General features: G+C 40.9%; 6 protein-coding genes across 10 annotated transcripts; 4 read left to right on the forward strand and 2 right to left on the reverse strand.

The window, feature by feature from the left end:
- Positions 1–20,858: 20,858 nt before the first annotated feature.
- Positions 20,859–23,022, forward strand: LOC108889256 (leptin-B-like). The gene is made up of 3 exons (XM_018685622.2): positions 20,859–21,475; positions 21,700–21,856; positions 22,096–23,022. The coding sequence occupies exons 2-3, from the start codon at positions 21,701–21,703 to the stop codon at positions 22,405–22,407; spliced, it is 468 nt and encodes a 155-aa protein (XP_018541138.1). The 5' UTR covers positions 20,859–21,475; position 21,700; the 3' UTR covers positions 22,408–23,022.
- A 3,936-nt stretch (positions 23,023–26,958) lies between these two features.
- On the reverse strand, positions 26,959–31,467 carry LOC108889275 (uncharacterized). Its single transcript, XM_018685646.2, is given in 4 exon segments — positions 26,959–28,384; positions 29,438–29,755; positions 29,758–30,089; positions 31,107–31,467. Coding segments are annotated over 4 exon segments (1,038 nt in total). The 5' UTR covers positions 31,133–31,467; the 3' UTR covers positions 26,959–28,022.
- An 8,272-nt stretch (positions 31,468–39,739) lies between these two features.
- Positions 39,740–61,527, forward strand: prrt4b (proline rich transmembrane protein 4b). Its single transcript, XM_018685623.2, has 4 exons — positions 39,740–39,891; positions 45,759–46,885; positions 52,051–52,200; positions 58,360–61,527. Exons 2-4 carry the CDS (start codon positions 45,850–45,852, stop codon positions 60,435–60,437), a joined length of 3,264 nt encoding a protein of 1,087 aa, XP_018541139.1. The 5' UTR covers positions 39,740–39,891; positions 45,759–45,849; the 3' UTR covers positions 60,438–61,527.
- On the reverse strand, positions 61,247–78,614 carry impdh1b (IMP (inosine 5'-monophosphate) dehydrogenase 1b). 5 transcript variants are annotated; one of them, XM_018685624.2, is made up of 16 exons: positions 78,238–78,614; positions 72,721–72,819; positions 72,462–72,542; positions 69,053–69,101; positions 67,306–67,407; positions 67,139–67,213; positions 66,512–66,718; positions 66,324–66,411; positions 66,025–66,224; positions 65,669–65,759; positions 65,393–65,488; positions 64,722–64,865; positions 64,453–64,597; positions 64,213–64,356; positions 64,039–64,122; positions 61,247–63,478 (listed from the first exon to the last, which is right to left on the reverse strand). In XM_018685624.2, the coding sequence occupies exons 1-16, from the start codon at positions 78,456–78,458 to the stop codon at positions 63,457–63,459; spliced, it is 1,848 nt and encodes a 615-aa protein (XP_018541140.1). In that variant the 5' UTR covers positions 78,459–78,614; the 3' UTR covers positions 61,247–63,456. The 5 variants fall into 5 exon arrangements, with proteins under 5 accessions (XP_018541140.1, XP_018541142.1, XP_050933691.1 ...); XM_018685626.2 differs by having other exon boundaries at positions 72,462–72,539; positions 78,238–78,611; XM_051077734.1 differs by lacking the exon at positions 78,238–78,614 and adding an exon at positions 75,066–75,231 and having other exon boundaries at positions 72,462–72,539.
- A 12,086-nt stretch (positions 78,615–90,700) lies between these two features.
- Positions 90,701–100,157, forward strand: si:dkey-159a18.1 (sortilin). Its single transcript, XM_018685637.2, has 21 exons — positions 90,701–91,465; positions 91,898–91,960; positions 92,178–92,254; positions 92,356–92,452; positions 92,949–93,116; positions 93,346–93,419; positions 93,654–93,700; positions 94,691–94,827; positions 94,959–95,042; positions 95,402–95,462; positions 97,029–97,181; positions 97,273–97,370; positions 97,465–97,564; positions 97,649–97,823; positions 97,908–98,101; positions 98,636–98,828; positions 98,954–99,070; positions 99,156–99,300; positions 99,389–99,495; positions 99,583–99,700; positions 99,822–100,157. The coding sequence occupies exons 1-21, from the start codon at positions 91,208–91,210 to the stop codon at positions 99,834–99,836; spliced, it is 2,481 nt and encodes an 826-aa protein (XP_018541153.1). The 5' UTR covers positions 90,701–91,207; the 3' UTR covers positions 99,837–100,157.
- Positions 100,158–100,872: 715 nt separating this feature from the next.
- fam3c (FAM3 metabolism regulating signaling molecule C) lies at positions 100,873–106,579 on the forward strand. Its single transcript, XM_018685644.2, has 10 exons — positions 100,873–100,993; positions 101,427–101,473; positions 101,588–101,692; positions 102,016–102,042; positions 102,400–102,523; positions 102,936–102,994; positions 103,214–103,264; positions 103,356–103,440; positions 103,573–103,699; positions 104,468–106,579. Exons 2-10 carry the CDS (start codon positions 101,458–101,460, stop codon positions 104,555–104,557), a joined length of 684 nt encoding a protein of 227 aa, XP_018541160.1. The 5' UTR covers positions 100,873–100,993; positions 101,427–101,457; the 3' UTR covers positions 104,558–106,579.
- Positions 106,580–142,386: the final 35,807 nt, after the last annotated feature.

Consider the following 142,386-nt stretch of genomic DNA (forward strand, 5'->3'; position numbering starts at 1 on the left):
GTATGTGCACATTTGTGTGTTAGCATGCATGTGCATTTCTACAATTACTATGAGCAGGCAGACATACAGCTTAAGAGAGAAAGTCATGAAGTAGAGGGGGAGGGAGAAGACAACACTCCTGAGCACTCCTGCCCCCTGGTGGCAGTTCGCAGTAGCACCTCTGACTGTGTGATGGAAGCTTTGACTGGAGTTACAGTAGCAGAGAGACTGCTGTGTGTATAGTCTGGGGGTTTCTGCTTATTGCACCACCTCTGCCTCCTGAAGGGTGGCTTTGATCTTTGCATACATTTAAATTCCAAAGAGGCAAAAAAATACCAAGGGACGGTAAAGCTCATTCATTCATAAATGCAGCAAGTGGGATTTCAATCTTGAATTACAGACAGAGTAGACATCATTTCATAATACTCTTCGAGCGAATTGTGTTTCATTTACTAGATATTTCAAACGCTTGATGTCAGACTTTGAATACTGCCTTCACAGTGATCACAGCAATTTATTTGCCACTAGCAGTGACAATTTAGTCCAAATTTGAACGATGCAGACACACTAGTCCTATGAGAAGCATGTTAGACATATCGGTTTGTTTCATCTTGCCCAAACCACTGCACTTTTTGAAATAGAAGCGTAGAAAATTTAGTGCAAGAAAACTGAGGATCCTTGAAAACTAAAACGAAGTAGAGAAGACAGAGGGAGAATTATCACAGTGTTAGATGTCAAAGCAAAGTAAGATGTTTTATCTGGGTATCTGAGTGAACACTTTAACTGTAGTTGACACTTTTCGCCAGCAGATGGCATCAGCAGTTAGTGCAGCGTGTGCTATGGCACAATGCAACCACCCCAATGTTGCCTGTCCCCTAGATCAGCGCTTGTGGTGAGGAATCAACAATTTGGTTAGAGCAAATATCAAATTCTCTCATTCTGACCAGACAACCTAGGCTCCCAATTTCAGGAAATCATTATAAATGCACCACTTAGTATGCACATCTCACTATCTAACAGTCTGCATGATACTTTAATTCCTTCAACTGCTAACCCTCCCACACACTTACACACACATGAATCTCTGTCAAAGTGTCTTCGACATAGTGGCACCAGTTGCTTGTGTGTGTGTATGAAAGAAAGAGAGAGAAAGGGAGAGATCATTAATACACATGCTAAGGAGCATGGTAAAACTTGTCTGGGGAATCAATAGAAACATCAAGAAGGAGGAAGAGGAAGATTAGATATTGACTGAGGTAATGGGGTGAGGTGAGAAAAAAAATTACATTTAACTAACTGTTGTTTTCATCTTGGAGTACTCATATGGCCGGTCTAAATGGACGAACATTCATGCTCTGAACTGTCAGTGTACAGACAGTATCATCATCAGAATAAAATGTGTAAGAAATAGTGGAATAGTGCCCCTTCTTAGACAGTTATTTAAGACAGAAAAGTAGAACCATCTTTTCATTTAGATGGACTTGTAGAACTTTTGTTTGTTAGATATTGCCACCATTTGATCAAGACCAATGTGACCACACTTCTTCCCTAGGTTGGGTAGAAGAGCCTGATGACCCTGAGCCAGCAGAAAGCCACACCAGAACAGCAGACTCAACAGCTTACTATCTAATCACAGATGTGCTAAAAACCTACCAAAAATCACATTTTGTCTTCATAACCTCACAGCTTTTAGGCCACTCCTGACACCAATGATTCCAAAACAAAGTCAAAAGCACACACACACAACATATCATCTAGTCATCTTGTTGACAGCCATCACCATCATCGTCACTGTCACCAGCACAATACTCAAACTCTTCCATCAGCCAGAACTCGGCATTTGAGATAAGACAAAGCAGTAACAGTAAAAGAAAAGCCATCAAAGAAGAAAAAGCTATTCACTTCATCATGGAAGTATGATTTACATGATGAGCAAGATGATACAACTATGTATCACACAATATTCCAATTCTTAGCACATACAGACAAGATCATGTGAGCTCATAATATCAAAGACACTCCAACCATGAGAAGGGCACATCCTGCTGGATTCTGTATCTGTTATTTGGTTCCTTACTGCAATAAATGCAACTAAAACTCAACCTGTTTTGATCCTAATGTCTTAAATTAGGTTTCAGTAAGATTATGTAGGCAGTGTTCTGTGATAGGAATTATGGAAAGTCAAAAAGCCATGGTATTACCAAAAATATGTAAGGATACCAGTAACATTGATAAACTCCTATGACATCAATTTACTGAGCTGGTGTACCTCTGTGGTGCTGTATCTTGGAAGTTGACAGCCAGCACAGGTATTATTGCAATATTGTGATAAATGCTATCTTTTACTTTCCACACATCAAAACTACAGCAATGATAACAACACATACTGCACAGTATAGCTCTATTTAACTTCATGCAGTGAAACTGGCATTGACTGACCAGGTCACAAGAACTTCAGCCTCAGTCACAAACTACAACCTCAAAACTCACTCTAAAGTTTCAACAACTCTTTTCTGTTGATCTCAACAAAACAGTATACACAGTATAAACAGTATAAGCATGTAGCTATTCATCATTTACTCACCTGAAATGTCTACATCTTGGCTGGACAGGTCCTCCATGAGCAGTCTGCAGGGTGGCACAGACCTCTTAAGGGTGCAGTTATTGCGCAGAATCCATCCAAGCGTTTGCTATGTACAAGCCAGATATGACACGTGCCTCCGCCTAAAATAAACAAGTAAATAAAACAATGCAGTGTAAGTTACATAACATTGAGGCTGGCCTGGCACACTGCTAAAGTGTGACACTTGTTCTTGGAAATTTAAGTTCATTTAAGTTCATTCACAAGAAGCTTAACCACCCTACCTATGTACATCATGTAATTAGCACCTGCTAGCTTGCAGCTAGCTGGCGGCTAGCAGTAATTTCTAGCTAACACTGAGTTTTTGTTTTGTTTTGCGCTCACAGCTCACTTTAAAATTACGTTGTAAGCTAACGCTAGCTTGGCTAAAAGTCGAACCACAATTTGGTAGTTATGTTGACTAATCAAGTTAGCTATTACATAGCATAGCATTTCAACACAATGTGGCGTCCATTATTGTAACGCTAAGCAAGTTGACGTTGCTAAACTAATGCTTTATGACCATGAAACTGATACACATATTATGTCAATCATATGTTGTTACCGTCATTAGCATTATTCGTAGTGGTGTCGTGACTGTCGTTATCTATGAGGCTACTCACTCTGTCCTCGCACACCGTGGCTAAATTAAAGGGTCACTTCATGCATATGCACACAGGTGACAGATTAAAAGAAAGGCCTGAAGTAATGGTTGGACAAATTGTACAAATGCAGTTGTTTTCAAACAGGTGCACTGCATTACACAATTAAGCAATTAAAGTTCAAACCGTTCTGTATAAAGATGATTACATTTGAATAAAATGTTGCATTTTACTCATACAGTATAAGCTATGCTGTAATGTTGAAAAATTAATAAACTATATGATTATGTGATTTTCTTCTCCAAATAATATAAAGTTTGTGTCCATGAGGATCGATATAGGTAGTTATTATTGGCATAGTTATCAGTGCTATGCTTATTGTTATAGCCTACACACCCTGGTATTTCTTGAATTCTTATCAAAACCACCCAAACTATAAAACTGGCCAAGATGGATGTATGTATGTGAGAATGTCCTTGTTATGGTCTGGTCCCCTGTGCAAGCTCAAGATGAGAGAGGCAAAAATGTCCAAAGAACAAGGTCATAATTATGTGATTTCATCAGCAGAAATGTAGAGGGCCTTGAGACACTACAGCATCTCCAAGGCCTGGCTCCACACGTTCTCTACACAGGCTCTGTCCACACCAGCACATCCTTATTGCAAAGAAGTGGCTGAGCCCTGTTTTAGTCATTAATAAGGGACACATTCATGAAAACCACCAAATAGAAAAGACATTTATCAGAACATTTGTTCTTTCAATAATCAATCTATTGACTGTCCATTTGAGAAAGTTACAATGGCTGCTGGCAGGATTAGGGGGAGCTCTGGCTCATGTAAACCCCACCATGGTCAGGTGCAGATAATGATGAGGTCATCTTGGTACAAGAGGGCTTTGCAGGGATTTGAATGCCACACCAGCACATTTGGAGAAAGTGTGAGTGGCAGAGAAGAAGTGAAAAGAAAGCCTGCTCAGTAGATAAGCTACTCTCTTAAAGTCCACAGCGTTAAGGCAGTTGGATGGTTGCACAAATCCAGTCACATTTTACATGTGGGCATCCAAAAAGGCAAAGAGTTTAAATGTTCAGAGGGTGTGAATCCTGACTTTAGGTTTTCTTACCAGAACTTACAGTTTATTGGATGATTCTGGTGGAGGGCACTATGCCCATGGGGAGGACAGAAAGGTTGCTTTTAAACCAGCAGAAATGGGCAGATGGAAAAATTACACTCCTTCAGTATGTAACATTTCTGCCACTTTCAATATTTTGTCAAAGGTTAAGTGACTGGGTGTGCACTGACAACGGGGAGCAATGTCATAATGCTGTTCTGTTTAGCCTGATTAATCCAATACAACAACTCTAGGTCTAAACACTCTGTGGTTTAAAGACACAGGTAATCAGTCAGAGAAATCCCCCTCCATCAGTTATCTGCTCTTCTTGGTAGCCAAAGAAACTGATTAGTTGCCCTTTTCATTGCTCTCTCTTCCTTATAGCTAGAGGAATATTTGAGGTGGAATAACACCCACTTTCTCCATGAAAATAAAATTCAACTAAAACCACACAGGTGTGACTTTTCCATGCTTTACTTGGCTTTACCAGTAAGGACCAGATATGATCACTTGGAGAAATGTTTGATGACAAACTACGGTAACAACAATTCGACATTGGTGTATTTTTGTAGCCTTAGCTGTTTTGTGATGTTGTGAACTAGGTTTAGTTTGGCAGTAACTGCTGTACTGTGAATTTGGGCTGCAACAGAAGCCTGAGTAATTCTCTGGGCAAATAATAATCAAAATATAAACATTGAACAGTCACACACACACACACACCCTGCTGTTTGTGGGCGTTAGAATTACTTGTTTTGGGAAATCAACTTAGCTACGATTGGCAGTTTGCCGTTGCAGTCCACTATCATCTCGCGATGCTGCTGCTGCTGCTGCCAGTGTTTCCTTTCTTCTTCTGTGTTTTTTACCCCCCTCCCTCTTCCTTTCTTTAAGGCCACAGCGTGAATGCACCATCACCACTCATGTGCCAGTGTGCGTGCCTTCAGCCGGGTGTCACGAGGGCTGGAGCGTGTGCACGTGAGAGCACGTGCCTGTACGTGTATGTGTATGTGCGCGCGGTTTGGGGGGGGGGTAAAGGGAAAATGGGGGGATGGAGAGGTGCACGCGCCGCCGCATGTCACTTGATCTCGAACATCAGAGCAGATAGATGAAGCTAAAGCGATTAAATGGGAGGAGGACTTTGCGTCATTGGAAAGGTGGCTGGCCTGGATATGTGAATGGATTAAGGAGAGAACTACATGAATGAGTGCATGAATGAAAGAACAATGAATGAACACTATTCTTACTTCTACAGTCCCATCTAAATTCTCGCGTGGAAAAAGTTACTGAATATATTACAGGAAGTAGTCTCAAACTGATGAAAACTATATGAGGATACTTTAAAGAGAAATCTTCAGTTTCTGGTTATGTCTGTGTTTGTTTGCTTTATTAGAATCATTGCTTTGAGTTCCAAGGTCATAGTTTACCCAATATTAACTTGGGACATCGTTATCGCAAATATTTACATCATAGTATCAGAGTAAAAGAAAAAGAAAGAAGAAAAATAGAAGCTTTTCAATAATGTTTATTTATGTTGGATATTTCCATCCATCCACCTATGATCACAGAGTTCAGACCAGAGATTCACCTTTTTGCCACTGCATCATTGGCTACATGCCAAATTTACAATGCTATGAGAACCAGAATACTGCCAATCAGTCTGTCCATCAAAGGTTTACCTGGGTTCCAGCCTGGATGAAAGGGGCATGCAACAACATCTCTAAAAGTGGCACTAATACCAATTTAATATTAGAATTTAAATCAGTACTTCTGTATGAAACTAGTCATCACTCTTTTTAGTTCTTATTGAAAACGTGATGTGGGGCTGGGGTAACTTCGTACTTACTGGAAAATATTCATATTTACTTACTCACTCTTTTGATCTCACTGTTTATCTATCCATATTCTTTTTCCACTAGTTGAGCTTGGTACCTTAGGTCATTGTTTTTAAATATGATATTCCTGGTTTGTCATACTACCAGAGGCTTAGCCACAAACAACAGCATGTTTGTTTGCTCTGACTTATGTCCCAGTGTGCTGATTATATGGTAAAAATCTAAATGAAAACCACTCTGGGTCGAGAGAACCAGATCCTATAGAACAACTGTACCGACAGCTTACCACAACTCACTATGGAACAACAGCCGAAGGCTGCATTAGCACCTGGGCAAAGTGGGCAAGCAAAGTGGAGCCTGAGGCTCCAGTCTTATTTTATGTCAACTGGTTAGTGCTAACTTTATTGTAAATTTGTTTTGGAATATGAACTATCAGGGCACGATACCAAAGGACATAAGGGCTTTGGGGTAGGTTCTGTTTTAATACTTTTATTATTTCTGTTGATTGATCAGATCACGGCACATAAATCCTCAAAGCCAGGTGCTGAACATGGCACAGAGGGAGAACTGGAGGTTAATGGTGCCCACTGAAGCTCATTTTTGCCCTGGGGCTCCTTATCAAGTTAATCCGGCCAGGAATTACCCAAAAGCTTTAAGCTTTAAGCTTTAAGCTGTGGTGCAAGTCTAAAATATATTTTGTATTTAGGCTTCTATATAGTAATAATATTGTAAAATGCTGCTATGAAAGCACTTACAGCACAGTATCATTTGAAGACCACATATAGGTGCCAATGATATGGCAATGTAGAATACAATAAATCGGTAACAAAGTATAACCAAACAAAACAAAACAAAATTGTTTACTCAATCACAAAATAGGTTTATAATGATATTATAATGTTTCTGTAAAATTGCAGCTAAATTTAAAAAAAAAAAAGCTTTATAAGAAATAGTGCAGAAATATCATATCACAACAGTAGATCTCTTGTGTTCTTGGGGCTGTATATATACTAACTGTAGCTTCTCAGACCCACTGGTCCACAATATAATATCATATTAAGATTTAGAGTAAAATAACCTTATGTTTAAAAAGAGAGTCCCTAAAATCTGCACTGGAACACACACACACACAAAGTATTATGAACAGTATGCTGATGCTAAAAGAACCATGTGACAGTACAAAAACAAGTAAAAATTGTTAACTACCATTTTCTGAACAAAATTAAAATATGACAAAGGAATATTTCCTCATGATTTGAATATGTGTGTCTCTTTGCGTTGAGAATGAAGGAGCTCTGTAAGCACTGAAGGGAAACCAAAGAGAAAGCGGGGTGTGTATGTGTGTCCGGGGTGAGGGGAGGTGTGGTGGTTGGGGGGGTGGGTCAGAAAATTATGGATCGATAGAAAGACATAGTCGCCAAAAACAGCCCCCCCAACTACCCCCTACCCCAGGCCCCCTCCTCCTCCTCCTCCCTCCCACCCCCCAAGCCTGGGGTTTGAATTAATGTGTTTCTATTTTTGGCCCTCCCGTGTTTCCAGGGGAAACCTAATGACGCAATGACGTCAATGCAGGTCACCAGCAAGAAGCAGACTGGAGGAATTGAGTGGCTTCCATTAGAGGTTTTGCAGCATTTTCCGGAGAGGAGGGAGGAGAACAAAATGGATTAAGATTAAGAAATGCACAGAAATAAAATAAATATAGAAGGAAGCGAAGGGGAGGCAATGCGACTGACGTCTGGGAAGAGAGAGAGAGAGAGAGAGAAAGAGAGAGAGAGACAGAAAGAGAGGGGGAGAGAGAGGATGGAGGGAGGGTGAGAGGGTGGAGGTGGAGGGGTGGTGGTGGTGAGGAGGGAGGTGTGGAGGGGTGGGGGGTTAGGGGGGTTGTTGGGGTGGGGGGGGGACCCTACTGCTGCATATCAATGGGTGCCGTTCAAATTCCCAGGGATTATTGGAGGGAAAAAATGGGGGGAAAGAGGAAAATGATGCACGCTTCCTCGGATCGGTGATGACTGGGTGAGCCCACTCTATATTTTTTTATTATTTCCTCTTTTGCTTATTGTTGAAGTGAGTTTAAGAGAAAGGAAAAGGAAGCGAGAACAACCTGCCGCGGTTAAAGACAGTGTTGCCGTGTAGAGAGCCATTGAGAAATTCATCCCCGAGTTTGACGGTGAAGCGTGAGTGGCCAGTGTCTTCTCCGGAGAGACATGTTGATGTGTGAGGATAGAGGGGGGTTGGTGGTGCTGGTGGTGTGGTGTGTGTGTGTGTGTGTGTGTGTGCGTGGAGGGGGGGACACATTAAACTAAAAGTGTCTTCGTGTTGACTTCCACTGAATTGATTGCAATTCTTTACCATTAACCGCAGCGGTGGACGTGCTCCGTCTACAGCCCGGTTATACCGATGCAATACAAATTCTGCATCCATCGATATATATTCCGCTGACAGAGAGCGTGCACTGGTGGGGGGGGGGGCATTTTAGTATCGATAATTACAACACTGATGACTGCATGGCTGTAGTCTTTGAAAATATTAGAAACACCGAGAAAGGGATCATGGTAACACTTCCAAGCGGTGTCGTCTAATTGCAATGCCAATCACTCAGCAGCTTACATCACTGTGGATCAGCCAGTGAAATGCAAACGATTCCGGTGAGTTTCATTAAGATCGAGCTTTCTATAGAAATCAAGCCGGTTGATCATCATTTGCCAAGAGGCTACTTGTCATAGCCGGGCGATGTGTGTGTGTGTGTGTGTGTGTGTAGTGGTGGTTGTGGTGGAGGCGAGGGTGTGTGTGTGTGTGTGGGGGGGGCAGTCGTGCGCGCGGAGCCCAAAAGAAGTAACGTTACTTCTTTTAGCTTGGAATAGCGAAGATTAGACCCGTTCTAGAGGGCGAGGTGTGGTGGTTGTGTGTGTGTGGGTTTTTTTTTTTTTTTTTTGGGGGGGGGGGGCACACGCGGACGCACATGCACGAGCACATATTATTGCCCACTCGGCAGGGCTTTCAATGCATTATGGCAACAAGTGCCAATTCATGCACGATCAATCCATCTCCAGGCTGCACATCCCATCGTGATGCCCTCTCCACCCCCTCCCAGAAAACAGAGCTTTTATACGGTTGTGTCAGCTGTTTCTCTTTCTAATTCTTAGTTTTATTTTTAGGGTGGGTGTTTCTGTCATCTTCCATTCATCCCTTTTTTTTTTGTTTGTTGGTTTGTTTTTGTTTTGTTTTGTTTAACCAACTCCACTTTTCCCTCTTTCCACAATCTGGGCTCCAGTGCTGGGCGTTCACCACGCTGCGAGAGAGCTGGTTTCAGCACCATGGACAGCTCACTGTGTATTTCAGGACCACGGAGAGCGCTCTCTTTACATCCATCGTTTTAAGGCCGATGAGTAGGTGCCATGCAATCGTCTTTAAACACGGGACTGATCATCCTTTTGCTGTAAAGGTGGACCCACACCTCAGCAACTTCTATAAGACCGAGTGGTTGAGGGCCTGCAAAACTGACACTGCGGAAATGAGATAATTGGAGCCCTTGTTATTATTCAGTTAAATGAATAATAAAAACACCATCTTCCGTCAGAGTATAATGTACAGCAAAGTAAACTGAATGTGGGACAATGTAGGACACATTTAGAGAAACGGCAGAGGAGAATATGACACTTTTTCCCTCCACATATGACGCATGTGGTGAGGTAAGTGTGGCAGATGCCTACGTGTGCAGATGGTCCAGTCTGTTGGTCCCTATCCGCGTTTGGCTTGACGTAACGCCCATATATAGGCAGAGGCCCCGTCGTCCAGATGTGGTCGTGTAATGCGCGCGCCTCCTCAATAAACACCACAGAAGCCCTTTGTAAAAACCACATTTTTTATGAATTTGTTCTTTACTGGAGCCTGAAATTTCATGATGTAGGCCTGCACGTTGACTGGATTCACACTCGCAGTTTAGCTTGACTTTAATCCTATGTTGCAGGATTCTTTCGTTTTTTTTCAATATATGAGTTAATACTTGAGATGGATCTTAAATTCAGGTATAATTTCTTAAATAGTTTTTCTATTGGGTTTATGAGGAAGATCAAAATCCAGCTGTAAACAAAACTCAAGAATCTTTCTCATAATGATGATTGCTGCAGGTTGGAACAATTTAAGATCACATGTGGCACTCACTCAGTCTGCATTAGAGGGCAAACTCAGACATATTATTATTAGTATTATTATTTATTATTTCATATTGATTAAAACTTCTGAAAAGGGTGACAGAACAAAATACAAGCAGTATGAGGCATGGCAATACCTCCTCCATGGTGTGGACTCCATTAATAAGCCCCAGTGAAATCTCCTGTTAATCTCCTGTTAATGGTATGTAGCCTTACTGTCCTAATAAATGACAATAGAATAGCAGAGATTAATTTGTTTTTCTTGCTCCTTACAACAGATGGCATTTATTATAAAGGATACTCCTTCATAATAAAAGCTCCTAAGTTGAGAGACAGTTCTAATCAAAGTTGTAATGGTAATGCAGAACTTATGAAAGAAGTGAAATGTCCCACCATAAAGCTGCACCAGTCAAAAACTCAAATACTTGAACCCAAACAAAGGAAAAGGTGATAACTATGAACGCATACAGTCAGAATATGTTGCTGTGTCAAGCTGTGTTGCCAGTAAATGTTGAGAATTCAGTTATCAAAACACACCCTGGCTGATTAGATGGGATGAAAAGTTGATGTAAATCACCGCATTATTTGTTGCCATCAGCAGGTGGTGGCTTTGCAGGCAGTTATTGCGACATGATAAGGGTTTGGCATGGGGTGGAGTTTAGAGCAACCACTGGTAACACCAAGTGTGAAAAATGTATTTGTTGTCTTCACCACACAGTATGTTGCACTGAGATATACGTGCCTGGCTCATGATGGTGGGCAGTGGCTGTGTTTTATATTTTCTGGTTTCAGAATCAGCTGATTGAATGTGGTGCATTTAAGTGTGTTCTTCTTGTATGTTTGTGATTTGAATGACTTATGCAGATTTAGAGCTTCTGTGTAGATCAGTATTTTTACCATGGTCTTAGAGCTCTGACCTGTTCAAAACTGATGAAGTGGAGTTTTGAATCATCTGCTTGAATGCCAGAGATTTATTACTGCTGCTGCTGGTGCTAATTTTCTGAATGGAACTCTAAACTGGTCAAGTGAGAGCAGATGAGAGGTGGAAACAATGATCTAAAAAGCATATTTTTAAAAAATGTTATTGAAATGAAGGGCTGGAAAAACAATTCTTCCAGTTCTTATGGTGCTTTCATTTCAAAATGTGATAGTATTTTGGATGGGATTTGGTATATTAACACAGTATCTTATCTAAACTAGAGGTGGATTTAAAAAGAATAAATAATAATATTAACAATGTGTTTCAGGTGGTCAAGCAGAAAGGCACACATTTGCACTCCACCATAACACTCAGATAAGTTGACGACACTGTCTCACATAATTGGACTGACTCTTTAATATCAAGAGCAGAGAATATAAGATAATAGATCATATTTAAGCTATATCACCATATTCAGTTCAGATATCCTGTAAATGTGCGGCCATATCAGCACTGACCTTCCTTCTGAGAGACCAAACTCATGTGCTGTTTGTGGAACTGTGCTCTGAATCTGAGTGAGATCGTCTACTACAATGACCAGTCCGGAGACAATGAAAGCTGAATCGTGAAAATGATGATGAAGACATATCACACTGTGGGATTTACTGCACCTCACCCCTGAACTGTACCAGCTCACCGATCTACAGAGACGACCGAGGTGAAGTCCTGCCTCATCAGGTGAAAGAGGTGGAGGTGAAGATGCCGACCTGTCAGGTGTGTCCTTCCTTGTGAGCTGACGGCAGAAGACAGAAGAGTAGAAAAATGGTTGCACACCTGTTTCATCACAAGCTCCTGGAAATGTGGAGAAGACAACAAAGACTGAACCAAGACCATAATAACAAGGACTTAAAGAGCCTTTAAGATAATGAAGCTATTTCTCAGATTAAGGTGATTAAGGTGGTGGGACAGGTGGAAAATGATTCTTAAGGTCCTCTGCTGCTTCAGGATGATGTCAAACGTGTTTAAGTCCCCAAACCACGTCAGGTGTCTGGTTGCAGATGGGGACGAAATATATGCAATTTTTTCCCATTCCCATATACGGGATAAAATTTAATCTTGAATGATAAAGTCTTTAAGCCCTGAATCTTTTGATCAGTTTCTAAACCTATTGACAGAATCAAATATACATGATAAAATTCATCTGCAGTTGGAGACTTTTGTTCGGCTATTCAGTGACACCGATTAATGTAGAGTGGAATGGTTGAACACCATGTTGCCAGTGGTGTATTGAATGGAAGTTACATTAATAAAGGATTCCTGACGTACTATGTGGTTTTTTGGCGAAGTCATTATCAAAATCTCATGGCTGGTGTAACACCAGCTGATGAAGACGATACATGACTTTAACTAGTGTCCAACTCTGCTGAACGCTGATGAATAGTGAAAATTATGCTGCACTTCTTCAGTATTGTCTATTGACGATCTTATTTACGTCACTGTTTCCAGCAAATCTTATTTCAGTGTCATCCTGTGTGTGTTTCTGATGTAGCAGCATTGACAGCATCTATACATTTTAACACATCCCCACCTTTCATTCTGTCTGCAGTCATGGAGGTGTCTCCCTTGGCCACTGAACAAATTCATGATATTCAAGAGTTTTTTTGTAGGTGTTTTTTTTTTTTTTTTTTTTACAGTAGGAGATGTTTTGTGAATGAGGCCCATTGGGCTCTAAGTGGATGACAGACAAATCATGGTTAGAAGGGCGAAAATGGTTAATGCTTTTTAAGTGAGTCATGAAAAGGCAGTTCATACAAAGGTGAAGTGTCTGGGATGGTAACTTAGCTTAGGAGCAATACATTTCAGATTTTCATGAAAGGTTGTGAATCCTGATCTTGACGTGATGTCTGAAATTCTCTTTTGTTTGAGTCTCAATGTCACAATTCACACAAATTCCTCACATGCACAAACTCATAGTGGTTCTAAGTGACTGAAAATAATGTATTGTGTATTTTTTATGAACAATGTACATGTACAGGAGCCACGTTCACCTATTTTCTTTAGGGTATTGCCTGTATTGTCATCGTATGGTGTGGCGGTATTGATAAGCAGCCATTTTCCAGGCTAATTAACAGCTAAATAAAAATTCATATTAAAAGATGACCAGAAACATTTTCTGGTACCATGCAGTAATTACACTTTTCAAGTAAGCTGTGTCCTGTAGTTGCCACCCATATTGAAAACTACCAGCTAGAGAAAGTTCTTGCATACACCTGATGTGCTGACGGCTCTTTTTCTTTCTACAGGTGCTGTGGACATTGCCACATTTTCACCATCATGAACAATTTTGTCCTTTATGGGTCTTTTTGCGGTCTGGGCTTGCTGTTCCTAAGGCAGTAGCCAGGAAGCCCTTACCCCAAAAAGTATCTGCACTGGATTCTGGCATCTGAAACAAACACCACTCTTCCTTCTTCCAGATGGAGCAATGAGTATCTCTCACCTCTGTGGGTGTTCCAGATTGATGGCCCTAACTTGTTTGTGGCCATACACACAGTACTTTGATTTGCTTTACAAGCTGAGTTTGTCAAGAGTTTGGCCAAAATTAGTCGTGGTTTTTGTTGTGAAATACAAGAATATGATTTTATATCAGAAATATATGAGACATATAATACAGGATGCAGCTTATCAAATGTAATAGTCATAACAGGCAACCTGAGAAAACTAAGAAAACTTACAAAGAGTTGTATTACAGTAAGAAATTGATGGCAGCTTTACTCGCCCCGACTTCAGCTCTAAAAGTGTAAGGCTATACCTCAGAAAGCTACACCTGATTTTAATGTAGATTCCTGTCAGTTTTAACATACCAATCAGCACACATATAGTCTATTCTTCCCTTTACACAGCAAAGGGAGTGTCATTAGATTTGCAGAATACATGATACTGTTTCTACACTGAATACCCTAATGCTTTCTGTGGAAGAAAGCCATTACTCATTTTCCATTGGTCCATACTAAAAACTATCATCACACAGGAGCAGGTAGACACATAAATGCAGTTTAGTTAGTAAAGCATTGAGACAATCGAGATGTGGATTCTGGAAATAACTTTTATTAGTCAAAATGACTAGGATGATGATTTCTCTTAAATTTTGTACATTGAAAACATATGACTAATTCTACTTTCATTATGTCATATGATACTAGTGTTACTTTCTATTTTTGGCCAAGACACCATCTTTTCCATTAACCGTGAATGTAGATGTGTCATATTACTTTTTTCTCAAAATCAACCACTAATAGGTCGTCTTCATGCATTTGAGTGTACATTAGCAGTGTTGCGAAAATAACTACATGTAAAACATTTTACAGTGCTTGATGCTTTTCACTCCCTGCACATCTCACTGGGTTCAGCTTTATAAATGAAATCTATACACTCCAAATATTTTAGATTGTATGCTATATAAATGCTAATGTATATAGTTTAGTGTGTATTTATTGATTATACACTTGTTAGGAAAATCTGTTTTATTAAGTGTATCTAAAGTAACATTACTATGAGTGGAATCTAATCACCAAGCAAGGGATTTATAGAATTACCTCTAGAAACAGCATAAAAAGGATGTGCACTGTGAACAAGCTGAGGGAAAAGGAACATGTACTGCAGCTTCGAGCCTTTGACGTACTATGTGTTATATAAACGTGATTATTTATCCAAACCCATGAGTCTTCACAATGTGGTTTTTGTACGTCAGATCCCGAGGCAGTTTCTGCTTCTTGTGCTGTGATGAGGACACTTCACTTACATGGACCACGTGACTTCATCGCTCAGTGAGCGTTTGTACATGCATGTGTGTGTACCCTGCATACATACAGTGGGCAAACACAATGAGGAGAACATGTTAAGTTACATTATGCAGATGCATCGTGTCTCTCGTTGTAATGACAGCGATAGTCTCCTCCCACCTTCTTATGTGTTTGCCTTGTTAAATAAAGATTAAATCAAATTAAGACTGTATTGTCTTCATGTCTGTCCAGTAGATTGTCACCAACATAAATATCACCAAATGCTGAATTACACTGATGTAAACATTGCAATTATAAATTGTCAGTGATTTCTAACTGTCCTTTGAAGAACCGCTTTACAAAAATAGGTTTTGTTTCAAGCTCCTTAAATATAAAGTACAAATACACTATAGCTATGAGTGAGAGAAATCATTGCAGAATAATACACTGATTATTTACAAACTAATACAGATCTTACAGTCCAACAACAGCGTCAACTAATCCCAAACTAAATCATTGACTCCTCCTGCCTTGTGGGTAGCTACAGTATCATGCAGTCTAATATGAGTGGCATGTTTTTTTTCCAGTAGACTAGGCCCCTGCATCCATTAATTGGCCTAACAAATCTCCGGCTGACCTTCAGATTGGAGCTAGAGATTCCCAGTGAAATCACGGCTGTGGCCCACAATTTGTGTCACACATCGCCCTGGGAAATAGGGCAGTGCCTCATCCATGTCATCAGATAGGGATGTGGGTTGGTGGATGCACTTTTGCTCCTCTCCCACTTGTAATGGAGTAAATTCAATTGGTAACCACAGGCAAAAAACTGTGGAAAGATTTTTTTTTTCTCATATGACTGTGCAATATCTATTTTCAATATCTGTGGTTCCATGTTATTTGATATGAACTAAAGTGTTTGGAGAAAAGAAGTCAATTTGGAATATTTTTCATTTTTCTATTTGTTTTATACATTGCCATTAAGAAGCACATCAGCATCATAAGGAAGAGAAAAATCAAATCAGCTAGAAGGGATGAAGAGAACCTGCCAGTTGCAACAAGATAAACACAGAAGTTTCAGAGGAGAAGAGGAGAGTTATCTGAAAAAGGTAAAGAAGAATAAATTATTCAACAGAGCCATGGGGAACCTTTGAGATACACCACATGAAGATACCTGCTGGTATTGAAATTAAATATAAAGATCCATGATAGTCTTAAATGCATGAGAATTTCTGAGATGATGTATTTAATAGATATTCTTTAAGGCTTGTCTCAAAAGGAAATGAGTAAAAAAGGGAAGAATGTCAGATAATGTTGAAACATACTCAACACAAACTGACAAACCAGCCTTCAATTATATCTCTGGGTGACTATAGCCCTCCAGAGGATATTTTAGGAACTACAACTAAGACCACACTGCAGCTCCATCAGACACACAGACTGCTAAAAAAAAAAAAACACAAAAACAACTACCGTACTCAATTGAAAGTATTCCAGTAAGTTTTTCAGAAGTCCCAGCTGGAAACAGAATGTTTTTAGATCAGGTTTATTTAGTTTAATTATCAGATTCATACTGGTAGTCTCCTCCCCATGAGGTATTCACACCAAAGTTACGGTAAAAACTGTTAAACATGAATACTTCAATGCCTCATTTGGTGTAACACAATATGCTGCCTGAGGACAAGTCTGCTATTCTTGGCCTTTGGTCCTCCAAAGATCTGGTTTGTGTTTTGATTCTCATTCTTGTTTTTTGTTTTTTTTTTCTTTTTTTGCCAAGCACTGCCAAGTATTTTGTTTCAACTCAATGATGTGATTAACTTTAATTGCCAAAAGCTTATAAAAGAGATTTGAAGTGACTTGAGTGGACTCAGCAGAAAATAAATCTTGTTCCAGTCACTCATGCTGTTTTCAGGACTGGCAGTGTTGCTGTGTTTTTAATCCAGGCCAGTGGAGATGACGCAGAAGAGAAATCATGCAAAAGTTTTGGTAGATATGTCATTACTTTCAAGAGCAGCAAATTCTTTGTAGTACAGAAATGGTTGAAACATCATTACAAGTGGTGTAGTCAGCAGTTCTCTGCAGCTGTGTTTGTTTGATATCCCTGTGCTTAAAAGGAGTTATGTGAAATGTGAACAAAGACTACTGCAGTAACATTTACACAGTGCAGGAGTGTTGTCAGTTTAAACTATGGAAAATTACAAATACCACAGGTTACGACTATGCAGATGTATTTCAATGGTGCATGTGCATAGAGCTACACATTAAAGTCACAACAATTTAAAAATCTTTTTACTTTTGAGCACTTCAGTTCAAATATAAAAAAGGAAACTCTTATCAGTGACCAAGCTAATGCCAACAAAGAGTTAGCTTTGTTTAAACCAATCAACTAGAAGTTCAACTTAACAAAACTAAGTGTGTACAGCAATGACTGTCTATATACACTCATTGGTCTACTGTCGTTAGCAGCTCTGTGAGACTGTATCTATAGCAATGCTTACGGCAAAATGCTAATTTCAGAATGCTAACACGCTCAGAGTGACAATGCTAAGGTGCTGATGTATCTATTTTTGTTTAGCCTGTTAGCATGCTGAAGCTAACTGGCACTAAACACTAAAGTGTACCCGTAGCTAGTGGATTGTCATTACTTTTGCAGGCATTTAGTCAAAAACCATATGGCAAGTCAAATATTTAATCTGATGATGATGATGAAAAATTCATGGTAATTAATGGCAATATGTCCAATAGTTGTCAAGATATTTCTCTAAATGGTGCTAAGAGAACAGTCACCACAGTTGTTAGGATTCATCTTCTAGGGACCACGAATGTCTGTACAAAATTACCAAAGCAATCCATCTGGTTTTTTTTTTTCTTTTTTTGTTTGTTTTGATATTTCAATCTGAACCAAAGTGAGCATGTTCAACCAATGTACCGACTATGGCCGACAGAGCTACGCTGCTAGTGAGGCTAAAAATAAAACAGTAAGTAAGGGAGTAAAACAGTTTTGGTTTGAAATAAGGTAAAAAGGTGATTCATGAACAGCAGCTTTCTAAGAAGTAAGTGATACCACACAGGACATCTACCACATCATAAACCAATTCAAAAATAATAATAATTAAAAAAATTTTTTTTTTTAATCTACTGATTTTTTTTTCGAGTTTAAAAGATTCCATGGAAAATACAATGCCTTGACAGTTTATAACTGAACTTAAGATAAAGATGTCTGTAATGTGATCATTTGGGGGGTTTAAGTCTACTATACAGTCACTCTTAGTCACGTGCATTAAACCACAACTATTTCCTGTGCAGACAAGGCACTGGTTCACTGTAACAATGCTGCACTGAAAAACTTTTTCACCAGAAGGGGGGGTTCAGTCGGTGATGAAAAAAAAGGGGGTCGAACTGAGGTGGCCATATGCCACGTCAGCTTACTGGAACTGAACAAAGCAGATATTCCAATAAATCGCTCCTCCCTCCCTAGTTTCCATTTTTGAATCCCTGTATCATCTACTTCAGGAGTAAAGTATTTCCATCTGCGTCACGTTTTTCCACCAACATAAAGGAGTAATGTGTTTGTGCGCAGTAGCCTGACTGGACGGATGAGATTGTTTGTTTTGGCAAACTAACATTGTATGACTGTCAACAAATTCGTTCATTAAAGTTCTGGGAATCTTGCTCCATCGGGTCACCAACCACAGAACAGGATCTCAATTACTGCTGAGTTTAAATGGGAGATGGAAGCACAGCATCAGTGATAAGAAAGATGAGAATGAAGAAGAATCAGTTTACTAGAATAGCTCATGGCTCACTGACTGATAAATATAATTCCTCCACTACGCTGTCTGCAGTGCATAGTGCATATGGATGTAGATTAAGAAGTAAGATTTCCTCAAAAGCAAACCGACAAACAAACAGAAACCTACTAAAAGAGCATTTTATATATCATAAAGTTAAAGTTTGCATGCAGTTTGAATTCTAAAGCCACCTTTCATTGTGTGTGACTGAGTGTTTTGTTATTCTTATTTTAACTTAGCTTAAAAATCCAGCAGGAATCACAGCCAGTTGTTCCACCTCTTCAGTAAATTTGTCAACCTAAGAAATAGATCATTAGTCTAATTCTCAACAACCAACTTGCAAAGCACAAAATGTCTACAATGAGTGTCACCACACCATCTACATAATAAAAACTATGAATTACCATTGCAGGGATTTCCTAAATATGAGGAAGGAGGACGCATCCTCCAAAAGTTGAAAGACTTTAAACTGAGAACAAGAACAGCTTAGGGACAGGTTACTTTCCTTACTGGGGGATTCCACACAGGTGATTGTGTTTTGGAATGTACTAGGCATGCGAAACATGCACATTTCTCTGCTGTCTCATTGTGTTGTCAACTTCACAAGACAGGCTGATCAATTCAAGTGTCTGTTGCCAATGTTTGCTTTTATGAACTGCAGCTTCATTCATGCATTTTCAGCCTCTCTGTTATTTCACATTTTGCACTTAAAACCCCTTTTAAAAAAGTCATGGCATTCTCATGCTTTTAATTTTTAGGAGAATTTTCACTTCTCACCCTGTGTAGTGAAAGGGTTATGTGTATTTGCCCCATAGGCCTTGGATTTTTCTAACAGAGCTGCTGGGTAGCGTGAGATCGCTGTCTTTCAGCTGTTGGTCTCAGAGCCACTAATCCTGCAAAGCCAGACTGGGCTGTCTAAGGGGAGCGAGATGTATGCCTATGATGTAATTCGAAGCTGAAATCTGACCCCTGGTTTTTTTTTTTTTTTTTTAGGGTTTTCCATGATGAGGAACCTTGATGGGGTCATAAGTGGCATCAATAACCTGTGATGTCGGGCTAACAATTAACAGGCTAATGCTAACCAAGACATAAAAAAACACACCTTAAAGGACTATTTGTAAGTTCTCTGTGCCGCTGAATGTGGACTTCTTCCTGGGAGTGGGTGGTGGCGATGGTAACTTACCAAGAGCTTCAGCCGTTGGTGTGATTACAACATAAGAGGTTATAATAGGTCCTCTCAGCAGCATTACTCATTCAGGGCAATCTGGATGTTACAGTGAGTTGCTATCGGAAAGTGCTGAGACAAGCCGGCTGGGCTGGGGCTAGCTGGGTAGGAGAAAAGGGATGATGTTTGATGCAAACTGACAATGTTTTTTTCTTGACTGGTAAGCTGTTAATGCCAACACTGGCTGTATAGTGAAAGCAAAACATACAAATAGCTCTTTTAAAGTGTTATCCTAATTAAGTAACATAAGCTACACCAGTAAAATAAACAGCAGACTTTTGCAAATTTTGATATGTAAAGAAACATGAAAAGAAGCATGACATGTAAACAAGCATGATCCAGACTTGAAGCCGCAGACTGCATTCAGTGATGCATTCTTGTAACAGTAATTCTTGTAATTCCCCCCGCTTAATGTGAGAATTACCTAGGGTGATCAGTCTTGAGGGTACATAGGTGACAGTGCTCACAGACAGTTTGACTTGGTTGTCATGGTGTCACTGGTGTTTTTGGTTAGGACAACGGAACTCCCACTGGGGAAACACCAATTAGTTAGACAAAGAGGGACATTCCTGCAGTGTGTAGCAAAATGAAGGCTGCAATCTTTTTCACACATACAATAATTACACACACGCTCAACAGCTTGGTGGTTGGAGCATTAGGCTTTCAGACAGAACTCGAAAAACACTCCTCCGGAAACCACTTCAGTTTATGAACTGTGTATGTGCCATTATCATTTTTCCATTTTGAACTGGTTGTTAACGACAATGATAGAAAACATGTAGAAATCGTCATAGACGCCACATTCTAGCAAAGACAAGATTACACAATTCTTCATTCCATGTATATTTAAAAAATGAGATCATTGCTTTTGAAGACACATGTAAAGTCAGAGGATTTTTAACGATGGTAGACAACGAGATGATGACTCACTTCCTTTATTCTTGGGTACAAGATGGCAAATGACATTTACATCATTCTTTTCTTCCCTACCTTATCTGTTTCTTTGTTTAGTTGTGCACAGGGGTATTAGTGAGTTTGCACTGCATGGTGCCAACTCAAGCTACGGTCTACCTACACATTTTCCAGTTAAGACTGAATTGTGACATTTAAAAAAACAGGCTTACATCATGTAAAGAAACTTGAAAAGATGTATGCATCAACTGAAATAATCTCAAAGGAAAAAGAAGTGAGGACACAAGGATGTGTGCAAGTTCCAAGTGACTGAGTCAGAAGAATGTGATGGGATCTTTTTATGGAATTTTGTGTGAATTTCCTGCATAATCAGAGCATGTTGAGAAGTTGACCTGTAAGGGTCAGGCTCAGGTTTGAGTCGGGGGAGGAGAGAGGAGGGGAATGGACCCAGGCAAGACTCGAGTTCAGAGCAGACTATTTAAACGGGGGAAACCTGCAAAGAGGCATGTGTCATCTCTCTGTCATTCAGTGTTACAGCAGCGCAGCGACAAGTTGAAAAGCACAGGTAAGACTATTACATTTTATTTTACAGTATAGGAGAGGATTATGGTACAGACAGGAATAATAACAATATATGTAATTCTCTTTATTTTGCATTTTAAAAAAATGCAACATTTAAAATACAAAAGAAAAGCTTTAATATAAGTGTTAGTGATCAAGCTTTCTGTTATGGAATCTTAGTCATTTTCATAACTGATTTGTTTTTTTTGTTTTTTGTTTTTTTTCTAGGATGCACATCCTTCTGGCTCTTCTCTATGTTTCTCTTGTGGCAGCTCCTGGTTGCACAAGTCTTCCCACAAAGGGAGAATCCATAAGAAGAACCAGACACAATATAGTAAACATTGTTCAGATATCCCTGGTCCACATTAAGAAACTACAGACAATGGTATGCATATTGCTTTATAGTTTATAATTTTTTACAGTGTAATCTAATTAGTGTGTTGGAAGGAAAGTATGGGATGTTTAAGAGAAGGGTAAAATATGATAGAGATTATATTTTTTTTCATTATAATTGTTATTATCTGCTTTGACAGGACAGGTTTAACTTCCAGAGAAAAAAAAATTCCCTGTCAAACTAAGAAACATATTGATATATTGATGACATGTTTTTCTACTATTCCTTAGTTGCCAGCATCTCCACAGATAGAAGTAACCAGTCCTTCCATCGAGGGACTAACTAGTATCTGCCATGACCTTGGACTTTTGGAAAACGGACTGCAGATAGAAGTCCTCAGCCAGATCCAGGCTGATGTCTCCAGCTTGGAGGGAAAGGTACGCTCCCTCGCCCTGACAATGGAGTGTCCCGTCCAGGCCAAACCCAGCGGAGGGACCATTGACAACTTGTTCCCGGAAAGTTACCTTTACCTGATCCTGGCGAAGGTGCAGGACTATCTGGAGCAGCTGCTTCTCAATAAGGACAAACTCAAGGTCTGCTGAGAAATCCACTGTTATAGCACCCATACATATGCCAAGTCTTGCCATAATGCTAATATACAGAGGCTTATTTGCACGAATAGCTCAGTGTATTCAACAATGTAATTTGTCTTTGCCATATTATTTTTAAAGTAGATCTGTAAGTGGACTAATTAATGCTCTTCCTTTGGTTGCAATAAATTTTGCATGTAATGCAATTAACTTTTGGGAACATAGCTCTAATATTTGCAAAACAAAGATTTTTATAAAATGTTAAAAAATATCTGAATTGTAGCATTATTTTATATCATCTGTATTTGTTTTTATATGATCTGAATAATATTTAAATAGTTTTAATATGTATAAAAACCTGAATAGATACGCTTCTTCCAGTTTGGTTTACAATTTAAAAGATCTTTTGAATGTTGGTGTGGGTATTCTATTTTGTGCAAGCTCTTTTGGGGAAAAGTAGCAAAGCTATTTGATCAATGTAAAATGTTAATGGTATCTGATTTGAGGTTTACTGTTTATTTTATGGGAGCAGAAACATTAAGCTTACAGAGAGCAACAGAATGTGATACCTTTTAGCTGAAATGTCATTTGTTATAATAAACTCTGCAATAAAGATTTTAGTCAATATTTGTTGCCTCTAGATTTCTTTTCTTCTTTGTGTGTTACGTTTTAAAACACCACTTCAAAATTAATATTCACATGCTTTATAAATCTAGATGTAAAAACATTAATGTATAATAGACTGATTGAGCTCAGTCTTAGTCTTTGAATTTTCTAAGAGAATAATGAATTGATGTAAAAAGCATTAAACCACCAAATATAAATGAGATTTAAATATGAAGTCTGTTTCTGTAGCATAGACAGTATATTACTATTGTACATATGATAGAGAAAGACAATATATCATGCTTTACCCTACATTGAAATGGCTTAATTTTAATGCATGTTACGGCTTTTGTAACTTTCACGGCAGTGTGACACCATTCATAATAATGGTAATACTAATGATAATAATAATAATATGGCATGAACTAGGTTTTGCTGTCAACTAGTCACTTAAAATCAGAGAAGAGTATTTGTGGTCAAAATATTTGTTTTGTACAAAAGATATTTAGAGACATTTATACTGATTTTGTTATAAGATTGAACTTTTTTATTCTGCTTGTTTTTGAAATTTGCTTAAATATATTGAATTAACTTTCTTACGAGTGGCTAATGGATAAAACTTTACTCAAACTGTCTTTCTCAGCATTTTAGCATTTTTATTAGAAACTACAGGATTACTGAACAACATTTAAAAATGGCAAAAGCTCTCTGACAGTAGTGATCATCATAACCCTGGGGGGAGATATTATAAGCTACTACACAGGTCAACATTTTGCCAGTGTGGCTATATAAGAATATGCCATTTAAGTCTGAACTCTGACCCACATACAAATGCACTAATACTAACATCACCACGCAGAGCGGCCCTGTGACACACACACACAACTGTAAAGTCCTTCACGTGTAACACACACACACAGAGGTGAGTACCGTGATGAGCAGGCAGCTCCTTAAAATTGCATTTGATGCTTTTATACATGCTTTAGCAGACAGATGAGGACAGAATTATTCTTAGAATCATGTTAATGAATGGGAAAATGAAGGGGAAAATAATTAATTTAAAAGGTTGATTTCGAAATTAGATCTGTGCCAGAGTGTTAGTCATTGTGCATTACATCTAACACGTGCTTTCAGGTTTCTTTTTTTTTCAGTACAGTTTTTGGGGGCTTTTTGTTTTTCTTATCCAAACTGAGGGTCTATGGACACAGGTATTTACTATGCTGCACAGATTGAAAAACCTTTTGTGATTTTGGGCTATGTGAGTAAGAAGGTGCATTTAATGCCATAAAAAAATCACCTATTCATAGCTCTTCAAAGTAAATTCTAGTGACAAATCATATATATATATATATATATATATATATATATATATATATATATATATATATATATATATAAATTACTGGATTACTTTGATTTACATTAACAACATTATCCATCATCCTTTTGAGGAAATAGTATTTAAAGGAAGGAAAAAAATAAAATATTTACACTGATCAGCCACAAGATTAAATCCAGCTAGATATATACTGTGTATTGATGCATACTCGTGTGTTTATCTATATCCATATCTATATCTATTTACACTACCTACACATACATACACACACATATATACACATATATACATATAATCAGTAATCAAAATCAGTAACTGGTTTTAATGTTATAGCTGATTGGTGTATATTCAAACACAAAATGAAGAGCTTATACCTCACAAAGAGAATTATATTCAGGCATAAAATACAAACTAATGAGAATACACTATACTAGAGACAGAAATCTATAAATTTTATTCCAGTTTACAGCGGCCTTGTGACACACTCACACAGCTGTAAAGTATTACAGTACACTGAACGCATCATCCCTCACAGAGGCGAATGCAGTGACGAGCAGGGAGCGCTCAGATTTGCATTTTGTGGTTTTATACTGTATATGCTTAAACAAAGACAGATCAGGATTTAGATTTGTTCTATAATATAATTGCCACAGAGGGTAAGTCACTGCTCTACATTCCACATACTGGGATATCTGGATTGGTTATATACACTCATCAAATGTGTATCAGTGAGAACAGCAGCTATTCAGTCACACTACAGTAAATACAGTATCTATAAAATATAATGCATTTATCCACTTTCAAGTAGTGATATCTAAGTTTTATTACTTTCTTGCCCTACAATCAAATTGAGCTAAAAATCCACAACTCACAATTTAAAGTACATGGTGCTCCTTAAGTTGCTTTATTTATTTATTTATTCTAGTAACAATAAAGGTTTCTGGAGGCATTTCCCTATCAAAACTCACAGAAAATGAAAGACATGCTTAAGCCTCGCAAACAGAGATCCCACAAATGATAAGCTACCTTCACATATACAGCACAGACTGGAAAGAGCATCTTATACTTGAAATATAAATACATAAATCTGATTTAAATTTATATATATATATATATATATATATATATATATATATATATATATATATATATATATATATATATGGTTTAACTGGCAGTGATATCAGCCATATGCAAACGTGAGAAGTAGTTTTGAAGTAGTTTGCCTTGTGGTCCAGCAGAGGGCAATCTGCTTAACCTGTTTCTGCCCCACTGACCTATCAGAAAACTAACACAATATGTTTACTTGTATGACATCATGCACAGACAGGGTTGGGGGTCAGGTATGCTGTATGAATTCACATCCATCATCACTAGGCCCTGCAGTGAATATCCATCATAAATCTACTGGGCCCCTGACACCGTTCTCCAGCCCTGACCCACTGTACCTTTAATCTGCCTTTAAATCCTATACTCACTCAAGGAAAGAGAATTGTATCTGCTTAGGCTACTCTACCATAGCTTGCACCATTGGCTTGTTTAGGCACTTTTCCCTGAATACCATGGTCCACTCAGCAGTCCAGCAGTCATCCCTGCTTATCAAGCTCCACTTGCCTTCCAAATAGTTCCTAGTTATTTCAGAAACTTTTCCTCACCGTTTGCAGATCTAATAGCACGTTTAAAGCATCCTTGAATCCTATCCTCACTTAAGCAGATACTTGGCAGTTTGACTGGGCCTTACATTTACAATGTATCTTCTTTGGCTGATCCAACCTGCTCGAATTGCAACCTCATGTTAATTCCATGACCTGCTGATACCACTAGTCTTACCACAAGTTAGCAACCCTGCTAGTATGAGAATCCTGTTTGAATGTGTTCCTTTACCTGTATAACCAAAGCAAAGAACCCAAATTCAGTGTGCATTATTGTGAGTATATCAGGTGGGCACCCTCTTAATGGTGTTTCATTGAGTTGAGCCCACAGCACATAGAGGGCTCAGTGGGGTGCTCCAGTGCCCCAGAACAGGTAAACAGGAGAGTGGCTCTTCACCTGCACCCACAAAGACAATGTAGCCATCCGTATGAAGTTATATTCTTGCCTACAACTCCATGCTAAGATAACTAGCATGCTAGCAGGATGGTAATCCAGCCAGCATGCTGCCTCAGCCACCAAATACACCAAACAAATCAGCCAAGCCTATTGCATGCTAACAAGCAGCACACCATTCACTTCTAGGTAACATCACCTGTTAACATTAAAAGTATAGGACTTTTACCAGCACTTACCAGTCTTTGTCTTTAGCCACTCACTTGGACTGTCTGCAGTGTCTGCCATGTTTTTTACTCCCTGCTGCCTCCAACCTCCACTGGGCGGGCCTTTGGTTTCCATCCACATGCCTTAATGAGACTACAACACAAGATCAAGGGCCTCTACACAAAGCGAAATTAGTGGGTTAGCCAGCTCTCTTGGGACTTCACTTGGGTTTTCTGGAAACCTATGCCCCACAATTTAAGAGGATCAGATTAAAACTTGCATTATATACTTGTACCAGTCCTAAAAATAAAAAATAAATAACCCTCTATACTTAAGTAAAAGTAATTAGCACACAAAGCCTTAGCTTTATGTCAGTATTTGGATTTTATTTGTGGTTTTTCTGCAGCTTTGCATTATATTCCAGTTATGTGATTATATTCTTTACATATTTCACCTTGTTGAATGTCATTTTCTGACATTGCTGACCGTTATATTAAATACTTCATTCACATTTCTGAAGATGTTTCATTAGCGACACCACCTCTTTCATGTTAATGTGTTTGTAGCTGTTCACCCTCACAACCACAATCCCACTGGAAAATCTGATGTATACAAAATAGATTTGGGATTTTGAACAAAAACGGTGTTGCTAAAAATAATACAATTTGCATTGATGCCAAAAAGTTTTATTTAACTTTTTCTTTTTTTAAATTTTGGTTCAGCAAATACGGGCCTGAACCACAAGGCGAGATTAGTGGGTTACCCCAGATAATTTTAGGCTTAACTCAGGATTTCTGGTATCACGAACTACTGACCAATCAGATCACTGGAAAAATATAGTCATCATTCTTACAGGCATCCTGTCATATACATAATAGTTTTAGATATATACAGTATATTCATATCAAGTACTTCATTCATGGTTTTGATGATGTTGCTTGTAATTAACAACACCACCTCTTTCAATGAACACACTCATGAGTAAACTCTGAGTTAACAGAGCCAGTTAATAACCAGCTTTGTGAAACAGGTTATCCATGATGGCCGACCTCAGGCTCAGTGAAACCAGAAAACCCCAAGAAACGCTGAGTTGAAGATGCTCTGTGGAACAGGCCCAGACCCCTGGCATGAACATTAACAGCAGTTCATTGACCAACACTTCCTGTGCAAAACATGCATTGCATAACATAAGCTCCACAGCAATATATTAAATATTGGATATCACTTAAAATGTAACCTTGGTTCAAATCACAACGACAAAGGCAAACAACTGAGAACGCATTAAAAGAAGACAAAAGCGTCTTCTTCAAATTATTTACACCAATAATAACGTCACAGCTGCAAGATAAATTAATTCAAGTGTCGTCTCTTTGAAAACATAAAGAATCTCACAGGTTTACTATTCAGTCTCACCAAACTCCCCCACACTTTACATTTTTGCTTTGAGGGAGGAAACTGGCAGCGACCTCAAGAATTTTTCCAGTGTTGAGAGATAGTCTTGTGGGTGGCATCGCATGTGCGCTGCATGTTTGGACTCCTTCCACTTCCTGCTCTCCACAGCCATGCCCCTCTTCCTCCAGAGATCAATCAGCTGTTCCACGACAACTGGGTTGCACAGGGCGTCGTTTTCACTGAAGAAGAAGAGGGCCGGAGCGGTGATCGGGTTGTTGTGGAAAACCTGGATGCCGTTGTTGTAGTAGTCTGCTGTGTGGGTTTTGAAGAGCCAGAAGTAAAACATGGCTGCTTTTCTGACGAAGCCCTCAAAGCGTGGCACCAGAGTCCTACCGAGGCCTGAAAAGCAACAAGAGAGCAGATAATTAGGAGTTTAAAATGTAATAATTAAGAGTATAATTACAAATATAAACACAGCAGTATAAGGCTGGGTGTCAAACCTAAGTACTTTGTGAATGCTGACAGAAATATGTCTCCTACAGCTAAGTGGAACTACAGTCCCCATAGTGCTTGGAGGGTTGTAAACAGGAAGTATAGTGCTGTGAACTACAACTGTATTTGCCCTTGTATGTTTCATTTTGGCAAATCTGCACCGTTTAAAGTATGCTGAATTGGCTATTAGCACTCCCTGTTTGTAATGTAGTTATGGATTTACAGACAACTATAGACAGACAACTAGATTACTTTGATACTGAAATGTGATAATTCTAAGGCAAGTTCTGGTTTTATAAAGAGCATCTTTTTTCTACACTTTCTGAATGGATTTATTTGTTCTAATGACACAGATGATAATCATATCCTTAGGCAGTGTAAGTCACTCTAAATCTAAAAACTGCAGCAACCAGGCGCTAAGGGTTTTTAAGTAGCTAAACTGCCTCCATGAGCTGTGTGCCAGAACTATTGCAGCGTCTGCAGCAAATAACCATGTAAATAAGGAGATCAAATTACAATAAGCAACCTCCAGTTGACATACACCTGTCCCTCTCCCCTCCCCTCCCTCTCTTGAGTTATTGTTTCATCAGATATGTCCTTATTTAAATAATCAAGTTGTATTTTAGGCTGTGTTTTATTCAGGTAAAGTTCTTGTCCTAGCTAGTTTGTGTTCAGACCAAATTAAACAGTAATGCATTTGAGAAGATCAGCCTCTATTGTTGAATGGGAAAAAATCTCAAGTCACAGCCTTATATAAATGTAAAATGATGAATGTATTAAACTGTTTTCAGCCACTGACCTGAAGCAAGTTAGAAGCAAGCTGCCACAAAGAATTTCTGGGCTCCTGATAAACTGGAGCAGTAGGTCAAGCGCCTAATGAATTATTTAAAGATCTGACACATATCCAACACAAAAGTAACCGGAGCCCCAGTGGGACTGTGGCAGATCACACTCACTCACCTATCGCCATGTGTTCCAGAGTGCCAGCCACCAAGCTGTCATATATGTGCCCAATCACCCGCTGGGACAGGCCTGCATATTTTTCCGGTCCCTGAGCAATGTGGATAAGTAGCTGGGTGAAAGTGTAACCACCGATGGAAGAAGCATGGACCAGCAGTGGCCTCCCTGAGAACTGAGGGTCCTCCAGAATCTTCAAAACTTCCAATCCGTACTCGAGCCCCCACCGAGGCCACAGGAAGTGCATCACGCTGCTCTGGACCAGGAGAACATCCATGCCGCGGTCCAGGTAAAGGTCCATGTACTTAGCCACTGCCCCCGCTGGGCGCCGAGCCAGGAGAAGAAAAGAAGAAGTGGACGGGAAGTGGGGCCAGGATCTCCGGAGGAGGCAGGTGTGTGTGAAGGTGAATCAGAGAGCAGTGGAGAGGAGGAAGGATCTGCAGAGGAGGAGTCGCTGAGGGGCAGAGCTGAGGGCGACAAGGATGAGACGAGGCAAGGAGAAGTGGAGGTTTGAGAGTATTTGGCAGGACATAGCGTCTGGTCCTCTGCCTCTGGGAATGGAGTGTAATAATAAGTTACTCCATTCCTGATCCTCCTGGCTATGAACCTCCCTCCACTAACTTGTTCAGACATGGTTGCATCAGCCTTGAAGAGACTAGAACAAATGACAAACAAAAGTTAGATTTAAAACTAACTGAAAAGGCAGAGAAAATGATTTATATGGCATGAGCATAAATGGTATTTATCTGATTTCACTATATATCCTCCTGAGAGTCATAAAGATTGAGTTGTTATTATCATAAACAGTAGTTGCCGTGGACACCAGTTGCATTTGACATCCTTCACAAATGTTTATCCATCACGTCCTTCTTCCTGATTATAGCCTGGCAAATACTGGATACTTAATGCCAATACCTATACATACACATGAACAACCAAGGAACCAGACTGTGAAACTTAAGTTGCACTAGCATTCCAGAGGTATAGTAAGAGCCACACTGTCAGTAACAGAAAGTACAGTGACTGCCATTGAAAAATGAAGCCACACACTCTTTGCTATTTACACAACCTTGCGGGTAAGTGCTTCTGACTTGGCACAAGGATTATCTGTGAAAATTGTTGTTTCAGTGACTGATCTGATAGTGTGAAGGACGCTGAATGAAGGCAACCTTTATATGCAGCATCCAAGAAGACAAGCATATGCCTAACACATAACATATGGAGCTTTCTCTGATATTTTATTGGTACAAAACTGAGACTAGTCATTAAAATTCTAAAGTAAGTGGGCAATGTGCAACTGTCAACAGCAAACCATCCTCAAACCTCACTTAAGACTCTGTAAGTCCTCTCTTTTCAGTGTGTTCATCTGGGCAACACAGCTCAAACGTTTCCTGCAACTAATAAAATGGTGCTTCATGACAGATCCACCACAGAAATGGTGATAAATGCAGGCTTCCTATTTTTAAACCAAAGATTGACATGATCAGGGCCTATCAGCTGACGAACTCGGTGAAACTACAGCAGTATAGATGCATTACCGGGTTTCAGGAGGATACAGCATCAACCTGCACCTTTTCATGTTTATTCAAGTTCCGCAAAAAAAAAAAAAAAAAAAAAAAAAAAAAACAGGCAACGAGCGAGCAACGTCAAGGCAAAAATGTCATTCAGTTACCCGGTGGACAGCGGTAGGTTTCCCATTCTGAGAGGCTGAGACGTCCCTGGTCCTCCTCGTTGCCTGGATATTGACTTCGGATGGTCGGTCAATTGTGCCACGGTGTCGGCTCGGCAGAGCAGCGGACAGTCCTGGATGTGGGTTACTATGAAGAGGAACTGACGAACGAGAGCCCGCCTCCGCTCCGCCAGCTGTCAGTGCCCCCTTTAACGCTCTCCTGCAGCCCTGAACGTGAACGCGCAAGTTTGCCTATGCGACTGATGCGACGCTCGCTCCCGTGATATGAACGATCAAAATAACGCAATTGAAAATGTTTCTTTAAAGATCACAGAGGAACAGCAATGAGATACTACTGATAATGATATTAATAGAATTTAAGCAATTAAAAATGTTATTTCTGGCTGACAGTCGTTGCACAGCAATATGAAGAGTTAAGTCCTAGTGACATATTTGTGGATACAAAGCTCCAGAGAAAAGCTTAAAAGAGCTTTCTCTGAAGCTGTTATTTATAGTTCGAAGTGCCGCAGACTCTATTGAACAAAAGTCTGTTTGTTCACACCCACTAATCAAACAACTTGCAAGACATTTCACTGCCACAAGATGGAGCCATAGACTGATATAGCCTGTTGGTGTGCAGAGGAAGGAGAATCTTACAGTATTACTTTCAGTCTGTGCAGCACTTTGATGATTGTGTGCATTAGAACTTGTATAAGTGATAATGATTACTTTTTTAAAAGTGGTTGATATGAGAATTCTATGAATTTTGGAGTATTCAGTCTCTCCACTTCAGACAGTTCTATGGTTACTGTTTACTACATCTTATATTTCAAAGCATAGTCTGCTACTATCTAACAAAAACCTGGAAACTACTCTGTTACAAGTGAAAGTCCTGCATCCAAAACCTTACTAAAGTAAGTATTAAAAGTAAAATATATTTACGTAACCACCATTTTAACATTGCAGCCAACTGCAGCAGAGCTCATTTTACCCATTTTATTTTCTTTTGGGTGGCTTAGTTTGCTGTATAACATACATATTTTATAGGCTAATTATGGGTTCATTTGCAGCTAAATGTAGTGTGGTAAGTTTAAAGTAGCATACAATTAAAATACACTAGAATTCAGAATTAGTTATGTGAGTTTGAGTGAAGCTTGGCTGCACAGCATGAGTTTACAGTCTGTACCAGTGGTGTTTCTGTGATGTTTAAGATCTTAAAACTGATTTATGTTATTTGCATTAAACTTATGAGTACAGTACTTCTTTTATTGTCCCTTTAAAACCACAAACATGTCGTTTCTGACATCACCGTCACTTCACTTCACTTCGGCGTAGCTTGCTGTAATAGCGAGCAGCGGTTGTCATGACAGTGTTGTGTGTAGGTGACTGTAAGATGGCTGTCGCAGTTGTGATCAGATCTTTCCATTCTTTCACATACAGGCAGCAGAGGCAGTTTTAGTTCATCACACCCTCTCCCACTTTCTCTTTTTTCTCCACCTCTTTCTCTGGATCTATTTTCTGCAGTCATTTGCACCTTCCCCCCCACCAACACACACGCACACACATAACCTTATATTTTCCAACGCTGCTGTTTTATGTTTGACCTTCAGTATGAGTGCAGCAGTAATGTTGTTTTTTCTTATTTTTGTGTTTGTTAGAAGTCACAGAGTGTGCTCACAAGCATGTTGCTGCAATATCCTGCTATGGTCATGTTTTTGAGAACCACAGTTATGTTGAAAATATAATATCCTTATTTTAATCACTGTCTGATCACTGTGTGCCTCCAAAACCTTAAAAAGTAGCTGCACTACATACACTGTAAATGATAAACAATGCAATGATGATCATTTGTGGTTCAATATTCACCATTCTTTTGGCTCTATTTTTGTGTCTACCATCTCCAGAAGGAAATATCCCTGACTCTCTAAATGCTTAAGTCGACTTATTAGTGCTTGTTTGTTGAAAATACACCCCCCTGCTGTAGCTGGAAAGCTGATAAGAGAAGTGTCAGTGAATCAAAACATTAAAGTTTCGTGCCGCAAAACCAAAACAATGAGCTGAAAGACATTAAAACACTTCTCAGATTTGAGGAGAGCTACATAGTTGTGCAACAGTTCTCCTGATTATTCCTTGTGTTCCTTGTGTCCATTGTTAACATAAAAATATTGATCGGAGCAACTTTAATTTCTCTGGTTTGTGCTTGTTAACCATTTTAGCCTGTGTGAAAACTTTGCATGTAACAGAAAAAAAGCTTGAGATTTTCTTTGCCTGGCTCAGCACAGTCGCTTTCAGGCTCAGTCAGGCAGAAAAATGTCAGTCCCACAAAAACATAACCCGCTAGGCCCCCACACCCCCCCTTTCCCAAGTCTTATGTCATCCTCTTTAACATCCCCCCTCATCCCTGCTGATTTTCTATACATTCCCCTCATCAAAACTCTCCCTCCCTGGAAAAGAAAGCCTCCACCACTTTCTTCTGACCCTCCCTGCAAAGCTGCAAGACCCTCTCACCCGTTTTCCCCTCTCAGCACCTCAGACCACCCCCCTAACTGCTGCCACACAAACCCAGAGCCTTTCCTTTTTGCATTGTTTCCCCCATGGCCCCTATTGTCCAAGCAAAGAGAGAAAGTTGGGAGGGAAGTGGAGGCAGAAAAGAAAAAGAGGGGAGGAGGACGGAGAGGGGAGAATGTGCCCTCTCTGCTCTCCGGGCAGGACGTGTACACCCACATCAGGGTGTGGAAATTCCATTGCGGCTTCCTGATTTTTTTCTCCTGGTCTTTCCCTTTTAGTCTTCTCACTCATATCTGTCATCACGTGCCTTCCCTAACTTTTCACACATAGGATGACATTACACCAAAGCATGTGTGGGGCAGTAAACCAATGGAGGATTTACTTTTGTGACTGATTTTCTATGAGCACCAATGCCATTTAAGTCTAAATTCAAATCTAAATGATCAAAACAAAACCACTATAGATGCCGATATTTTAAAAAAGGAACCGACATCATTAGTAGAATATGACCAGAACTAATTACAGAAAACAGGAGTAAATTTCTAGTTTTCTGGTTACTCAAGGCGAAGCAAATCAAAATGAACCATGAGCAAAACAGTTTGGAGTCATGCTTTTCTCCAGCAGATTTTTTCTTCTATTCGTCGGTGGTATTAACGTCTGAAATTCATCGTAAGAGCACAACTCTGCAAAGACAACTGTAAAGTTAGACATGAATCCATCTAACTTTCGTTCATCTTTGATTTGCTAGCAATTGTACATTGTGAATTTCTTTTCCATCTATCTCCTCCATCCATCCATCTTCCACCCGTCTCCATGTGAGGCCTGTGATTTGCATTCATAACATGCTTAGAGGCTGCTGTAGATCATGTGTGACACCCGACGTCTGATGGAGGAGCTTTTTTTTAATCCATCAATCTTCCTTATTGGTGTGGGAACCGTGTCAGCTCCCCAGTAGGTGCTTGGAGCTGTTATATTATACATACACTCACTGATTACAGATGGCAAGCGCACATCTCACTGGACCCAAACATCTGTACTGTAATCCCATTTGAAACCTCTAGCTGTTGTTTTATGTTTTAATCAGTCTGCTGTAATGCTGATATAGGTGTTATACCATGGGCACAGAAAGTACTTGTTTCTTAGTGTTTGACAGGTGTCACATAAAATTTTATGACAGTGCATGCAAGGGAAACCATGTTAACAGTACCTCTGCTTCATGACACATTATTAAAGTCTCACTGTAGAAACAAACCTAACCATGGGTTAATTTTACTACTACGTAAAAAAGTGATAGCTGAAACATATAAATGGCCACCAAATGAGTGTGATAGACCAATATTCTTATATCGAAAAAATGAAGAGTTATCACATGAGTCTGCGATTCCCCTCAGCTCTGAACGTTTCAGAATCTTTTGGCTCGATGTTTTGGTTTTAAACCTTGCAATTTTGCTTCAGTCTCATGGCTCTCATCGGCGTCATTTGCAGACACTGTTTTCCTTGAAAAAGCTTTCATAAAGCCATCACACACTACCTGCCTATAGCACCAAATGGCAGCTAGTGAACATGGTGGAGCATTTAACAGCTAAAGAGCCTGATATTTCCCTCAGGAGTTGCTGTTTTTAATTTGTTGCCCTGCTTCCAGACAGTCAAAAAATAATAATAATAACAAAAAGAATCAATGCAGGAGTGTTGATGATGAATGTCAAATAATTGCTGGAGGTGGTGTGCATACAAAGTATGAATAAAAAATAGAAAGATGTGAACAGATGTGGGATGTATGGCTCTACCTCATGAATGGACAGAAACAGGAAAAATAAGACAGTCTGAAGGCTAACAGCATCAAGAACTAGAGCTTCTGAAAACAGACTCGAGCCCTCACACATACACAGACACACTATAGACTCACTCACACACGCACACACATTCACACACAGTTGGAACGTATTGTCAGAGTATTGTCACCACATTCACTCCAAAGAAGTGCGTTGACAATTTGCCCCATGTGAGGTCTAAACTGAACAATTATATTCACAAATACTTCATCACAAGCATATACATTTATACGTGAGGTGAAGTGAAGAAGACACATTATTTATCCCAAAGCCTTGCTGTGTATCTCTCGAGTAAATGCAGATGATTTGTCCACCAAGGTCATCTCTGATCCTCATCTAACAGCCCTAATCGGCCATATCAAATCTGCAGGGAGAGATCTCTGAGAACAGATTCACAAAAACACACACACTTGCTGGACACACACATACACACACACACACACTCACACACTGTTCATTGAGCTACACTAATCAGCAGCACTTCACTCAAGGTCTGTGAGAAAATATACACAGGGATGTTGTGTTGCATGTTAAGAGTTTTCCCCCACTCAGCCTGTTTTTATGGATTTTTTCAAAGGGCATATTTACACCATGACTGTTGCCTTTCCATATATTTAGACTTCCATTAATGACACATCTTACTCTACCTTTACGTTAGCGAATCACAGCAGACAGAATATAAAAACATCATCGACAAACAGTCATTATGCATATGGAAGCTGAAAGACATTCAGTTACACTGTGTAGACAGAACCCCGCACAAAATCATGATTTTCAAAATAAAAACGAAATATATTTTAGCGAAAAAACCTCCTGTAAGAAGACTTATTGTTTTTGTGGCTAAAGGTTTTGAGAGATATGGAGTCTTGACCTTGCCGTCACTATAAAAAGACTATAAAAACTATAAAAAAAGGGCCCTGGGCGAGGTTCATCTAGGGCCAATAAACTATTGATAGAGTCCATTGTTTTATTTTTTTCAGACAAAGAAACTTTCTTTGACCTTAACAATCTGCCATTGTCTGGCACTCTTCCGTGTGTTGGAGCCAGCGGACTGTACAAGGAGAAGGCATCAGTAAGTCACACACACACACACACACACACTCCCACACACACACACACACACACACGCACACAATGCACATGTACTGATTTCTTAGTATTCTCCAGGGGATGCTGATCTGCTTCACAGTGTCCTCAAGACGCCCGCCAGACCCAAGAAAGCATGAAAAGTCCCTTTAACACACTGGAATCCACTGCCATTAGCCACACTGATAACACAGGGATATGTGTAAAGGTGCATGATACAGTTAACAGAGGTCATCCTGATTTAGAAGTGGAAGAATGAGGGTTTTTTTTGGTATAACAGCAGAGTACTGCTGCTCTGATGAAATAGAGTAGAAGCTAAATAACGTCACAGCAGGGGGACAGTGGAAGTAAATAACCTATTGTCATTAGAGCTGCAAGAAACAATCACTGATGAATATGTGATGAAAAGTCAGAGCGGAAAAATATTTCCCAGAGCCCAAGGTGACATCTTCAACTGTTAACAGTCCAAAACTCAAAGGTATTTAAGTTACTATCATACATGACTTGAACACAGAAGAAGCTGCAAATCCTCACATTCAAGAGGCTGGAAATGTTTGTTGAACGATTAATCAGTTGTCAAAATAGTTCCAGATCAAGTTTCTATGGATCAACTAATCAGATAACTAATCGTTTCAGCTCTGGGTTGTATTCATATTTGTTTTATTGTCTTCCAGTCACGGTCTACCAACTTTTGTGATGTTCACGCTTTAACTTGTCTGCCCTCAGTTATGTCTCATATTTGTGTTATTGCAAAGGTAGAATGAAAAATTACAGGAATTACAAAGACAGAATTAGGATATGAATAAATAAAGCTGGAGCAAAGAGAAGCCTGAACAACTTTAATTAGAGCACACATGCTTGTCTGTTGTTGAAGCTGTCCTCGGGCACAGTTTAAAGATCAGCTTACCCTGTCCCAAATTCATAACTTCATAAGACTGAAATATTTACATCTGTCCTGAGATCAGAATGGGAGTTAATTTTACCTTTCATATCCCTCACTGCTGTTCAGTGAACCCCGCAGGCTCAAAAGAAACACTCATGTCTACAGTTATTACAAAAGTGATTTGATTTCTTCATGAAACCGGGCTTTAAAATAAACTTAGTACAATATCCACTGACTCTAAAAATGTGTTGCCTCCACCACAAAACAATAGATTCTTCAAGTATAAAGGCCCTAAAAAGACTGAGCTTGTCCCTTCTCCACTTCAGTTTAGTATGGGAGATACATTCTGTGTCATTTCCTTATACCTTACCATATTAGCATATGGCTGTCTTGAGTAGTTTTGAAGGTCAGCGTAATGGTGTATATTTCAGGTGGTGAGGATATACGCTAAGTCTTAAGATACTGCGTCCAATCTAAATCCAATTATTCTGCATAAAAACAGTAGAGGAACTGACCGTGCAGCAAGGAAACTAGTCTTTCATCTCACCAGGGTAAAAGTAAAGGTGGTAAGAATAGCAAGGAGAGTCAAGGTCAAATATGTTATTAAGGCGATCTCGCCTGCACCGATGGGACTGAGCAGAGCTGGTGGAGGGGGGCTTCATCACAGGCACGGGACCTCTCAGCCACCGACCGTTCAAGAAATGATGTTTTCCTTGGGCTGGGAGTTCGCTGATTGTTTCTATATTTGGGAAATTCCTGAGGATCATAAGGCAAATATCTGGGGATTGTTGTGCCAAAGTTAATGCACAACAGTAACACCCTCTGATTGGACACCTCACAGATGTCAACAGAGATAAGCCAGAGACGCTGGTTCACAAAATAATGTTTCAAACTGTGTCAAAGGTGAATCTCTGCAACTTAAGGTACACTTTGCAGGAGAGGCTGGAGATGATGGGAGCTGTTTTGTGCCTGGGTGGGGATGGAAAACAATAATCCAGATGCTTTAAAGAAGAACTTAACCTTAGAACACACTGAGTTTTATTTTTGTAGTTTTGGCAGCCCAGTGTCCCTAGGCCTTTGATACATTTTGGACAAAGCTGTACCTCATAATAAATACCCGATGCCAGTATTCAGTGCCAACACAGGAAGTAGAGTGGACGTTGGCGTGGAAGATGGGAATGTAGCAACTTAAATGTAGGTGACTGCAGTTTTTAATTTTTTGTCTGGTGACAGGCTGGAGCTTTGGTTTATTATATTTCTAGGTTATGGTGATGGTGTCCACTCCAAATTAATTGCTGAGGTCTGGGAAGGTTGATTTAAAAAAAGTCCAACAGAACAAGAAACACCCCAGGCTAGCCAAATAGTAACATTATTCCCTAAACTGTCTGCTGTTGACATCCCTTACAATTTACAAACTGACTTCCTGTTGAAGTCATACAAAGTTTTCTTGTGAAATGAGCGATTATTCCTGACATTTCAGGTGGCTTTCCTTGGACCGCATCTCAAAATAAAAGTGTGATCTGACTAATTCTATGGCTTGTTTACAACCTGTCTGTTACTCTTCCGCTAATGCTTGTTGACCTGTCAGAGCTGTTGTTGTAGCAATGTTGCCACATATGCAGATAAAACTGTCCCCACAAGCCACATGTACCCGAAAACATCTGACAAAGCCCTCTGGTAACAGTTGCAACTAGGAGTCTTCAGGAGTCGAACAGGGGAAGTGATGTTTTTACATAGCTACAAACTTCACACAGATAGATGAGGTCAGGGTGGTTGGATGGGTCAACAAAATAAATTCCAGACTTTGACGCTAGAGACTGCCATTCACTTCCCATTTCTGATACTGACAGTCAACATTGGTTTCTTACAGCCATGACCCATTTGTAACCTTAATCAAGTAATTATTTCAAACCAAACCACAATCCTGAACCAAGCCATTTTTGTTTGCAGAGCCAGAAAGTCAACATCAGCATTTGAGTTATACTGTGTCTGAATATAGTGCTTGAAAACAGCCGCATTCAAATTTTTGTGTGTACATGCAGGTGTGCACAGGCTACGCATGTAATATTCATCATGTGTGTTTGCATAAGCCGCTGTAGTTCGATGCCCAAACTCTGTTTCCCAGTGTCCGCGGCACCGGGTGATCTCCGCTAATGAACAATTTGTTCAGTGAGGTGTGACCACAGGCATTGTGATGGAAGCCACACAGTGGACTACTGATGCAGTGAGCGAGAGAGGTAGAGACACATACGGGGAGAGAGAGAGAGAGAGACAGAGAGAGAGAGAGAGAGAGAGAGGGAGGGAGAGAGAGGGAGAGGGAGGAGAGAGAGAGGGAGAGGGAGGGAGACTGGAACTCAGTTCCACACAGCAAACCCACACGGTTTCAGAAAGACGGTCTCTCCTGCAGCGCACACACACACACACACTCTCTCTCTCACCGCTGGCTGTGGATTCTCCATCTTATTCCATTCATCTGTAGGTAAGCGGCTGGCATGTTTTCATCTGCCTGTACATACAGTTGTACCTCTCTCTCGCCCTCTCTCCCTCTGTCTGTATGCTAATCAGCTGGTCTGTATCTAGATATAAGGGATGTGTGGCTCTGACTCCCATATGCATGCTGTTACAGGCTGAGACACACACACACTCTAGGAGCAGCTATAGACATTATTTCATCAAACACATGTGAGAGTGCTTGTGGCTGATGTTGGTGTATTGAAATCACTAAGGAATTCAGGGGGAATTATTTAATGGTAAATCTATAGGCAAAGCAATGTGTATTTTGGTGTGTGTATGATATGACAGTGTGTGCGTCTGTATTAATATGAGTAATATTCATGAATATCTGGCTTGGACGTCCTTGTGTTCACTATGCAAGGATGTTTAGAAATGTGTGTGCGTGTGTGTTTTGGTGATAGCGAATGCTCTTGCAAGCATGGACTGGATTGTTTATGTGTGTGTGTGTGTGTGTGTGTGTGTGTGACTGCCCATTTACATGTGAGTGCAGCACACTCCAACAAGAGGAACAGCAGAGTCCAAAAGGTGCTCAAATCCCGGGGATTAGCGAGACGTCTTTGGCTTCAGCTGTCACCATGGCAAAGGCAGCTGGTGGAACGCCTGTGTCTGAGAGCGTCCTTTATAATCGGCAGGTTCACTGCATTCATCAGCTCCGGAGCTAACACAGGCATTAGCCCAGCACAATTAATGTCATTCTCAAGCATGGGGAATATGTTTTATGAGCGGTTATGGTAGAGCTTTTAAAGGGATTGAGTATAAACTGTAGAGGACATTTGGAGGATCAATCTAATCTGGAGAAAAGAGGAAAATGACATTTGAGAGAATCAACAAGTTTACCCACAAAAAATGCAACTCACAGAAGATTTTATCAACTGTGCTGCTCATGTCCTGAGAGGAATTCTGCCTGTGTAAGACTCAGTGGAGGAAAGCGCACAGATTAGAATAGAAAGAGATTAGACTTGTTTGTAAATAGAATGACTCAGGATGGTGTCTGGTTGTAAAACAGACAGGGCATACGTAACCTGTTGGAGTCCTGCCTGCGATGCTGCAAGTTTGGACTCACGACCGGGGGTTTGGTTATTCTTGGACACGAGAGCCGCTCTCATAATGGTCAATAATGCCCAGGGACTATTGACTGTAGCTCAAGCTCCCTCACAACTCACAGCTTAGTCATGGAAAAATGATATCACAAACAGCAGTAAATGCACAGGTCAAGAATCTGTGTATTTTTTCACTACCATTTTTCCACTTAAAACTCTGACATTTTCACTTTCTGAGTTAGAGTTTGAAGAGAAGACAGATATCAAGACAAGACCACAGCCAACAGCCAGTTAACTTAGCTTAGCTTAGCGTAAAGACTGGAAACAGGGGGAAACAAGTAGCCTGACTGTGTCCAAAGGTCACAAAATCCTTCTACCAGCACCTCCAAAGCTCTCTAATAACACATTATTTATGGTTTGTTCAATTTGTACAAAAACAAAGTGTAAAAACAACAATAAGATACGAGGGAGGCACTAATCTTTTCATCAGATTCTGAATATATTTTCCAAAATGTTGAACTATGTGCATGTATTTTCCTTATTCTAAACTAACACATAGGAGGAATCAGTGCAACTGCATACAATATATGAACATACAATGAAAATATGATCTTGTGGAAATTATTTCACAAACCATTAAGCTCATTTTTAATTACAATATTGATATGGCATATAATATTTAATCAATGTTCATTGAGACATTAAACACACAGTGTGCAGTGTTCATCCATAACAGTGAAATGAAACAACTGTAAAATGAATCTGTGAACTATGACAGAAAATAAATAAGGTTTATAAAGCCCCTCCAGTATGTTGCTTTATGCAAAATAAATCCCTGCTGGCTTAAAGCGGCCAGTCAGATTGAATCTGTGCGGTATTGACATCCCTGCGTAGCGTCAAAGTCAGGAGAGGACAACAGGAAAAAGCCATAAGTTGACTCCTTAGATTGGAGATAGAGCCCGTGGTGTTAAAGAGCTACAATCGAAAAGGACACAAAGGCACGTGGGAGGACATAAATGTAAATACACACTCACATGCACGAGTGTACAGACATATATCCATGGCAATAACACTGGAGTAAAACTAGTGCTTGAAAATATGCACACCCACACACTAGATTAAAAAAAAAACAACCACCTACAACAGTAGCCATTTTCAGGAAAGTAAATTACTCCATTATCCTGGACTGTGTCATTGATCCTCAAGCCTTGCTGCACTTATAGTAGGTTTGTTAAATAGTAATGACATTGGCCGCAGTCAATTCGTCTCCATTTGCAACTCCCCTCAGTTAGAGCCTCTCCATTTCAATCACTCAGGAGGGACACACACCTCTAATTCAGTCACTACATTTCTCTTTCACTGCTCCTTTCATAGCAGTCTTTTTTTCTTTCCCTCTTGTGTTACTTTCATTCTTAGAGACAGCTCTTCTTCCTCTTTCTCTCTTTCATTAGCTGTACCACCGTGGCCTTATTATGATCACACAGAGGGGCTTGTAATGCTGCAATACTGCCCTCAGATTAATTTAGAAAACAGAATTTTCCATTGAGTAATATGGCACAGCAGTTTGAAGGCTGATTGAGATCAAGATGGCTGATGGTCCTGGGAGAAGAGATTGAGCGGGAGCTTCTCATGAACACACACACACAGGCTAAACTGAAAGTCAGGAGTCTGTTTACAGAGTTAATAAAGGAGGCTCTGGCAACAAACTAAAATGAGCATTAGGGAGACTGCCGCAGAGTTTACTCTCCTGGACTACGAATGCCACAACTGAATGTCAATACGGTGGTTTTGTCGCTCTCTCTCTCCTCTTCTGCCCTTGTCTTTTGCTCTCTGCCCTTCTTCGCCCACTTCTCCCTCTGTTCCTCCATCTCTGCTCCATTGAGCACACTACAGTGGCAGGCCCCTGTCTTTGTCGGGAGCAGTGAGACAAAACGCCAGCAAAATAATAGAGGGGACTTGTAAATTCCCCACAGACACTTTTTATGGTTCCTTTCCACTTGCTCTGCTGCCTGTCAAACCAGACAATGCCTTCACTAACAGGCATGTATTTGATGTGGTGACGAGTGGTGACAAGGAAGTTAAAGGCCCAATCTGGAATGGCAATAAAGCACGAGCTGTGGAGCGGTTTTAGATTCATTAGCGGCTAGTGATTGCTAGTTAGCTTAAAATTTGTTTATTAATGAAACTGACTATTGCAGCTCTGGACAGCGATACTGACAATTTGTGACAGATAAGCACCAGCTCTAGATTACTTGTAAAGGCATGACTGTTTTATTCATTTAAAGCTGCTATTATTTTTTATATGAATAATGGATCAAGTTACAATGTGCACATGAAAGTGGTTTCTCATAGAATCAAAGCCACAGGGAATTATCTACCAACTCTGCACTTCCTCTCAGCTCCATGGAGTGTTTTAGCGTCTTTCAGCTCATTGTTTTGGTTTTTCAACCCACAGATTTAATGTTTTGACTCTCTCACACGGCTCTAAAAACCACTTGCTAACAATGTTGTTGGATGTGTAAATAAGCCAAACGTGTTTGCCAAATCAACTCGAACGGTAATAACTGTATTGGAAGTTACAGTAGCGGCTGGAAATTGAGTTTAACCTGATCTTATATCATATACATGTATATTTTCAGGATTGATCAGCTAAAAAAAACCTGTAATGGGACTTTGAAAATAGTAGACAATTGTAATGTTATGATCAAATCAGAGTTGCAGTGAATTCTGGAGGTGGACCAAAGACTAAAAAACGTCTGTCTTTAAGAAAAGGTGCTTGCACGTCTGCTATGACGGGATGAGTCAGCCATCAACAAAATACCATCTGGTGTGCTACTTGAGTCAAGTCAAACAAAGTAAGAATGGAAAGTACTACTACTTGCCTCAGTGATTGGAAAGAACAGGGATGTGTGCACTGAATTCTGCCCAAAACCATGGTGGTTTAAAACATAAGGACATATGTATAATGCCTATAAAAGTTCTACAATCATGCACCTACTGTAAAAACATGTAGACAGATAAAGGAAGAAAAACTGTGAAGTGAGGTAAGCAGTTTGTGCTCTACATGAGTTTCCTTTCACCACGCTAGGTGATACTGAACAAATTTGATACTGAAGTGAAATGTGAGAACGTTAGCCAAAATAAATTATACATATTCTCCGCTGTCTAAATAATTGATCAGTTATGCATCAGATCAACAAAAAGGTCATCAGGGATAAAAGATCATTTGCAAGCTTCACAACTAATTAAAATGTTTCTACCCACAATGAAATAAACTTAGTTCCACAACAAGACATATTTCCCTTTCTCTTTAAAGGCTGCATTTAATAGTTTATTGGCCTTTTGCTGGCAAAATTTCTTGAAGAAACCAGCAAAGTGTGTGTGTGTGTGGGTGGGTGTGCATACCTACCACAGAACAGTGCATGTGGGCGAATGAGTACACAGTTGCGCCAACATGCAGAGATGCAGAGATTCATCTACAATCATATCTCTGCACGCATGAAATGTGACCATGTGTGGGATGGCTGGTGCAAGCTTGAGGACACAAGCATCTAAAAACAACTTCACCATTGAAAAATGATTTTCATGCTGTTCAGTCAAAATGCTAAAACTGGGGAATGTGTGGGAAGCATTACGTTTGACCCCCCTCTCCTCCCCCTCCTCGCCCAGAAGTCAGTTTTCATATCTGTGCATCCAGGCTGGTTTTATCCCTCCAGGTGGGAACATGGGGGGCGATGGCAGGTCAAGTCCCTGCTCTTCTGATCAGTGAGAACAAGCCCGAGACTCTCATGGTGGCGGCTGATTGATCTTGTGCGTGCGTACAAAAGAAAATTTCAAGAACTTGAGAGAGTACTTTGAACTGGCATGGATTACAGAAAAAAGTGAGTCATAAATAAGAACAGAAGCTGACAATGAAGAAAACGTGTGAAATATTATTCATAAAGGGAATGCAAGTGTTATAGAGAGACTGGAGAGAACTACACTATGATAGCGGTTCTCAGTGAATATTGATGTTTTTTTTTCCACTCCCACACAAACAGATCTTTCTCCCTCTGCTTTAAGGAACAAATAAATCTGAGATTGAAAGAGAGCAAGGCCAAAGCTGGGGGTCGAGGGGGGAGTTAAGTACAGCTAAAGCATACAGGTTGTTGTTCTCGCAGGGGAAATTCCTTTGGTGCTTCAATCTTTTCACTGAGGCAACTGGCTAGTGACTTTGAACCACTCGGCACTCCACAAAAGAAAAAGAGGTCCCTCTATTCTTATGTTGGCAACCCGGACCCTAATTCTTCACTAACCTCCCCCAACCCAACTCTCACATGCATTATTTCTTGACCACTCCTCACTGAATAGGATACATATGGATGGAAGTTCTTTCTCTAATTGGTCAGTCCATAAAGCCGCCCAGCCACTGGGACACAGCATGCACGTGAGCAACAGCATGACATAAATACTGACCACCACATCAAACAGGGCACCACTAATTGCAGGTTGTCCATAATACTTAAGTTCTTGTTGTGATTTGTGGTTTGGGACATTTTTTTAGCCTGCTAACTTCAGCAGTCGCTTGCAGTGGGTGGCATAGTTTCTATACTTGATTTACTTTATGGTCTGGAAAAACAGCTCGAAATCAGGTCACACGCCGAGGAGCTGAAGCTCAGGCTTCCAAAAATGTTCGATGAAAAGAAGAATGAGCAGATGCAAATGCTATCAAGTTTTCGTCAACTCAAATTTAGCTGTAAAAGAGTGGATGAAAAGTGTGTCACTCAGTGTTCTGTTTGTGATTGTCTTTTAGGCCATTTTGTCGGAGAACCAGCCAGACCCACCTCAGGGTGCAGGAGAATGGAAAGAAACATGTGACCGACCCGTGCGCCACTGTTGACAGCATGCTTCGCCTCCACCGGACCTTGGTGCTCTGCTTCTGGTGTTTTTTCATACTTCACGGGCAGGCTGGGGCTGACGAAGAGGCCCACTGGGGACCAACACCAACAAGGGACAACCCACCTGAAAATAAATCAAGCTGGTTTTGGATCCCGCCCCTGCCAAAGCTCCCTTCTCTTCCATCACTGCCATTCAGTAATCCCTTTTACAGGAGCTCGGACAGTAACGACAAGGCCACGTTGACGACAATTGCCAAGGGGCTAACAGAACCAATTGATCACTTGCAAGACTCAGGCTCAGGAGAAGGGAGCAATTCTGAGGCATCTGAACCACCCACCACTTCCACCCAGGGGCTCCTAACCAGCGTGACAAAGATAAGAACTGAATCACTTCCCACAGGGACATCAGATTCTCCACACAGCAGCATAGCACAGACCGACAATGATGCTCTTGTTTCAGACTCCTACTCTCCCACAAGCAGCTCTATCAGAAGCAGTCTGTTCACCAACAGTCCCACCAACACAAACACTCCTGAACAAAATGCAACACATACCCACCCACCACAGGGTACTACACAAGCAGCTGGACCCAGCATGGGTGCCACTGTGCAACACCTCCCAGAGGGAAACACTGATAAAGAAGTGGCTGAAGATTTTACAAGAAAGATCTCTTCAACAATAGCACCAGAAACTACAGTTCCCACTGCTGTGACATGGGCAGCAGCCCAAACCACCACAACAAACCCAGGACTGGTAGAGACCACACTGACCAACAGACACCCTCTGAGGCCTGTTACTCCCCCTGTGTCCTCAGAAACCACATTTGTCAGAAAACCACAAGACTCGACTGTTAGTATTATGCTCCACGCTGGAGAGGCCACAACGCGAGAAACTGACCTGGGCTTCTCCGAGGCCAGGTCGGGGCCTGTGGAAGAACAGCGCGGGGTAACCACCACTGCCATGGGGATCAATCACAAACTAGTGCTGGGATCCATAAGAAGCACAACTCAGAGCCAAAGGGTTAACTTCCCAATAGCAGGAGGTAAGCAAAGTCAAACAAATCAATAGTTGCTGCACTGACTCAATAAATGTGATCAATCATGTGCAGGCAGGTCTTAAGGGTTCAATAGATGCCTGTCAAAAGGCTGCAGACAGTTCAGTTTGATCAATGACATTTCTGACATGCTAAGTAGTTAAAGGTCTGAGATTAGCATAAATCCAGATCTTGTTGAAACCATGTCAACCCTCATTAAGTACAAATCTAGAATCAATGAGTTATGTGTTGAAATTCATGTTTAGCTCATAGAGAATATATTAAAGGTAAGTTAAGACTTTTTTGGTATAAAGTGGTATTACTCACTGGTGGTTTCAGTGCAGAAGCATTAATTCACATGGGTGATTGTGTGGAGCATATCACAGCAAAATGGCAGCCCGCAGAAACGGAGGTTCTTCCACAATAGAGTAATCAAAAATGTTTGAACCGTCTATCACAGAATGTCATGTCCATGTATTTCCAAAGCTTGATTCTCTCAAACTTTGAAAGAGGAGAATAAAGCATCAGAATCTGTTTTGCAATCTATTGTGGGTGGTTAAAAAGCTCTTTTGAGTGATGTGTTGTTGTCTACTGGCCCCATCTACACCCTTAGTTAATTCTGCATTTCACAATCGCTACCAGTGAATAATTCGTACCATTCCACTTCAAAAAATCTTAGCTATCCCTTTAACAGTCTATAATGAGTTTTCAAGCAGCATTTCCACTCCAATTTTGCACAAGCCATTACTTCAGAGAATGGAAGGAAACAGTGTTTGACTGTATGCTGTTTGATGGGGTATTGTTCTCCATACTGCATGAGGAGGTAAAGACGATGAGCTACAACAGCTACTGGTAGCGTGGATTTCAGGAGACTTTGACACAACAATTGAGGCAATACCTCCTTCTCTGTGGCCCATCCCCCAACACTGGTGGCCGTCTGGTGTATGTATGCTTAATGTGTCTTCAGAGGTATGTCCGCCTTCAAGTACAGACACATTCATCATGTAGGGTCAAAGGCTGCGCCAGAAAATGATGAGTCGATTATTCTCCGCAAGGGAGGTTCAGTGGCCATCTGATAAAACTGTGATTGGTTGGTGGATGCATATAGGAGTGTCTGCAATATTCGCTTAGCATGTGCAGGACATAATGATATTTTGCTCCCATGAAATGTCCATTAGTATCAACTGTCATAAATACACTATTTAAAATTTTGAAATTTAGATTAAAGAAACAATTAGGAAACAACAACAATAAAGCAATCAATCCCAACAAAATTATGTTATGTTCTTATTTACCCTTTCACAATACATCATTTATTTGCTGTCAAACAAATTACACTATCAAACTGTTACACTTGCACTATCAAAATGATATTTTTGCTCACACATTTTTATATTTGTTCATTGCTAAAAGCAATCTCATCTCAAGGTCCTTGCAGTAGTTGCTCCAGAGATTTCCATCATATCACATGATCTTCCTCAGAGTTTTCCCAGTTGTAAATGTTTAAATCTCTATTTTCAGATCACTTTAAAGACTTCTTTGTCATGTGTTCAAGCTCTGGAATAGCTCCTAAGCTCCTATTTTCAAGGTCATGAATGGACCTCAAGACTCAACCTTGGGATACTGAGAGCAATTTATTCCCCGCAATGTCAAAATGTACATGGACAGTTTTTAGTGGAGAAAAAGGTTGAAAGTGAATGTCTTTTTAGCATTTGCAGCTCTGGAATGTAGCCATCTCCCACACTTCTTTACGCTGGCTGCAATGAAACTGCTGGATGTTATGTTTTGTCTATGGCACCCAGTGTTGTGTCTGCACTTGTTTTCAGTCATGCACCGTGTGGCGGCATACAAAAAAGGGGGCTTGGCCTAGGTGTTGGGGGGGTGTGTGGGTTGCTGTGGCCGCGTATCAGTATTCTGAGCGCACACTCAGCGAAACCACCACCTCTCTTGTGGGACCATCCGCTCGCCAGTCGCTGTTCATGGATGCTGAACATGCTTCTTGCCATTTAGTCTCCTCCGCCCCTTCCCTCCTCTCTTCCTGTTCCTCTCCTCCTTTTTGCAATCTTTTCGCCTCTGTACAAACACAAATCCCTGTCTCTTTTTTTTTTCCATGGACACACATGTCAGCCATGGGTGCTTTGAAGGGTGAAAATGTCCTGACAGGGATGAAAGAAGCTTGTGGTTATCCAAGAAGCATGGAAAACCAAAAGAATAGGGTGCTGTTGAGTTTTCTTGTTGTAATATTGCACTGGAGTCTTGCAGTGCTACAATGATTACACCTTGCTAAAGAACACAGGAGGAGGCTAAAACGAAAATGAAAGCACGGCACTCCTGTATTACCAAACATTATCCCATCCTATCTGCATGCTGTAATTTATTTTAAAACTGCATGGGGTGAATCATTTCCCTACTGGAGGTGTTGGAACATCTCAACCACACAAATGGGTGTGTTGGCATTGATCTAGAGCATGTTTGCTATGTGCTGTTGCCCTTGAGAAGACTGTCTGGTATATATGTAAAAAACAGCAATACTGTACATCTGTGTCAAATCCTCTACTGAGGGACACTCCAACATCCGATAGCAAGGGCAATCATGAGAAGAGAGAGCGGAAAAGGAGGGGAAAAACGGAACTGAGGGTTGAGGCTGATGAGATGTGGGGGTTGAAAATGTGGGTTTTTTCTCAAATAGCTGCTGCTGTAAATTTTCTTCTGAAAAAGCTCCCCTTTATCCTGCTCCTTCTTTTCCCCTCCTCCCACCTTTTTCCATTCCTGTATTCTGTGCTAATAGGCAGCAAGGCTAGACCCTTAACACACTCCATTAATAATACCTGCAAGGACATATTGTCTCTGTGATCCGAGCCACGCCCCAAACAGAATAAGTGTGGCCATTGATGGATTAATTGATCACGGAAATGGAAAAGCATGTGGCATGAATATCTGATGCCCTTGTATTGGATTTACATGGATAAATGGGTTTTAATGCAAAATAGAGAACACTAGGTATCTTTGAATTATGTTAATCTAATAGTGACTCCTTTATCCAGAGTCAATGAGTTTTTAAAAACTGTCCAGATTAGGCCTGTTTTTAAAGCTTTGACTCACGGCTCTCTGACCTGAGTGATGCGGATATTATAAAACAATCAGGATTATTCATCAAGACTTAAGAGTGAAATAGAGTTATTAAAGGCCTCAAATCCCTTAGTTACTATCTTAAAAATGAGCCAAACTAGCAACAACATGACGCAATTTTGTGCAAGTACATCAAGAAAAAAAACTCGAGACAAGCTAATATAGCCATGATATCCCATTTTTATGCATCTAATTAAGAGCATCAAGCTCCCTGCTGCACTGCTCTTCTTATTATTCCTTATCGCTCTAAGCTCAATGTGTTTGTTACGAATCCACACATGTGCTCTTTCTCAAACTCACAGTGCTGACGTAGATAAAGCAGAGTGTAATGGAGTGCAACATCATCTTTTGTTTTTTCCTATTTCTGGAAGCTGAAGATGATTAAGAGCGTCTGTAACACTGTGCAGTGTGAATAACAACCACATCAATTTGCTCACTGTGGGTGCGAATGTAAATTCAATTTAGACCAGATCTCGGGATGCAACCCAGACTTTCATTTTGTGCGCGCATGAAGAAATTGAGCCATATCGATTCACAGCCTGAGGGGAAGAAGACACAGAAAGATTCATCTTCAGCTGAGAAACTCTGGATCTACTGTATAGAAAAGCACACTTAAAGGTGATGAAGACAAGAGGAAATTATGTATGTACTAATTAGGCAGTAAAATGACTATTCAGCACTAACATGGAAGCTTGAGCTTCTCATTAAGTAAAGTGGAGACAGTCCACTCAGCTCATGCTGCTAGCTCTCTCATCCCCTTTTTTGCTTTTATTTTGCTCCGTCAGCAGTCACCTGTAAATAGCTGGTCATCAGTATCTTTTGCTTGTGATGTGCTTAAGAGATGAGTTCCTCTGTTTGTACATGAGCGAGCGAGTGACTGCACCTGTTTACTGTGCCTCATTTGTTGCTGATCTTGTTAGACGTTGCAATTTAATTTAACACTACAGGCGCCTGCACTTAAGTGCGATCTGGCTGTGGCTCTTACCAATTTACTTGATGCACTAAAAAAACAAACAAAAAAACCCCCAAAAAAGCATTTTTGATTGAAATACACTGTAAAAACAAAAAGCGTTAAATATCTAAAAATTGAAGGTATCTGAGTTTTGTACCTGAGTTTTGAGGTTTTTCAAAGTCAGATATTTCAATGCTGTAAATTCAGAGTATTGTGTGTGCTGTATTCAGCTCTGTCATTCATTAATCTCCCTCTCCACTGCCTGAGCTAAATCTCCAGCTGTGCAGAGGTCAACAGTGCAATAAAGGAAGCAGATTTTGCTTTGGAGACTTTTAAAACTTACAATTAACTCAAGCCTCATGTGCATGACCTAGATTATAAGATAGTCGCTTGCATTGCCTCTTAGTTGTTATGATTTCTTTTTTTTTTTCTTAACTCATTATTCCTCCCACGAGCCGTATGCCTCTGTATCTATTCTAAAGTTATAAACTAACACTGTACCCTTGCTTCATTACAGTCAGTTCATCAGTTTTTCCCAACAGGTCCTGGTCCATCATTCATTTATAACTGCTGCTGCCCGACTGTGAAAACATATTTTGCGAGTGTACCAAAGGGAAAAGAGAATGATGCGGCTCTGTCATGTAGTCATTACCTCCTCCCTCCCTGTCTCTATTTGCTTCTCCTTGTTTTGGAGCGTGGAGACAGGCGATTGAACAAGGAGTCGGGATCTGTGCAGGACCAGGACAGACACACCCATGCACACACATACACATCAGGATGTCAATGTAATTAGACTACAGAGGGCCAGACTACTGTGCTATGGATGACTGGCTACAACTAAGTGGATGAAAGGCCGATCCATTTGACAGAACTGGGTTAAGAAACATAGTCCTTCCATTTTGTGAGGCAGTGTGAAGTCACAGATTTGTTCTGAGCAGAGAGGTTAACAGACAACTTTCCTATTGCGAGCTCCTGGTTTCCTAATCTGTTTTTCCTCAGACTTCTTAGAGCTGCTGTGTTGTGCGCTTCAAACTGACTGTATTCCTGATAACTTTGACATCGCTCAGAGGTTAAACTGCATGTGTCTTCCCAGAGCTGCCAGGCAAAGAGGATAAGGAGGATGAGGAGGCTGAGGAAGGTGTGGTTCCTTCAGCTGCAGACAGGGATGGTGACGCCGGGAGGTTGGCAGACATCTCCACGCTGTCCACTAAGCTGCTAACAACATCCCTGTCACGGAGCACAGGTGAGCAAACACATCCCCTAAGATGTAAACAAACTCTGTGACTTACAGTCCGTTTTAAGCCACGTGTTTGTGCTGCTATACTGTTAGGAGGACAACTATAAGCACTGCAAGCTGTTGTGTCTCATAAGCCACCCTGTCATTGTTTCAATATCTATAAATCTGTCAGAGGACTGGGAGAAACAATTACCCTGCATCCTTTGCCTGAAGCTACTAATTGCTTCCAAAGGGAGGAGAAAACTGCTCATTCAAGCTGTGATTTTTGGAGAACTCCAGAGAAGCGAAGGAGATAGGAAACAATGCCCACCTGATAAACAAACATTTCTCTGTATTCTCTCAGAAAAATAACCATTGATCCGATGACGATAGCTGCCTTTGAAAATAGAAGACACACACGACTATTGATTAGGTGCTGGCCAACAACAGCAGAGTAAAATGAATAGCTGCTGCACATGGCAGTTTCAATGAATAAGTATTATTCTGTTTTGGAATCTATTTGCTAAGGCAGGGTGTCCATTGCTTCTTATTATGAACGGATGATTTATTATTTGGTTAGAAGTCAAAGCTACAAATATATATATATATAATATATATATAATGATAAAAGGAGATCTAGTCTGCAATATTGCATTCAACACCTGTTTATGTGTATATTCAATTGTCAATTTGTGAGCAAAAAAAAAACAAAAAAAAAAAAAAAACAACTTAGGAAATGCAGAAAATTCAAAAAACTAATTTGTATACTTCTCCATGGCTGCAGTGGAAAAGTTGGTGTATCCATAAAAGCAAAGCATGACTAAGTGCATGGAAAACAGACTTAGTGAATTCAGCATAGCAAATATTGCTCAAATGGGAGCAAATATTTTGATGCTATAACATCGGCACTACAGTGCATGTGGGATTCACTCAAAACCACAGTGTCTATGTTCATGGTAATGAAGAAACATGTCACCTAGTGCAATGATGCGGTTTAAGACATAAGCTATATTAGGCTTTGGTTACATAGACAGCAGATGTTTCATTAGATTTGCTGATAATAAGAAAAATACAGAACATCCCTGGACTTATCACCTAAAAAAAAATAATAGAGGCTCGTAATCATAAAATAAAATATGAATGTAAAAATCCACATATATTAGTCCATCATAATGAAGACCAAATCTGCTATAATATGTTTATTATGAGATCCAGTCTTGGCCCAGTTCACAGGAGCAGATGTAGCCCACATTACCTCGCCAAGAATAGCAGATGTTGTCAAGTGATTTTCAAAAATAGACCTGTCAAATGTGCCACTCGCTGATGATTTTACACTACGGGGGCTCTCTAGTTTGGTGTGCCACGAGTGAGTGAGGAGTGAGCGAGTGAAACAATAATGTTATTACTCTGTGTATCTGCCATTTGAATGTGTCCACCCTAAAGCAGAAATATGTTTTCGAGAATATCGGCTGCACGTAAACAGATTATCATACAAGCTCCACTGTTTGCTTTCATTAACCCACGGCGGTGCTTCTGCATTATGTCCAGCTGTTTAGGAAGCAGATAAAACATCCTCAGCCTCAAATGCACACGAAAAACTGCTCCTCCTCAGTATGCATGATCTAACTGCTCCATGAGCTCCAACTAAATTGCTTTTTCTGAGGTGAGCCAAATTGAAGCTGAAGGCAATCAGATGAAAACTACATGGAGCTTTTAGTTTCATGATGCAGAATCAACACTCAGCAAATTAAAGACAAGTGTGTGTGGGGGTTGCAGAGTAACATGAGAAGAGTCCTTCACCTTTATTACTTCAGCTGGGCTACAGGTTAAGGCGCTGTAGGGGATACCTTTCAACATTTACCAGCAAAACCCAAAGAAATTAAGACATAAATATAACCCCTGTGCACTAGCAGTGTTTCCACTGACGCCTAAATGACACTACTCAGGATAAATTGTCTCTCATTCTCAGACGTTTATGGTTTATTCATCTTCTGTATAGACTGTATATTATCAGTCTGTATTAATAATTCACAGAATCGTCTTAAGACTGCTTTAAGATCTTAAACTCTTTTGATTTACACTGAGGCACAAGCACAATAGTGACAGCGATCATCACCTATTACCTGCAGGCATTGTGAAAGAATAGCAAAATGTAGAGTATTTCCATTTTGAGTAAATGAAACCTTAATATGTGGAAATTGCTAACATTGCTAGTGTTAACATTCAGCTCAAGGCACTGCTGTTCCTAAGTACAGCTGCAGAACTTCAAGCATAGCTGTGCTCAGACTTGTTTTAAACATATCCTTCCAACAAGCAGCATAATCTTTATCATCTTAGTGAAATGATGAGCTCAAACTCCTTGTCTGATTGTCTGCAGAGGACTTGCTTTCAGTATCTGCTGTAGATGTGTCAACTGTCCCTTGCATGAGAGACTTGTTCCCACAGGAATGTGTCAGATGACCGAGCAGCATGCAGTGGAACGTAACGCTCTGATCCATCCTTGTACCGTGGCCACCACCACATACCAGACCCTGTCCAGGGTCGCTCAGGCCAGCCCCGGCAGCTCAGATGTGACATTTATCGACATGAGCGGGGAAACAAAACCTGGCACTAATTCAGTGCTCGTCATGTTTTCCACACGGCGTGACTCAGAGGAACCCTATTCCTGCCCTGGAAAGTAAACAAATGACCAGACAGTCAGTGGCATAACACTGCACTGTACCCCACCTGCTTTATCAGTGGACCCAACATTCAAAATGCCTCCAGCTAAGTGTTTGTTTTACACTCCAGCTACATTTCCCTTGCTGCCACTGTCTGTTTTGATAGGATGACATTGTCAGTGCTGTCACAGTGCAAATTTATTGGAGCACTGACAGATTTCAACCCTTCATTTTAAGCTGGTAATGTCATAACTTGCAACAAGATTTAACATAGCTCCTGCTTACTTTCGCAACACAACAACTGAATATCAGTGACATGGCTTTCATGCATCTGGCACTGCCTCAGTATGGTGTTTGAACTAAAAAGTATTAACACATTAACATTTCATTGTAGTGTTGCAAGTAACGATTATTGTTGTCATTGATTAATATGTCAATCGTTAGCCGTGCTAGAGGCACAGCACTAGGGATGGCAATGTCGGTCAGCTGGTCGACCTTTGGCCCAGACTGAGATACCTTGACAACTACTGCAGATGGATTGCCATGATATTTGGCAAAAACGTTCATGGCTTGCAACTGATGAATCCTAATGACTTTGGTGATCCCTGACTTTTCTTCTGGTCCTACCGTGGTTGAAGTTGTTTGTTGTTTGTTAATGACCAAATACCTGCTAAATTAATGAGCCATAGCTGTACTTTGTGTTTAGCACTATTTAGCAAGTGTTAGCAAGCTAACGCTACACTACGCTAAACTAAGACTATGTGAAGAATTACCTGCTAGACATCAGCATGTTAGCATTGTCACTGTGAGCATGTTGTAAGTGCTGCTACACAGAGCATAGCTGCAGACTCTTTGTTTTCAATTCAGTTAGATTAACTGATTAATTCAGTCCATAATGTTCCAAAAAAGTGTGAAAAAGTTTCAAATTAATACAAAAATATCACAGGAGTTCCAGACACCCCAGGACACTGCTGTGATTCTAAATAAACCACTGTGTTTATAATTGAGTCAGTCCTTCCTGGAAAAGTATGGAATGTTATGTTTAGTCCATTTGCTTAACTGACTTAATGGCTGTACAGAAGCATGGTCTCAGTGTGTGACATATCTCAATGCACTGACTGATGCTCACACATCTGTTTAACTCTCTTCCCTGCTGTATTTGCTCTTAACAATATAGTCTGGTGCGATGCTGAGGGATCATTATGAAAAAGATGCATAAGAGAGCCATCTTGACAGCATTTCACTTTTTTGTTATTAAAGATTCATCAGGGCCTAATTAAAAAACAGTGCATCAGCGCAAAAACAAAACTGCTCAAAAACTCACCGATCCTTGTTTTTTCCTCCTGTTGAGGACATTATTAAGCTTCAAAAGACAGCTCAAGATGTCTGAAATGAAACTGCTGCGTCACGCTACAGTAGAGGATGCACTGGCAGCTGGCAGTGGGGTCGTATTTCCCAGAGCTTGACATTTTCATTACAACCTGGGACTCTGATTCAGCTCTGGGGTTAGGAGACGAACGAGGAAAAATTAGAGAGCCTCTGACAACAACAGGCAGACAAAGGGGAAGAGCTAAAGCTTATGCTAAAGCACTTGTGAAAATCCTCTGCCACTCATGAGGACCTGAGGCAGAAAGAGAGCACGGCTTCATTCACAAGGGGTACTGAAGTACAGCAAGTGTCAACGGCACAAACACATGCAAATATACAAATACACAACACCCAAAAAGAGCACACAGACAAAAACTGTAGAGGAAACACATTAACATTCATCCAAGAGAAAAGGTTTCTGGCTGTTTGCATACCAGCATCATCACAGTGATGTTAGAGTACTAAAAGCACACACACACTGTCAGAGCTGCACATGTTAACCATAATGGAGGCAGCAGCTGCCATACATTGTATCTATACAATTGGAAAAAGAGGCAAAGCTCAGCAGAGGCATAAAACATGAAGCGTGGGAAGAGACTTGTAAAATCCAGGGCAGTCAAAGAGAATAGCAGTATTTGCTATAGAAAACTGTCCCAGTTTAAAAATAACAAACCCACCTATGGGAGTTTCCCCTTTTTGAAGGCGGGTGTTGAAGGGAAATCATAAACAAAAGAATGAATTAGGGGACCAGGACAGGGTGGGATGGGAAACAAAAAAATACAACCCATAAAAGTACATTAAAAGACACGAGAAAGACCTAAAACAAAAATGCTAAACCACATGAATTCCATTTTTAGCTTTACTCAGGAAACAAATTAGACATCTTCAATCTATACGCAAAGATTTAGGGGTTTGCGGTGGTGAGGTCTGCACATTTCAGTTCTTAAACTGGCACATAATATTACCACCAGATATAATGTATTCCCCAGACATCATCAGACATAATTAAACCCCTTTTGGGAGTTTTAGACAAGAGTCACAACAAAAATAAGTCGCTAATCTCACACCAAAATTATTGCAAAATACATCTGTGAGTGCACACTAAGCCTGCTGTGTGATTTACTGTGCTGTCACTTTATCCTGTTCATTTGTCCCTGTCTCAGTGGTCCATTATAGCACCTGGCTCTTTATGGAGGAGTGATTGTGATAAGCCTGCAGCAAAATGACTGATGATCCTGTGTGTGCAAATGACAGAGATGCAATTAGAAGCTGCTTCCCCCTCTGCTGCATTTGACTACCTTTTTTTGTAAAGCTGCCATCATTACACTTAAGGTCTTAATATGTTCTTCTCTATGGTGGAAAGATAGTGTGCATGTGGTGATGGTTATGTTTTGTGGAAAAGAACAAGATACGTGATGTGAAATTTATTGATGTGGACACTAGGAGACTACAAAAATGTTTGTCCTTGTGCCCATCTGTGACACATTATGCTGTGTGAAGTGACGAGCTACGTTCCACTCAAGTCGTCTCCCAGTAATTGAACAGCATAAACATGTACGCCGCAGATGAGCTTTGCAGGCGCCTCAGTAATGTTCATGCAAACACAAACATTCATGGTTACTCCTTATTTCCAAAGCTAAACCACTTGGAAACAGCAATTTCCTTCACAGTGCTAAAACATGTCTAACACAATCACAACGAACTGTACTCACATGGAAACTCCAGATGGCTTACGTAATGCAAGAGAAACTAGCTCTGTGGTTCTGAGTGGGCTGATCACACACACATACACACACTCTCTCACACACTTATGCCTCCTCTTTTGGGCCCTGCTCAGTTTGAAGTTGCCTTCTTACAAGCTTTTAAACGGGATTAGCACATTAGGGGGAAAGCACGCTTTCACCATCTTGGACCAAAGCCAATTTGTTTTCTGGCTCTGATAGTTTGAACAGTGATTAAATGCTTCTGTGTATTCCTATGAGTGGATGATTAGTATGCCTTTAAGTGATATAAAAGTAGATGTTTAAAGCTATTTCCATTTCCAAGTTTTTGGATTTTCTTGTTCTGTTCCTTTTCAATTACTCCCTTTTCAAATATTAATCATGTTTCCTACAGTAGTCAAGAATTTGGTCAAACTGACATTCTACTTTCTTTCTAGGCATTCCCCCAGAAACTCCACATATTCCTCTCGATACTGAAGACTGGAAGTCCAACCCAGTGGACAGCGACATCACCTTCCTTCCAGACTGCAATAAAGAACGTTCTGGGATCTGCAACCTCTCAAACACCTGGGACTCCACCACCACCTTGGACATCAGACCCACACAAAACACCACTGCCACAAACCAGTCATTCAACCCTTTCCTGATCCCGGCTCCACCCATGTTGGTGCCCCTGTACACTGACTGGAACAGTGCCATGGCAGCTTGGGGCCTGGCCTGGGAAGCACATGTTTACGGCGCTGGTTGTGTCTTTGCTATGCTAACACTAGCCTCAGCGCTCAATCTGCTCTGCCTACCACTGCGATGCCCATCTGGATGTGGCTACTTTGCTCTGGTCAGCCTGTTCCTCCTAGCTGCTGGTTGTACCAGATCGTTCTCGCTCCTGTACGATGCCTACGGCCACCAGGATCGCTTGCCCTCCACTGAGGCCTCACTGATGCTCTATGAAGCCCCATTTCCCTGCCTGACTGCAGCTTTCGGCCTGGTTTTCCTTCTCCTCTCCATGCGCTCAAGAATGCAGCTGTCCTACTCAGCCTTCCAGAGACCTTGTTTCCTGGCCTGCCTGGTTGTCCTGCACTTTGCTGCAGCGTTCGGTCCAGTGGCATTACTGAAGTTCTACCAGCAAAAGCCTCCCCTTTGTCTCTTTCTTTCCCTCATCTCCCGGGGAGCCTTTGTAGTGCTGGCCACATTTCTGTCTGCTGCCTATTTTGTGTTCTACATTTACGTGCGGGCAGACTCGAAGCACATCTACCACCTGAACAACACTTCTCCAACACCTGCTGAGCGCTACAACCGCTGTCCCTTTGCTGAGAGCCGGGACTGGGACCGTGCAGCTGTAACCGTTTGTCTTTCAGCATTGTTTTCTTTAGCATGTGCAGGACTGCAGTTATATGCAATGCTCAATGCTATGGGTGTTGCAGGTGGAGAGGAGGTCTTCCACCCCTGGCCCTGGTGGACTTTTCAGTTTAGCTGCAGACTCTGTGAGCTTGGAGTTTGTCTCACCTTAGCCTTGGTGGTCGCACAACCAGTCTACTGTTCTGACCATCTTCCAGCTGCAGGAAGCTGCTGGACTGAATTGCTGGCGACCAAATCGCCCATTCTGCCTGGGAGCTACCAGTGGACCCTTAGCCAGCAGGAGAAACTCGCCATTGTTGACACAGTTGGGCTTGGAGAGACTGAAAGCCTTCCTCTTTACACTCTGATGGATGAGAGGCTTGGTAGCAGTCTGAATGGCCTAGACCTCCTCTACCACAGTAACCGGGCTTTAGCATACCGAGACCTGGACTTGGATATGGACTTACAAGGGTCAGAAAAACCTGAGGATGGAGGAGGCCGAGAGCCATCAGGTGGCTCCTCATTTACCAGTGACTCCACTACAGACTTGCGGCCACCTTCGCCCATCAACCTTCGTCGCAGCATAGACGAGGCACTTTTCAGTGAGGCCCTCTTTCCCATAAGTCTCTTCAGCTCTACTAGGCCTATTCGCTGCAGTGATCTGTCAATAAACAACCACTGTGCACTTCCCAGCAACAGCCTCTGTGATCCTCTTTCTGCTGACCCCGGCCTTTATCGGACATCTTCTTGCGTGGAGATTGTCTCTCAGCCCCAGCCCCCTACCACCCAATCTCAAGGAGAAACTGTTGTAGGTGCACCACCATCTCCCTCCCTGTCCTCCTCCTCCAGCTGTTCATCCCCCGAACGCTGGAGGGGCAGCTCTTCCTCCTGTTCCCTCTACCGAGCCTCTCTCGGGGGCTCCTCACTGGTCCTCTGCCCAAGCCCTGAAAGACATGCTCAGCAGCTTCTCCAGCAAGGGGGCACGGGCCATGTAGTGACGTCTGGCCACCAGGCCCATGCTGACCCACAGAGGAATTATCATACACTGGGCGCGGCCTCACAGGAGAGCCTAGACCTAGACATGTCATCGGAGGCAGACCGATCGGTGCAGGAGGAATTCATCAGTGTTTGCAGACAAATCGATGCTTTGAGCATCTGCAGTGAGACTATTGATTTATAAAAGGACGTTATGGTCAAACAAGGGTTACACTGAGGACTTACTGAGAGGGGTGTCTGCTTTGCGCAGCAAGGTGACCTTCATGGTTTTTATAGCCTATTTGGTAGAGCATGGTAGCTTTTGCATACACCATAAAAGACCCATAGCTGCCAAAATGAAGGTTTTGGAGGTTGATAAGCTTTCTTATGTGGTCATTTGTGAATGTCTACGAGGGTCTAAGTGCCAAGAATGTCAAAAGCCAAAAGGTAATTTGTAACTTTTACATGTTTGATAAAGGCTGGTGAAGTTTGATACAGTCAAAAGTATAGTAACATTTTACTGAGTGGAGATAACAGGATTTTTTATTTGTACAATGTTTTTATTGCATTCCAACATTCCAATAGATTGTACTGTGACTGAATTAAGCACTTATTAAATACTACTGAAGTAATATACATTCAAATTCAGCAGAATATCAGTCATTAAAGCTCATATTGAATAAATTGGATTAAAGTTAAGTTTGTCAAACAATAAACTCTTCATACCAATGCTACACAGCTTACTTAGTTATGGTGCAGCAGTGCCCTCTACTGGTAAAATGCACACTATGCTACCGTTTCCCTCTGCATTTATTACCAATGGACTGTGCTTCTACATATACTGATAGCATCCTCTATGACCGTCTTACTAATTTATTTATGTTCCAACATAACTTTGCTCAACACACTGTTTAATAAAATTTGTTTTATAACACTGGGCTAATTTTATTTAAATTCCATTCTGATATTTTTCAATGTGATTTCACAACTCGTGAAATAAGACAGTAGTCCACACACGTTATGATTTATTTATTCTTCTTTACCATATTGAACAGCAAAAGCAACTTTCTTCTGTTGAGTGTTTTACTGTAAACATGTTCTGAAGTGATATTTCTCAAAAACCCCAATGGATTTATTGACTACTGAGTCTTTTCTGTCCATCTAAAAAGCCCTTGTGCACTGTTTTGGTTGCTGGATGCAGAGGCTACCAGTACGGCAACTGTAACTGCTTTTCAGTATAGTGAAATTTAAATCATAAAAAAGTGCAACACACACACAAAAAAAAAAAAAAACAATGTGTGAACCTAACATCTGACTTACTCTATTTGTGCTTTTTAGATGGACTAACAGGACTCAGTACTTGACAAATAAGACATTTTAAGACCTGAATTATCTCTTTAGGTGGGAGACTGAAAACGAGCAGCAGTCATTTAACGGAATATAGGTATATATTTCTCCATATATTTCCATGTACATTTTCTTGCAATTCATAGCAACTGCAAGTTCTCTGTTAGTCAAGTGAACCCTGTGTAGGGTAAAGCACATTAGCACATTAGAGAAAGCAACTCAAGTCTTACAATCGGGGACATTTTATTAAAAAAAAAAAAAAATTACATCTGGCAAAAGGACATCCAGTATGAAAATGTTAGAAAAGCCTACTCCTACTTAAGCTGAATGATAACAAACACAGCGATACTGTTCCAAAGTAAGAAAAGGAGGCGAGTGTGTATAGCGTTATGCATTTCAATGCATTTTCACTCAGCTGTCATCTGCAGCCTTTATCCATCCCTGTTTCTAGGCATATCTCTGGTAAAACGAAACATAATTCAGAAATAAAAATAAAGCCTGTCACAAAGAAGCTATGCAACACTGTGAGAGTGCCGGAATGAACGGGTGACAAGGTAACAAGCAACTTGTTGCGCAAATTTTGGTTTTGAAGTCAGAGGAAGTGTAAATACACTTGGCAGTATGTATGCAATTACAATAAAGCAGAATATAAATACAGCCGTGTTTGGCTTAGTGAAAAAACAAACATGCATATCAAAAACCCTTCATGCTCAATTTAAAGCCCCCAAGACTATACAGGTTTATTATAAAGTTTGTTTGAAAAGACCGAGTTTGTATTCAAATTAAGGGCAGAGAAATGATAATTCTCTGTATTATTTTTGATTGATATATTTTATTTATTTATTTATTTTTTTAACCTTCCTGATCTTCAGCTTTTGGTCCCCTTCCATGTTCAACATATGAACACTATGGACTGAGATAGGACACTGATTATTTGGCTCAAGATGTCTTTGAGGGGAAAATGAATGTTCACAGTGTTAATGACTGTGAATTCTGAGAGTTCTGTTTACTGATTTCAATGGAGGGTATAATGTCGACAGGATAACTGATTCAGGCAATATCTCATACCTCGAGATGCACAATACACAAAGTAAACAATAAGCGCTGCAGCTACTATCAAGTAGCTCATACCTGTGAGGACTTACAAATGAAAAAAAAAAAAAAAAAGAGTACATTTTCAATGATACACCAGCACACTGCACATAGAGAGACAAGTGTTTCTTGTTTTCTGCACACGTACTAGAGTGTTGAGAACTGGGATGTGTGAGGCTTCCGACAGGGAGCTTGCTGGTAAGCGTGGATCCCAAAAAAGCCAAGAAAAGATACTGATGGGATCTGCACCATGGCTGTTTTAAACTCACTAATAATAGGAGGACAAAAGAAATACACAGTGCACCTTCACTTGGTTTGTCCTAGCACTCATTTTAAACTATATCACGCACACACATTCAGGTACACACTACCCATAATTCACATGCACACTGTCATTCACATTTTCTCACTGCTGTCAGCACACACACACGCGCACATACACAAACTCAACCGGGATCAGGCTGCATACTCAAGATACAGGTATGTAATGTCATTCCGCAAACCCTGATGCGCCGCTTCTTGAGTGCAAAATCCCAGGTGTTCGGAGAGTCGGTTGTCAGTTTGAAGATTCTCACTTCGCTACGGTGCCTCTTTCCTCCCCCAAGCAGCAGGGTTGGGATTAGAGAGAGCAACGGTGGATGCAACGCAGGGGAGGGAAGAGAAGGGTGTAGTGGGTGGTACGCGTTTTAGCAGAAGTGGCTGTTTATCATTTGGTCACTTTTAGATTGGGTATCATGTCACGTGCACTGATGATGTGTGCTCCACCAAACCCCACCCCCAACGGTTCAGTAAAGCCTCTTCTCGAAACTGTGGAGGCGAAGAAACATCGGAATCAGCATTTGCTCTAATATAAGCCAGGTGTGCTTTTAAGACTTCACGAACTGCTGTTAATATTCATGCAACGACTGCATCCACCCGTTATGTCATGCTTCCTGAAAGCATCTGGCAGAAAATGGCATTCAGTATTTTTGAAGCGAATAATAATTGAAACTGTAATGCATTGGGCAGGTTTACTTTCGCTTGCTGCATTTGTTAAGGTCAACATCTAACAGGATGTACAGTAAATGGAGCCAAGTGGTTTCTTAGAAGTGAAATGATGAAATCATCTATGTGAGTCAACAAAGAAACCACTGTTCTGAGTTCCCATTTCTGCTTCTGGTAATGGCAGATGAAACCTACCAGTGTCAGGAGCAGCCCTCACTGAAAAAAAACTGACATTTTGTTTGTACCTCTATGTCCTTTTAAAATAGGGTGGGTGAGGGTGTTTGGTTTTTGCAACAGAATACTGCTATTTTGGTAACAATAAGGTGCATCCAGATGTAGGGTTTAATGTAGCAAGGAGTTTTTCTGGAAGTTTTTGTACTTACGAGTGGAGCCCATGAACACCTCCCTCCACCTGTGCAGACATGGTGCGCTTCTCAAACTTTAGCTCTCCGGAGTACATCATGGAACTGAGAAATATGGAAACACTATTAACTATAATAGCTACACATACATGTTAATATCTGTATAATAACCAGTAATCCACACAAACGTCTCACCGGAGGACAGACAGACTCTTTGCCCCGATGTCCTGGCAGCCATGTTGGATCCCAGCTATCAGGTATGGTACAAACTTGTGGATGGACCCCTTGTCCTGGACTGAGCCAGACACACCCTGGGCTACCTTCACTTTGTCGCCCTCACTGTCGACATCACCCAGTTAATATTAAAACCAGTCACAGTATTGTAGTAGCTGCACTTGGATTTTGACTTTTCGTGACTTGTGACCTCCAACGTACCTAAAATAGCGCTTTTGGCTGCTGGTGCTCTTCTCCATAGCATCCAGGGAGCCCATACCGCGATACTTTTTCAGCCGCACACCATCCGAGAAGAAGTACTCTCCTGGAGCCTCAGTGGTTGCCGCAAGCAATGAGCCCATCATAACTGGAGTGGGAGACGGGAAAGAATTGTCTCTGTGCCCTTGTATCAGCCAGCCAAACCTAATTGGATTAGGTATTTTTTCCCGAAAATGTTACAACATTCTGCGTCACAATCTTTGAAATCTCACCAGTCGATGCTCCGAGTGAGAGAGCCTTCACCACGTGGCCCACAGTCTGAATGCCACCATCAGCAATGACTGGCACACCAAAACGCCTGGCGTACTCTGCTACCTTGTACACCGAGGTCCCCTGGGGCCGCCCACATGCCATGACTAGAAGGCAGGAAACACAATTTAACATGACTGCCCATGAAGGCAGATCACACAACACGCTCAGGTGATGCAGAACACAAGTTGGGACAAGTGGAAAGCAGTGTCTGTTTCACTGGTAACTAACACAGATAATTCAGGTTCATGTCTATTTGCTGCAACACGTCTCTTCTGCTGTCGTTGGCGAACATGACCTAGTCTGAGCGTGAGAGGCCGGTCCCCATGGCAACCCAGAACGGGGCCTTGGCAGATCACCATGACAACTAGGAGTGGTCTCAGGGTATTTGTTACTGCTGGCAACTGATCGCCTTTCCTTCTCACTGTAGCTTGTAGCCAGATAAAGAACATGTGCAGCAAGGATGAATGTGCTACAGCTGTAATTTATATATTCTTTACCTATTAATTATTCTTCTTAACCCTTTTCTATATTTAAAGTATACAGTTTTATTATATAGTGCTTCAACAATGAGAAAGAAAAAATATGCTGTAACTGAGTTCAGGAGATGGCACTGTACAGCAGGACTGATTACCTTCCTGTGTGATGCAGATGGAGCCACAGCCCATGCCGACTCTTAAAGCATCCACACCAGCATCAATCAGATTCTTGGCCTGGGCTGCTGTAACCACTGTGGGTGGGGAAAAAAAAAGAAAACAGAAAGTGCGAAAAATGATAATTTTTTTTTTTTATTAGAAGAACACTGCCAAAACAAGCAGGGAGTGCAACATGTACAAAGTCAAAGTTCTTTTAACCAATGCTTCATAAACCATAAACACCAGTAAAGTGTTTCCGATGTCAACAAACTCACCATTTCCTCCCACCACTTGCAAGTCTGGATACTTCTGTTTAATATAATTTATCATGTTGATTTGATAGACCGAGTTGCCTTGAGAGGAGTCCTAGAAATGCAAATATGTTCTTGGTTAAAATATATACAGTGTAAATATCAGACATATCACACACACAGGAAAACAAGTCAGTCAAAACAATGTCAGTCAAACTGACATTAATGTTTGTGAATCATTTTCAGATTTGAGTATATATAAACTCTCTACTCAAACAGTTATCTAAGTTTAGTCCTGGCCTTCTCACACTTTTATGATAAGACTAGCACCAGTGATAAGATTTAGATAAAACCACAATTTAACCATGAGACACACCCACCAGTACAACAACATCCACTCCAGCCTGCACTAATAGGTCCAGTCTGTATTTGTCATCCTCCCTGGTGCCGATGGCGGCGCCGCACAGGAGCTGTTTGCGTGAGTCTTTGGAGGCCAGCGGGTAGTCCCTGTTCTTCTTCAGATCGGTCCTGGCGATAATGGCCACCAGCTCATCATTATCGTTTACAATGGGAAGCTTGCCTGGTTACAGAGAAAGTGAAAGATGTGTTGTTAAATTACATGGAAAGATACCAAACTCCAACTAGAAAAAGCAGCTTTCATGCTTAAACTTTTATTCACCCTTTTTACTGCGCTGCAGGATATCATTGGCTTCTTTCAGTGTAACACCAGCTGGAGCCACAACCAACTCCTCCCTCTTGGTCATAGCCTAGAACACCATCAGTACAATATTGTGAAATAAATCAAATGAGTAACGCCAATACAAAAAAAAAAAAAAAAAAAAAAAAGAAGAGAAAAAAAATGCACACCTCCTCCAGAGGTTTGCCATGGTCTTTCTCAGAAAGGAAGTCAATATCTCTAGAGGTGACGATGCCCACCAGTTTGCTGCCCATCTTGCCTGTCTCTGTGACAGGAATACCAGAGAAGCCATGTCTTATTTTGGCCTCAAACACATCCCCGACTGTGTGGCGTGGACTCATCACAACTGGGTCTGTGATAAAACCCTGCTCAAACCTCTGGAAACCAAAGCAAACATAATTATTACAAATACTGCTTTTCTCCCCACTCTTCATTTATGCAAAGCAGCCAACGCAGCGCAAAAACAAAAAACACCACTCAAGAAGTACAACGATAAATTAACAGCGATATGGAAAACACAACAAAACAACAGTAAAAGGAGCCAACAAAACACACACACACACACACACAGAAAACAAAACATAGAAAGGGGACAATTACCGTAACCTATACAGGGACAAGATGGGACATGATTTGAAACGACAACAAGACAATAAAAACAACAACAGCAATTATACCACTGCTTCTACCACCAAAACATGATCAGTGAACATTGGTCTTAACTACAAAATGCTGAGACAGTTTGGCATAAAATACACAGTAGTTATATGTATATATGAAGGATAACCTTAGTTTACCTTAACCTTGCGGACCTCATTGGCTTGGAATTCTGGTGTGCAGTTGTGGTGAATGATGCCAATGCCTCCCATTAGCTACCAAATTCAAAAAGAATGATGTGGATTTTAGGATCTGGAAATTATGGAAATCATCAGTGCTCTTTCATATTTTAGAAGTTTTATCTTACCGCCATAGCAATTGCCATGGCTGACTCTGTGACAGTGTCCATGGGGGAGGAGATGAGAGGTGTCTTCAGCGTGATCTTCCTGGTCAGCGCTGATGTCAGGTCCTGGGACACAAAAAGACGAGTGTTAATGTAAGACTCTGAACATGTGGAGTCACTTTCTGACATTTTGTAAATGTTCCACCAGGGGGCAGACTGAACTTGGGAGATACACAGTATTCTACTGTTGTGTCTTAATGGTTAAGGACATAACCTCAAATGACAACAGCCCAATAAGTTTGACTCAAGCAGACTGTAATAAGATAGATGTATGCTACAAGCGCTCCTTTTACATAAAAATGTATACAACAATAGCCTGGGTGTGTCATGAAGTGTTTATTTTTGATAGGAGATGTCTATAAACAAAATAAAATTCATGGTCTGTCGAAAACATTGTCCTCCCTTCCTCTCAGGGACAGAAACCTGACACTGTCTGGAAAAATGGGAACGAGCCGTACTACAGTATCTCCAACAACTTTCACTTCTTACTGCTTCCCACAACAGCCAGTGCCAGATTTGTGCTATCTTCAGCGGGGAGAGTGAAAATAATGACATTCTTTGCACATTCCTCACACGTGGGAAAAAGGCAGCATATGAGATCTGTGATGTCCAAGCTTTTACTCCTTATCTGTGACAGACATAAACTATGGAGGGCTGCTCGCTGCTTTTCTCAGAGGTTCACGGTGAAAGGCAAGAGAATTCACCTAACACCACTTCTCAATTAAGAGAGCACAACTGCACAAACCTGCTAAATTCAACTGAGAGTTAGGAAAGCGTGTCGAGAACATCACGGCCCTGAAGAATTTCCCACAATAGCTCCTCCTCCCACATGTGGCCCCTTGTTATGTTTCTAAAACCTTACCAAGCACATGCAAACCTCAAAGTATATACAGCTCAATCTACTGAGCTGCAGTGTGCACATAAACTACTCTATTCAAAGTTGTGACTGAGGCCAAATGTGGAGGCATTTGTGTTATTCAAGCTTGAATGGCCCCACTATCCAGTGAAAAACTAGGGCAGACCAAGATGCTGTGGAGACACTACCCCATGACAACACAGCTAGGCAGACAAGCAGCTCACACAGTAAATCGAGCTCTCCTTTGCTGTGAAGGAAGCAGTGAGAGATTAGAGGTATCAATTAAATTAATGCCCTCTGAGATGAACAAAACCCGAAGACGGGGGATTTCGTCTAAAGCTCAGAGATTAACTCTCCCGTCATCTGCTGGGAGAGGTGGATGAGCAACCGACCAGACACAAATGTAAACACAAGGGTGAGGGAGCAGCCGGTGGTTGACCACACTGGGCAAAAACAGCAGGGCAGCAGGAGAGAAGAAATGATGCAGATGGTTTTACGTGGGCAAAAACAACACTATTTTTGTAAGAGGTGCAATTACCACAATGACGCTGAGGTCTGGAGTGGAGAGGTTTGTTTAAAAAAAATTAAAAAGACGCCAGTGTAATATAGCTGATGGTTTAGGAGGCGGTTCTGCCAACACAGAGTGGTCTGACTGCTGACTTTGCTAGACTACACATTCATCATCATGAGGGGTGTGGGAGAAACTGAGGAAAGGAGTGGCTTGTCCTTAATAATATCCAGGATATCAAGTCTCTTCTCAGATGTGACAGTGCAATAACCTTCCCTTCTGAAAGGATAATAGACCTTACATGTCCTTTTGCACTCTCAGAGATCTATTATCATATGCCTACTCACCACTTCGTCTGATGTAAAGTCGATGAAGCCAGGTAAAATCAGGAAGTCACTGAAAGACAAACAAAATGCAAAGTAAGGGGCTAATGCTTGCAACTTAGCAGTGCTGTGAGGTTTAAAAACATCCAGAGTTCCAGTTTAAACCTTTTTAAACATTTGCAGTAAATTCTACAAAACATCTCCGAGAAAAGCAGAAAACTGAAACCTTCCCCTACATTATGAGTATGGTGAATTCACAGGGTGAACTGAAAAGTGTACAAATGACTGCTACTGAAAAAGATGGGTAAACAATACAGATATGAATATGATATATAAAAATAAGAGTATGACTCTGAATAGCCAAGGATATGAATAAAAATCTGATAACAATCATAAGCTATCATCAGGGTATAATTAAATATGTTACTTTTCTGCTTGTTGATGAGTTCAGGATTAGCTAATCTTTTTACTAATTTCACAGTTTAGAATCTGTAACAAAATTGTTGGACACTTTTATGTCTCCTCATGGTTCCCAGAATATTAGAGTGGCACAGTTGCTGAGTGCAGACACTGAGTGCAGTTGGGTGCGTCTTGGTTAAAAAAAAGCTTGGTTAAAAAAAAAGCTACAGTTGACTTCTTTCAGCTCTCGGACTGTATGTACATAATGAGAGGTGGAGCAAGATGAGTGAGAGAGCAGGAGCTGGACAGAGGAATTTGTTTTTCAACCAAACTCTGTATGTACCTTGTGGTTTTTGCAGATGGGTGCGAAATGAGGCAGGGGACAGATGGAAAGATGGAGGAATAAGGGCAGCTTTGTATTCCATTTTGCATGTAGGGGGAAATCTGGAGAGGGAATCGTCAAGGCGAGTAGAGGCCAAAAAGGTAAATGCTGAACAGGACAGGTGAGAAAAAGGAAAGGGGCCAATCGGTTGACAGATCTTTTCCACTCTAGTGTGGTTGGGGGAAAAGGAAGGTTTGAAATAGCCACACTAGACTGGACAGTGCAAGGGAGGAGCCCTGTTTGTTTCCCCTCATTTTAAGAGCCCAAAACAGCCACAGCCACAGACACCAACGTAGGGACAAGTCGGGAAGTCCAGCACACATCTGCTAGCATTTAGCAACAGCCACAAAACCTCAGCTGCAGTACACGGGGCTGTACCAACTGACTCTGGATCAGTGCTTGCATCACAAGAGCTCACTGAGTTGGCTGTGAATTCTATGATGATTATGGTTTTCATTTAAATGTTAAATGTAGACAAATGCATGATGCCGAGTGGGAGCCTTTCAAAATACAACAGTGGCCACAACTTGTATTCACCTGCTTGCATAGTTGTTTGTCTGTTCTTGCCCTGGTTGCGACATCAAAGAGAACCTGCAGCATTGTCTGCCCACACCCAAAGCAATCTAAGCATCTGAAAGCATGGCACCGTTTTTTTTTTTTAATGTAGCAGCAAATTTAATAACTATATATATAACTACTATATATGTATGTCTGACTCAGCACTTCATTTGGTTTGTGCAGTAAAAAAAGGCAACAGTAGATTATTATTACACTACAGGTGGCAGCAGGAATTTATCTGCTACTGTCTGCTTGGTTGTGTGCCTGTAGCATACCAACCCAACGCCTGAGGTAATTGACGGTTTACAGTACATCTAATGAGAGCTGGTTGAGGTTTGCCATGGAACTTGCCCTTAAGGATTCAAAAAGGCGAAACAGTTCAGATTATATGGTAATTAAAGACATAAACCACATGGTCATGTGTGTAGAGTTTCAAGGATATAGTTCACTTGAAACCCTCAGTCTCGTGTGAATGCCAATAATCTAGTGTTTACCCATAACCAATAGCCTGGGGCTTGTGTGAGCAAGTGGCAAAACGTGATTACGGAGATCTTTCATGGATAGATTTTATAGTGTCTAAACATATAAAATACAGTTTATGAATGTGTCGTTAACAGAGGCATAAACAGACACCTTCACTTTTGAGGCCATTTCAAGAGTGCAGGCAGAAATATGGAGTTTGAGAGTTGGTCTGATTGAGAGAACATGTTGACAGTCATGCTCAGGACATGATTTCTGCACCTGGTTGAAGGTCACAACACTGCAGGAAGCCGTTTCTCTCACAAAGCTGTTTCTGTCTTCCTGTGTCTCACTTTCTTTGGGTGCCTCGCTTTCTTTTTCCTCAACTGACACCTCAATGGAAAGATCTTGAACTACAAACTTCTGATTTATATGATAATATGCAAGGGAAATGAAAAGCACAACTAAGAGCTGAAACTCTTTGGCTATCATCTGTCCTGTATTTGTCATGCTTGAATCATAAGAAGGTTACAACACAGGCAACAGCAGATTATTAGATTATTATTAGATTATTTTAAAAACTCATGCAGACTCCTTCATCCACAAACCAACCCCCATTCACTCAACTTCTTCCTGCAATTCACATGATGTCAATTCAGGCCATCATGTGCGCAACCTTTCCTTCGGTCGTGATGCACTTGATTACAGAGTGGAGGGTATTATTCAATCACATGTGGACACACTCAAACATCCTTACGTTTTCTATTCAGTTAGCTACTGTGAGGCACCAGTAGCATGATTAGAGCATAGAACTGGATTACTTTCAGCTGATAACACCATTCAGCTATGCTTGAATCACTTAAAATGAAATTTCATTTGTTAGCCTTATGCAGTTGGTAATGGAATATGGACAATTATATATATTATGCACAATAATACATTAACTGATTAGTCTTTCAGGGAATACTGAGAAGGCATCATAAGCATTGATTGTATTGGTTGTTAGGATCTGTGGAGAAAGTTTTAGTGGAGCAAATGCAAGTTAAAAAGAAAGAGCATGTTTCTCTGTATCCAGCAACCACTACAACTGAATGATGTAATGCTTTGCTTGTTTGTCTTTTATGATTAAGAAAATAAAAAAGGTGATTACATGATTAATATTAAAAAATAACTTTGTTAAAATGCATGATGATTTACAAAGCATTCTTTGTGTGTCAGCAGAATGCTTACCAGGAGTGCAGTGGTAAGTAATAGGTGAGAAATTAGTGCTGAGTTAGTACTTAAATCAAAGCAAAGTGTGTAAGAAAGTGCACAAGCTGTTCTGTCATGTGTGCTGCATTCACAGGACAGCTCGTGTACTTTGATGGTTAGTTGAAATTAGTAATGCAGTTATGTCCACTGGAAGCAAATTTCATCCCCGTGACCAAGATCAGGTTGAGCATTCCAACAAGCCCTCCATTTATCTTCTGCATTCATAACACCAGATTGAGATTTTGGTATGTTTCGCTTCAGCCAAAGTAAAGTTGCTTTGGAAGGACAGTCATTTGCTTCCCCCTTATGAATTCACTATTTGGAGAGACACAGGATTTTAACAGCACAGTTTCAAAACAGTTTGAAGACGACTGTTTTACTCACTTGTAGGTCAACCCATCTCCTTTAGAGCATAGCTCTTCAGCCGTTTGACCATCGGAGACAACGCACTGTTGGTCAGATCTGCTGGTTCAAAATGTGTTGGCCATTACAAAGCACTGGTGCGTACACGTCACCCACCGTTGCGCGCAGCCAGGTGAGGTTTTACAAATCAGGAGACCTTACTTTTAACTGATTTCATTACTGAGATTTTCGGATTAAAAAAAAAAAAACAAATCAAAGTCTGTGATGCAGGGAAACTTACTTGTATGTGAGGCCATCTCCAATAGAGAAGAGCTGCTGAGCTGAGAGTCCATCTTCAGGTACGTAGCCTGTGCCACCGCTGATTAAGTAATCCGCCATGCTGCCAAATGATAAGGAGAGGCAACTTCAATCAACTGTGCAGCCCAATAATCAGTAAAGATACTCATCTACAGACAGTACAATGATGCTCTGCAAGAACACTAGACATCCACTTTGTAGGCAGAGCTTTGGTGACCTTCTCACAGGAAGACATAACCATAGCAACATCAACATCCCTCAGCAAGCCTCAGGTCAGTGCGCCTGCGTGGCAGGAGCCAGATGCAACCGCTTCCTCTACTTACAAAAACAAACCATTAATAATCTTGTAATAATCTTGCAACCGCGTTAAACAAATTTAAGAAAACGCACATTTGACAACTAAATTAGGAATATCATTAGTTACAATATGATCACTCATAATCGAGTACCACAAACACATATACGCCATCGTAATATCCTACCGTGATTTTTGTGCTGGGGAGGAGATCTTACAGTGAATTTTATGTCTCTACATCGAAAATATGAAAACCTTTATCACCTTTAAAACATAAATCGGGCGCATCAGAAAACAATAGAGGAGAACGACAACAGCGCAGCAGTCCTCACACGACCGCGTGTTCAGCAAAATATGGCCGGGTGACCCACTAACATTTAACTGGACCACCGCTAGTAGCGCAAGCTTTCAACTAAGGTGAAAAAAATAAAAATAAATGAAACGTGCTTTAAACAAAACATAACGTCCTCAAAATATATTGTCTCGACTTGGGCGGTAACATCTACTGGCCTGGTGACCTACATTACATTATCAGTAGCTAGCAAACATTAGCTGCTTACACTGCGCACCCGTAGTTGACAAAATAAGCTACTTCAGACCTGTCTTTGTTGTTTTTGCGGTGAAACGAGAACACAGCATCCCTAACGCTGACGATCCGCGTTACAACAATAATCTATCAACGTTATCCATGCTAGCTCCTTACACCTCTCACAAATCACAACTAAATGCCTAGTTAACCACAGTGTTTTGGAAAACAACATGCCATTCACTCAATAACACTTCTTAAAATTGCCTTACTTTTAATTACGGTTTGGCTAGCGTTAACCTCAATATATTTTACAGGAATAATATCGGGTAAACAGGAGAATCAATAACTAAAGTTGACATTTTATCACATTAAGTAGGCATTATGAATAATAAATGGACGCCGAATTTAAGGGTGGGTCCTATTATATGCTAAACGATGTAACTCATTCTCTTATCCAGTCTTACATAGTTTTGAGAATAAAGCCAACACTGTTTTGGCAGAGTTTTAAAGGGAGTCTGGTATTACGTTCTGCCAACATGTGTGTGCATGCACGCTGATATGTAAAATGCTATAGGCTATCTAACATAGTCAAGAATGCGAAGGGGAGGTAATGTTGCCTTCCTGATTTAACTTTATCAGTTGAATTAATTTACCCTTTACTAGAACATTTTAAAGTTAAATTTAATGAAATAAAAATAAACCCATTTGTAATTATTCCACACGAAGCACTACAAAAATGGCTTACGTGGGCACACTGACAACACTATTAATACTATTAGCCTCGGATAATAATACCTGCAACGTTACCAAACCGTTAGCCAGAGAATTACAGACACTGTGTCATCATCAAGCTGGCAATATGGCTGGCACTTCACCAAACCAACATTCGTTGATGTAAATGCTAACTTCACAAGCAAGTTAACAACGACCTCGTGTAAATCATTAGTCGGTGTCTAACACAAATACGCACGTATTACCGAGCTGAAACAGCCTCTTACCTCTTCACAGCTAAGATACAACATGTAGCTAAAGTTACACTATGATGTTGATGTTACCTCATTGAAAATCATATCACGATATACAAGCCGATAAACTTGTCCGATTAACGATGCTATACAGCTGTCATACCAAGTGTAGATGTGTCAATAATTCACTAATGTACATTCATATGAACTTTTAGCAGATTAGACCTACAGAATGTTTGACTTGCAGACATGTGGTATCAACCGTTAGCATTTAGCATTAGCAGCGTGCTTATTTTGAAAAAAAGGCTCCCGAGATTTTAAAGCTGTTGCAACCATTAACAGCAAAGAAAGCGTTTTAAACTACGTAGCTCCTTTGCTAGCGTTAAGTCCAATGTCTTTTCCTAGACAGAGAAACGGTAGCAAGCTGGCTCCTTATGGAGCTGATGCCCACGTTGGGCAAAAAGGAAAGCAACTTTCCATGCGTGAACCTACAGAAGTCAGGCTGAAAGCGACGGTAAAATGCGGTTAATTCACTTTACCTCGAAGAACAAACTAGACGAAAACACCGGTCGTTCGTGGCTCCAAGATGTACAAGCACCGGTCTGCATTAAAGTGAAAACGATTGCCTGTCGCGGTCAGCAGACAGTGCGTGTTGGTGTTATGTACTCGTAGCAGTAGCGTCACATCCCTTTTCTCCCCTAAGAGGCGTGTTTTAACCATGTGCATCCTGCGCCTCAGAGGTAGAGAGCAGCCAGAGTGATCTACTGTATATCATAGTTGTTCTAGCTTTACTGAAATGCCGCCAAACCGGTTAGTGAGACCTGACAGTCAACCGGCAGGTATTTTTAGCAGAGCCAGAAAGGGTAAAAAATATAAATAAATAAATAATATAAAATATAAATAAATAATCATCCTCTTATTAAATACTGATTAGATTAAATAGAATAAATCTTTATTGTCACTGTTTTATGACAATTCATAGTATTTTATAAGATGATGATAGGGTTTGTATGTAAACTCTTAATGTGAAAAATAACTATATCAAACTTTCCAACAGTATTACTGCATGATGAGTACTGTTGATATTTTAAGCACATTTCGTTGATAATACCGCAGCTTTTTTGTGATGAGGTAGTGTTACACTGTGGTACTAAACATTTTACTCAGGTAAAGGTTCTGAGTAATTCCTTTACCATACTGCTTTGTTTCAGTTTCAGGCTTTCTTCAGTTTTGTCAATAGTTCTATTTCTTCTTCTCTTCTGTTAAATTAGCATTGTTAGTGTACTGTAAAAAAAGAATGTGCATGATAAACTTTTTTCTTTCTTGTTAATTGTAATACAGCGCCATGTGTTGTTTGCTGGATATATCTGATGGTGTGTATCACAGTTCTTGGTAGAGCTAGGTAAATAGGATATGGGCATGGCTTAAAACACTGTTAAAGAGGAAATTATGTGGCTGTGTACTTCTCTCAGTTCTGTTGTCTAATATATATGACCCTACTGATTGTCTTCCCAAAGTAAAAGCTGTCATGGCTTATTTTTTTAGAGAAAGGCCATGTCAAATTTACACAGCAGCACTGCTTGAGTTTTGGTCACATGTGAATCATCTAAAGTGGATTAAGTGTACTGAAAAGCCTGCATTTTATTCACATGATGTCAGTTGCAAGAAGCGTGCAGAGTGACTACGAGTAACAGAGCGCATCTAATGTTATGTTAAGGAACACAAATGGATTAAACTCACTCCTTTTATATTCTAATAGTATATGCAATATACAGTACAGAAATGGATATAACAATAAACCACCCTATAAATTGCCCGCCAAGTATTGTAGCTGCTTTCAGTGTGATGTACATCAGCTTGTTGAAGGAACAAGGGCAGGTTCAGCCACTGTGAGAAAAACACATAATTTAATTACTTACTGTGAAATCTAATTAGAAAGTTACATTTAATGAGCAGTAGTGTGTTAAGAATGAATTCAAAAAGCAGCACCTAACAATGTAAAAAAAACACCCCACTGTGCTTATAAGAGATAAGTGTGCACAGTCTCTTGGCTTTCTGGCAACGAGACGCAACATAAAACCACACATACAGACTCTCACAGTCACTATCTAGTACGCAGTACACACACGTGTGTATTCACATCACTTGACAGTCTGTCAGCATGCTGCTCTCGTCATCGAGCTGTCCGCGGCGTAAATGTCTGGCACGGGTAGCTGACAGAAAACCACTGTTGTTTCCTCACAACTAAAAATATGACTGTCACTATCTGTTATCACGTCTTCATGGAGCAGAAAGATCAGAATAAAAATGTCTTGCTACCAATATGTGTTACTTTTTTTTTTTTAAAACACATTTTAGATTTTAACACAACTTCAAGAGCTGTTCCCATTGACCACAAATGTGTGGCTAGACTGTGATAACCTTAACCAATCTTGCATGTATAAAACAAACGATGGCAATCTGACACAGATATCCCATGCAGTATCAGCCAAATATATGGCTAACAATGTATTATATTTATATGGTGTAATGTAATGGGGTTGCACAGATACACTGAATATTTCATATCATTTTTTGTGTAACATTAGAACTGTTTATGGGGCTGGTATTTCCGGTCATGTAATATAACGAGTTATACTGTATATTGATCGTTTCTTGCAGAGGTGGATTTCAGATGTCAAATACAGTACAGAACCACATGGTCTCAATTGTAACCCACTATGCTTCACAGTCCTCCCCTTTTTCTATAACTATCTTAGGTGAGGTTTGTTAGATATATCTGCCAAGGTGAGTGTGTGTGTGTGTGGGGTGGGGGGGTGGGAGGGTCAGTTTCCCACTCTGTGTTTGTGTCAAATTAAATGTGGGTCATCACAAATATGGGTCAGTGGTTCCTCTATGCACTGTAGCTATTCTGAGCAGTTGATTCAGTCTTGTTTATCCTCCCTGCAGCACTCTGCTAACTCCTGCCTCGATGGTGCATCGTGGAAATGTCTGGGTACAGGCGAGGCAGAGGAGCAAGGATAAAAATAGGACCCAACAATTTAAGATCTCTGTGTTTTTGACATCTGCTCATTTTCCTTGATTTATGTTGTTACACCTTTTCTGTTGTTGCCATTGTTTGTTGATCCCAGATCTCTTTTTGTTCTGTTTCTGTTGTTGTGATTGTTTCCTGTTCTCAGATCTCTCTTGGAAAAGAGATTTTAATCTCAATGAGACTGCCTGGTTGAAAAATCTAAATACAATGAGCCACAGGTGAAACATACAGAGGTTTCAAACAACTCAAAAAGGAAGTGTGTCACCCAAAGCAAGGGATTTAACCTCAGGGGCATTTGCAAACTGATCTTAATACGAGCGTGTGGACATGTAAACTGACCCGATGGGACAGAGTGAATTTACATGTGCAGCCCCATGAAGGCAGAGCCAGTGAAAGCATGAGAAAGATTTTATTTGACCATGGATGATGAAATTATTATTAAAGCATTATATTTGTGCAAAGTCATTTTTAGTCTTCTGAAAAAAAAAAGTTTGTCCAGTTATTCAGCTCTTACACTTGCTAGTAAGAAATGATTTCTGCAGCAGGCAAACTTGCAATAACAAACAGTTCCAAAAACCTTTCCTGACACACTCTGTGAAAATAGTGAAACAAATAGATGTATCTGAACCCACATACTGATAGTGACTCATTCTTCCTATAGTTTCCCAGTAACTCACCTCTCTGGGCTGAAACCGGCCTGAATCCGTGTGGCACTGTACCGCTGGGCTGCAGTTTCATGCCCGTGGCCGTGTGAGGTTTGTCGGACGTAGTGCTCTCCATCTCTGGATCCAACATTGGTACGTGATGGCTGTGTGTCCCCAACAATTGTCCGGTAATCCACCAGCTGGCTCTCCCTCGCTCCTTCTGCACCAGAGTGCTCATAAACATAGCCCTCCATTATCTGTCCAAGGTCAGTCTATGAATCCAGTGGCCCTTTAGCCTTGCTGTACAGCCTTTCAACAGTTTCTTGCAGGATGTACAAAGTAAAACAAGATATCCAACAGCTGAAGGTTACATTTGGGTCAAAAACAGAAGAAACTGCTAATTGTTGAGACCCTTAAGTCATATAAACCTCATGACCAAAGTTTAGAAAAACTTTAGGAGTTACATTTTGCAAAACAAATGCAAACTCTCTTTTTTTCTTTCTGAATTCCAGTGCCTGCTCTGTTTAGCCTGCTGCTGACTTCCAGACTAGAAACAGAGCTGCATAGGTGTTCCCACAGAGAGAAAAAAAAAAAGACCAGTGTCAGGCTAGTCCGTCTGCTCCTGCACAGGATGCACCTGCCTACAAAAAGACAACAGCCACTTCTGGGCGTGTCAACGGAGGGCGTCACCTAGGAGATTCTCCCACTGAGAGGGTGTCGCTGTGGAAATGATGCCAGCGGCAGAGTGTTGTCGTGGAGAGGCGCTTGTGCTGATGTCTTCAAATTCGTGGAGGATTTTCTGACACGAGGGTGGAGGGGAATGAAGAGGGAGAGGAGCACAGAAAAGCCCCGTACTGTACTAATAGTGTATGTGGGAATAAAGCAGTCGTTGCCCCGGGCGTTTCTCTACAAGCTGAATGGAGTGAGTACTGTCCTGCTGAGTGCTCCATGTAAGCTCCCTCTCCATGCATAGGTTAATCCTGCTTTCTATCAGTGGCACCACATTACTTTCACAAAGAGGATTTCAGAATTAGAATGAACAAGACTAGCTCTGCTAAGAGAGCAGCACATTATTTTACAGCTCAAGCAGCAAGATCATCACTGTGGCGTTATTTTTCTCTCACTGGGCTCTACTAAAACCAAATACATACAGCAAACATAGCATTTCTGGAAGTATTTGGCACAGAGCTGTGTGTGTGTGTGTGTGTGTGTGTGTGTGTGTGTTTTTTTTTTTTTTTTTTTTTTTTTTTTTTTTTTTTTACAACTCTGGACTTGATAAATTTAGTTCCTCTTACCAGGACCCACAGGCATGATTTGTATTGCTTCTCATGCTTTGTGCAGACCAGGCCTCACAGAAAACCACTGCACTTCCTAAAAAAGTCAGAGGCCGAGGTTAGACCCCACAATCTAACACAACATGTACTTGTACCTTGACACTGCTGGGTGAAGCTCTCACCAAAGTGTCAGTGTTACATAATCACTCTGAATGGTTTCAAAAGCATTTTGTTTTCAAAAAGATCATCCACACTGGTCTGCATGCATGTTTTTACACACAGCACCAGTTGGTTCTTTTTGGCATCAGCCGACCATTAGTGGGCTGTAAATATACGGTATGTATGGGATGAATGTGTTGACCCTTCAATTGCTAATGGAACTTTTGTACATGATAAAGGACCATCATCTTAAAAGGATTCCCACCCACCCACACACACACACATACATATTGGGCCATCTTTCTCCTCAAAAGGATCACCTCCAGGTGTCTGACTGACTGTGACAGCTGGTCAGACATTAAGATGGAAAATCCTCTTTGCCTGTCCTCTCAGGCTCTAGTGAGTTCCCCACTTACACCTCACATTCATCTTTAACACATGTTAACGGAAACCCCTCACCCACACAACGTAGACAACAAATCAGGAAACTGACTTTAAGTATCAGGAATATATATTGAGTCGTAATCTGAGTGGAGTGGTGCGGTGATGCTACCGTCTGCTCCGAGTTATCACATAATCTGTGGCATTAAAGGGTTAGTGTCACATGCAGGAGGGATGAGAGGAACCCACTCCAAATTTCACATGTGCGTATCCTCAGGTTATGTGCAGTCCCTCCTCACTCAATTACTTAATCATAATGACTGTCATGTGCACAGCACGGGTAATCATTGACTGGCTGAGACAAATCAGAATCATAAGGTTTAACACAAGGGGTAACCATTCCAAGCAATGGAGCATGTGCGTGTGAATGGCAAGCCACTGAAGCTGTAATCTCTAAAATGATCAGAATCTACAGTACAGTTGTAATTCATTTCACATCACACTGCTTTGATATAGCACACACCTCTTTTTAAGAAATACGTTAGTACCACGGTCTCCTTTTCTATCATTTGATGTTTTTAAAAGTCATATTCTGTAACACAGTTAATCATAATGTCATTTTCCTAAAGTGACAGTGAAATCTATTGTTATGCTTAGTTCTGTTCATACTACTACTAATAATAATAATACATCAAATTTCTATAGCACTTTTCAAGACACTCAAAGATGCTTAACAATATAACAAAAGAAAAGAGAAATAGTAAAAAGAAATAAGTAGTTTTACTGCAGTTCTAATTTTCAAAGATATGAGATTAGTCATGGGGCGTACAAAGCAGCCTGTGAGAACAGCTGCATCATGTATTCTGTGGCTCTGGCAAAAGCTTTCTAAAGACAGAGGAAGTTAAAAAAAAAAAAAAAAAAAAGGGCAGTCAGAGTTACCCCCGAGGCAAACGTTTGCAGTTGGGCCACTGCCACCTAGCATTCACTGTGCACTGTGTATGTACCCTGTCACATATGCATTCACTATCAGGTACAAAGCACACAGAGGACAGCACATGGCAGCTTCATTATATTCCCAGAGAACAGCCAGTTCCCCTGTGCTTGTGGTGATTAGAATAAACACAACTTTGTTTTGCAGTATGCATGACATCTTTGTTACTAAAATAATAAAGTTCATAAAGCTATATTTTTGAAAGTTTTCAGATACAAAAAACACTATTCTGTACTATACTAATTTTGAAAACGCATTGACATGCAGTGAACCTGTGACCTTTGGGGACTGGGAGTACTTTCTCATTTTATCTTGTCAGTAATCCAATCTTAGTAACAAACTGGGAATGTAGAGTTTGACAGACTTGGGTGTTTAACAGGGGAGGTGGGTCTAATGGAGCAAAGCTGTCTAGTTGCATCAGGAACAAGTGTTTTTGGTGTTTGAACCATGTCTGAGACTAAAAAGCAGTATAATTTGGCCTCTGCTGCATCAATTTTGACCACATTTTAAACTCTACCAAGCAGCAAGACACAAGATGCAGGTTTCAGATTGTAAAAATTTACCCAAAAAGAGAGACAGAGACAGAGAAAGCACAAGTGATCATTACCGAAATTTAGCAGGGAGAGAGGTCAACAGAACTAAACTCAAAATACAGGTGACTCAAGTGCAGCAGAACCAAGTGACTTGGACTGAATCAAATAAAGCCAAAACTGACTAAATGGGGCATGTATATTAGCTGGCCAAACCATTTAACAGACAAAAAGAAAAAAGAAAACTAAATTACTGAACTGAATTAACTAAACACTACACAAACAGTTAGCTCCCCAAATCTCCCTATGGCAGGTGTTCAACAGCTGCACAGCGAAGTTAAAGGGCCCAGATGAGGGCATTTATAACTGCTCATCATATGAGTCAGTCTGCTTAGATGGTGAGTCATGGTGACGTCCCAGCACAGACCAGCAGCACAGTAACTCAAAAGAAAGAAAGGAGTATTGATGCAACTTAAAGATGACAGAACTTAAAATCAAATTGGTAGTTTGATTAAGAAAATGTAACATAAATAGAAAGGTAAAAATTTAAAAAGTGAAAGTGAGTTGAAAAGAGGCCAACAGATATTGTAGATTGCTGGTGTGACTGTGGGTGTGGTGCAGCATGTCCTGGTAAGATATAGACCATTTTTACACAAGTCACTTGTCACAGCAGAATACACACAAGTGAACACAGTATTATTTATAATGGCTCTGATCCATTTAAATCTCGCAGTGATGGTGGAAATCCACCAGGTGACATTTACTAGCATGGTGTGGATAGTGTAGGAAGGGGCAGGAGATAGCATGGGCAGGGTAGCAAATATTGCCATGCTAGCTCCAGCAGATTAACAGGCTAATAACATCAGCCCATAAAATAGTAAATTATACAGCGTTTTATCAGACATTTTACTATCATTAACCTCTGTCAGTGTCCTTAGACTTGGAGAGGATTGCAATTTCAAGTGTCAAAGTTCAATGAAGCGAAGGAGACAGGTCAGTGCCATGTTCTGTTACACATAAAAATAAACAGGAAGCAGCCATCATTAAAATTATTAATTACAGTTGTGACAAGTCAAAATGTCTACTATGATACAGTATTATATGATAAGACATAATAGGCCTTTTTCATAGAGCATATGTCACAATACCAAAAGAAGGGACATAAATGATAACATTGATGTTACCTGTATTCCATTTAGCTGCTTCAGTTTTGTGGATCTTAGTATAGAGTATTAATATTTTCACAGCAGACATTTATTTGACTTCATAACAGGAAAAGCAGAGGTGAAAAAAAAAATCATTGAGAATGGCTCAGTTCCATCAAGTGTCCCTGTAGGCCCTGCCAGTGAGCCAGCACGCGCCATGTCAGGACAGCTTATTTAAATGAAACGCAGCTGTTTCTGATGTTGTATCAATTGCTTTTCCTGCCATGACATGCCAAAATGTCTGCTGTGAAAGTTTTGTTGTGCGTGTTGGTGCATTGTCACACTGTTTTGGCTCAGAGGGACACTTGAGCAGATCAGTCAATGTTACCTAAATGGAATGCAGCCATTTTGAATGGTATTAGTAAGCTGTGCTGAAGTGTTGAATTTTCCTTTTTACTCTTAAACTTCATGACATCCCTCTAAGCGCGGAGCCAAGCGAACATGTGTTCTAACTGCTTAACTGTCAAGCACTGCCATCTAGTGGATGCAATGTTTTATTGCACCAAATGCCATTACAATTTCCTTAGTAAGAGGTTTTTTGTATTGTATTTTATTATCTGTATTCTTGCAGAAAGGAATCCAATCTATTTCTAATCCAAGCATAGCAGCTGTGAAGTCATAAAACTAACCACTACATTTATTATGTTGTGCTATTTTTTCATGCTGAATCAGTCATATAAATCACTAATTTCCTCACTCATAATGATCACCTGACATTAACTGGGTTGATTCTGTGTCAAACAACAAAGAAGTTTCCTCTGACTCACTTTCAGTGTTTTGCTTTCTCTCTGCCCCACTGTTTTTACTAACCCTGCTATGTACACTAGTACACAAAGTTAAAAGTAGCCTATGATTAACTCTAAAGAAATACACCATTGTTTCTCCATGAGAGTCAGCTGCTTTAAATTCAGGCAGTGAAATGAAAATCAAAAGGGTTTCATGTGTGGGTGTATGTGGACAGACAAGTAAGCTGAACTGCTGGCTGCACTTCAATTGCTGCTGAGGAAGAAGACATTTCTGGCAGTAAAAAGAACAGTGACTCAGAGTACAGACCTCAAGATCCAGACTCTAAGAGCTGTTTACGCAATCTCATGCTTTTTTTTAACTCGAGGAGACCATTCTCTGCAATGATAAAGACTTGATTCTTTGGAAAGAAAACACTCTATTTTATCAATCACTGCACAGAAGAAATTTTTTGTGACGTGTGTCTGATTTGTAACAGTGCAGGCTTATCTGATTATACTCAACTTCTCATAACTTACAGTAATAGTGCTTTGAAGAGTTTAGATCATGCCAAATGTTAACCTAAGAAAATGTAAACCATAAAGTTGGGCAGTATTGATTAATTATGTGTTCTCATAACAAATGTGTGCTGGTTATTTGGGGTTGATGCCACTATCCCTCCAGTGAACTGTACTAAAGGCTATCTGGGCTGGGATTTCCTCAAAAACCGTGCCAAGCTTCAGAGGAAGTGAATTAATGACTGTGTGTAAGAAGAAAAGGCTCTGCTATTTTGCTGTGCTCATTCTCTGTGTGGGAAATTTTACAGAGCGAATGTCTGAAATCTCCACACTGGAAAATGACTATATTGGAAATTCCAAGATTTTATCCAGTTATTTTTCTGCTAAAACACTGCAGATTGCCTGATAGGTTTACACAACATGGATGCTGATGGGATAGAGAACAGGTCTGAGCTAGCCCATTAACGTGTATCTATGAGTGTGTGTGTAAGGTGGCTGAAAGTGGAATATGCAATACATCCCCTCACTTTTTAGTTGTGAGTCAGTGCGAACATACGGCAAATATGTTGTGTAACTTTCCTTTATCTCTAAATGTCAACCCAACAGTTAAAACAAAGAGCTCACTCTCTTATGGCATGATAAGGAAGTGAGAACATATATTCATAAGAAATAATATTGCCCCTGTGGGGCATTCAAAAAGATACTGTGTCCTTAGTCCCTAAAAAATAAAACAATACTACAACTGTAATGGAACTGAAATGAATAAAGAAGAAAATTTGAAACATTATTACAACAGTATCAGTGTACCAACATATTCATTGTCCATAATGGATGAATCCCACTGACTTTGAGGATCCCATAAATTCCCCCACTGTATCACCATGAGGTTGACATTTGCGGTTTTAGATGAAGTGTTGCAACAGCTATTACACATTATCAGACTGTCATGACAGACATGGTTACTCATTTGGCTGACTGTATTACCCAAAGGGATTTTCAAGTCAGGGGCAACACTCAAGCCTCAGTGCAGTAGGAGAACTTGGAGCAAGTAAGTACTAAATCTGGTCAATTACACAAAGTGTAAGGAAATCAGGTAAAGAAGTGCACAGTAAGTGTGAGTTAAACATGTTAGGGTGTCAGGGAGGGATGAGTCTTAAAGAGATTTTTGAAGATAGAGAAGGATGCTCTGGCCTTGATAGCATTTGCTAGCTAGGGTGCAGACCCAGAGTTTGATTCAGGCAGCCATGGCTAGCCAGTGGACTGGAAAAAAAAGAAGAATGCAGGATTAATAAAGACTTTGGTCTCTTAAAAGTGTACTCCCAAAACACTGCTGGACTCATGATGGACAGTATTAAAGAGATATCAAAATCGATGCAGCAGAACCAGAGATACTCCCATACATTCTTCTTCCTCTGCCAAAACCTGGAGCCTACATTACCCATGATACAAGGCCTGCAGAGGTGTGGTAAGATAACTTTCTTTCTAAATCCACGACCACAGATCTTTACATCTGACACTGACCCGAGTGACATCACTTGAGGCAATTCATCCCACTCTCCACAACTCCCTCTGGAGCCACAAAACACTTTATACTTTTCTTGGTGAATGCAGCAGTATTTCCTGAGACCGGTAAACAGACTTTGATGATTAAAATCTGTGGAGTTCCCCTTGATCCCTCCTCCAGTGTTGTCATCAAGTCAAATAATAACGTGACCACAAATTTGTTTAATGACAAACTAGTGTGGAAACTAATGACATTTCCATCAGTCTCAGCTGTACTTTGTGTTTCGTGCTAATTACAGCCTTCTAACATGCTAAACCACAATTCAAAAATGTTAGCACTATTTGGTGGGTCACTATTTTTGTGAACAGTATGATGACTTATTGGCATAAAGGCAGGCTTTAGGGACACAAAGTCAACAGAAAATGAGATTGAAAAGGAATAAATCGACTTTCTTTTTCTGTATTTGATCAGAATTATCTGAGAGAGAGTGTGTAGCTGGGAGGACTTGGTCTCCAGAAATGTACAATTATGAATATCTTTGACATAAATGTAAAAAGCCCACTAACTAAAAACTTTTAGAAATAAATGTATTAAAGGTTTGAGAAAAAAGTGCAACCGTTCTGCGGAAATCCCTGAACTCTCCTCAGGCGACCTGCTGTTCGAAGACACAGGAAATTAGCTGCTGCTTTTTTACAGGTGATGTCACTGTTACGCACATCAAAACTGGCACTGCTTTGAAAGACGACAGCTCGTACAGCAGCGGAGAGAAACACGGCAGCTCCAGCTCTTTGTGGGATGAAGAGTCCTTCAGTTTTTAACAACAGCAAACCGTCTGAGTTTACTGACCGACAAACTATCTTCGACTTTCTCCGAGGCTGCCGCGTCTGTTGTTGGGAACTGCTTCAGCTTTCGAAGAGAAAGGGAAGAACTCACTGAGGAAAGCTTTCGTCGACCTGCCGAGCTAGTGGTATGTTCTAGCAACGACGTTGTGACCATGTTTTTTGTGCTGTTGACTCAAAGACAGGCAACAAGTCCTGCGTATTCTTCCTGTGTGGTTTTATGTTTTATCGTTTTCTTCTGCCATGTGCTCTGGCTGCGACTGCTGCCTTCATGTTACGCTTCGTGCGCGCCTGCTTTTGAATTCATCAGTGTTTTATCAACACAGTAAACAACAGTGAAGAGCAGAATGTAGATAAGAAAACTACAGCTGTTGCAACAGCTGTGTTGCCTGGTGGCTGTTACTTACTAGAGTGATGCAGTCCTGGATGTTAATTTACAACCAAGTTAAGTAAAAAATATATATATATATAAGTTTAGTCACATGCATCACTATGACACACAATTATTGAACATGTTCTATTTTCCGCAAATTAAACAGCAACTCTAAAGCAAAATCTCAATATTTCTAGTCAAATTAAGTCCGTTTTGGACTGCTCATCATTGTAAATCAGATTTTTCCAGCTGTCTTTAAATGCACCACTAGCCTTTGCTTGGTTCTTCCTGTTGATGTGGTATTGTTGTAGAAACAGAAACCCTTTCATGCAATCCTGGATCATTTGATCTACTGAAATGCACAGTTTACAGTGATTACTCATTAAACATGTGTGTCATGCTACAGGTGTGTGCAAATGATTTGGTCATTAACTAACTGATATTTTATTCTTTCCCTGCAGGTAAATATCCATTTCCACTGGAGCCATGGTGACAGCAGTCCTTAAGTTGTACTTCATTGGAACGGCGCTGACTGTCCTTGCAGTCTTTTACGGAATAATGGACTCCTTTGGCGGCCTGATGTACGTCCAGGACGATACTTACATGCTAGAGCTGGACCACCAGACACAAAGAGAGCTCTCATCGAGCAACCACCAGAGAGGATCTTCTGTGATCAAAAACATTGGCTTGTAGTGGCAACGTCTTGGTTCACCACTTACAAAAATGTCTGCTGGATTAACATGTTGGACACTGAGACTTTATAATTACTGTACCAGTTCCATTGCTGACTATACATCATTGTCTAACCTGTTGGACGTGTTTGAACAAGTCACTTTGAACAAGCTCTGCACTAGATGGTTTGTTGATATAGATGCTTAATCCCAGCATGTGTCTGTTGTTCTGCTCTGATCTGCTGTCAAACACTGTAGCGGTCTTAAATCAATTACAACAGCAAATGTAACAGCACTACTGAACGATGATTTGCACTACAAGGGAGAAAGTTTTTTTTCCTTTCTCAGGTCAATGTGCATTTTGACTTTTGTAAATAAAATGAATTAAATTGAAATGAAGCATTGTAATGAGTACTGTGAGAAGTGCTGCATCCTCTTCTAAGAAACTGAAGATAGGTGATATGCTGTTCACTGGAAAGGTTATTGCTGGGACTCGGGCTGAATCACAACCTCACTAAAAATGTTCAGCAGTGATTTAGGAACTAAAGGCTGGACTAACAGAGTCACATCCCTAAACTGGTTTATGTTTTACTGCCTCACACAGCGAGCTCAGAAAACACAAACCAGTTTAGGGATATATTAACCTTTATACTCGCATGTTTACTTTAGAACAGCCAAAGTCTCAGATAAAATAAATAAGACCTTGGTCCTCTTGACTGACTGAATTGACTGAAGACATGATTCTTTTATACCAAATGCTCTGCTGTATTATTAAAAGCAGCCATGCAGGACATGCAGTCGTCAAGTCACGTCAAGTTTAATCATACTGATTCTATCAATATCACATGCAATATCTTTTCAGAGGGACTTCACCAGAACCACAAGAGCAAACGGGTCCCAACACGGCCCAGGCTCTCTAGAGGGTAAAGGGAAAAACAACACAAGATTGGAAACCTTTAGGGAAGGCAATTCAATGAGGTATCCTTGGCTCTTTGGATGGCTGGTTTGTCTGGTTGTGTAAGAGCAGCCCTGCAGTCTGGACTTAATGTCTGTGGTCATTAAGTACGGGTTAACAGTGACTCATATTAATGTGAAAGGAGTTGCTCACATTGTTGAAGCCCTGAGAAGTATCACTCCTCTAGTCTGTCCAAGCTGCATTTCAACCAATTTTGGTTCATTATTTAGGTTTGATGACCCAAATTTGCGTGATTCTGTGTCATCTCTTACTCAGATCAAGATGTTTTTCTCATGAGCTGTTGCCTGTCTCTGTTGCTCGTTCTGGGGTTTCTGACATTTTTCCCCCTTAAAGGGTTTTCTTGGGAAGTATTTCCTCATCTGAATCAGAGTCAGAGTGTGTCAAGCTGCTGCGCAAATTTATGATTTTGGGTGTTCTAAAATTTAACTTGACAAACACAGCAAAAGCGAAAATTGAATGGTGTTAGTCACAGTTATCGTACAAACAAGTCTACACTGAATCACTATTGTTACAGACTGAATCATTTCTTTGGCCTTTAACAGGGGAGCTTCCTTCACTGGTGACTGACAACACCCTTGTCAGAAATAGGGCTGGGTACCGAAATTTGTTTTTTTATGGCACAGACAGAAATGCTTCAATAGTAATTGGTATCGGAAGTTGTTTTGTTTTTCGGTGCCAATTTTCAGTACCTAGGAGTTAATCACATGATCAAGATCTGATAATGCTGCTGGTGATTGGCTGTAACGTTATACGAGGTAGAGGCATGCCGGAAAAATACTTAAGCGGTTACGCCCACAGACAGGGTTTACGTGTATCTGTGTTGTAAACTACAGTGTGTGTGTGTGTGTGTGTTTTAGCAAGATTGATGCCAATAATGCTCGATGCAATATTTGCAAGAAGGACATCGTTTCTAAGGCCAGCAACACGGTCAATTTGATGAAGCATTTGAACGTGCAGTGAATCAATTTTAGAGCAGAAAGTTGCTCCGTGTTTGACAGAGCGCACATTTTCTACAGCTGGGGACACCACCAGCCAGGAGCGGGCTTGTCTATTACCTGAGAACAGTTAATTTTTTTTGAAGAAGAACTGCTATGTGAAGCCGTGAGCATTAGACACTGACTTGTCACTTGTTCTCTTGCACTGAAAATTATTTGTTGTTTATTTTTTTTATGTTAGAAAACTGCTTTGATTGGAAAAATGCCAAAGCTGAAAAATAAAACTCAAGATTTGTACCATAATATGTAATCTAATTTTCGTTGTTAGAACTGATTTGATAAAATTGGTATTAAAAAAAATATCGTTCGGGAACCGGTATCGAAGTCAAGGTATTGGTATTGGTACCGGTATCGAAAATTTTGAACAATACCCAGCCTTAGTCGGGAATGATATACAATACAGGACAGTAAAAAACTACAAAATCCATAGAAACAACCATAGCTGTTGAGCCATTATCCTCATAAACAGTGCTTCTTTAATATAACCTGAACTTGCAACATACTTAATTTACTACTGCACTATGGGATATCTAGCTTTCAGCATTTATGGAGCATGACTAATTGGGGCAGCATGTCAGGGCTTTGGGTATGTCAGTTGGTTGAAAACGTCTTATGCCCTCAGGCGGCTGAAAACAATCAACTCGAGTTTTAACGTTCCTGTATTCCCCATGTTTCCAGTCTACGCCCCCCTCTGCCCCAACTTTGAGGAAGTGTGCCAACTTCTTGGGAAGCCTTTTCGCTACCAGAGGTTTTACTTGTATGATATGCACGTAGGCACCACACCAGCAGAGGCTAGTCATGCGAGGTGAGTCACTACAAGGATGTTATGGTTAATGTGCTGATGTAATGTGTCACCTCAGATTCTCACAAGTGGTTGCTTCCCGGTTGACTGATTTGACCTCTTTCCATTTTATGTGTGGTTTCCCTTCCCTTTAAATAACATATGGAAACAATATAACCAGTAGGTTCTAATTACCTACTTTTGTCTCCAGTTGGAGCACATTCATTATTATGTAAATTAAACATCTGGGCATGATTAAAATGCATAAATTGTGAGGTAGGCCCAGTAACATGAGCCGCACAAATATCACGACAACTGTTACGGTAAAACGACATAAACTCGGCATGAGGTTGCACTCCATTGGCCCTACTGTCTGCTGTTCTTGTAAAGGCTTCAAAAACACATGTAGCTTACTTGTTCTGATACGAAATCGTGCGTCAAAGCGAAGAGCCCGTACTGATGCACTTTGGGACATTGGACTTTGATGCTCACTCAGCAGTGTGTGTGTGTGTGTGTGTGTGTGTGTGTGTGTGTCGGGGGGGTGGGCATGTGGGTGAAGACATGACGTCCGCTTGCGTTCAGTTGTGCCCACTACAGATGAAACTAGAGAAGGATTCTGTTTTGCTGCAATCACGCGTCTTCCCTTCTGCAGAAGTAGCAAAAACTTCTCCATTCTGGCTTTTGCGCATCATTTCTCTGCATTTCCTAATTCCATTTTTTTTTTTTGCAACACGCGAACGCATCGCAATTAACCTATTGCAATTAGTCACACTGAATTCAATTGCTTACCTCCCTTGTACCGGTTACAAGTGGCCACAAGGTGCGTTTCCATCAAACGCTCGTGAAATGTAAATCCTCCCTGCAGCACCTGGATGCGGGCAGAAACACCTGCTGGCGGAGGACGCACCACCTCACACAGCACTTTTTATGTTAATGACCCGTGCAAGCGCTTCCCACCCCCACTTGCCTTTAGAGCGCAAGATTAGGGTATGAACTGAGTCAGTATCGACAGGCATCTCCGTCACTGGTGTTTTTTAATTATTATTTTTTCTGGTGAGGGTCTCCTTATTTCTCGCATTGGATATGATCTGGAGACTCGTGGTCCTCGGCGGGGTGTGCGTCTGTCTTCTGGCCGCCGAAGGCAAGAGCCGCGGGGGGAGGACGGTGACTTTCCGCCGGACTCAGCGGGATGAGAGCCAGGGCCAAGTGCGCGCACGCCCCAGAAGAGAAACCAGCGGCTCGTCAGGCACATCCAAGCTTTCTCACGGTCCTGCCTTCACGTCCTGCCGGCTCCCCCTCACCCCGACCGAACACAAAGTTCTGGATGACAACACGCACGAGGTAAGGTGTGTTTTCTTGGAAAAGTGTGTGGTATTGTTCTGAAGCTGGGAAGGGTTTGGTGAATAGGCAGGGCAATGTCCATCTAAACCTTTGAACCATGCAGTCATGAGTTTTTACTGAACATGAGACTTTAATTTTCCTCATTTTTGGGATATTTTTCTTGATTTTTTTGACATTTTTTCAGAGTATTCAAGGTAAGACAAGTGTAATAGAAAGAGGAATTATGACATCAAACTGATTTTTAACATGATCATAACATTTGTGCAAGCCTATGATCTAGTTACCACTGTGGTAATAAACCAGTGAAGATTCTTTTATAATATTTATCAGCCTGTTAAGCCCATTTTGCCCATTTAAAGTGGAAGTTGTGTGAGTATCTTTTTTCTTTGTGTTACTTCGCATGTATGAGTCTTGCCTCTTTTGTTCACCTAGACAGGGTTTAATGGTGATGACGGCTCCTATGTAATCCTCACATGGGTGGGCGATGGTACAGGAGTGAGTATCTTTGCACTGCAACCATCACATCAGCCTCAGAAAACACAACATGCTCCCTGCTTGACTTTGCAGAGACAGAATCGGACTCAAAAATGTGCGAATACTCAGACTTAGCTCTGTAGTCTGTCCGGTCTTCAGCAGTGCTCTCTCAGATATTTTCACACCGCCACAGTCATGATAAAGCCTTAAGCCTTACCCACGTTGCTGCATTTCCCAGGTGATCCTGGTGCTGTCTACGATCAGCACTCCTCTCGATTCTTTTCTAGAAGGAGGCTCCTCTCGTCTTTACAGGAGGTGAGTTGGTGTCTGAAGTATGACAGGAAAATGCATCAAAGCAGCCCACTCTGTTTGGAAGTCAAATAGTGAAAGCTTGACCTCACTCCCTCTCTCCTCAGTACGGATTACGGAAAGTCGTTCCATGACATTTCCCAACGCATCAACAACACTTTCATACGGGAGGAGTTTGGAGTCAGTGTCGGACCGGGGAGCTCTGTAAGTTAACATCAGCTTTGGTTTTGTGAGTGTGTGTGATGTGAGGGAGCTGTTAGAGATTCAGTTGGTGCTGTTCACACACAGGGAAGTGTATGTGTGCGTGTGTGTGCGTGTTATTGCCTCACAAAAGTGTGAAGACATCTTGCGTTTTTGCTCTGCCTTCTGCTCAACTTTTGCTGCATCTTCACGTTCAAACCATTTTTGCTCATGTCGTGCACAGTATGTGGTGTGGTGGCTGTTCAGAAATACACCCACTGAAATACGCTGATATATGAACACCTTGGTGCCTGCAACAGTAGCATGAAACCAAATCTAAAATAATTAAACTAAACAAAATCTTAAGATTTTTACTGTTATACATCTAGAACTGAGCACAGAATGAGCAGAATGACATGATGTTTCTCTTCTTTATTCAGCTTTTTCTACTGTTAATTGTATGCTGTCCCTTAAAAAAGCTAAAAATGCAGATGTGCATTTAATAGCTTCTAATCGACAGGTGATATTGACAGCGGACACGGCGGTGGTGGACAACCCAGGAGGGATCATCTTCACCTCCACAGATGCCGGCGCGACCTTCAAGTTCATCCAGCTGCCCTTCCACTTGGCTCAGCCAATCACGTACCACTTCCTCAACCATGACTACCTCGTGGCTCTCAGCATTGATGTAAGTCACACAGCACACAGCTTTCTTTCTTTCTTTCTTTCTTTCTTTCTTTCTTTCTGTCTTTCTTTCTTTTAACTGTCAACTCCCTGGACATTTTTCTCTCAAGTTTTCATGGTCTCACCAAAGCCCCCTCACTCTGTGTAGTATTGTGGGCTAATAACCACCACACACATCAAGCACACACCTTAAAGTAAAGGTAAACACTCATTTGTTTCTTCCTGACATGCAGGGCGGTCTGTGGCTCTCTCTGGACTTTGGTGCCAAGTGGACAAAAGTTCACGATGGAGTACATTCTTTCTCATGGTGAGAATAAACAGGAAGTAAAACCACACACCAAATCCCTGTGTGCCCTAAAGAAACATGTCAGATCAACCTCATATAATGTGAAAAGCTGCAGAGATATTACACAGGTTTAAGAACTGAGATTACATCTGGTGTGCAGCATGTTTTTAAGTCTTTTGTAAAAACAGTTTCTAGGAACATTCTTGTGACACTTTTGTTGTTTGTGAAACATTTCTAACTTCTTCTTTCCATCAGGGGGGCTGGCGTCAATTTGTTTTTCAGCTGCAGTCGAGTAGACACAGGTAGGAGAGTGTTTTGTTATGCATGTGAAACAGCGTTTATCAAGTGACACAAGATCTATTTCAGGTAACTCTGACGTTAAAGTCAATTCTATATATAAATATATATAATCAAATCACTGAAATAAACACTGTTTTGTATACAATGGCTTTTGTATGTATATGTTGCATAGAAGCATAAAACAATAAAAACACAATACAACAATAGAAGACAGTGTCCAGTGGTAGCCTATGGTACAATATGTATAAATTAAATGTGTTAAATGCACATGGAATAAATACATTTTTGACCATATTGTCATAGAACTGTATCTCCGACCAGTTGGCAGGATGTCAGTGCTCTAGATGTACAACAATGTCTTTGACTTTTCATGTGATTCACCAGTGACTTAATGCACATAGTCACAAGGTTCACTCACTTGATTCAATTGATTGATTGGAAGTATCAAAGTGAGCTCAAAATACGTTGTCATGTCCAGTCTAATATATTTACACAGCCCAGAATCACAGATAGGCTTTACAAACTGCTCAGTATTCCTACTGTTGTCAGACTCTTGGTAAGATAAGGCACAGCCCTCCCATCCACTTGGAAATACGAAAGTACCTCCCAACACTTCTCATTTCTCAACCTTTGAAAATAGTGTGTTTTTAGAAACATTCTTATCACTGTACAATCTCATTAGTCATAGGCCCGTGTGATGACTCGTTTTCGTAAAGCGATGTTATCTGTAGATGTAGGAATACGTCTGTCCTTCTACTGATTTCTTAACAGTAGAGGGGACAGGGAACCATACAGAGAGCTCAGAGGGTACAAGTACTACCCAGACAACAGTGTGAAATCAAGAGGATGTAACAGCTTTTCCTCTAAAGTATGGCGCTTAATTAAATGAAAAGCAGAGGGAAAACCAACAAAGAGTCTGGAGTGTCGTATTCCCATTTAAATCTGGTCAGACTCGTATCTCTTTCATCAAGTCTTGCTTCTTGTTGCTGTAGTTGAGGCAGACGAGAGAGGAGACTTAGTGCTGAAGAGGACTAAGGATCTGGGAAAGACCTTCACCACGATCCATGAGGACATCTTCAGTTTTGGCTACATAGGAGCCTTTCTCTTCTTCTCTGTCATGGAAGACTCAGTAAGATGCGACATAAAGCATCCTCTATACTCACATGTATTTGTATAACTTCAGACAATAACAAAACACCTGTCATTCTGCTCATAAACCACTGAGTATTTATACAGTACTTTGTGTTATTTTGCTCCCAGAGATCCCCTCGTGTCATGTACTTCTCATCCGACCAGGGAGATACCTTCAGTCGAGCACTGCTGCCCTCTGCTTCCACTGAGCAGGTGAGAAACAGATACCTAAATTCTGTCTGAGACAAAACATATTAACTTTACACATGTTTTTAGTGGTTGAACATTATAGAAGCGATTGCACCTTAAGCAGGAACGCCAATGGCAACATTTCCTTTTACAACACCAACTGAGCACACATCTGCTCTGGCGAAACAACTCCCCCGCACACACAGTTACACACCCACAACATCTTGTTGACAGCACAAACACACACTCTCTCACGATGATTAGACATTGTTTATGGCAAAGAATAAATTAGTCATCACAAAGTATTTTTAAAAATCTCAAATCCAGATTTTCTCACGAGCATGTGCTATCATTTTATCATATACATGTGTGTGTGTTTGCAGTTCTACTCCATCCTGGATGGAGATGAGGACATGCTCTTCATGCATGTGGACAACCCAGGAGGTAACAGACGAAAACACACACACACACACACACACACACACTTAATCCCTTTCTCCCACGTTTTCCACTCAGAGGACGTGCACAAGCGCATGCCAACCTTAAAAAAAGAAAAAAACATGTTTGACACATATTCGCAAATATACCCGCGTTATGAGCGCAGCTTGACAGAGGTTATAGCTCTCTCAGCCTCTTTTGTTGTAATGGAAAAGCTTGACAGTAAGGACCAGACTGGTTTCACAAGTTCTCCCTGTTGCTGACAAATCATTCACACTCAGACTGTTTGTGTATGCGAGTCCAGCTGCCCAGTCTTTGTTCCTTTTTTTCCTCTCTCCTTCCTCCCTCCTGATCTCCTTCTCATTCACTCTGTCCTTTCTCATCCACATCCATTTGTTTTCGGTGTTATTATTAGTATTATTTTCGCCCCTGCAAAGTGCTCCAGTTAGTGCTGTATGGGTTAGGTGAGGAGACCTCTGCACTACTGAGATAAATAGGGGAGATACGGGGTAGAGGGGCTTTATCTTTTGTTGGCTGGAGGGAGGAAGATTTAGGTTACACGGCAAAAGCTGACAAACATATCTTGGGATCAGGGTGTAACACAAGCACATACACACACACACACACACACACACAAGCTAGAAAGGTAAACCACGTCCATCACCTTCCTCCTTCGTCCTTCATGGCATCAGTGTGAGCTTCACACAGTTATAATATGATTGATGATGACGTGTTATTGTTATTGCTGATGGCTGAAAAGTGTGTGTCAGCATGGCATCAACTGACACCAGGTGCTACACGTGAGAGATTTGACATCATTTCATTATCACTAGATAGTTTGAAAACAGAAGACCATCATTCAGAACTTCTGCCACCTTCATTTTACATCATCTACCAGTGGGTTGGTTTATTTTGTTGGAAATCTGCTGCACTAGAGTGGAGAAAAACAAAATCACTTTCAATACTTATTGTTTCTGTAATAAAAGTTAGAAAAAAAAATTAGAATAACCACATCCCGTTTGCAGCAGGGAGTAAAGTGGTTTGCTGGAAATGTGGTCTTGATTTTGGAGAGACATTGAAACAATACCACAAACATGAAACAGACGCTACCAATGATCTGGATTGTGAGCGGATAAAGCATCTGTGCTAAGATATTACAGTTAATTTCATACTACTCAAGTGATGGTAATACAGTCCCTGCTTTTTCATTTCAGAAACCCACAATTCTGATACAGTATAATGCCTTTTAAAGGAGCAGTCCAGCAATTTTGTATTTCATTGTCAAGATATCCTGTCTTTTAGTCCTGAGTGTAGGTGAAGCTGCAACAACATTGGATCCTACATTTCCCATAATTCAGCTGGATAGTGTCTTTCACTGAGGCCCAGTCTGCCTACCCCAACAAACGAATACACCTCCAGTTTTAACGCAGGCTTTCTGAAATACACCTGTAATCTCCAAACCTGAGTTTTGGTAACCCTGATGACATCATTATGACATAATCAGGGTTATTTTCTGGGTTTTTGACGTACCTTACTGTGGTGAGAGACTAAAACCCTTCTCTTTTGCCCCAGACACCTACTTTGGGACTATGTATACATCAGATGACCGCGGGATCTTGTTCTCCAAATCTCTGGAGCGCCACCTGTTTGACGGGCATAGGAAGAGCGACTTCACCAACATCACCTCACTGAGGGGGGTGTACCTCACCAATAAACTGGACAAGGGTAGGCCGTCCATCTCTTTGTCCGTCAAGCGAGAAACTTTTCATTTTGATACAGGACTGAATCACGACTTCAGCGCTCTGTTTTGTTGCAGACGGTCGCATAAGATCTGTCATTTCCTTTAACAGAGGAGGGATGTGGCGACAGCTAAATAAACCAGAGAACGTGGACTGCACAGAGCAAACTAAGAACGTATGTTGCATGCAGATGAAAATCAGTCCCTATTTCCACTGGTGTAGATTGGTATTACATTAATGCTTTTTTGTATCTGTTTATTTTTCATCAGTGCAACCTTCATATTCATGGAGAACACAGTCGGAACAACCGAATAGTTCCCATGCTTGCTCTGTCTGAGCCGACTGCTATCGGCCTGGTCATCGCCCATGGTAACTGCAATTCACCCAGCTTTTCTTCCATTTCAATCATCAGTTGTAAATCTAATGCGATGACAAATATCTCCTCTTCTTCAGGAACTGTGGGCGATTCTCTGTCCTCATCGCAGCACCCAGATGTGTTTGTGTCCTCAGACGGGGGTTATAACTGGAGGGGGACACTGAGGGGCCCCCACCACTACAGCATACTGGACTCTGGTGGTCTCATTGTGGCTGTGGAGGCTCAGCGTGAAGGACAAGTCAAGACTATCAAGTACTGAACAGATATTTTTCACGTACAATTAAGCAATCGTGAGTGAGAGGCAGAGAGAGTTAGAGTTATGTTTCTCATTGCCAGGTTTTCCACAGATGAGGGCCAGTGCTGGAAGTCGTATAACTTCACAGAGCAGCCGTTCTTCTTCGCTGGCCTGGCGTCTGAGCCGGGCACCAAGGCTATGAACGTCAGCGTGTGGGGCTTCCGGCCCGAGGAAGACGGCCAGCCCATGTGGGTGGCTGTCACCATTGACTTTCAGAGTCTCATTACCAGAGAGTGTGAGTCGAGTTGCTATAGTTCCACCTACTCCCATGTCTAGACTCCTCCTGTACAGTGCATGTTACCAGCTGGAGGTGGGTGCATGAGGATTTCAGCAGTGAGGTGGAGCCTTACAGAGGTCTCTCATTTCAGAAACGTAACAACCCGTGACCTGGGACTTTCCGTAACCGAAATGTCTAAGAACGTATGAGACTTAGGCTGTTTCTGTTCCTCTTTTTTCATTTGTGTTTCATTTCACCAACTGGTATGCTTTGAAAACAAGACATGACTTAAAAAGCATCCAATGTGTCAAACCACTTGTTCTTTTGCCATTTTCCCTCCTGCTTTCCTGCGTGTGTCGTGGCTCTCGATTTCTTCCTACATGAATGCACAGTTTTACATCAAAGTCAGAACAGATGTGGTTCATGATGTGGTGGGAGTTTGTTTTTATTTCATTCTCTGTTAAAAGAATATGCCAGTTTGTTAGAGGCTCTAGTATTAAAAGAATCGCAAGTGACAGCTGCATCCTCATTGGTCATCATTTGTTTTGTCAGGTAACGACCAGGACTATGAAGAGTGGTTGGCTCATTCTATAGAGGGAGAAGACTCAGAGAGAAACGGTTGTATCCTGGGCATCAAGGAGACTTACAGGAGGCTAAAGAAACAATCTGTGTGCAGGAATGGGAAAAGCTTTGTGGTGAGCAAGAAGCAAAGCCCCTGCTTGTGCACCAGAGAAGATTACTTATGGTGAGTCAGATCATTTGTGATATGTTGTCAGTGATTAGACGACCTTGTATGGCTTCATGTTTTTGTGCCAGCAACTGAGACAGCATGGAAACTATTCCCTAGTAAACACACTCTCTCCTTTACAGTGACTATGGCTACTATCGCCATGTGAACACTTCAGAGTGTGTGCGACAGCCCAACGCTGCAAACAAAACTTTGGAGATCTGTTTGAACGGGGAGGAGGATGAGCTACTGACGGCAGGGTAATAATGGTCACTCCTTTTTTATAATGAAGAGACACATGTCTTTTACATGCTCATACACACTCCTGACTGTTTGTGTTTGTAGGTATCGGAAGGTCCCGAGTGATAAGTGTGAGGGGGGGTTCACTCCTCAGCATGCAGTACAGACAGTCATCAGACCCTGTGGTGTGAAACCCAGCCCTGGCCCACCTGCCAGGTCATCGTCTCCAGAGACACACTTTGACACACCGGTCAGTAGATTTGTTTTTCTTGTTCCTTTCAATTGCTTGTGTTTAGTTTTTAGGTATATAACAGTTGTTCCCTGTATTTTTGCTGCAGAGAGAGAGGCTGGTGTTGATCCTGGTGTGTGCAGGAGCAGGGGTCATCGTCCTGGTAGCCATCATTTCCGCTCTCCTTGCTGTCAAGCGAGTGGTTTATAGAAACAGGTGAGCAAGATGCACACTTGTGTTGCATGTACACTTAAATGCACCCAGTCAGAGCTGAACACTGCTGTGTCCTATCGCCCTCTACAGGACACCCGCGTATCGTTTCTCCAACCTCCGGATACAGGATGATGAGAACGGCATGACAGCAGATCTTGAGAGCGCCACCAGCAGCAATGGCACAGTCTGCCAACCAGACTCAGACGATGTAAGAGTTATTATCATTTGTATTATTTTATAACACTCTGATGTGCTGTTTTACGTTCAAAATGTCTTTTAGATTTTATTTTCCCAAGTATACTGATACTTTTGTGTTCTTATTTTGACAGGATCTTATTGAATGACACATGACACATTTTAATGGATATAATAGATGTTCATGATTGAAACCAGCTGTGCTGAAAAAGACTGCTCTCTGCCTATTGTTGGACTGATCCCTCATATTTGGTTGGGAGCGACATTTGTGCCAAGTTCTGAGGATTTGAATGACAAGCATTAATTTATTGAGCTTACTTCATTTCATTGCTTTGCTTACTCTTTGATTTGTACAGTATTTTTTATTATTTTACTCTGTTTTGCACCACCTTTTTACTTCTGTTTAATGTGAAAACAAACAAGACAATCCTTAAAATTTGCATTTGTGAAAAATAAATTATTGCATATCATGATGTGTCTGAGAGTTATACAGTTTAAAATGTGCTACGATTCAAAGCTTCTGTCCATGAGGCGGCAGTGGTGGTCCTGGAAACTGTCCCATCTGCTTATAAGTGAGCAGAGAAGAAGAAAAGGCAGGAAGTTGGCGTGGAGACAAAGATAGTTTATAAACAGATGCCTCACTCGTTAAAAAGCTGTCACTCCTCCTCTAAGTGTGGATGTAGCGTATGCTACCAGGAAAAATAATAATAAGACATGGCTTATGGTCATTAGGCTCTTTATGTTAACTATGTTAGATTTACACATAAAGCGATTACTGTAAGTTTATTTAAATATGTAAATGTTGTCATAATGCCAAACTGTAAAGAAATAAAGTCAAATGATATATATTGCTGCTGTAAACCCAAATTGAAGAGTGATAAAAGTAACTGTCCTATAACTGGCTCCATACTGTGGGCAAAATTACAGAACATTTTATCTTAATTTTATTAATGATCTGGTCTTCATGAATGTATAGCTTGGTTGTTGCCAGTTTTATCTGCTTTCTAGATTCTGTTCAGTGTTCAGAAACAAAGAGAGAAACTTTGAAGAATGCTGAAAATAATTATTTGTTGTAGCTAAAATAATAAATAAATTCTCTCTGAACCTGCAGCTTCGTGTCTGTCCGCTTTACACGTCTCTACAACTCTGCTGTCTTTTTCCTCTTCGGTTTCTCCGACAGAGTGGGACCTCTTAACGTCGTTTGCCTCATCCAACTAGCCTCGGCTGTCATTACACGAGTCTGTCTTATCACTCCGGGACACCGTGAGTCACTTCTGGACTTGCGGTTACCGTGGCAATTGAACAGGTAAGTAGGGTGTGAGCATTGCTCCAAATGACACCTTTTAACACCTTTAATCATAATATTAATATTACTGGACGTCAGTTAGCAAAGCCAGGGCACAGACGAGGAAGTTACACAGCAGTTGCTTTTCAAAAATTTAGCTTCCAAGCTATGTATGGTGTCATTCAGTCAGATACCTTTGGCTGTTAGTAAAGTGTTTCATAGCGACCTGATACCAGATACAATTAAATTAAGCTAAATTGACGTTGACTTTAAAACACCAAACTAACTTACTGTGTAAGTCTGATTTCAGCTACTAGCAACCAACGTCAGCTAAAGTTAACGTCGCCCTATAGCTAGTATGGACCCCTCCGTATCACCCCCACCCTCTGTAGAGTGAGGACACACAGATAAGTAAATAAAAGTAATAAGCTGGTTGTGTGTCTCATCCCTACAGCTGTGGAAAAAGTGGCTGGAGGCTCGTGAAGATGGTCAGGGCTGGCAGTAAGTGTTTGTCCTTGAAAATCCTTGTGTTGTGCTTAAAAGTCCTAAACTGTGTTGATTGACAGCTGACATTTTCACCTGTCTGTCTTTCTATTGTATCCATTACTCTTTCAGGTATTTTGAAGTTAGCAGCGTTCATCTTTGCATTCTTCCTCGCTGTCTTTCTGGCTTTTCAACTGCTAGAGATCAACCTGGATTTTAAACTAGGCAGCATAATGTGTGAGTAACATGTCTTGTAATTTGAAACTCATCATACACAGCTGCGCAGAGGAAGTGACAGGGTATCGGTTGTAGAGGAAACGTGATAATTATTTATTCAGTCATTCAGTATTCTGCAGTAATGGTGGAATGTCTTCCCTCGTTGTGCTGTGTCCATTACGACTACCTGTGCATTGTGATAACTGACCAGCCATTCGTTGCTTGCTTTACCAGAACAGAAATACTGTATATGTTTTGTTTAGAGAAGGGAGTTGCATTTAATTGACCAACATGTGGGTAATCACTGAAAATCCCCTTTAACATATGTCATTTTTTCTTTACAGCTAAATCTTTGACAGCGAATGAAGGCTGTAAGTATGCTCAAGTGATTATTATTTCATCTTTCTGCTTTGTTTTCTCAGTAACTGCTCTCTTTTAATAGATTTTCCTCCTTTTCTTTAAATCTTTCTAAACCAGCCGACACATGAATGGTAATACTGAGCCTATGTCTCGTACACACTGAACCACCACACAGTTTAAGGTGTGTGTTAAGCTTAGCACTTGGCATTTAGGGTGTAAATAGATTCCCTTTGGTAGCGTTCAAGTTGTACCATTAGTTTTTGTTCTGTGCAGCCCTCACTTGTTTCTGAATAGACCACCTGTCACCTGATATTGTGCTACATGTGCTACCTGCTACTTTGTGTGTAAATGGAGTTTTCTACTTGCAGCAACAAAGCCGGTGAGGCACAAGTGTGGGCTGTCCAAGTCGTGTCCGTTTGGACACTTTGCCTTCAAGATGGCGAGCGGAGCGGCCAGTGTGGTGGGGCCCAGGATCTGCCTGGAGGACAAACTGTAAGTGAAGTGGTATCTTAAAACTATCTAACACACATACGGGCATTTTTGGCAGGGGTGTTTCTACACAAACCTGTCATGTAAGCATGTTTGTACTATCTACCTAGCAATCATCAGTCATTAGTTGCTCTTCTACCACCACCATCAGCAACAACAGATTCAAAAACAAAATAAATAAAATAAGTTGATAATGACAGTAGTTTTGGTTGTAGCTGATCACTTTTGCTTTGTGACATGTTCCAAGTACACAAATTTGTGTGTAACTACATTATAGTGTGTTATGAACTATCAAACAAACGTTTATGTTGTGCTTTTAAATGACAAATAAGGGGACTCATCAAAGTCCTGCATAGAAACACCACCAACAACAGCAGAGTGTGTCATTTCCTCTTATTATCCTCCTACATTGTAGACTAATGAGCGGCGTGAAGAACAATGTGGGGAGAGGAATCAACATCGCTCTGGTCAATGGTAACGTTATCAGCTCCTTGAAGTCAGCGGATAGTCATGCAGTATGTCTGTGGCATGCTAGATTTAACAGCAGAATGTCGATTCACTTTTTGCATTCACATCAGAAACCTGAATATCCTGTCTGTATAAAACACATTGTGACTAGGGGTAATCATAGAGCACGCACTTTAGTAATAAGTCACTACTAAGACTGTGTACTAAATGCTTTCTCCTTCACAGGGAGAACAGGGGATGTTATCAAGACAGACTTTTTTGATATGTGGGCAGGAGGTGAGTATATTTCCGAACCTTTTTTTTGTTCTGGATGTTTAAAAACACACACACGTGGTGCACTGTGTTAACTATTTGTAACCTTGCGTAGATGTGGCTCCTTTAATTAAATTCCTGAAAGAAGTTGAAGACGGGACAGTTGTGATGATGGCCTCGTTTGATGATCCCGCAACAAAGTAAGAACTTTTTCCTCAATATCCCTGACGCTTACTGACACAATGTAGTTTCATGTGATTGATTTAAATTGCTTTAGTCATCTCTAATACTGATTGTGTCGCCATGAAATAATTGTCTCCTTTGTTCTATAGGCTTAATGATGAAGCCAGGAAGCTAATTGCTGATATGGGCAGCTCAGTTATCACTAATCTGGGCTTCCGGGATAACTGGATCTTTGTAGGAGGGAAAGGCATTAAAACCAAGAGTCCATTTGAGCAGGTAACAAGAACCACAAAATCCTGTTTTTACATCTACTCTCTGAAGTATCCTTGTGTTTCTCTGATTATTTAAATTCGCTGGAATAAATCATTCCAAAATCGTCATATGAAACTCCACCAGCAAATGCTCAGCACATTAGCCTGAGAGTGAAATGTCAGTGTTCAACCCAAAAACAGGTTTGTCTCATCAACAATTGTCTCATTGTTTATCAAATTTACTTCAAGAACTGTTGAAACTTGAGACACATCGTTGGCTGAATTTACATCTAACCTGTTCAGTGAGCTCGAATGAGTCGTCACATGTTTAATCCCATCACATTTTTAAGTCTGGGAAGCACAGCACGATTTGTCTCCGGTCACCAGAACAAAGGTTAACCATGCGATACGTTTGTGTGACATCAGCCTTCTTGTTTCATTTCCTTGTAAGTGTGAACACGTGGAGGCCTTTCACTTCCAGTTATGTGAGTTAGAAATGCAGTTTGAGGAAGCTGTATTCTTCTGTATGTCATGTAATTACTGTATATGAGGACACACAGGCCCTGTATTACTGTATTACTACAGACATGCTTTGGTTCACAAGCTTTTGTTGGTTGTCATTTTATTTGCTTATCAGAACAGTAAACCTAACCCTGTTCATGTCAGCGTCACACCCTGACTGCTGAATTTGTGTGAGCAGGATATCATATGTATTGGACCATAAAGACAGCGCAGGTTATCTGGTTTCATGTCAAACACAATGTGAGAGTGTGTGTCGTGTTTCCCTCCTCAGCACATAAAGAACAGCGCAGACACCAACAAATTTGAGGGCTGGCCTGAGGTGTTGGAGATGGAAGGCTGCATACCCCAGCGGCAGGACTGACATGAGCTGTCAGCCGCCCCGTTCCCCGTATCACCCGCCCCCATACCCCCTCGTCCTCCTGACATTCCTGCCCACATGAGACTTTTTAGGGCATACATTTCTTTGGGCTGAGAATGGTTAAACAACTGTCACCCTCAAAACCTTTTGTTGAAATTCGCCTGACAGAACAACACCCCTCCAGAAGATATTAGCAGGAGAGAGGAGGAGCCGCCATGACACTTCAGTCAGACCTTCTTGCACTTCTGCTTCTGTTTGGATACCGTCATGTAGATGCTTACTGGGGCTTGCAATTGGAACTAGTAGGTAGAGAGCACTGACTAGAAGGGACTTACTTTGAATTGATATTGGCACACGATCACACTTAGCTTGATAAAAGTCTTGCGTTATTGCACTGCTGTTGCTGGAAATAGATGTCATAACCCAGGATTATTGGGGGGCTAAATTCCCATTGCCTCTACCCTGCTTTAATCTCTGTATCCTATTATTCTGTTATTTGTTGTTTTTTTTTTTTTTTTAATGTTTTTGTTCTATCATAACATGATTTTTTCTTTGTGTTACTTTCAGAATTGTGTTTATTTTTGAACAAATCATTATTAACAAGGTTCAAGGACACCTCTGTTCACGATATTATAACCAAATGCACCAAATTCACTGTGAAATTTGTAAATATTCGTTTAGAGGAGGGTCCAGATTTGAAAAGACCCTAATTTAATGAACATTGTAATAATAATAATAATATAATTTCTTAAAATAAATGATATTGTTAGTAATATGTGTGTGTGTGGATTAGAAGTATTTTGTTACATCCTCATGTGGTAAGTAGTTTTTTTTTTTTGTAGTTTTGTGTGCTCATATGCAGCAGACCTTGATACTCGGAACAGTCAACAGCTGTCGCAGTATCAGTATAAACATTCAGTATCAGTTAACCTGCTAATCATTACCAAGTCGGTCTCGCCATTTTACAACTGCTTTCAAAGACATTAGAGGCTGTTAGTGTCTGATTTAAGTCGTGTGGGTTGAAAGAAAACAGTTTTTATACCCACACTAGGTTTTTGTTCAAGACACTTATTTGAACCACCTGTGACTTTCTGTCTGGTTTTCAGTTTACAGTTTCTACGGAAGTTCTTTAAATGCAGCAACTGCTTTTAAGAGGCAATTCTTCCAAGGGATGAAGAACTGTAAAGAGAACGCAGGCTGTATTTTTCCAATTTTTAAAAGGTTGCCAGTACCAGGCTCGTACAGCGGAGACATGCCGCTAATTGGCAATCAGCCTAATATGACACATCTGTGCAGCTGTGTTTGTAATTGTGATTCGGATACTACAATGTTAAGCTCCTTTCTCTTGTTGTTTCCCATAACTTATTCCACCACTTGTATGTCACACCAGTGCTATTATGACTGATTTTAATGCAGTGAATATATACAGATTGTGAGCAAGATGTTGTTTTACCCACACAGCGCATACACCACACATTTCAACTTAAAAAGATGGATGTGTCGAGTGCCTCTGTGACATGCTGTCATTGTGTTTGTCCCTTGTATTTCTACGCTCTTTTCAAAGGTAAAAAAAAAATGATATTCCTATATTTTTTTTTTAAATGACTTTGTAACATCTGTTTGGATGAAAAACAGCCTCTTGGCTAACAGATACAGCTGTGTATATTATTGTACTCAGTCACTGTTATATAAAACGATGAATAGAAAAAAATAAATAAAAGTGTGATTGTTGTACGCATCTCTTATTCAGTTAGTGAGGGACAGTTGAAATGGCCTTGTGGTTACTGTGAAGAAACAAGCAGCCATCAATACAGGAACAAAAATGTAGAAAGTGCAGGATATTGATGTGCTGCACTACTTCCCCTTTTTCTTATTTTGAGGTGAAGAGTGAATATAGCATTTGTTTTCTTTTTTTTCATCCTAGCCAACACTGAGCACTGCCTCTTTGGATCTTAACACTTTCACATTTGATTGTGTAATTTTTTTGGGATGTATTCATGATGAATAAAGCTGATACCATGACTACCTGCTGTACTGTGTCAAACTTATGGGAGTGCTGCAGATATTTCTTCATTTTTACATGTCAGACCTCAGCAGACATTCCTATATAGTTAGTGCAACAGAAGAAAGAGCTGTAACTGTTGGATCATACACTTCCAAAGCAACCTTTTGAAGAAATGTCCCACAGTGCCCTCTTTCCTCCTAGATCACATTATCATGCAAGTCTTACTCTGCTTGCTTTAAAATACATCAAAAGGAAATTTCAGTTGGTGTACGTCTTCTAATTTAAATGCACCACATTATGTTGTCATACTGTGCAAGATGATAATTCTTTGTGGCAATATGTGCTGTCGAATGTCTTTAAATTGAGAGGCAGGGGGCGCCATTGCCTCATTTAACTCAGCCTGTGCAAGCTATGGTTTGTGAAATCCACAGTGCATGTTGTGTTTGTTGTTGTGCTTGACTTGTACAGTATATTAAATATATAGCCAGCCTCCTTCTCCCTCTCATTAAAGTCTTTTTAACATAATCATTTGCTTGCGCTCTGTAGGGGGCAGAATAAAACACCATCTCACGAGTGGAAAAATCAGCGTGAGTGTGGCCTATTTTGAAGAAGAATCTGGTTAAATCTAAATTAACATTTGATGTCTGCCTACTGCATAATTCATAAGCCAAACATGAGAACAATGATCAAGCATACATGCTGAGTACATCATAACAAAGAGTGTAAATGCATGAGATTTCAAGCAGATTTCATCTTTGTGTCCTCCATGCTGCATTTGTTTGTTTGCTTTTTGTTGTTTGTGTGTATACAGTTCTTATATTCGCCTGTTTTTGCAGTGGTGCTCTGCTGTAACATAATGTACCAGCGTGGACTCCGACCTGCACAACAACCCTCGCACAATGTTGTGGGATTTTTTTTTCTTTTTTCTGTCCTCCTACTCAAAATAGACTGACATGGCAATACCTCAGTCAGAGACGCAGAACAGTAATCCAACAAGTCTGACATGTATTTTCACTATCATTAGTGTATTTGTAGTCACTTGTAAAACACTCATGCACACAAATTCGTGTACGCGTACACTCACACATGACTCCTCTCAAGGTTTGTCCTCCTGCCAGTGGAGTGGCCTTCAGAGTTCCCCTCAACACAGAGCTCTTCCTTATTCCTGGTAAATTGAAAAATTTTAAAAACACCACAGCGGTGCTCTCCCTCTGATCTGACACTGAACAACCATATGTGTTTATGTAAGGAAGGGGATTTGTTTGGCAGCTGTTGCACTGTCTGTGGCATCTGGTTGGCTTCGCATATCAATATGTTATTGTCTGCCTGTGTGCGGCTAGAGATGCATGCACTTGCGTGATGCCTTCAAAAGCATACGTTGGTCGGCGTTGGCGTAGGCTGAATCTCCTCTGAGCTCCCTCCCGTGTCTTTGTAATAAAAGATGGGATGTGGGAGTGAATCGTCTCCAACTCCTTTTACATAAGCCACGCTATATGATGCATAATGTATGAACATAGAATATTTCCCATCACATAAACCTCCAATGATGAGGTATCTCATGGGAGCCTTGGGGCAAAGCTGTGTAAACTATAAGGACGATGAGGATGACGTGCTCCCACAAAACAGAGGAGGTGGGTTATTTTTTGTTTTGTATAGAACAAGTTTTTTTTCTTTCTCTTCCACTGTGTGCTTCCCAACATAAATCTGTCTGCTAAACAAAGGTGCTCACCTTTAAAAGAAACTCTGAAGAGCTCAACTTTCTTATTCCCGAGTGACCTCTGACCTCTGCCCTTTCACCCTCCCCTCTGGCCAAGCCACTCTCATGCTTCAAAACAACTCCTGCCCTCTGCTTGCGATGAGAATGCATTTCCTCTAAGCTCGGTGGCTGTGACTAAAACACACTCACAGCCTTAATTACACAGCACGGCAGACTATATTTCTCATGGTGACTGTAGAGCAAACACCACTGCTGACCAGGTCTCACCACAGACCAGCACACACACACACACACACACAACACAGGCTGATATGCCACAGCTCTACCACTGTACCTCCATCCAGCCCCTGCCCTGTGAGTCAGCTGACCTCAAATCCCTCAGTGACCTTAACAGCTGAGCTCTGAACTTTTCAAAACACAAATGTACGCCTCATCCCAAAAAAAAAGAGGGGAAAAAAAAGTTGCTCTTTTTCTGCACCCAAGTGACTTAAACATCTTGCAATTTAGTCTCTGGCCAGCAGCTGTTTAACTGTCATGGGGGGTGGAAACAGTTCCATAATGTCCCCTGGAGGGAGTTTTTCCAAGTCTGACACAATAACATTTCATTTGGTCAACACTTTTTATCGATGTTTCACTGACAGGAGGAGCTGGTGATCAAGTTGTGAACGTTTGTGATTAATGGACAACAGGAAGCAATTATTACAAATAACTAATGTGGAATCTAAACGATGTAGGCATTCACAAGGCAGGTAGGGAGTAACAAATAACGCTACTGAGTTGCATCATGGGAGCTGAAGGATCCAGGATTTCTTGAGCCTCACCCACACTACAGGAACTTAAAAGTCAAAATATCTTGGCTCCCTCTTGACTGGTCTAGCCTCCTAACTTTACTGCACTAAAGAACTCCTTTAAGAGTTAACAGTTTCTTCTTCCTTTACACCTGTCACATCAGTCTGTTGATTCTGGTACGCAGCTGTTCATTTTGTTGCCAGAAATATTCAATCTAAATGTCCACTGTTGATCGAATTTGGGCTTTGGTGAAACAACCAGGACGTGATGGCAAGAAATATAGCGCTCACACTTTCACATATTTTAGCATAGAAATTCCAGCTCTCTGGCCAAAGCTAATTATTGTTTGGCTACATTTTCAAAACATGTGTTGATGACAAGTATCGTCTTGCATCTTCTTTTTTTTTTTAATAAACAACATAGCGCTACTAATCCCCAGGTTTTCATCACATGCTCTGACATGCCTAAAAACTGACTTTATAAGACTTTATTAGACCAGGCTTGCACAGTGAAACTGTACATTTTTATTTTTGCAGTTTAACTGATATTTTAAGATGCTCTCTCTCTCTTTCTCTCATGAGTTTGTATTTTCAACATTTGTCATTTAAAGAACTTTTATCAAAATCTTCAGGTTCCCTCTGATGTCTGTCTAGGCCGTATTATAAGGCTACCGCCTCCCTGACATGACCACAGTTATTTGTACGTTCCTATATTGTCTGTAATCTGTAACCACTCCTCCAATCTGTCTCTTATCTGATACCGGACCCCAAACAGGACCCAGCCCTGTTGTTTACTTCCAGCTCTGCACATTAACCCACCAACTCCCCCAAACGTTTTCCACAACTGTTCCTTTCATGTTCTTCAACCCCTCACCCCCACCCGCACTCAACCCCCTTCCCCAACCCTCAATCTATGCAGTGACCTCACTGCCCTTGCTCTCTACCCAACCTCCAATCTCATAATTGCCTCTCCAACACACATACACACTTATCCAGACAGCTGTGTTTACACTCTGTGGGTCTATGGGAACTTCCTGCTGACCTCAGCACAGACAGACAAACACCACACGGGGCCTCAGACGCTCAACTGGATCGATTGCTGATCATATGGATCTTTTCATACAATCTGTGTTTTCAGAGACGCACGCAGACAATCAGACTGAGCAGACCTGACAGAACAATCTGTGCAAAGAATCAGACAGAAAACTAAAAACCATTTCACATGGCTGAATTTCTCTGAAGAATGCCTCTTGGCCTGTTTCTTTGTCATGGATTTATTTGAACCCACCAAGACTTTTTCCTGTAAGCCTGAAAACGTAATCAAGTTTTTACACTAATAACACGCTAAGCACTGAAACAGCACTAACCTTTTCACCCTTGCATGCCTCATACACAATTACACACATGGTCCCTGTGTGTTTTTTTTTTTTTTTTGTCTGTAAAACAAAGGTCTCATTCATAAGTCGTCTTTCTGACTTTTTGTTACTTGTAGCTCTGGGTCAGGAAGTTGAGGTGGATCAGATCGCCGCTGGTGAAAAATAGACTCCCACCTGGAAACCATGAAAGTGGACGACTTCCCCAGAGCATTACCTGTGACACTGTAATTCTTTGTTATATTGCGTAGAAGCCACTGCCAAATATGTGAATATTAGCTCTCTAAGCAGCTGTATACATACATACATACATACACATGCTTTCAGGCTGCACATCATTGTGACTACAATGTGAGGACGAGGACACAGAGTTTTCTACTCAGTGTTTCAGCTGTGCTCAGGAAATGGTGCTGTGGGTGTTCAGCAGAAGGATGAAGCAACTTTTCTGCATGCAGTCTCAGTAAACCTCAGATGCTTTAAAAAGACACTTTTGGATTTTCCAGCTGATCATAATTGCAAGTAAATAGATCAATTCCAGTGGTAGGGTGACCCTTTTGTTGACATTTGGACCACAGACTGTGCCTTTAAGTCTCCTGCAGTTTGGTAACTGCTGCAAAAAGTGCAAAAGTGCATTTTCTCTCACTTTTTGTTTTCACCTCCCCTTAGTTTACAAGTGAGTATCACGCAGACATTACAGCACATTAAAGCCGTCTGGAAGGATATTGTTAACGAGACCGATGGACTTCCACCGCTGCAACCACGAAGTCTGCCTCATTCATTATGCAACAGTCTAGACAACACTTTCCTCCACTTTCCCTGATTGAGCACTATCACTCCTGAAGCTGGGATTTCTTTCCAAAGTAACGCACAGCAGCGCTTAAGGGCATCGGCGTGCTCGACTTTCTGGTTACTATCTTGTTTGCATCATTGGTATTAAGTAGCTGTACTCATCACATACATTCATTCTAACCTGCTTATCCCAGAGGCTATAAAGAAAAGCAGGTGAGAGATTAACTTGGTGAAAGATGCTGAGAGAGCTGGATGACTTTTTCTGCCTGAGTCGATATATGTAGCATGTGAGAGAGTTACTCTCCCAATCTGAATCAATGACTGTGACAAGAGTTATTACACTGTTATATATATGTGGCATAACAAGTATCAGAATGATTACGTGCTTACTCACAAGGCCATAACTATCCCAGCTGGTAGTGAGAAAGCAGTGAGAGAGCAGAAAATCACACTATATTTTTCTGGCAAGCGGGTGCAGCCTATTCCCATAAATACAGCCACCTCATAAATTCCACTGCATCAATTTGCATCTTGCATGCCCTTCGCTCCACAACACATACTTAAGTACGGCATATCATAAAAACTAAATTATAAACAACACTGCTCTGAGCTGTTTGAATGTCATTCCAATGAGTTCATGTTGTCACAGCGTACTCCTGGTGTGTTTGGAGCCAAAACATGGATTTCTATGGCACAGCAGCAGGGTTGGCTTTTGCTGTTTTAGATCCCTCAAGGCGAAATTTTCCTTTTGCCTCTTAAGAATTTATTTATCTGATGTTTATGGAAGGGATAAGTATGTAGCAAATACTACATAACAAAGCATTTGTAACCCGTTAGTTTGCGATGCGTGTTCCTTCATGGGCCTTTAACTACACAAAACTCACAGAAATACATACACAACAGCAGAAAACACCAACAATGATGCAGTAAAATTATTGAAATTATCAATAAATTAGACTGGGTTTGATACACACACTCTACATACATGTTTAGTGCTAGTTACTGACATTTAAGACAACAAGAATTCAATTTGCACAACTGCAGATACAGAGTGTTCATTTACTGGAGTTTGAGAACAAACATGTAGAGCCGAACACCATTTTCTGCACGAGCAGCCTTGCATGCAAACTCAGAACCATAACCATGTTAGTGATGAGAAAAATGTGCACAGGGGAGCCCCCCCCCCCAGACGAGGGTGTGGTGTTATGCTGAGCCACAGGTCTGCAGTGGTTTGAGGTTTCATTGTGAGGGATGTGTTTGATGATGTCCATCAGTGGAGAGAAAGGTACTGTGCACGCATACATGGTCATTCATCATTGTTACGACATGATCAGCTTATTGTGTTTTGTACTAATCACACTGGTCAGTCTGAAGCACCTAAGAAAAACAGCCCAGATAAACAGTACTTTTGCACTGCATTTGAACTGAATTGAAGATTTCTATCATAAGTACGGAAAATCACTTTAGCTGCACTAATGCTGAGGCTTGTAAAATTGTGAAAACACATTGCACTGCAGTGCTTTTGACATGGTGTTCTTTCACAGAGTAAATCCTGGAACAAAGTGTGGTAAATGGCACCTTGTGACTGTGTTTATCAGTTCTGTATCCGAGGACGACCTTGAGCTACTTTTAATTCATACTTATAGAAACACTGAGCATTTAACTTTTTTAAAAAAAAGCTACATGATACATTCACATGACGAAAGAACCGGGGGAATTAGAGCATTGAGTTAGGGGAACATGTTTCAAGCTGATCAGTGTGCTGCAAGGATTTCCTCTTATTGTACCACTGCCTGTCTTCTTAGAATGACACATATGTGTTGTTATTGTCTACTAATCCCTTACTATATCTCATATGGGTGGAGGTACAAGATCAAATTATCATATACAGTGTTAGAAGTAACACCATGAGGCTATTTGTAACCACTCTTCTGAAGTTTTAATACTCCCCTAAATACCTCATATGTTGAAAGATATGGTATACTGTATCTACTCTGTGCTGCACTATATATATATATGATGTGGTGTTACTTCCATGGTGGTTTTACTCTGTGAACGACAATTTTCTAGCAGACAAAATTAAATGGATTCCATAAAAAGAATTGTTTTGACTGGAGAGGCCTCAGAGTGGAGAGCAGACTGAGCAAACAGAGTCTGCTAATGGCAGTCATGTTGCTTTACCATTTGTGTGTGCATACTTTGAGTCCCTGCCAAGCCAACTGTATACGTTGTAGGTGACGGTATTTCACAGTTTCCCCCTCCGCTGTACAAACGTGGGACTGTCTGCGGTGTGTTTTTGCTTCCATAAAAAGGATGCAGGTGTGTGGGTTTAACCTGTGCCTACACCTCATGGTATGCCCCACCACACACACACACACACACACACATATATAGATCCTATGAGAGTAGTGTTGCCTCACATTCCCAGGTGAATCTTGGTAAAAAAAAATAACTTCAGGCTGTGCTCAACCCTGAGGGCTCTTGAGGTGTCAACAGAGCCTCACACCTCCATAGTCTCGAGTTGTTTTTTAACAAATTGGTTGATTCTAGATATCAAGAGTGCAAGCGTGCAAAAAAACACACATTCACACACACCTAACGCTTCTGCTTTGTTTTGGAAATGACGTCTACAGGAGCTGGTACGCAGAACTAAAAGTTGCAGAATGTGCAGTCTGCAGCTGCTGCAATCAACCTACATTATATCTGCACAGATGTACGTGTGTATCTGTGCACGTATGTTCCAGCTGAAGCCTCTCTACAAACTTTATCAGAGAACATCACTATTTGTCTGTGCAGCTGACTTCCCTCTGAGTCATTCGTCAGATGTTGATGTTTCGTAGTAACACAGGGAGTGGAGGTCACTGAACCCTCAGAGGGTGTTGCAGTCTCACTCCTCAGGTGACCAATGAGAATCCAGAAATACCTGGTGATAGGAGAGCAGGGGAGGGACCACGGTGTTTTCTCTGGAAAAACATCTTTATGTATGTGAGTGTGTGTGTGACAGAAATGTGTGCCAAAAGGTGTGGTAGAGGAGGTTAAGAGGATTGATAAGGTGACTGAAAAAAAAACACACTCTAAAGGTGACTGGACGGATGACGGGGGCGTTGTCTCGTCAAACTGGTTCCAAATATTTTGTATGTATGTATACCTGTATGCGCGAGTCTGTGTTTGTGTTTCATTGTCTGCATGATTGCCTGTGTGTATCCACCACTGTGGAGCCATATGTGTTTCATTTTAACACCAACACAATCCCTCTCAGATCGCTTTTCATAACATCTCTGATCTCTGCCCCTCGCAGCAAATGGCCTCCCATGTTACACGAGCCCTGGTGGAAACGCAACACCATTTGGCCCAAAGCTGTCCAAATATGGCCCGCGGCCCATTTGGTCACGCCTGCCCACGCCTTGAAGGGCCAGCGCAAGAAATCGTTCATCATGTGCCTAACTCAATCGACAACAATTTCATTATGCCACAGAGACAGATAACGATAGTTCTCATTTTCTCTCTGCTCTGTCTTTTCAAACCATTCAAGTGTTCTTCAATGGCAAATGTAATTACCAGCGGCACAACTTGTGCAAAATGCTAATAGCAGCCAAGGACAAAACCCCCCTCTGTTTCTATTGGCTAGGCACGGGGAATGTTTTGTGAGCCATAGAATCAACTCATTTAGGCTCTATTTGCCTTTATTATGTGACCTCAATATCAAGCCTATCATTTTCTCCGCCATTGTTCGAAACCCTCACCGCTGTTTCTCCCACTCTCTCCCTCCTCCAGTAATCTGCGTCAGTTTGCTGATAATTATAGCTTACTGGAAGAGATGTGGCTGGCTGTGAGCTCTGCCTCTTGGGTAGAGAGAGAGAGAGAGAAAAAAAAAGCAACAGGAAAAACAAGGAGACTTCCATTTTTCCCCTTCTCCTGTGGGAGACAGGATTCAGGACTGACTTGTGTGGGTGACATTTTGGGGGTAAACAGGACGGCTGCCGCTGCTGCTGTCTCTCTCTCCTTCTTGTCTTGGTTTTAACTTCCTGCCAAAAAGTGGGCTGCAGGGGTGCAGCTGTCATGATTTGATCCCCTTTCTTCTTTCCCCGCTCAAACAGCCATGCCTTCTTATACTTTCTCACACACACATACAAAATAACCAAAGGCCCACTTAAGTGCTGCGAAGGAAACAGCGGTAATGGTTTCCAGTATGTCTCTCAGAGTGCGTGTCTGTCTGCCCTCTTGATACTGAGCAAATGTCTGCAGCACATGTATGCATGTGTGCGTGTGTGTGTGTGCAGTCACTCTCTAAGACTCTCAATGGTCTGATCCTGTTACACTAATGGCTGCAGTCTTGCCATCCTTTAATGGCATACAGAGTTCACAAGGGACGGATGGATGACACAGAAGAAGAATGAGATGCACACACACATTTGCACACTACTATGTCACATGCACGCACACAGCGTATACACACATGAATAGTCCAAAGTAACAAAGGAACACATTTCCATTATGAGGGACTGTTACGTAGAGGGGCCATTTAATCATGGGGGTAACTTGTCTTTCACCTAACTAGGTCTGGCAGTTTAAAATCCCTGCCCTACTGCCCTTCTTCCTCTTCCTCCTCTTGTTTTAGATGGCCACTTTATCAATTCAAAACAGTTGGTTTGTGGATTTCTACACATGCTATATTCTCTAATGCAGAACATACGTATGCTATCTTGCTGATTTTATAATATCAGGGGCCTTTTACTTTCCCTTTCAATACAGTTTAGTCTGATCTCTAATTATTTTCAACCATAAAGCCCACTTCAGTCATGAAGGGAAGATGCACACAATGTGGAGGATATACAGAGATCAAAGCTTAGTAAGTAAGTGCTCCTCATATACAGTAGGAGTGTTCTCCCAATGTTTTGTACTGTATGTGCTTCTTTGTGTGTGGTTTGCACACTTCCCCTATATTCCTATTTATAACCTTCCAGCTCCCTCGCCTCAGAGGAAGAGGAGTACATTGTTGTTGTTTGTTTGCAGACTGTAAACAGTCACATACAGTGTTTCTCTGTCAAATGGGAGCGGCAGTAGCCTAGAGGTTAAAGAAGCAGGATTATGGTTGGAAAAAAAAAAAAACTGGCTGGTATCCCAGGATGGGCTGGGAAAATGTGGGGGGAGAAAGTGTGTTGTTCTTTTGTTCTTTAGTAAACAATTTTAGGATCCTGACACCCTGATAGCTTCATCCCAGACATAAGGTTTACTATTTTGCAGCATCCCAGCACATTTTGTGGTCGAGTGCCTTGCTCAAGAGCACTTTTGTGGAAATGTTGAGCTCTGCAGACCTGATCATATATCTTTTCTTCATCATATATGAAAGCACACCACCCTGTTTGTGCTGAGGAGCTGATCATAAATAATGTTTTTACCTCTGGGATTGGCTTCCAAGCCCATCTGATTTAATTGTTTGCTGGTAAGCTATGACCTATGACCTGTGTTGTTAGACATAAGGTGCTCCTCCCTTAGTGATAGAGAAATGGTTGACTTGTGTTTTGCAAATGTTGACATAGTTAACAGTTTTAACAGAGACCCTGCAGAGAGGGGAACGGCTCCACTGTGGTCATAAAACTCAGCCCAGACTAAAGAAAAGCCTACCAGCACTTGGGCTAATAAATGTTGGTATTTGTCTGTGTTTTTGTGTGTTTCTGGCTCCACGTGACACAAGATGTCTTCCATATTCTTCAGTGTAAAGTGCTGTACAGAGAACTTGTAGCACATACAAACACACAACATAGCATGTCCTCAGGAGCAGATCCAGCCTCATAGCTTGTCCACCATTTCGTCTCCTGAGGAGTCGAGTTTATCAGGTGTCAGCGAGCCAGAACTGCGTTGTTACAGGCCATATAAAAAGCCCAGGCTCAGCTTCCTCAGCAGGAGCTCATTGTTACTACCCTCAGATCCTGGCTCACAGCATTACAGCGACTTCACAGGAACAACGCGCGAACACAAGACAACAGATAGAAACAGAATATGATGCAAAAAAAAAAAAAAAGTTTAGAAAAGAAACTTTTTGAGAGTGTTTGGGGAGCAAAATTCTACATTGCAGTGCTGTTGCAAATTAGGATATTTGAATGTATTTTTTAAGAGACACTGTTGCAAAAAAAGCAGTTGAATTTACCATAATGTCAGGAAATAGCAGTACCTGCATGTGTGCTGTGTATAGTAAAGAAACCCACATCACACTGCGAAAGATTTCATGGAAAGACAGAAGTAATGAATCATAACACACTGAATGTAAAAAGAAATTGTTAAACCAAAAAAGGCAATTCTATAAGGACCGGAATTACTTTTAACAGGTGATGCATGCATGGAAAAATTGTGGCGGTTTAGCAGCTGTAGCGCTAACATCAGTGATCGTTACCTTTGGGCGGGGAGGGGGAGGGGAGTGTGGTTTCTAATTCTGTCCCCCTGATGTTCTGACCACTAAAGGTCTTGTTTGTTTATCTGCTCTTTCCGACCCATGTTTCCATTTCCAGAGAGATACGCCTGTACTATCAGGCTACTTAGGGATCATCCAGGACTCTTGAACACAGATCCTTTGTCTGTCACTCAGTCAACATGTACACACACCCACACACACCCATGTATACACCACTGTATTTGACCCCTCTCCCTATTGCTGTCACAGCTGTGATGAGTGTGAATCTGCATCAGGTTTTGTGAGGCCTCCTGCTAATCTATCTCCACTGCTGATTATCTCCTTTTATCCCTGTGTTTCCAAAACACCACACACCTCTTTCATAGACTCCTCCATAAGGAGCCCTTCATAATTCACCTCTATGCCCTTGTGAAAGGCAGCATCATTACCTTTTATGAAATTTGGCATTTTGCTAGGAAGTTTTGCTTGTCATGTCCTATTTGTGTTTGTTTTTTTTTTCCTCCCTCACACCCATCCCACTTCATACATTGTCTAACAGGTAGGGTTGGTTTCCAGTGATTATGCTGAGAGAGCAAACAATGTATCTAATTTGCTTAGGGAAAATTGCCTGTCCTACTGGAAAGTGGATAATGTTTGTACTGTGTGAGATGTCAGAGTCTAGACATGAGCAGTCACACTTCACTGCACATAGACTGATGTGATAGGCAATATACTATAACATACACTCATATGCAATACATTTATAGCGAGCTGCTAATGCATTCCTTTTTTATGTAGCACTTGATATGTTTTAAACTACACGACAAGCTTACTGAAACGTGTTATTAAAGGAGGAAACCGTGGCTTTTTCCAGTTATATTAAACCTGTTTGTGGGAACGGGACTTTGAGCTTGAAATAATAGCTTTTGGTTGTTGTTGATACAATGCTTTTTATCTTCTTCTACTCTTCCGCATTCTCATCCAGCTCCCATTCCTATTCGCTGCCTGTAATGAAATTGCTCTCATACCCTTTCATTCATCAACTCCAGAGTCACTAAGAGTAATGGTAATGAGGTAATGGGTGATGCCTGCTTCTCCTTCCATTGCCTTTCTCAACACTCCCCTATCATCCATCTTCCTCCCTGCCTGCCTTCTATTACGCACAAGTCACTGCCTCTTTAATGGAGTAAATCTCAGTGTTGTTAATTATCAGTTTTCCTTTCTTCTATTCTGGGAAACGGAAAATGGTGATTTTATTGAGGTCTCTTCTCTGCCTACAGCTGAAGAAGTCCCTCAAAAATCTCTCTATAAATCCTATGATACCCATAGACCTCAGAAATTCAAGTAAACATTATGGTACGGTACATATAGGTTAGCTTAACATTATCTGTACATTGGCTTGTCAGAAAGTTGAGACTAAAAATGCTTTTAGCTTCACCATTACCTGCAGCAATTAACCTTTCACTAAGCTAGGTAGCCATGTTGCTACATGCAGCTTTCCAATGTAGCACGAATGTTAAAAGTGGCAGCTATACCACTCAAAATTCATGCTAATTTTGTAAAATACTTCAACTTTGACTTTGAAGTACATAAAAACAGGTAACTCATTTTCCATTTTCAGTTGGGGTCTGTCCATTCTGCTAGCGCAAATATCTGCTGGCATATCTCGTTAGCTTGAGCTAGTTAGCTGTAATGTAGAAAATGCTAATAAAGGAGCATTATTGTTCTTGTACTGCACGTAAGAGCAAGTTAGCCCTAATATTACAATACAGTATTATAAAAGAAAATATCTTATACTAGACTACTACTAGACTTCTCTCTAGCATGACACGTTTATTACTGAAATTTAGAAGGTACTTTGACAAGCAACACAAAGTATGCACGGGGCTTCTCCTAACTGCACATAATAACGCAGTAAGCTAACAATATGGCAACTCTTGGCTCTTAGCCAAACATGCTAATGTTTTCAGCTCATGTTAGAACAGACAAACATTCAATACATTTCTCTAAATTTTTCCAATGAATTTTTGGCTTTAGAAGTGTGATTTTTTTTTTTTTTTTTTTTTTTTTGTATTATGTTTTGACATATCCATAACTTGTGCATACAGTAGATAAATGTAACTTAGTACACAGCAAGGAAGGAAGAAAGGGAGTATTGTTAGGCTTCTGCATGTAGTTAACAGATGTAACATTTGAATTTTGGAAGAGGCAGTGTGGCATTAGCTTTTATGAAGCAATGGTAAGTGCGGCCTGGATGTTTTCCTTGGCATCAGTTAGAAAGAACAACTGCTACTGGCTGCAAAATGATGACCAATGCTCCGACTCCAAGTCACAGTGCATAGAAGGCAACCATTGCTGGGCCAAAACACGGCTTCTAGGAAAGAGTTTGGCTCAGAGGTTTTTTTAATGTTGTCAGTCAGTGCTCAGTGTACTGAATTTTATACTCCCAGAGTAACCAGAAAAACACAAAAGGTTATTGTGAACTTTCCACATTTATACTGGTTGCAGTTAAGCGACATCAAGCTATTTGCTGCAGGTGTTTTTCCATGATCAAATAAATCAGAATAAAAATCTCATAACTTACAGCTGACACCTAGATCTTTATTCACTGTACAATGTTAAATCAAACATAATATAATAATCTAATTTAAAAAAAAAAAAAAGACGTGTTCCCTTGTGGATGCAGAAACACTAGGAATATGCAGTATTTTGTATGCAACACATTTCTCAACACATTTCCCTTCCCCCTTGAAAAAGCCTCCTCAATTGGCAGTGAATCGTATCTTTAGGGGACAAATGCAAATGCAATCCATATGGCATTGTGAAGAGAGACACAACACACCCAATCATAGACAATATGCCTGACTGACATATTGCACTCCTCGGATCATATTTCCGCTGCTTTCATAACCAAAGACGTTAAGCCATGAGGTGTTCTGTATTCTAATGTATGTAAAACCTTTCGGGTTCTTACAGAGAGCGTCCTTGCAGCAAGGTGAAGATGTGTAAATTCTGTCACAGTGTGTCTGTATGAAATCAGGTTATTATTGAGATTAGAGGGGGGTTCAATCATGGAGCTGATTGCCAAGTACGAGTGAAGGGGAGTTGAGATTGATCACAAATATAATTTTCGGCGTATGTGGCACAAGCAGGGAGAGCTGATCTGAATATCTCAAATCAGGTTATGTTGACCCGCTGGCTTTCATTTCTCAATTAGCATGAGTGATTTTAGTATGTGTCCATGAGAATATGGGCTTTGTGTGTTTTGCCCCCCTCCCCCAGATATTTCTGGTTGCGTCAGTTCAATTTCCTGTTTCAACAAGTCATTATTATGGTATGAAAAAAGTGAGCTTGAGTGCTCTTACTGTTTCCTCATCCCAGGCAACTTCATAACATACAATCAGACAATATCACACAAGTATCATTCCCAAAAAATAAGATTTTTCTATTTGCACCAGAGTAATTTGATGGAAAATTTGCTTCTATAAAATTTTCTTTATTAATCCATCAGCTAATGAAATCTGGTCTGTTTTCTGTTGCATAACTCAAAATAAATGTCATTCACCCGGTGAATACTAACAAATATTTACATTACTGGATGGCACAGGGCTTACTATTCTATATCACTAGTCTTAAGGCTAATCTGGGAATAATTAGGTAGTATAGAGTCAAAACACTCACAGAGGCACCCCTTCATCTGGCCCGATGTCTAGAGGCTTTAGAAGGTTTTGTCTCTAGATGACTCCATAATTTAATTATCCAAAAAGTCTTCCACACTAATTCACCTTTCTTAGAATTAAAAGTTACATAGAGACAACTTAATTTTTAGCAGTCCTGATATATATATATATATATATATATATATAGATATATATATATATAACTTTACAAAATCACCAGAAGAGCTTTAGGGAAGTGGAAACACATGGTGGAAAATCCTGCCCACCCTCTGTCTTCTCCGTTTTCTCTAATTTTTGCTTGGTAGGTGTCTAAGATTTACTAAAAAGAAACCACGTGAGCGGAACTCCCTGTGCCTAAACTGCTCATAACTTACTGACATATGCAACATATAGCTTACAGTAGGGACAGATAATAAGGCGATGTTTCCTCATTTTAAAGATCATAGGGCAAAAAAGATGGGAACCACCGCTTTAAGGTTCCTGAAAGACACACTAGTGTTACTGTTCTTTAAAGCTCTTTTGTCATTTTCTCCCTACAGTATAACCCTTTTTCTTCTGTCCCACTGACTCTACCTTGCTCTATACATTACCCTGTCTCTCCCAGGCTAATTAGTGGGCAGATGGATAGTGTGCGTAACTTTATGTAACAAGGGACCTATTTACCAAAGACTGACTAGGAGGCAAATTCCAAGAACCTGTGTGTTTTCATTTCTCACCCAGAGAGGCCCTTGAAGAGCCACTTGCTGAGCCTATCTGAGGTATGAGAGGACAGTTGCATACTTATCAAAGTATGCACTCTTTCCCTTTCGTAAGCACAAAAAAAAAAAAAAAAAAAAAAACTGACTTGGCCCAGTTGTTTTTCAAAACAAGAGCTGTTTTCTCTTTTCTGGTGGCAGTCAGGCAGTAGTAACAGAGCTAGTTTCCTCTTTCAGGGAAGTGTGGGGATTTTGCTTGTGTAGAAACATTTACAGAAAGAAGGGGGGACTTTGAGAGAGTGTGACACAAAAAGTTGAGTTTCACAAATCCACATTATGGCCTTCTATTCTGACCTCTCAGACTATACACCCATGTGATGGAAAAAAAAACAGGTTTTTGGCAGGCGAACAGTGACAAACAGCATTCTGCAGGTCTCTCTTTGCGGTGCAAAGGTCACTCAGTCTGCAACAGATGTTAAAAGGCCAAATCACAAGCCACTGAGAGCGTGGTGGTGGTGAATGAGCTCCTGTGTTCCTCCTCCATGTCTGCCGTCTGTCTCAGCAGTCAACTGAATTTGGATCAGCTCACATGTGGACCAACATTGACAGAAAAGATGGATGAACCACCGACCTGTTTTCCATCGCAAAACATAAAACATACAGATTAATCAATTCTCTTGTAAGCCAGTTTGTCCTGTGTGTTCTGACAGAACATGAAGTGAACTTCTGCTGTCTGCCGTCTGCTTGACTGCACATGAAGTGAATGGAAAGACATGATTAGATGTGGATTTGGCAGAAAAAAAAAAACATGAAAATGCATCTGTGAGCATTCCAGTTGTTTTTAATCTGAGGGGAAAAAGTTTCAGTTCCTTGGGGCTTTGTGAATCTGCTTCAAAAACATGATGACAATGTGAGACAGGAGGTCACTGGCTAGCTTACAGCTAACATCTGTACAGTTGATATCTTGGCTGTTTGGGGCAAATAAATGGTTGAGTGTTCAAATTTGTCAGAATGATATGAAGGTAAAATTTGCTTTATTTTCTGTCTGAAAACACCTTAACTTTCTGTCTGCATTATTACCTCCAGCAAACCATGGCCTTGTTTCCTCTGTCCTCACACAGAGGGCAAAGATAGCACTAGAGCAAAGATAACAGGTGGGTGCTGTAGTTTCATGCGATTTGGGAAGACTGAATGGCTGCTGACTTGTTTATGGCTCAAGGGGTCTAAAGGTCGGGTTTAGCCACAGTTGTAGGTATAAAGGGAAAACCAGTTTTGGACAAAATAGCTGCGAGGCTGACAGCTGCTCATCGCCAGATGCTTGGCTGCTACAAGACACTTAGTCACTCAAATTTTAAGCTTCATAAACAATGATTTCATCGCATGGGAGAAAATAGTGAGCAGCTATGTTTGGCATGCTCCGAATCAAATCTGGAAGAGTTACAGCTCCTCTTTCTGTACAAGAAGTTACACAGAACAAGATGATTCTAAACTTGGAGCACTTTATTTGTTTTTGAATGGCATGCAACATCTGCCCGTTCACAGAAAGACAGCCAGCGAAGCGGTGAGGTAGCCAACATCACATTTCTTTTTAGGATTGAAGCCACTCCTTGAGGAGAAGGTTAAGCACTAATCAAGCTCAATCTTAGTTAACCAGAGAGTTTTTCCCTCTCATCATGTGGTTGCACTGACAAATAGCTTATACTGTTTTTTACAGCCAAACAGTGACCCTGCAGGCTCCAGGTTGTTTTCTGTGCGGTCTTGCTATGCTGAAACCAGCACATGTAAACCTATATCTGAGTGATCCAAATTCAAAAATGATCTTGTGGGAGAATGCATCTCTTAGTATGTGTAGAGATACACAGATCTTCACACACGCATACAGTTATACTGAATTAGGATCCACAGGAGGCTTTCAGCCTCTAGCTCTCCAGTCAGAGGACCTACCAGGCTACACGGCTCATTACAGCTCCTTAGCCCTCCTCCGCAGCCCTGTAATTATAAATCCCCTGACAACCCATCCACATAAAAGCCATTCATTAGCATACAGGAGCACAGGAAAGTATGAGTTCATCATTGTCCGAGATTTCCATCTAGCTACCTCTGGGGGTTTTAAATTTGCATGGGCAAAACGGCCTATTTGTTGACAGTGCAGCCAAAAGGGGAAGTTTGGAGTGGTTCAAATCTGCTGTGTTTGAAGTGTTTACATACCACATGCCTGTGCAGGGGCAGCTTGAATGTTTCAGTGCCAATGTTTATGTACATATTATGTGTGTGTCTGTGTATGTTTGTTGCAGCAAGAAGGGGCAAGACTGATTTGGTTGGCAGAGGCAAAGGAGATGTAATCAGCGTAGGCAAATGCTACAACACACACACACACACATATGTACACAATCTATTTTGTACACACACTTAAAACACACACTTGGTGTTCCATAGCTGGGGGATTATCAGACAAGCTTGTTATGGTGTATGGTGCACAGAGAGCAGTTTGACAGATAAGGAACTGAAAGTTGTGTCTTCAAATCCACACATCATCTGTGGTCATTAGTCGGCGTTTGTTGATTCAGAGACAAGTCCTTGGCGATGCAGTCACCTGCGTGTTTTTCCAACAGGCTGGACTGGCTGCCCCTGGGCTGTTTTGTTCCACGACGTGCCCTTCAGGACATGCAAACACAGCAGATACTATCTCCCACTCAAGGCATCTCTGTGGATTCTCATGAGACTTGGTGATTTGCATCCCTAACAGTCGGCCATTTTGTGACACTGGTGTGGATTACAGCCTTAAACAAGTTGATTAACTGTCTGTCTGTTCCATTTAGTGTTTTTTTCTTTTGCGTGTAACATTCAGTGACCTATTTGAAGTTTTAAAAAGGTTGTGTTTCAGGAACAGAGAGCAACAAGTGTTTTGGAGTCTATACTTTAGCCACGCTAGCAAGGTAACTCTGGCAGTTTCAGCTGGTGCAGACTAAAATATCTGGACAACTGCCTGATGAATTGCTACAAATTTGATATAAACATTCATGATGCATTCATGAGCTCTTTTGTCCTTTTTTTGTTCCACTCTGCACACCTGGCCAGTTGCACTGTGAAGCGGTTATCTCTGTTTGTTTTGAAAGATTACAAAAAACGGAGCAAATGCTTCTTCTTCGCTTCTTCGTTTTTCATCCAACTGACTGTTCTGTTCTCTGGTGTAAAATGAGCATCGTGTCACAAGGGACCTTACCCATGGCTATAGACTTTCAGTCTTGTTCATCTATCAGTTTTATTTTCTGTCTGCCAGCTTCCCCATTTAAAAACTTATTGTGTTGGATCACGAGACGAGCAATGGATCGCCCATGCTTTTCCCACGTGCCCACGCTGTTCTCTCTCTGTGCCAGTCTTGTTTGGCACTGGCTGTCTCTCTCTGCACATATAAGAGCCCCATTGAAGCGGCGAGGCCTCAGCAGACAGTTCCGCGGGGGTCGGGAGAACTCGCTAACAACAAGCTGCCTATTATGGCTCCGAGACAGATGCAGGTTGTGGTGTAGTATGTTTGCGGGAAAGTGATAGTAGGCCTGTGTGAGTGTGTGCAAGAGTTGTTGTGGAGACTCGTCAAATGACCATTGTTGATTATGTCTGTGATGTAGGTCAATGGAGTTCTCCGCCCGCCCCTACTCACTGGACTTTTTGACCCCGTGCTTTGTGAGAGGCTTCTTTTAGAGCTACTGGCCTGTGGAGAGGGCGGCCCGGGGGTGGGGGGGTTGTGTGCGTGTGTGTTGCCCTGCTGAGAGAATGAATGATGTCACCGATCCCTGTAGTACAATTGGCCCTGTTGATGTCTCCTGGCAGACTGAAAAGAAAGGCAGTGTTTATTGTCCCGCCCTGTGGCTACACTACACTGTTACTGACCACTCTGGTCAGCACCCCAGATTAAAAAACACTACAAACTGTACTTATCTCTTTTTAGCAACAGACAATGGCAAATTAACCCTAATAGAATATCATCCCTTAAACCATAATGGGATGGTGTAAAGTGACTCAGCTGAATAAATTAGCTGCTGTTACCCAGAAGTGGAAAATATCCTGTTGTATCCAGCCTTCTCTAAACACACTGCACAAGAGGATGCCTAAAATAACCATTTGTGAATGCTTAAAACTAATGGTGCTTCATCTACTCATTTGAGTTATAATAAGAGCAGTTAGTGCAATGATATATGGACTGTATCTGCTATTTTCATTGTATTTCATTCTGAAATGGAAATTATTACTGGGATATCTACCAATGACCCTGACAAAAGTCTTCAGTGTAGTTCCCAGATTTTTTTAAGCTTTTGACCTTAAAATGAATCTGTCTTTATGTGTGACATGTCATAACAGGTTATGTCCTCAAATTGTCGACAGTTTTGACCAAAAACATTCTTCCTTTTTTTTTGCAGCTTAGACTGCAAATTGAAGGATTTCTAGAGGCCTGGAGAAATTCGAGTATAGAGTATTCCACAAGAAATAATCCAAAATTAAAGTAAAAAATAAACATAATTTGACTTTATTATTTCTTTCTTTTCCTGTCCCTTTAATCCTCTCGTTAAACAAAAAAGTAAACAAACTGATCTGACATTTTACACAGCCCCTGGCTGCTGACATCTCTGTCATGTGATACCTGAGGCATACAGCTTAGAGAAAGCCTGATTTTATCCCCAAGTGCTCTGTAAGCTAACATTTTATCATCAAAATGTTCTGCATAACACTAAACTGATTTATGGACCGGATCATAGTGGCCACTTGTGTTTCGCAGAGCAGCATGCATAAATCAGGCATGTGAGTACATCGATGTGATTCCATGCACATATGCATGTGTTTGTAGTCAAGGAGATCTAAGCTTGTTATTTGCCATGAAGGTCGTTTTTGCCTCTAAACTGCTTTCCCACGTGTAATTAAGCTTGACGAAGTGTGACACATTCTGCACGATGCTGCGAAAGGTTGCCTATGCCAAGGTAAAGCAACAAACCTGATGACCCCTGTGCATGGGGAATAACAACAACAACACACAGGAGGTGCACATGTACGCAGGCATAAACATACATGCGTTAAGCCCTCGGCCGGTCTTTCGTGGCAGGTCATGGTCGTCCTCTCTCTGCTCTATCAGTGTAAATCCCGTATGAACCCGACCCAGTTATCCCTGTGGCTAAGAGACACCGGGTGACATTGGGATGCGGTTAGACCCTGGATCCCAGTAATCTCTGGGCATTTTTTTCACCTCCTGGCTGGCCTCCAACCTAGGCTTCATTGTCAAAATACCACATTGTTTCACTTTATCCTCTCCCACATAGTTACATAAGTATATAAGGCACGAGCAAATGTTTCCACACACATCAACACACATTTAAAATACATACAGCACATGGTGTACATGCCAGCTTCTGTGAAATAGATGTATTTGCACACACTCTGAAAACCTCTGCACACACTTTATGGACACTTTTCCTTCCAACTTTGGCTGGGCACGGTCATTTATGAGGCAATACAATCATCATAACATTCCTCTTTCTGACTCCCTCACTCCCTCCTCTCTCTTTTCTTTTGTTATTTCTTTCACCCGTGAAATATTCAGTGTGATGGCCATCTGTACACTTCTCTGTTTATTTGTGTGTTTTTTATGTAATTTCATTGTGAATGAGCACATTTTAAGGTTGACTTATGACTTGAAGTGCATGATTGTTTATGAAATTGAAAATAAGACTGAGACATGGATATGATTTGTGACACATCAGTGTGGATTGGAAAACAGAGAAAGCAAGCTGATTGGCTGTTGCGACAAAAAAACGTAAGGATAACACACACAGTGCAATTCATACTTTTGTTTTAGTCACACGCACACATTGCTTAATTTTTTGGCACCAAAGAAAAAAAAAAAAGGAGGACACAGACAAACAATGAGCTCACATGGATTCTATCCTCCCTCTGGTCCCAGGCTGTTGATAGCTGTATCCCACCTCCTGCCTGCTCTGATGTGTCTGATGGGTTTATATCTTATTTATAAAGCTTTGAAGTCAGTACCAGTGAGACACAAAGACCTTTAACCCTTGAGTTCCCATGAGAAAAGAGGTGTGGTTGACTGCATGGGGTTTCCTTTACCTTATTGTACTTTTAGTTTATTTTGATGACCTTTCCTTACAGTAAGTGATTGGCTAATGTCAGTTTCTCCATATGGCCACATAACAGCAGCATCCATCAGTGTATTGACACTTGGCTGACGTAACGTGTCAAACAGATGTGCGTGGGGTGGGGAAACAGTCATGTTACACCCCCCACCCCCGCCACCACCACTCTGCTTCACCCCAGGGGGCTCCTGTGGAGTATGATTCTAATAAATTTTGCAGAAATCACATCAAGCAGCCTCACAGCTTCATCGATTGTAAGAATGACATCATCCTCCCTCCCTCTCCTCTCAGCCCGTTACATCCCCCTCCAGAGGAAGCAAAGTAGGGGAGAGAAATCTTTAACCCAGAGAGATTCTCTTTCAGGCGGGGGCAGTGTTGTTGATGTTCGTTTTCACCTGTCTTGCGCTCTCCCCCGCCCCCTCACACAACCATATATAAGCTCATGAGCATCTGCCCTATAGGGGATTTTACTCCAGCAGAGTTTCCACATTAGTCTGCTAGAGACCAGGTAGACAATCTATGAGACAATTACATTAGAGGGCCAAGTGCGTGAGGAAAAGCTTCTCACACACTCAGGGCGAGAGCTAATGAATACAAGGCCGTGGGTGTGTGTTGGAAAGAGGTTGGCTGGTGGCGACGTAAAGGGTGAGCAAGCGTGCAAGCCGTGCTTATTTTCAGCCTTATAAATGTTTTTGTTCCATATGAAGTTCTGCAGCATATGGACATTTAGAGCTAATTGGTTCTGAGTGCTAATGAAAGCAGGGTGTTTTAAAATGTTGCATGGCTCTCTGGCTGCTTGGAGAATTGAAATATTTTTTACTGTTTAACGCTTGGGCTGATTTATACCCATCATTTTCACTTCAGCAGAACCAAATCCTGTTGTTTTAGATGAAAGAAACATAAAAACTCAAATGAAGTACATGTAAAATAGCCATAAAATGTTGAACCACACATTAGCCTACTCTTGGAAAAAAGATACACATCTGTAATAAGAGACACAAGCTAATTAAAACGCATATATGCGCACAAGTGAGAATTTACTGCCTGTGATTTTTCAGTAGATTGTATTACCACTGCTATATTCTTCCTAACTCTATTACTACATGCGGTTGCATTTGTGTCCTGTGTGTGTATTCTGTGCTGTTGCATCCCCCCGGCCCCCCACCCCCTCCATGTGTGTGTGTGTACAAAGCACTAGGTGACTCATCCAGGGTGAGCACGCCCTGTTCTATTCCCATCAATCCCTGGCTCATCCTTTCTCAGTGCCCCAGGGAGCCGATGAGATCTTCTGCCAAAGTGGGCATGACCCACCTGCACTCCAAAGATACTCGTCAATGGTTTCGACTCGCAAAATTCTCAAAAACCACCTCTGGCTGTTGTTTAAGGTGTTGTAAACACCGACACAAAGCAACATTTTGACTTGCTAGACATCAGATGATCATTATTTAATGTGGAGATGTTTTTCTTTTTCATTTTTGTGAGAGGAAAAAAAACCTACAAGACACTTTGTAAGATCTTAACATTTCTGAATGCATTTTTTTTAAACCTGTAGCTTTCCAGAAAGGTGTAAACAAGCATACCAGCAATGCCCTGCTTCAAATTAATCCAGTTCAGCACAATAACATCCGGCAGTTGACTGTAAATACAAAAGTAATCTGGCTACTGGGAAGCTCCAGAATTGACAGCTCAGTTTTTTTGCTTGAGGGCATCATGGCTTTAGTTTTTAGCAAAAACAACCTGCGAACAGCACTCACTCTCACTTCCCTTGTCTATATATATATATATATATATATATTTTTTAAATCTGTTCATATGCACGAAAGAAACCAGGGTGATGCTGCAAGCTTAAGCTCTGGTGCTAGGCTACAGCTGATCCTGACCTCTGACCTCTCTGTGGAAACCACTCCGTAAGGCATGGGAAAATGTCCCTTTAGGCCATATTCACACTGGCACAGCCCTCCTCATTCATTTCAGTGACTTTACTGTGTTGGCACAGCAGGAGTCCAGTAAGAGAGGAAAGAAATAACATACTGGTTTATCCAACAAAACAAAGCACAAAGATGGCTCAACTCTTCCCACCACACATGAAACATCTGAAACTCAGTGTCATCCTGGTAAAGTACTTTGTAACAAGAACATTGCATTCCATTGTTTACCACACAATTGTTGAGATGGCCGATAAAATGATTGTCACAGAGATAATGAAGAGTCCCGTTTTATAGGACTGTGAACTTCTGTGCAGTGTTTTGTTGTCTGATAAGCCTTTAGAATCACAGATTCTAAATTTTACTACTATAACTTTAAAGCCAGGACACAGATAGGTTAGCTTAGCATAAAGTGTGAAAACAGGGGGAAACAGCTAGCCTGGCTCAGTCCAAAAGCAACACCCACCAGCACCTCTAAAGCTTAAATCTATGCAAACCAAAGTGTAAAAACAACAAAAACAAGTTGTGATTTTTACTATTTCATGGCTTAAAACAGCAACATCTTGCAGTCTCCACTGGTTACCTGGCAACCTCACGATGTCAATAAGATTCCAGCATTAGCATTAGCTGCGCTGGCAGTTTCTTGCCTTTGGACAGAAACCAGCCAGCTTTCTCCCCTTGCTTCCAGTCTTTATGCTAAGCTAAGCCGACCTGCTGCTAGCTTTAGCTTCATATTTAGCAGCCAGACTTATGAGTGGTATTGATCCTCTCGCCTAACTCTTCCTGGCAGGATCACGATTGAGCTTATTTCAAAAAATGCCATCTTCTCTGAATGTCGTGGCGTCAAGAAGGCACTGCTGTCTTTGCTAGCTCAGTGTCTTTGTATTTTTATTCTGTGTTATATGTTTGCATCAACATGTTTTCTATTCAAAGCTGTGATTCTTTTGTGATTTGTATCTATTTCGCACACAGGGAAATTGTTTTTATGTGTGTAGCTAGGTATTTGAAGTGGAAATCTGTGTTATAAGAGTTGTACACCGCTAGGACAGTGTGTATATGTCTCTCTCTCTCTCCTCTCTCTCTCTCTGTGTGTATTCATACAGAACACTATGATTAAAATGCTCTGACCATTCATCTCTCTGTCATATCTATCAAATATAACAAAGACACACAATCCCTCCTCTCAGTCCCTGTAGCTTTCCCATATGTCCCTTTACGTTCTCATGGTCAATATTTGTTTCTCTGCCCACCATTTCTCACCTTCCCCTTTATTAATCTCCTGTCCTTTAAAATATATGACATTTAATTATAAATGGATTAAGAATTCAGGTTCTGACTTTGGGGTATGGGTGAGAAAGCAAAATAGATTGAGGGCATCGCACACACCATGAGACAAGACAAATGGGCTTTGTATAGGTTGTTTCCATTAAAGCCTAATGCGGACAAATTATGACGAAAGATTGATTAGTGCTGGTGTGAACAGCAGTCGGGGGAAATTCTATGGAGTTGGACGATTTCTTCAAAGAGCCACGGTGAGACAAAGGCCTGTGTAGGAGCGCTCTGTGGTAGAATAACTGCCTGGTTTAAATTTGCTGGAGGAGCCTGTGATAGCAAGGAGCCTCTATCATCTTGCTCTCCTTTTCATTTCCTCTTTTTTCTCTCCTTCGCTGATTCAGATGCCGAATTAGAATTCCCATTCAAAGTAGGTCAGCACCCCCTCTCTCTCCTTCTGTTGCCCCATTCTCTCTCTACCTCTGTCTGTCTCCCTGGTACTGTTCCCCATGTAATCCCTATCCAAGCGCTTCACTAAAAGAAAAAAAAAAAAAAGGAGCCAGAGATGAGACTCGGGTGCTTTGATTTTACTTACTCTGCTTCAAGCTAATTTCTTCTTTCCCTTTGTGGCCTTTTCTCAGTCTTCCTCTTGATGTCTGCTTTAGTCTCCATATCTGCCTGAAACTTCCTTTTCTTCCCTTCTCTTTGTCCATCCGACAGTCTTTTCTCCTCTTTACCCTCTCCTCGGGTTATCCATCACTGTCACTGTACTCCTTTAGAGCGCTGCTGAAATCATACATGGAGGCTGACCCCCAGCCTACATCTCTCAGATAGCTCCTATACAGCATTTCAAGCAGTTTAATGCTCTTATTAATGGGGCTCTGTGTAATGCTGAAGGACACTTTGACAGGACAGATGGCTGTTGCAGGGATTGAAAGTTAGATCATTTAGTCACAAGACAAGTATTCTAACCACTGGGTCATCTTGCCATCCTAAGCGTAACACTATAGTATGCATAATTAGATTGAGTGTTTCAGCTTTTAGAGTGACCAGGACCATCCCAAGGCCAGTTTTTTTTTTTACTTTGACATTTTTTGGGGGTCAGCTTGTTTGCTTTCTCACCCAGAGTTTGATGCAGGATTTGAAGAGGAACGAAAAACGTGCCTTCATGTAGGATCAGAATTGTCTAATTTATATGTGCACTGTTAGCTAGCTTGCTAACGTAGCCAAGTGTAAGCCCACATCATAGACTGTAAACATGCTTGAATCACCTGTTTTTTGTAAATTAGGAGTGTGTGTGTGTGTGTGTGAACTCTGTGGTTTCACAGAGGATGCATGCTACTAAGTTATCGATGGTCAAAAATACATCTCAAAACAGTGGGCTTTCTGCTTGTTGAGCGTCAATGCCACGTTTTCTACAAAAAAAATGTAGAAACAGAAAAGGTGTGATGTGGGTGTGAAGGCCTTAGAGTTGTTTAAAGATTCAGTATTTTGGAATATAGACTTATATGCTCTCTTGCCATCAGTTAAATGAAAACGTATACTACTATGATGTCTGTTCCAGAGGTTACAGCCGGGAGACTGTTAGCTTACCTTAGCACAAACGCTGTAAATACATGGAAACAGACGATGTCTTTGCTGCTGTTTCCTAACTAGCATTAGCTATTGTACAAATTACATATAATTTGTATTAACCATAGCACAGGACTCTCCATCCTTTAACCCTTCATAATTCTTGTGTTTTAAGGTTTAAGGACATTGTGGATTATGACTGTCTCCTTTGATAATCAATTAGTCATTAATTTTGTCTGTCTCTCCTCTACTTTAATTGTTCCAATCAAAGACACTGGAGGAGGAAAGTGTATGTGTAACAGCTTTACAGGGGGAAAAAAACCCTGATAATCCATTTTAATTACCAAGAACAAAAGCAAAATGCAGTCACTTGAAGGTGACGCAGGGAGATTCTTCAAAATGCCTGTCACCATGGCAATAGCTGTGGGCAGGACAGACCCCTGTGGCACACATCAGCCTGCGCATGGTGAGTCTCTGTCTTGGACTTGGGAATGCTTTACAGCTTCAAAGATGCCATCAAATTCTGTGGTTAAAACAAGAACAAGCTTGAGGCCAGCCAGTGATACAGTACACTCCTGAAATGTGCTGTAACGTTTAACTCAGACTCCTCAGTCACAGTTAAAAACAGACACAACAGCTTTCAAATATCCATAAAGAAATAAAAATGCATTTGTTCCATTGTAAATGCGACATTTTTCTTGACAGCCCTCTCTTTGATGTTGCGCGCAAATTGCAGTGTTCCCTGAAGGCAGCAGCACTACAAAGCTGAGCTTTATCTTTTACAAACACATGCTGTCATTTCTCTCGCCTACTGCCCCATATGGCTGCACTTCTTGGCTGACCAGACTGGTGAATAGGCTGCTACTAATGAAGGGTTGACTGTTTCTGTGTGGTTATGTGTGTTCAGGTAATATCATGCTCCTTTTATTATATGATCTGTAAAAGAGCAGGTATCTCTCCTAGACACCCACATCCATATAATTTAAAACTAAAATTCAGAGCATCTGTCCTATTATAATTCATACACACTGCAACATGATATCTAGGAACAGCAATACTAGATTTTATCTTGTTATAATAATATCTTGAATATGTGTTTGTTAATGAACACAAATTCCAAAACAAGCAACTAAAGTTGAACCGTATCATTTTCTTTATCTGATCGTTAATTATTTTGAATTACTGGACTGTTGACCCTTTTGGACTGTACTATGCTCAGTTAAACATTCATTGCAACCAGATGACAGGTTAATGGTTTGTTTTTCTAGCATATCTCCAAAGTTAAACTCTGACCACACAATCACTGCAATAATTTTTTAATGTATTATTTTATAGTAACTAATAAATCCACAGGGGTCAGAAGTACATGTGATAAAGCTTTGATATGCTTCTCTTGCAAAAACTTGTATTCCTGTCATGATATCAACATAAAGAGGTAAAGATGCTTTTATTCTCTCACAGCAGTAAAAAAAAAAGAAAGAAAAAAGAAATAAGAAAAAATGTAAAAATTAATTTGCAACCTCATGTAATATATATCATAGACATTTACCTGGATACCCTAAAACACCCTTTCTCTGTTAACATTCTTGTTTCCTCTTCTTAGTATTAGATAATATGTCAAGTCTGGGCAGCGGGCATCGTGTTCTTGGTTAATTAGCTGTTTTTCTATTTGTATTATATAATAAACTTACAAATTATATTTAAGACATTCCTTTTATAGTCTTAGAGGATTATTTTTGCAGCTTATAGTCAAACTCTGCCCTGTGGGAAAATAAAGTCATATTGGAAACTATCTTTCCAGTGAGAGGGTTTGTCTTTGCTTGAGTGAAAGTATGTGAACACACTTAATTTCACACAATCAAAGAACTTCTTGAGTCGGGGCTCTGGAATTCCACTGCCTCAGCCAATTAAAATCAGCTGTCTCTCTGTTTCTTTACTTTAATCATCCACTTTGAGACACATACGCTAAATTGTACACACATGCACACCTTTGCACTGACACAAGCACGCACTCTTATGGAGGGACAGCATGAACTTTTGGCTTCAAAATACTGAATGTATATAATGAAACCAAATCCAAGTCAAGCAGCAAACAGTACCCTAATCTTCAAAGACCAGCTTTGTTATACATTGAAGGGGCATTTTATGCTCCACTAACCTGTTCCTGCTTCTGCTTAATACCACGTGGTAAAAAATACCCTCATAAATACTGAGGGCTCAGCTCTGGTTTGATGCAGCAACAAGGAACCCTGTTCTTTTTGGGCGATGACAGATTTAGTCTAGACTGAAGTTGTGTCTGGCCTCTGTGGCAGGTGTGCTCACACTGTACATGTTGTAAACGTGTGTGTGCACAAGGGAGATTTTGTATGCAGCAAGCTTACAAATTAAGTTTTTAGAAGATGTATTTATCATTAACCAGTCCTCCCATTTCACCGGCAATTTTGTACCAAGTCCACCAACTGATGAACAAAAACAAAACCCACAAAGCCACTAAAGTATGGCTAGACATTCACAGGCTCACATATTACAGTGTTTAGACACATGCACACAGTAACTACGTGGCTGGTGAGAGAATCTGACACTCTGATCATTGTTTTCCAGAGGAAAAATGGTCATTGAAATAAGTACCCAAGGTATTGCCTTCCATGTAACGTACACTTGTGGTGTGCGTCAGACTGTGGAGGGAGTTAAAAGGATGCAGAATGCATAGGAAAGGGGTCATTTTAAGATTTGAATCAAATGTGATCTAAGAGTTAAGAGTGTTACATATGTGTGTGTGTGTTTTAGGTCAAAGCCCAGCCTCACTAGGGAATTACCCTGAGAGAGTCTCACACACTCACACAGGGCAAATATACCTCCAGACAAACACAGGAACAGTAAATATACAGATGCACAAACTAAAAGCATTAATAAATACACATGCACATACAGTACATATAACAACATACGATGTACAGTAAAGTACAGGTGTTAACATGTGCACAGTCGTTCATACTTGAATACTCCCATACAGGCTAGAATACATGCATAAACAAAATTCACACACACTCAAGCATGCAAAACAGCCACACACACACACGCCCACGCGTTTCCATATGTCAGGTCAGCGCTGGAAATGTTTCCCTTCAGGCTCGGAGATTATCAGTTAATGCAAATGACGCGTGTCGACAGGAGCTGGACAGAAATATCAACAAGCGCAGATCGGACAGCTGCTGTAACAAGAGCAGAGCTGTCCGACGCCGGCTGCCAGGCCCTGACCTGTACATGACACTCTGTGCCAACCTGCCCCGCGTTCATTTGTATTTATAACTCTACTGTCATTTGTATTGTATGTGTTTTCTTCTACTCATAAGGCACTCAAACCATTACCCCCTTGCTTGCTTCCTTTTCTCTATTACGACGTCACTGTTCTCACTTTTCCCTGCCTTTAATACTGGGCTACTCTCACCCTTTTTTATCCCTTTGACCTCACCTTTGTCCTTGGTGGACAGGCCACTTGCATTGTTGGTGTTGTTCTCCCTTTGCACTGTTTTGCATATCACCTTTCCCATCTCATGCCCTGTTCATCTTGTCACGGCTCATTTGCTATTTAGAGTTTGTAATCTCAAAGCAACCTTGACATTTAATCGTTCTTTCTCTCCACCGACTGATTTGACCACCAGACCCACCAGACTCTTTTCAAATGTGTCCTATTAAAAAGGAATACATTAAATAAACGCCCTGTATCTTTTGTGTTGTATATCTTATCTGATGATTGGCCACAAAGAATAGCAGAGGGTGGTTTGTTCAGATACCATCAGCAAATCCTCACAAAGTGCGAATATGTCTTGCCTCCCACGATGTGCAGCATGCCAACACTTGATCAACAGCCTTGCCTTTGCAAGTAAAGAAGCCAATTAACTTCCTCTGTCACCTTCCAGGCTAAGTGGAACCATCGCTGAAGGGTGTACAAATTGCAGCCAGGAATCTAATTTCAGATCAACACACACCTCAGGCCCTCCAGAACAGCAAAAAAATTCAATCTGAAGAAATTTGATGACTTGCACTTGCAGCTCAGTATTGGGATTGGCCCATCAAAGGCGCTCTCTCAGTGGTACTGCAGGCTGGACAGCAGCCCAGGGAAAGGTGCAGCATCACAACTCAAAGCAGGTGCAGCAGTTTTAAAGGAACACTTTGACATTTTGGAAGCTATGCGTGTCAGAAAGATGAGAAAATGGATGTAAAATTCATTTCTGTGCATCCGGTATGTAATAAATGAGGTGGGGCCTAGCTTAGCATAGAGCTGAAATTGCCAGTCAACTCTAATAAAACTTAGAAACTACACCCTCCCACAACACAACCGGTTTTATTTGTTACTTTGCAAGCTGCTCACTGTTAGGCTGCTGTAAATAAAGAACCCTATCTGTCATCTGGTCTTTGTTCACACTTCATGGTAGAGTTAAGAGAGTTTAAAATTTTAAGTCTCTATTTCCAGATGTGTTGATGGAATAGTTTGATTTTTGGGAAATGGGCTGTGCTTTTTGTCACAATTTAAATGAGAAGATTGACACCACTCCCATGAAGCATTAAGTACACAGCTAGAGCCATGAGGTGATTAGCCTAGCATAAAGATTGGAAGCAGGAGATAGCAGCTAACCTGACTCTCTCCAAAGTTCAAACTCATGCCTACCTCTTGTAAAACTGGTTTAATGACATGTTGAATCTTGCTTGTTTAATTCATACACAAACGGAAATGTAAGAAGACAATGCATTTTCAGCCATGCTAGTGGCTCTGTAAAGCTGCACTTAGGCTCAGTGTTGTTTTGAGCTAGGCGCTAACTTCAAGATGCTAACATTCTCCAAATGACATTCTTGATATGCTGTTTAATAGGCTCTATGTTTACCATATTCAGTGTTAGTTTAGCATGTTAGTAAATCACAGCATTAGCAACTTTTGCTAATTAGTATCAAAGACAAAGTACAGCTGAGGCTCATTAGTTTTAGTGACTGTAACCTAGTCAAATACAAATTTTGACTTGATGATGGTCCTAGATCAAAACCACACTGTTAGGGTAGTTAACAATAGGCTAAAAATCCTAGCTAGGATTTCCCTAGGAAAAGGCTAAGTTAACATACTATTTCAACACGTGCTGCAAAGGCTATACTCATTAAGGAATAGTTAAAGCAACCCCTCCTAGTTTTGTTGCATTTTCCCACTTTGCATATCTATATAAATAAAACATAAAACAAAAACACTTCCCAAAATGTTGCACTATTCCTTTAATGATGTCTGTGTACTTTTTAACACCAGGGGAGTTATGGCATTTATTTTACTGCATGTTTTTACAACAGGTTTTACCAGCTCTGTCTCCTTGGGCCACTCTGTCTGTCACCCTGACACAATATCACTTTCCCCTCTGCAGTTGTCGCACCAATTCTGCAATGACACCGAGTCCTTCTCAACATTACACATTCTCCACCTCACCCTTGTCCTCAAAGAACTAATTGGCAGGAGCTTGGAAACACACCACCCAAGGCTCTCTCTGGGATGTGAGAGTGGGGAGGCACTACCTTTCTCACTAACTATTTGCTAAACCCTTTTGTTAGGAGTGTAGGACATTCCCTCACATTTTCCCTTATCAGTTTATGTGAAGACTAAAAACTAAACAGCACAAACAAAGACAGAGAAGTTTGTTGTCAATGATAGAATCAAGTCTGGCAGCTTGAGTTCTTTGTGGAGACCATCTTGTGCTGGTGCTTAAGGAGGAAGCACGCCACAACAGTGGCCTTTTTATGGAGAGTATGAGGAGGCGGCTTCCAAGATCTGATTGGATCAGCAACAGCTGTGTGAAATGACAGCTAATTAAGGTAAATCCTGAGTGATAGGCAAGTAATTAGTTTATTCTAAATGCATGACACATATGTTGACACACTGAAGACTGAGTTAAGGCCTGTCATTGTACTTAACTGTACAATGACAATAAAGCCTATTCTATTGTTGGAATGAATAAAAGCAAGAAAACTATGTATATTCTTGTTAACCTTGTCCTAGAGCTCTGACCTGATTGGCCAGTTTGAACTGGAAAGGCGGGCTCTCTTGGTATATATATTTGAGTGGGATGGGGGAAAATGGGAGATGGGCTGTTTTTTCTCCTCATTTTTTCTTTGTTTCGTGTTTAATTGTTGGAGAGCACAAATAAAAGTCTGCCTATTTTTCTCTCCTCACACCTCCATGCCTGTGTGATGTTTTCTCCCTGAACCTCACCTCAAAACAGTGACATCACTCTAATACTCCTGTTAATGTACAAATGGAAAGGAGAGAGGAGACATGCTGTGACATTCACACTTCCTCCGCAGCAACATTCATTTCCTCTCTAATCTTGACGGGCATTTCACTCCGGTTCTTTGTCTCTCAATCTAGATCGTCTCTCGATTTGTCACTTGCTCCCACGTCGCCTTGTTTCCATTCCCTCATTTCTCTCAGCGGCCACTTTTCCTCGTATTTACTCTATTTTCTACCTCAGAGCCGTCGTCCCCTCTGCTTCCACCACCTGTACCCGCCTCCTGAAAAACACTGACAGCAGAGACAGAAGCTGCACAGGGCCAATTTCCTGAGTGCTGCTCACCACTGGCACTCATTTAATTACTGCAGAGACAGAGGTGGGAGGCAAGGCCTGTCAGAGCTTTAGCCTGGATCAGTGTGGTCCCTCGCAGCTCCTGCTGTCCAAGGGGATGGCGGTGGGCAGGTGGGGGGAGCAAAACCTGTCATATTCTATAGCTTCTATATGGACTTGAGCTGACAACTAGAGATTAGTTGTCTTTGTTGCAGTCCTGAGAGGCTTGGTAACCATATGGCCAGAATACTGGATGAATGCCTTTTGATTTTGTCTTTCTTATAGCAAACTGACACACACACACACACACACACACACACCCGTCTGAACCCTTTTAGTGGGAATCTGTTGGGATTACAAATTGTGTCAAAGAAAAGGTAGAATGTGTCTCAGTGGGAGCAGTGGCACCATGTGCAGGCCTTCAGCATCAGGATGTGCAGGTAATTCATTCCCTGTAGACTGAACTCATGTGTCCCTCTAACACACACAAATTAAAGCCAATTCAATAAGGGTAAATTATCCACGTTTCCTTTATACCTTCACAAAACATCCTGTATTAACCCAAAGAACCTAAAGTAAGGTTCTCCCATATGTTTACAACCAACACTCAAGCAAAAAATATGTATCTTCAGGAAGTACTGAAATGAGCTAACACATTGTAATTGTTTTTTTTTTTCTCCCCTTAATGTAGTTATGGTAAGAAAAATCTGTAATTCTGTTAGCCTTCTATTATATTTACACTTCAAGGAAAAGTAAGGAGACATATGCAAAACCAATTAAGCAGCTGAAACATGTCGTGCCAAGACAGAGCTCCCTTTCTGGACAACCTACAAGACAACTGCGTTATCACAAGTACTGAATGAGTGAAATTATTTTAATTACATGACATTTTGTGCATTCTACACAATATTCTGATAATAATTATAATGCGGTACAGATCTTAATTTTCTTTAGATCTGATTTGATATCTTCATGTATTTGCCACCGCAGCCAACTGACTTCCTCTTTACTCTAGTTGCCAAAATGTTGTCAGGTTTTACTATCGCTTTTTGCTTGGAGTAAAATAAGAGAGTGGGGTGATAATTTTCAGCAAATGAGAAATCAGAGAGGGAAAAAAAATTACACAGAGAGAGGCTTATTAAAAAGCTGTTGTTGAGCTTTTTAGGATTTTTCAATCAACTTTCTAGTCTCAGGGGCGTCATGACATTTATAATAACGGTACCACATCCCATCGCTGAATCGCTACGTGATCACATTCATTCTCTTTGCATGGTTTAATTCATCCTCCCACAGGAATGCTCTCTGCGACTGTTCCTGCACGTTCTTGGTCTTTTCTGATGTCTAGATTGAACCCACTCTGAGGATGGGAGCAGGATCTGTGGACATCACCATAGCAACCGCGACCACATGTTCTACACTTGAACATTGAAAACACTGTTTCCTCTTACAAAATATTAGAAATACAACAACACATACGATTCAAGCTCGCTGATGTTGAGCCGTGGATTGACAGGGAAAATGTGGCCCCTGCTGTTTCTCTCTTTTAGCAAACTCTTTAACCTGACAACAGAGTGGCCTCTTTTCCTTAAACATGCCAGGGTTGGATCCAGTCTGTCAAGTCTTCCTTGTATTTTATCTGTGACATTTTAGGGATTTTAAAGCCCTGAGAAGTGAGACAGGTTGATGGAACTTAAAGAGTCATTAACGCCTCCTCTGCAGGCAAACACTCCCATCTACACACACACACACATACCTCAGAAATTCTGTTGCGCCAAGTCCCAGATTGAGTTCAACATGTCCTGACACTACTCACAAACACAGCCTCCTGCAATCTAGCAATAAACAGTTTGAACTTGGGCTGGAGTTCAGCAACACTCACACGCTTCAGTCAAAACCAGAGTAATATTCTCTAACTAGACAGATTAGATCTTTCTATCCCCCCAGAATCTTCTTTTCTGTTTTTAGTCTCTGAGACCACAGAGAATGAAAGTGAAATTTGAGCAGATTGGCTTTATTCTCATTCACCACCCACTTCAACCCCAGCCATCACACAGACTCACCATCGGTCTGGCAGCTCTTCAACATGTCCTGGCATGTGTCCTGACACTGAGTCAACCAGAAATAGCCTTAACTTTCTTATGGTAGTGTGATTTTTAAATGTTTGTCACCAAAATAAAACAGTAGGGTATATTTTTACTCCGTAAAGAACCCTCCATATATGGTAGCAGTAAAGCTCAGCCAGTTTGTTCAGCTGTTATTGTCCATATTTGTAGTTACACATAAAGCCATTTAAAAAAAACTATCCCAGGAAAAGACCAAAACCTACAATCTGCCAGTCCATCCCTAAATTCCCTGTGAGTTACCTATCTGCCTACTCCATTACTGAAGAGATAAATCTTTAATAAGTGTTAGGTATACATACTTTTATCTTCCAGAAATGTCCTAAAACATCTGAGCACTGTAGTTTTTTGAAAAATATTTCTTAAGCAGGGGTGAACAGTGTATTTGTTAACTATTTTCACACACATTTATGGCTGTGGTGAGAATATAAAGCAGGACATTATGTGATTTAAACTGGTGGCCTGATTGATGGACAACAATGGAGCTCTATTGCTCAGAGGAACTTGACTTCAACTGTATGTATAAGGAGTGATGATTAAAACAGGTAGAGTGACAGGTACAGTAGAAGCAGTCAATACCCGTTGTCTTTTCCTGACATGAGGCAAAGCTTTGACAAACCATCACGGACACGGATTACTATGCATGAATACTCCTCCACACCACAACATGGCATTAGTTCAACATGCTTACGTTGCAGGAGCAGCAGTAGCAGCAGCAGCAACAACCTTACAGTTCTTGTTTAATCTCTACACCAAATCATGTACATCTCCCTCTTAT

Source organism: Lates calcarifer, linkage group LG18 (assembly GCF_001640805.2).
Source record: "Lates calcarifer isolate ASB-BC8 linkage group LG18, TLL_Latcal_v3, whole genome shotgun sequence".
Taxonomy (NCBI): domain Eukaryota; kingdom Metazoa; phylum Chordata; class Actinopteri; family Centropomidae; genus Lates; species Lates calcarifer.

Excerpts from the sequence above, each read along its gene's own strand:
- prrt4b (XM_018685623.2), top strand. The coding sequence starts at position 45,850 with ATGCTTCGCCTCCACCGGACCTTGGTGCTCTGCTTCTGGTGTTTTTTC. Across the intron at positions 46,886-52,050 it reads TAACTTCCCAATAGCAGGAG|AGCTGCCAGGCAAAGAGGAT; the intron begins GTAAGCAAAGTC and ends GTGTCTTCCCAG. Across the intron at positions 52,201-58,359 it reads ATCCCTGTCACGGAGCACAG|GCATTCCCCCAGAAACTCCA; the intron begins GTGAGCAAACAC and ends CTTTCTTTCTAG.
- si:dkey-159a18.1 (XM_018685637.2), top strand. The coding sequence starts at position 91,208 with ATGATCTGGAGACTCGTGGTCCTCGGCGGGGTGTGCGTCTGTCTTCTG. Across the intron at positions 92,453-92,948 it reads GTGTCGGACCGGGGAGCTCT|GTGATATTGACAGCGGACAC; the intron begins GTAAGTTAACAT and ends TCTAATCGACAG. Across the intron at positions 98,829-98,953 it reads ACCAGAGAAGATTACTTATG|TGACTATGGCTACTATCGCC; the intron begins GTGAGTCAGATC and ends TCTCCTTTACAG.
- LOC108889256 (XM_018685622.2), top strand. The coding sequence starts at position 21,701 with ATGCACATCCTTCTGGCTCTTCTCTATGTTTCTCTTGTGGCAGCTCCT. Across the intron at positions 21,857-22,095 it reads TTAAGAAACTACAGACAATG|TTGCCAGCATCTCCACAGAT; the intron begins GTATGCATATTG and ends ACTATTCCTTAG.
- impdh1b (XM_018685624.2), bottom strand. The coding sequence starts at position 78,458 with ATGGAGGGCTATGTTTATGAGCACTCTGGTGCAGAAGGAGCGAGGGAG. Across the intron at positions 67,214-67,305 it reads CCATGGCAATTGCTATGGCG|CTAATGGGAGGCATTGGCAT; the intron begins GTAAGATAAAAC and ends TGAATTTGGTAG. Across the intron at positions 66,719-67,138 it reads ATGAGGTCCGCAAGGTTAAG|AGGTTTGAGCAGGGTTTTAT; the intron begins GTAAACTAAGGT and ends TTTGGTTTCCAG.
- fam3c (XM_018685644.2), top strand. Across the intron at positions 101,693-102,015 it reads TAAACTAGGCAGCATAATGT|CTAAATCTTTGACAGCGAAT; the intron begins GTGAGTAACATG and ends TTTTCTTTACAG. Across the intron at positions 102,524-102,935 it reads ATCTGCCTGGAGGACAAACT|ACTAATGAGCGGCGTGAAGA; the intron begins GTAAGTGAAGTG and ends CCTACATTGTAG.